The 144,179-nt window shown below is 45.9% G+C and overlaps 1 long non-coding RNA gene across 2 annotated transcripts; it reads left to right on the top strand.

The window, feature by feature from the left end:
• Positions 1-34,240: 34,240 nt before the first annotated feature.
• On the top strand, positions 34,241-138,539 carry LOC137538701 (uncharacterized). Of its 2 annotated transcripts, none has more exons than XR_011024856.1 (3): positions 34,241-34,280; positions 116,025-116,204; positions 138,396-138,539. It is a non-coding gene; the product is annotated as an uncharacterized lncRNA (long non-coding RNA). The 2 variants fall into 2 exon arrangements; XR_011024857.1 differs by lacking the exon at positions 34,241-34,280 and adding an exon at positions 51,435-51,499.
• Positions 138,540-144,179: the final 5,640 nt, after the last annotated feature.

Genomic DNA, 144,179 nt, shown 5'->3' with positions numbered 1-144,179 from the left:
ATCATTCACATCTGGAGCTGGAAGTTAAATCTCCAGCCTGACGACGGTGCTTTATTGAGATCAAAATCCAGACCCCAATAACTTTCAGAGCTTGTAGTTTATGAGCTGCTATGGACTCTGGTAACTCAAAGGACCCCTGCCCCCCCTCACCCCTCCCCCGCCAAACACACACACATCTTCCGCCAACACGCTGCTCACCCCTTCCTCGCTCCCGTTTCGGAGGCGGAGCCCTTTCCATCCCTGACTTTCATTACAGCAGCTTCCCATATGCTTGGCTATTTTAAATATTTAAAGGAGAATCCTACCAAGTGTCATCGGATTGGCCGCTGAATAGAAATAGAAATTTTAATTGATTATTTATTTATTTATTTTTTTGCATTTGTTTTTTTCCTTTAAAGGTTAAGAGCTCAAAGAGTTTAAACATCTCGCAAACTACTTGTGTATCCAGCACTCTGACTCATGCTGCGTGAAAACGTCTGAGGGGTCAGAAATAATAGTGTATCTTTAAAAACAAAAGACGAGCTGGGATCTGCCTACAGGATGCTGCTGATTAGGAGTTAAAGGAAACCTGAACTGACACTAAAGTCAGGGACGGATCTAGGGGGGGGCAAGCGGGTCTCTTGCCCCAGGCACAGTTTGTTGAATTCTTAAAAAGGCGGCAAAATTTGGATGGGGAATGGCAGTTTAGGCGCCAAAACCTGACCTTGCCCCAGGCGCAACTTGGGGCAACTTGGTCTAGATCCGTCCCTGACTAAAGTCAAGAGATTCATTGTATGTGCAGTGTTATTGTACTCTATTTATAAAGCACTAACATATTATTATGCTGTGCTTATAGTGTATAGAGTTGGGCCGAACGGTTCGCCGGCGAACGTGGTTCGCGCGAACGTAGGTGGTTCGCGTGCGGGTACCGCACGCGAACCTTTTGCGGAAGAAGTTCGGTTCGCCCCATAATGCACTGAGAGTCAACTTTGACCCTCTACATCACAGTCAGCAGGCCCAGTGTAGCCAATTAGGCTACACTAGCCCCTGGAGCCCCACCCCCCCTTATATAAGGCAGGCAGCGGCGGCCATTACGGCCACTCGTGTGCCTGCATTAGTGAGAGTAGGGCGAGCTGCTGCAGTCTCTCATATAGGGAAAGATTAGTTAGGCTTAACTTCTTCCTGGCTGCATACCTGTTCTGTTCAGTGAGCCCTCAGCCCACTGCATACCTGTACTGTGATCCTGCCACTGCATACCTGTACTGTGATCCTGCCACTGCATACCTGTTCAGTGATCCTGCCACTGCATACCTGTTCAGTGATCCTGCCACTGCATACCTATTCTGTTCAGTGAGCCCTCAGCCCACTGCATACCTGTACTGTGATCCTGCCACTCCATACCTGTTCAGTGATCCTGCCACTGCATACCTGTTCTGTTCAGTGAGCCCTCAGCCCACTGCATACCTGTACTGTGATCCTGCCACTGCATACCTGTTCAGTGATCCTGCCACTGCATACCTGTTCAGTGATCCTGCCACTGCATACCTGTTCTGTTCAGTGAGCCCTCAGCCCACTGCATACCTGTACTGTGATCCTGCCACTCCATACCTGTTCAGTGATCCTGCCACTGCATACCTGTTCTGTTCAGTGAGCCCTCAGCCCACTGCATACCTGTACTGTGATCCTGCCACTCCATACCTGTTCAGTGATCCTGCCACTGCATACCTGTTCAGTGATCCTGCCACTGCATACCTGTTCTGTGGACCCGCCACTGTATACCTGTTCTGTTCAGTGGACCCGCCACTGTATACCTGTTCTGTGAACCCGCCACTGTATACCTGTTCTGTTCAGTGGACCCGCCACTGTATACCTGTTCTGTTCAGTGGACCCGCCACTGTATACCTGTTCTGTTCAGTGGACCCGCCACTGTATACCTGTTCAGTGAACCCGCCACTGCATACCTGTTGTGTTCAGTGAACCTGCCACTGCATACCTGTTGTGTTCAGTGAACCTGCCACTGCATACCTGTTTAGTGAACCCGCCACTGTATACCTGTTCTGTTCAGTGGACCCGCCACTGTATACCTGTTCAGTGAACCCGCCACTGTATACCTGTTCTGTTCAGTGGACCCGCCACTGTATACCTGTTTAGTGAACACGCCACTGCATACCTATTGTGTTCAGTGATCCTGCCACTGCATACCTGTTCTGTGAACCCGCCACTGTATACCTGTTCTGTTCAGTGGACCCGCCACTGTATACCTGTTCTGTGAACCCGCCACTGTATACCTGTTCTGTTCAGTGGACCCGCCACTGTATACCTGTTCTGTTCAGTGGACCCGCCACTGTATACCTGTTCTGTTCAGTGGACCCGCCACTGTATACCTGTTTAGTGAACACGCCACTGCATACCTATTGTGTTCAGTGATCCTGCCACTGCATACCTGTTCTGTGAACCCGCCACTGTATACCTGTTCTGTTCAGTGGACCCGCCACTGTATACCTGTTCTGTGAACCCGCCACTGGTGGTGAAGGGGCTTGCGTATCACAATGAAGCAATGACCGGCGCCTAGATGAGTGTCTCGGGGGGCACACAAAAGATAATAAGGTCGTTGCTTCATTGTGGTCAGACCAAATTTGATCAGCTGGACAGTCACTGTTCTGTCATTCAGCTACATCAGCCAGGCCGACCATATGGGCTGTAAAGCCACAAAAACCTGCACTCTCGCCATGGTGCGCACCAGTCCAGCACGGCCGTCACTAGTACAAACAGCTGTTTGCGGTGCGTTACACGGTGAGTTTGGTGTGTCAGTGTGAAGCAGTACCTTAATTACACTACCTGATTGATGTATACACATGCAAGATGTTTTAAAGCACTTTAGGCCTGTCATTTAGCATTCAATGTGATTTCTGCCCTTAAAACGCTGCTTTGCGTCAAATCCAGATTTTTCCCGGGGACTTTTGGCGTGTATCCCACTCCGCCATGCCCCCCTCCAGGTGTTAGACCCCTTGAAACATCTTTTCCATCACTTTTGTGGCCAGCATAATTATTTTTTTTTTTCAAAGTTCGCATCCCCATTGAAGTCTATTGCGGTTCGCGAACTTTAACGCGAACCGAACGTTCCGCGAAAGTTCGCGAACCCGGTTCGCGAACCTAAAATCGGAGGTTCGGCCCAACTCTAATAGTGTATAGAACTTTCATATTCATATTCCCCTATTTTTTCCCCTATATTCATATTCCCCTATTTTTAAATTGAAACTGTGAAATGTTCTCAGCAGCCATGTCAGTGTGATGTAAAATCGAGTTCATTCAGCTCCCAACAAAAAGAAATGGTTAGTAATGCGATTCCCAGCTCTATCTGCTATTAAGATTGTGTGCTCAGTCGTACCAGCTTCTGACCACTGAATTTACACACTAGGTTTATTAAGCGACGCGTTACAATGAAAAAACAAAACCAGAAAAGTGATCACAGACAGGTTCAAAGTAGTGTTAATGCTACATGTACCTGTGTTTATCTCATTATAAGCACTGGATGGAGTAATGAGGGATACAATATTTTCACTAATACGCCTCTTCCCTTCTCCCCAATGTGTCCAGAACGTTTTAATAAATCCAGATGTTTTATAGCTTTTTTCTGTAAAAACAGTAAAAGTGGGTTGGCAACCCTGGTCCCTGGGTCTGCAAGTGGCTTATAATGAGATAAGCACAGGTACATGTAGCAGTAACCCTACTCTGAACCTGTCTGTGATCACTTTTCTGGTTTTGTTTTTTCAATGTAATGCTTATTGCTTAATACACCTAGTGTATAAATTCATGGCAGTGCTCCCTTACAGTGCCCACCATGGCAGTGCCCCCCTACAGCGCCCTCCATGGCAGTGCTCCCTTACAGTGCCCACCATGGCAGTGCTCCCTTACAGTGCCCACCATGGCAGTGCTCCCTTACAGTGCCCACCATGGCAGTGCTCCCTTACAGTGCCCACCATGGCAGTGCCCCCCTACAGCGCCCTCCATGGCAGTGCCCCCCTACAGCGCCCTCCATGGCAGTGCTCCCTTACAGTGCCCACCATGGCAGTGCTCCCTTACAGCGCCCTCCATGGCAGTGCTCCCTTACAGTGCCCACCATGGCAGTGCTCCCTTACAGTGCTCACCATGGCAGTGCTCCCTTACAGTGCCCACCATGGCAGTGCTGCCTTACAGTGCCCACCATGACAGTGCTCCCTTACAGTGCCCACCATGGCAGTGCTCCCTTACAGTGCCCACCATGGCAGTGCTCCCTTACAGTGCCCACCATGGCAGTGTTCCCTTACAGCGCCCACCATGGCAGTGCTCCCTTACAGCGCCCACCATGACAGTGCTCCCTTACAGCGCCCTCCATGGCAGTGCTCCCTTACAGTGCCCACCATGGCAGTGCTCCCTTACAGTGCTCACCATGGCAGTACTCCCTTACAGTGCTCACCATGGCAGTGCTCCCTTACAGTGCTCACCATGGCAGTGCTCCCTTACAGTGCCCACCATGGCAGTGCTGCCTTACAGTGCCCACCATGACAGTGCTCCCTTACAGTGCCCACCATGGCAGTGCTCCCTTACAGTGCCCACCATGGCAGTGCTCCTTTACAGTGCCTACCATGGCAGTGCTCCCTTACAGTGCCCACCATGGCAGTGCTCCCTTACAGTGCTCACCATGGCAGTGCTCCCTTACAGTGCCCACCATGGCAGTGCTCCCTTACAGTGCCCACCATGGCAGTGCTGCCTTACAGTGCCCACCATGACAGTGCTCCCTTACAGTGCCCACCATGGCAGTGCTCCCTTACAGTGCCCACCATAGCAGTGCTCCCTTACAGTGCCCACCATGGCAGTGCTTCCTTACAGTGCCCACCATGGCAGTGCTCCCTTACAGTGCCCACCATGGCAGTGCCCCCCTACAGCGCCCTCCATGGCAGTGCCCCCCTACAGCGCCCTCCATGGCAGTGCTCCCTTACAGTGCCCACCATGGCAGTGCTCCCTTACAGCGCCCTCCATGGCAGTGCTCCCTTACAGTGCCCACCATGGCAGTGCTCCCTTACAGTGCTCACCATGGCAGTGCTCCCTTACAGTGCCCACCATGGCAGTGCTGCCTTACAGTGCCCACCATGACAGTGCTCCCTTACAGTGCCCACCATGGCAGTGCTCCCTTACAGTGCCCACCATGGCAGTGCTCCCTTACAGTGCCCACCATGGCAGTGCTCCCTTACAGTGCCCACCATGGCAGTGCTCCCTTACAGTGCCCACCATGGCAGTGCTCCCTTACAGTGCCCACCATGACAGTGCTCCCTTACAGCGCCCTCCATGGCAGTGCTCCCTTACAGCGCCCTCCATGGCAGTGCTCCCTTACAGTGCCCACCATGGCAGTACTCCCTTACAGTGCTCACCATGGCAGTGCTCCCTTACAGTGCTCACCATGGCAGTGCTCCCTTACAGTGCTCACCATGGCAGTGCTCCCTTACAGTGCTCACCATGGCAGTACTCCCTTACAGTGCTCACCATGGCAGTGCTCCCTTACAGTGCTCACCATGGCAGTGCTCCCTTACAGTGCCCACCATGGCAGTGCTGCCTTACAGTGCCCACCATGACAGTGCTCCCTTACAGTGCCCACCATGGCAGTGCTCCCTTACAGTGCCCACCATGGCAGTGCTCCTTTACAGTGCCTACCATGGCAGTGCTCCCTTACAGTGCCCACCATGGCAGTGCTCCCTTACAGTGCTCACCATGGCAGTGCTCCCTTACAGTGCTCACCATGGCAGTGCTCCCTTACAGTGCCCACCATGGCAGTGCTCCCTTACAGTGCCCACCATGGCAGTGCTGCCTTACAGTGCCCACCATGGCAGTGCTCCCTTACAGTGCCCACCATAGCAGTGCTCCCTTACAGTGCCCACCATGGCAGTGCTTCCTTACAGTGCCCACCATGGCAGTGCTCCCTTACAGTGCCCACCATGGCAGTGGTTCCTTACAGTGACCTCCATGGCAGTGCTCCCTTACAGTGCCCACCATGACAGTGCTCCCTTACAGTGCCCACCATAGCAGTGCTCCCTTACAGTGCCCACCATGGCAGTGCTTCCTTACAGTGCTCACCATGGCAGTGCTCCCTTACAGTGCCCACCATGGCAGTGCTCCCTCACAGTGCCCACCATGGCAGTGGTTCCTTACAGTGCCCACCATGGCAGTGCTCCCTTACAGTGCCCACCATGACAGTGCTCCCTTACAGTCCCCCCATTGCAGTGCTTCCTTACAGTGACCTCCATGGCAGTGCTCCCTCACAGTGCCCACCATGACAGTGCTCCCTTACAGTCCCCCCATTGCAGTGCTTCCTTACAGTGCACACCATGGCAGTGCTCCCTTTCAGTCCCCCCATTGCAGTGCTCCCTTTCAGTCCCCCCATTGCAGTGCTTCCTTACAGTGCCTCTCATTTCAGTGGTCCCTTACAGTGTCCCCCTTTGTAATGATTCCTCTTTGTAGTGCTACCTTACAGAGCTGCCTATTACAGTGCCCCTCCATTGTAGTGCTCGCTCCCAGTGCCACCCATTGCACTGCTCCCTGACAGTGCCCCTCTGGCAGACAGTACACATTCAGCCGATCTTTTAGCACTGTTTGAGGGGAGCTTGGCAGGGGGTTTACACAACAGGAGGTGTAAAGTGATTTTTTTTTTTTTTACATTTTTCCCCCCTCTTCACTCCCACCTACTAAACTGTGCTGCAAATCCCTTTACTTCCTGGTGACTTACAGCAATTGCTGCCAGAACAGATCATCAGCTGTGTGCGCAGCAACTAGTGACTGTCACAAGTCCTGTCAGGTGGAAGTGACCAAGTGAAGAGGGGGATCGTCATCAGAGGATGGGGATCTGTCAGATATTGAAGAGTGACCGACCGTTTCCTTATACAAGAATATTGATACTTTTATTTTGCTGCTACTACCTAGAAATCTCTAGCTAAATAGTATTCACTTCAAGAAGCAGAAAGATGGATCCCAGCGACATCCCACGAACATTCCCAATCCATCTTCCTGCCGGCGGGTATAAGCAACGTCACCCAACGGCAGATGACGGGCGTGAATGAGACTGCAAGCAATTGCAGTACTTTGCGCTGGAATCCACACCTCCCAACTTTTTCAGATAAAAAAGAGGGACACTTCGCGTCGCCAAACGTCCTTCGCCTAATCGCACACCTGTACCCACATTGCGAGATCGCGGAAGAGATCGCTCGTGGTTTAAAAAATCTCTGGGCCTCAGAAAAATCGTCGTAAAAATCGCGTACTGGGTACGAATGTCAACATATCAGCTTTGTGATCATTGAGGTAGTTGTGCAGCTGAAGTATATACCTGGCTTCCCCAGAGAAGATGACATTTTACAGGAAGGCCCAGTTAGTTGTGGGATTTTCTCTGTGTGAGCGGAGTACCCCTCGGAGGTCAGGACTGCAGAGACTTCGGGGCAGGGAAATAGCTGGCGGGAGAGGTAAGGATGTTCAGAGAGGCCCGTGTGATACTGTAACATGTGGAACTCATCAATCTCTCGCCATTCAGCAAAGTGTAACATGTGTGGGGGAGACAGCAAGGCGGGGATAATACTCCGCACTGACGGTTTGATCAGGGGCGATGGCTTTCATGACAGGTTTATAAGGATTGAGGGACAACCGCCATGCCTTGCGCACCCCACAGCATCTCCGTACATAAGGATCGTCAAGCTGTAAAGATGCCAACGCTGGCGCTGCCCCGCTCTGCACAGATGTGGGGATTCCGGGGTCTGTGGGGTGAGAGGACAGATATAGGCAGCAAGGTGGCGTAGTGGTTAGCGCTCTCACCTTGCAGCGCTGGGTCACTGGTTTGAATCCCAGCCAGGTCAACATCTGCACAGAGTTTGTATGTTCTCCTCATGCCTGTCTGTGTGGGTTTCCTCCGGGCTCTCCAGTTTCCTCCCACATTCCAAAAACATACGGATAAGCTAATTGGCTTCCCCCTAAAATTGTCCCTAGACTATGATACAGGCACTACACAACATAGACATATGACTATGGTAGGGATTAGATTGTGAGCCCCTCTGAGGGACCGTTAAATAGAAAAACTACAACCTAGAATTGAACTTTATCCCAATCAGTAGCTGATACCCCCTTTTACACGAGAAATATAATGCTTTTCACAAACAGACCATCAGGGGGCGCTGTATGACTGATTTTGTGCTGAAACCCCTCCCACAAGAAGCTCTGGGACCGCGGTACTCTGGGCAAACTGCCACAATGTAACAAGGTTCACAGACAGGAATTAGCTGTTTACAGCTGTCTCTAACAGCCAAAACAGCTAGGAGCAGCTACATAACCTGCCCACAGTAAAAATGTCACCATGTGATAAATTTTAGAATGTAAATCGGGGAGAGGAAAGATTTTACAATGAGCAAACACTGACTAAATCATTTATACATAATTATGGTAAAAAATGAAGCACTTTTTTTACTACATTATTTTCACTGGAGTTCCTCTTTAAGTGACATGACAATATATTCAGTACAGCACTGCGTAATATGTCGGCGCTATACAAATACTTAAAATAAATCATGAATAAATAATGTGTCCACATCTTACGCACTATGCTTGCCTTGAGTCATACACGCAATGCTTATGTTGCTTACAAAGCCGGATCATCCACAAGGCAATTCTAGGCAGCTGCCTAAGGGCCTGCATAGAGTCTAGGACAGGCAAAAACTTGCCTTTTAACCTCCTTAGCGGTATGCCCGACACTGTGTTGGGCATACCGCTGCAGAGGTTTTGCTGTGGATTGGGGATCGCCGGAATGAATCTGTTTATTTAATAATGTCCATTAGATACTAGCTAGCACTACGCTAGCTAGTATTGTCTGCCGCCCCCCCCCCCCCCCCAATTGGCTGCAATCCCCAACCCTCTCCCCCCCCTCCTGATTGCCCGCTAGATACATTACCACGCCGGGATCCAGCGATCGAGCAGCCTCTCGCTCAGCTCCGGTCATCACTATGGGTAGGATCGGGACTGCGCATGATGTCGGTGAACGTCGTGGAACGTGACGTGGAGTGCGAGTGGAGCGCATTGGCTAAGGGGCGGCATGGGTAAGTTAACCCTCCCTCTACCGCGGGCAATGTTGTCTAATTTAAATTTTGATTACGTACTTGTAGCTTCTCGTTGTGTACAACACTAGCAAGGAGGTACAGACCCTCCAGATTTCTGTCACCGCCACACGTTTCCCCCTCCCATCACAACACAAACAATGAAGTGCTGGGGGGACGTGTATGATCGGAAAAAAGCATATTGCTTACGAGTGTTTGAACAGAGGCGCCAAAATAAGGATAAAATGTTTAAAAAAAAACATTTTTAAAAGGGAGGCAGTGATGGACTAACCCCCCAAGTAGACTAACAAAGTCATTTAGCGGCAAAAGTTCTCTCTATCCGTAACTCCAGATTTTGCAACACGTTTCACTGGTCTATGCCCGCTTCATCAGGGTATAGCAGGAGCAACTGTTATTAGGCATAACTTTTTGAGAGCAGAAAGAAGAACATTTAAGCTGCACCCCTCCGACACCTCTTGACACACCCCTAGTCACACAAACTATACATATTTTCATAAGAAAAATATGTTGTTTTAGAAAATTAAAACTACACTGGTCCTTTCTATCCTGATTCATTTTCCTATATATTATCATTTAAAAATAATTAATATATTATTTAAAGGATAGGAATAAAGTTTAGTGTCAATAAAACACATTTTTCAGTAGAAAAATACATATATTTACATAAATCTGTACATGAGTCCTGAAAGTGGGACAAATGAGGAAAAAAGAGGGACAGAGGGACTGTGTTCCCAAAGAGGGGCTGTCCCTCCAAAAGAGGGACAGTTGGAAGCTATGATTATGGTCCTAGCCAACAGCGTTCACAGATCATCTCTTTTCCCAATTACACCTCTCCCATAGTGGCTGTACAAAGGAGGCTGGTTGTGGTGGTCTGTATCAAGCAATTTTGTCCGATACTTTGATCCACATGGGATGATGCCACGCCAGGCTAGATTTTTTTTCCTATGTTTTCCCTGTCGCTTACAGTAGGCAGCAGAAATGTGGCAAATTTGACAGATTTTGGACTATTCCATCTCCTCACAGTGGGATCTCAGGAATGTCTCTATTTTCAGCAGTGGTGTGCTGATGGCAGTGGTGTGCTGATGGCAGTGGTGTGCTTCAACTGCCAGAAGGATACTGGCTTTCCAGCACCAATGTAAAAGTCCTTTCCAGGGAGTTCTTTTGAAAAGAATAAAGAAAATCCTAAATATCCCCCATGAAGAGATGGACTAGTCTTTCACGTTTTAGATCTGTCATGTTTCTACTACTTACTGAAGGTCACAGCTACATAAGAAAAAAATATATTTATTGTGCATTTTACCCTGGGACAGTAATTTTTTTTTTTTAACCAACGTTCACAATTAATGGATTAATATTGCTATGTAGTGGCATTCACTTGTTAGCATGGTGCCCACCTCCATGATGAGTGGAGAAGTGTGTTAATAGAAGGATCTATTGCTCATCCTGATTGGTTCCCACTGTCCCCTCCTACTCTGTCACAATCCAGGCTGTCAGATCTCATCCAGCCACATGCCAACCCGACTTGTTAAAGTAAATTCATTATGGCAGCTGTGTGTTTTAGCAAGTAAGACGTCCTATTTAAAACAGATGTGCTTCAGAATTTTTACTGAACTAAACAAGTATTTTAGTTATTAGTTAATAAAAACAAAGTGTGGCTGTTTGGAAACCATCTATAAACAATCGGGGGGGGGGGGGGGGGGGCTGGCAATGTATTGCCCATGTAGATGAGGAAATGTTGGCGCTACAGTAACACACAGCCCACCTGAAACATACTGCGGGATGAAAGGAACCTGGTTGCCCTTAGAAGAAGGTCTCATTTATAAGCACTGGCTAAAAGTGGCTGCGCACGTTACAATTTTTAAAAATGCTTTTTTGATTCAACGAAACTGATCCAATACTTCGGTTGATTGAAAGTCCCAAGAAAGTCGTACGAGATACCACACACGTGTTATGCTGGGCATACACGGCTCGTTTCTTCTTATCAATCGAGCCGTGTATGCCCAGCAATCGATGGCTCGATTGATAATTTCCAACAGGTCCGATTGCCCGCCGGATCGATTCTGCGCTCAATACCGGCGGGCAGAACAATAGAAAAAACGCTAATTAAAAAGCGCCCGTGGGGACGAGCGGGAAACGATCCACGCGCGGACGAGCGGTGACGCGCCGGCATCAAGCCGCTGGCACACTATCTAGCCGTGTATGCCCAGCATTAGAGATTGCCGCAATCTCTTAAAATAGTTTTTGCCGGAAAAGTTTGTCGGTTTGAAAAACATTTCACTCAATAATCAACTTTTTATCTTTTTTGTTTGTAATATGAATATCTTTTATAATATGGATTTTTCAAATGTAACATCTCTGTACATCTATCAATATCTCCTGCCATCATCATTCTCTGTTTAGCAGTACAATTACCACTGATCACCACATTGCTGCTTACAGGGGAATGTAACATCTCTGTGCATCTATCAGTATCTCCTGCCATCATCATTCTCTGTTTAGCATTACACTCACCACTGATCCCCACATTGCTGCTTACAGGGGGATGTAACATCTCTGTACATCTATCAGTATCTCCTGCCATCATCATTCTCTGCTTAGCATTACAGTTACTACTGCACGCCACATTGCTGCTTACAGGGGGATGTAACATCTCTGTACATCTATCAATATGTCCTGCCATCATCATTCTCTGTTTAGCATTACAATTACCACTGACTACCACATTGCTACTTACATGGGGATGTAACATCTCTGTGCATCTATCAATATCTCCTGCCATCATCATTCTCTGTTTAGCATTACAATCACCACTGCATGACCACATTGCTGCTTACAGGGGGATGTAACATCTCTGTACATCTATCAATATCTCCTGCCATCATCATTCTCTGTTTAGCAGTACAATTACCACTGATCACCACATTGCTACTTACAGGGAGATGTAACATCTCTGTACATCTATCAATATCTCCTGCCATCATCATTCTCTGTTTAGCATTACAATCACCACTGCATGACCACATTGCTGCTTACAGGGGGATGTAACATCTCTGTACATCTATCCATCTCCTGCCATCATCATTCTCTGTTTAGCAGTACAATTACCACTGATCACCACATTGCTACTTACAGGGAGATGTAACATCTCTGTACATCTATCAGTATCTCCTGCCATCATCATTCTCTGCTTAGCATTACAATCACCACTGGCCACCACATTGCTACTTACAGGGGGATGTAACATCTCTGTACATCTATCAGTATCTCCTGCCATCATCATTCTCTGTTTAGCATTACAATTACCACTGACATCGCATTGTTACTTACAGGGGGATGTAACATCTCTGTACATCTATCAGTATCCCCTGCCATCATCATTCTCTGCTTAGCATTACAATTACCACTGACCACCACATTACTGCTTACAGGGGGATGTAACATCTCTGTACATCTATCCATATCTCCTGCCTTCAAAATTCTCTGCTTAGCATTACATCACCACTGCATGCCACATTGCTGCTTACAGGGGAATGTAACATCTCTGTACATCTATCAGTATCTCCTGCCATCATCATTCTCTGTTTAGCATTACAATCACCACTGACCACCACATTACTGCTTACAGGGGGATGTAACATCTCTGTACATCTATCAGTATCTCCTGCCATCATCATTCTCTGTTTAGCATTACAATTACCACTGATCACCACATTGCTGCTTACAGGGGGATGTAACATCTCTGTACATCTATCAATATCTCCTGCCATCATCATTCTCTGTTTAGCATTACAATCACCACTGACCACCACATTGCTACTTACAGGGGGATGTAACATCTCTGTACATCTATCAGTATCTCCTGCCATCATCATTCTCTGCTTAGCATTACAATTACCCCTGACCACCATATTGCTGCTTACAGGGGGATGTAACATCTCTGTACATCTATCAGTATCTCCTGCCATCATCATTCTCTGTTTAGCATTACACTCACCACTGACCACCATATTGCTGCTTACAGGGGGATGTAACATCTCTGTGCATCTATCAGTATCTCCTGCCATCATCATTCTCTGTTTAGCATTACAATCACCACCGACTACCACATTGCTGCTTACAGGGGGATGTAACATCTCTGTGCATCTATCCATATCTCCTGCCATCATCATTCTCTGCTTAGCATTACAATTACCACTGACCACCACATTGCTACTTACAGGGGATGTAACATCTCAGTGCATCTATCAGTATCTCCTGCCATCATCATTCTCTGTTTAGCATTACAGTCACCACTGACTACCACATTGCTGCTTACAGGGGGATGTAACATCTCTGTACATCTATCCATATCTCCTGCCATCATCATTCTCTGTTTAGCATTACAATCACCACTGATCACCACATTGCTGCTTACAGGGGAATGTAACATCTCTGTGCATCTATCAGTATCTCCTGCCATCATCATTCTCTCAATGTTCCAGAAGAAAGAGCATGATTATGGTTGGCACTAGATGCACAGACAGACATATCAAGGGGGTAGCAGGTGTATATCGCTGTGCCCGGGCAAATCAAGTAATATACATCAGAACAGAGGTAATGAAGTCCGGGCACCAACCAGCAATAATACTTCAATCACACCTTTAAAGGACAACTGAAGAGAGAGGTATATGGAGGCTGCCATGTTTATTTCCTTTTAAGCAAAACCAGTTGCCTAGCAGCCCTGCTGATCCTCTGCCTCTAATACTATTAGCCATAACCCCTGAACAAGCATGCAGAAGGTCAGGTGTTTCATATCTGACAAGACTGGCTGCATGCTTGTTTCTGGTGTTATTCAGATACTACTGCAGAGAAATAGACCAACAGGGCTGCCAGGCAACTGGTATTGATTAAAAGGAAATAAACATGGCAGCCTCCGTATACCTCTTACTTCAGTTCCCCTTTAATACATCCCCAAGAATTCCAGACAGTAATACAGTGGAGGCCTGACAGCTTCACTGAAGAAGCAGGTTATCCTGTGAAACGGCTGTCAGGCCTCCACTATATTACTGTCTGGAATTCTTGGGGATGTATTAAAGGTGTGATTGAAGCATTATTGCTGGTTGGTGCCTGGACTTCATTACCTCTGTTGTGATGCATCACCATTCTCTGTTTAGCATTGCAGTCACCACTGAACCCCACATTGCTGCTTACAGGTGGAGGTAACAACTCTGTACACCTATCAGTATCTCCTGCCATCATCATTCTCTGTTTAGCAATAAAATTACCACTGCACGCCACATTGCTACTTACAGGGGGATGTAACTTCTGTACATCTATCCATATCTCCTGCCATCATCATTCTCTGTTTAGCAATAAAATTACCACTGCACGCCACATTGCTACTTACAGGGGGATGTAACTTCTCTGTACATCTATCCATATCTCCTGCCATCATCATTCTCTGTTTAGCAATACAATCACCACTGACTTCACTTGCTGCTTACAGGGGGATGTAACATCTCTGTACATCTATCAGTATCTCCTGCCATCATCATTCTCTGTTTAGCATTACAGTCACCACTGCACGCCACATTGCTACTTACAGGGGAATGTAACAACTCTGTACATCTATCAGTATCTCCTGCCATCATCATTCTCTGCTTAGCATTACTACCAATGAACACCACATTGCTGCTTACAGGGGAATGTAACATTTCTGTACATCTATCAGTATCTCCTGCCATCATCATTCTCTCAATCTCCCAGAAGAAAGAGCACGATTATGGTTGTGTCTCCTCTCTCATACTGCTCCTCTAGTGCGATTGCATCATTAGCATAAGCCGGAACTAGGGGAGCAGTGCAGGAGAGCTGAGGTCTGTGATTGCCACTGGAGCCACTGGATCAGGTGAGCCATGCTGCCACTGCTTGTAACTATACACACGGAGCGGAGGGAACACAAGGAGCAGCGGAGGAGGACACATGGGGACAATGCAGGGAGTCCCCGACATTGCGACGAGTCGGCAGTTCATATCGACGGGTGATTGTAAGTTGGAATATAAGATGCAGGGACTTTTTCTCTCCCTTTTTGGGGGAGAAAAGGCTCGTCTTATATGCCAAAAAATATAGTTCATATACACACACTCTTTCATAATTCCATCCTCTTTGTTGTTTATGCAAACAGTAAATGAAGTTTGGCATGTACCAAATAGCTACGTGCAATTCAATGTGGAATTGCGATTTCATGTTCATTGCATGTCTAATGTATTTCAATGGCATCACATTTGACTGGCTTTTTTCTTATATTTTGTGCGTTTTGAGATATATTTGTCCAATCACGGTTTAGTGAATCAAGTCCAAGGTGTGATATTTGTCCAATCACGGTTTAGTGAATCAAGTCCAAGGTGTGATATTTGTCCAATCACGGTTTAGTGAATCAAGTTCATCACGTGAAGTGATGCTTTTCACGTGAAAACATTTGCGAGCGTCAGTTCGCGTGACAACTGCTGTGATAGCAGCTATAACGCTTTAGTGAACCAAGCCCATAGTGTGCAATTGGCATGTAATGTAAGTCAAAGGAAAGGCAGAAAAATCATTTGTTACATGAAAATTGCATCCGATTTTGATGTTAATTAGATTATTATTATTATTATTTAGTATTTATATCGGGCCGACATCTTCGGCAGCGCTGCACAGAGTGTATTGTCTTGTTACTTAGCTGTCCCTCAGAGGAGCGCACAGTCGAATCCCTACCATAGTCATATGTCTATGTATGTATCGTGTAGTGTATGTATCGTAGTCTAGGGCCAATTAAGGGGGAAGTCAATTAACTTATTTGTGTGTTTTTATGATGTGGGAGGAATCCGGAGTGCCCGGAGGAAACCCACATGGATGGGGAGATCATACCATCTCTCCGTACAGATAGTGGCCTTGTTGGGATTTGAATCAGGGACACAGCACTGCAAGGCAAGTGGCCAAAGGTGTAGTGACTGTAGCGGAGAGGCAAGGGGGAACTTGTTAGAGGACATGGTTGTTTAGGATCCTGATATACCGGTACTTGGGTTAGACTGACGCAGTAATACTTGTGGGGGAATAGGGCTACACTGGTATTTGGCGGCTATATTGTATCTGTTATGTAGATTCACACTTGACTCTTCACATTTCACAACCCAAAAGTCTCAGAAGTTTGGAGGAGGACTTGAAGCTGACATGATGTTGAGGATATACAGTAAGAAGGTTTCTCTCGCCTGCAGAACAGAAGTGGAAATGTTCTATAGAGTAACAGCGAACTCCTTAACATCAAACAGAAGACGCTAGTTTATCACAGGAGGCCCCAGACTCCTCAGCGAGAAATAGCGTTACGCATCACCTATAAACAGTTACAGGACTCACCTGGTCCACATTAAGCTGAAAGTGTTAGCAGCTTCTGCAGAAAGTGATAGAGATATCAGCATCCTTGGCCTCCTGGACAAAACTTGAGAACATGCGTATCGTGCAAGATCAACAAGCTAGACCTCAATGCAGCATAATATAATGTAATCAGTGCCTTTAGAAGGAATCCTCACGCACTCAAATCACCATAAAGGGCACTGAGGTTGCTACCGTATGGTACAACACAGATTCTTGGGTAATGGGATCGGCAGGCGTCAATGCCCATATTGGTAATTTGGTGCTCAGGCAGGGAGTTGGACACCTGATGGGGTACTAGTAGTTGAACGGCTACTAAAAAAGAACAATAAGAGATGATCTGCAGTTGTTTAGGTGCCGAGGGCTGGTATTAGCAGGGCCGGATTTGTACTTTTTACTGCCCAAGCGGCCCACTATCACCAGTTGCCCCCGGACCGACAGCATTCTTAAATCCGCCCCCAGAGAGAGGTCACAGAGATCACTGTAAGTGTCGGTTTGCTGCCCCTTCATCCCCCCAGTGCCAGATACGGCTGTTGGTAGCTGCCCATCACTATGTGCAAACTCTGTGTAGCAGGATGAATGTTAAAAGGCTAACGGCTATACTGCCACCCTGCTGCCCACAGCCCTCCCCTTACTTTCCTGGTGCCCTAGGCCATGGCCTTTGTGGTATTAGGTATTAGGTATATTAGGTATTAGGAGGGGAAGGTTAGTGTTAGGCAGTAGGAGGGAGTTAGTGTTAGGTAATAAGTGGGTTGTAAGTATGGGTATGGGTACTTAGTAAGTGTATAATATAATATAATATAGTTGATAATATAAATTACCTATATTTATACTAGCGGCACCACCTGGCCCCCACCTCACACAGTGGTGCTTGGCTGATGACACTGCCATACACCTGCCTGAAGATTATGGGCAGATTCAACAAAGAGTCAAATTTATCTCTAATCAATTCTGATTAGAGAGAAAATGTGTCTCTTTGTTGAAGCTGCCCATATACTGCAGGCTGATTCTCGCCCGATTTCCGCATGAAATCTTCAGGGAATCGGCTGAGCTGATTCCGCCGCGTCTGCACCGCTGCTACCCCCTAATGTATAAATGTGTCCTCCCAATGTATGCATTTATACAGTACATTACCTGTCCTGTAGCAGCCTTCCGCGCAGAGTCCGTCCATCTCTCCGGGTTCTAAAAGCCGCATACATGCTGGCGGCGCATAGCGTCTCCAAACCCGGGGAGATGGACGGACATGGCACGGAAGGCTGCTACAGGATAGGTAATGTATAAATGCACACACGGGGGGGAACTTTATAGGATCCATCTGAAAATGGCGCCTGAGAATAATGGCGCGCGGTGTTGCCGCTAATCCGTTTGACGCTTATCGCTATTTAACGTTAAAGCCTTATTGTTATTGAACGTTAAAGCCTTATCGTTATTTAGCATTAACACACAGAACCCTCTCTGTACTTATCCCTAACCCCTAAAACCCCCCCTGGTGGTGCCTAACCCTAAGACCCCCCTTGTGGTGCCTAAACCTAAGACCCCCCTGGTGGTGACTAATCCTAACCACTCCCCTGGTGGTGCCTAACCCTAACCACCCCCCTGGTGGTGCCTAACCCTAACCACCCCCCTGATGGTGCCTAACCCTAACCACCCCCCTGATGGTGCCTAACCCTAACCACCCCCCTGGTGGTGCCTAACCCTAACCACCCCCTGGTGGTGCCTAACCCTAAGACCCCCCTGGTGGTGCCTAACCCTAAGACCCCCCCAGTGGTGCCTAACCCTAAGACCCCCCTGGTGGTGCCTAAAAGTGATGGGCGAACAGTGTTCGCCACTGTTCGGGTTCGCCCGGATTTTGGCCTGTTCGGGTTCGGTTCGGCACCCCCGAACACCTTATGGTGTTCGGGAGGGTGTTCGGGCACGCTGCCTGAACCCGAACAGGCCTTCTTTGTTCGGCCGAACACAGCCGTGTCCGGCCGAACATAGCCCCCTATAGGGTCCCAGCATAAAGGGAGAGCATGCCCCGAGCGCGGGGGGGGGGGGGGGGGGGGGGTCGGAAATGCCCCCCACCCCTCCCCGCTAAGCTCTCCCTTTTGCCGGTTCCCTATAATGTTAAATTGAAGCCCCCCAAAAGTACCTGAGGAGGAGGGCAGGAAGCGGGCAGCCGGAGATGCTAGGCGCTAGTACGATCTGGTACTTCCGCCCTCTCTTGACGCACTTCCTGTTTACATTTGAAGTCGCGTCAAGAGAGCGCAGAAGTACCGCAATGACGTGACCCCGCCCCCCCCCCCCCCGCGCTCGGGGCATGCTCTCCCTTTATGCTGGGACCCTATAGGGGCCCCAAAGGGACATGTTCGGGTTGGGTTCGGGGTTCGGCTCGAACATGCTGAACATCAGGGGCATGTTCGGCCGAACCACACCGAACCCGAACATCCAGATGTTCGCCCAACACTAGTGCCTAACCCTAAGACCCCCCCAGTGGTGCCTAACCCTAACCTTGACAGTGTTACATTAAATCCATTCACCGTGTTGCAGTTAAATAACTTCTGCAGTTTGGCTTATGTAGGGCGCTATTGATAAATAACGTTACTGTGGGCAATAACGTCTGCTGTTTGTCAAATGAACGGCACTATTGATAAATAACGTTACTGTGTGCTGTTTTTCTTCTTTTTTCCCTGTGCGCCATTATTATGCAGTACTAACGATAAATAGCGACAAGCGTATCTTTTTAATGCGGCGCCATTTTTATGCATAGGCACTGTGCGCCATTATTTACTGATCCGACATTTATACATTATGGCGGCAGTGGCGGGGGCTTTGTCGCTTATTCTGAAATCGGCCGCCGTACCGCCGCACACCCGACCTACCCACTTCGTCCCGACATCTTGCAGCATGTGCGATCGACAATGCAACCAATTTTCATCCCGATATTGGTCGCATTGTCAGTCATGCATGCACTTGCCGGCACCGATTTTCATCCAATTAAATTATAATAATCACATCGTATGGTTGATCTACCCGACCCTCCAGGGCCGGGCCGAGACAGAGGTGAGAGAGGCTCCAGCCTCCGGGTGCAGTGTAGGAGGGGGCGCACAACTCCCTCATTCCCCTATTGTATTTGAAGCAGAAAGAAATAAGAAATGGGGATTCATGGCAGTGACTGCAGAATCAGAATCATATGTATTTCGGCAAGTGCGGTGGTTGCCACACCCGGAATTGTTCGTCGTACACAACGGCATATAGCATAGTGCAATAGTCCAATAGTGTGATTCCGCATTTATTTGTAAAAAGCAATTGTAAAACCATTAAAATAAGCACAGGTTACACTGTGTGGGCTAGTGAAGTCAGCTCCTGTGTGGCTACCAGAAACCGACGCCTCCCCAGTGCTATGCCCGCCATGCGCTCTATGAACAAGGTATCGCTAGGACGCTGAGCCGGTATGCCGGTGAACCCGGCCTGCGTCAATGCAAGATTACGTCACTTCGTGGCTCCGCTCTACGCGTTTCGTTGCCTAAAAAAAACGTTATTTAATGTTATTTGGTTCCTGTGTAATGCACATTGCTTTTATCGTTAAATAACTTTCACACAGTTTGTGCACTGCTCCAAGGGAAGAAATATTATTGTACCTATATCTTATTTAATTATGATGGGTATATTGTGAATTTTAATTGTTTGTTATTAAATGTAAATTAACCATCGTCATTGTGTAGAGTTTTGTATTGTTTTTTGTAATACTTTAATTGCGATATTAACGCAAATTAAGTTAATGAAATTCCCGTAACTTAAATCAGATGTCATCAAAAATGTTTGAAAATATAATCATGTTGTTAACGATAAAATACTATAATAATGCTACAAAATAACCAAATATATTATGGCGTTAATTAACCATACACGCAGCATATCAATTTAATTACCTCGCATAACGTTAAGTTTTATTAAATATGATCAACGTTATGCTGATTTGAAAGTAGATAGGTCAGGTTAAAAGTACGAAAAGCTATTACTGTTAATTAGCAATAAGCTAAATAACGGTGGATAACAATAAAGTTTTAACATTAATTATCAATAAGCTGTAAACCAATAACCGCTTATCGTTAAATAACGATAAGCGCAAAAAGAATTAGCGGCAACACCGTGCGCTATTATTCGCAGGTGCCATTTTCAGATGGACCCCTGGATGTAAGCCTGGCTTCAAGGGCATAAAGAAATAATTTGCATGTTCAGTAGCGGTGCATTGTGGGTAGCCACAGTTACACACCTCAAGCTGAATTATCACAAACACCTTCAGTTTTAAAGAGTCTGAAGCGAGAATAAATCTCGCTTCAGACCTCATAGATAGCAGGGGCACGTGTGCCCCTGCTAAACCGCCGCTATCCCGCGGCTTAACGGGGGTCCCTGATCCCCCAAATCCCCTCGTTTCAGCGGGGGAGTGCTTCCTGGTTGGGGCAGGGCTAACCGCCACAGCCCTGCCCCACGCGCGTCTGTCAGCGCGTATCTCCGCCTCTCCCCCGCCCCTCTGTCTTGCTTCACTGAGAGGGGCGGGGGAGAGGCGGCGATGCGCGCCTGATAGACACGACTGGAGGCAGGGCTGCAGCCGTTAGCCCTGTCTCCAGGAGCGACCAAGTCTGCGACCAAGTGTCGCAGTGGGGGGTTTGGGGGTGAAGGGACCCCCGTTTAGCGGCGCTATAGCGGCGGTTTAGCAGGGGCACTATGAGCTCTGAAGCGAGATTTATTCTCGCTTCAGAGTATCTTTAAGAAGGCAAATCAGACTATAGATATCAGCAGAAATGCATTGAGCAGCAATAGAACTGCAAGTACTTTTCAATGCAGTGTAATGTCGTGGCCAACTCTCCCCTCCTGCCCCACCCTCATCGCACAGAGATTTTCCAATATGTACAATTAGACCTTTGATCATTTAACTGTACAAAATCAATCAAAGGTCAGTGCAAAAGAAACAGATTACTAGCAGACTTGGTCAAAGAGAGGAAAAAAAGCTGAGCACGAGCAGCTTCATTCAACATGTGATGATTTCTATGCCCTTATAGCTTATCCACTGATCTAGAGTCATGTGACAATGTTGTCTGTTAACCAGGAAGTGTTAAATAAAGTTTACTCAGAGAGCAAAGAAAAGAAAAAAAAAGAGAGAGAACAGTGTCTGTTCCTGAGAGAAATCAAAGCATGGAATCTGTGTGCAGTTTATCCTTCATCAGAGATTTTCTGTAACTTACAAGATAAGATTAGAAAGCAGCATCAGGCCGGTTATCCCACCTCTTATATCAAAATGGCAACAGGTTATGGACCTAGTAGAGAGGGAACAATCTGATGGAACAGCGAACAGGCAGCTTTTCGACTGAGATGAGAAGAATTATGAGCTGTGGGAGGCAAAATTCCTGGGTCATCTGCTATTGTGATGAATCTTAACCACTTAATGGTTATAGTACAGTATATCTACTCCCCTAAAAACTTCACCTGAACCTCAGGGGAGTAGATATTCGTACTACCGCTCGCTCATGCGTGCGCTCCCACGCTCGTTCTTGCCGCTGCCCGTTAGCCAAGAGATCAATGAATGGGAACGCAGTTACGGCATCAATAAGATGCCTGCGGTCATTTGTTTAAGGCATCATTTGTGGATTTGATTATGGCATCAATGAGATGCCTGTGGTCATTTGTAAACACTGTAACTACCCTTACACTCATTACTTCCTGTTTCAGGTACTAAAAGCATACGCAGGAAGCTAATGAGTGAGGACATTTTGTGGCCAAATAGTAAAATTACACATACATGCATTTATTTTAATAAAGAGACCTACACATAATTTCTAATTAACCCCTTACCTCCCACACTCTCCCATAAATACCCACATGAAACTTTTGCATAAAAAAAATACAATAAAAAAAACATAGTTACCTTAGGGACTGAACTTTTTTTTTTATATGTATGTCAGGAGGGTATATTACTGTTTTCTTTTTTTTTTTTTTTTTTAATTATGGGCTTGTAATTAGTACTAGGCACAAAATGGAAAAAATGCACCTTTATTTCCAAATAAAATATTGGCGCCATACATTGTGATAGGGATATTATTTAAACTGTTTAATAACCGGGACAGAATAAATGGACAAATAATATATGAGGGTTTTAATTATGGTAGCATGTATTATTTTAAAACTGTAGTGGCCAAAAACGAAGAAATAATAAAAATGTTTCAATTTTTTTCTAAATATTCTCATTAACATTGATTTTGAAAAAATAATTCTCAGCAAATGTACCGCCCAAAGAAAGCATGATTGGTGGATGAAAAAAACAAGCTCTAGATCATTTAGTTGTGACAAGTAGTGGTAAAGTTATTGGCAAATGAATTGGAGGAAATGTGAAAATTGCTCGGATGCATAAGGTAGAAATACACTGAAGGCTAAAGTAGTTAACCCACATACTCGCCACCCGACGGGTCCAGCGATATCCCCTGGACAAAGGTCATTAAGGGACGCCTCTTCCTGCTTGCAACATCAAGCGATTACACAACGGGCGCGAATGGGAAGCAAGCAATTGCAGTACTTTGCGCGTAGTCGTCGGGATCTTAACGATCCGCCGTGTACGTCACTTAACAACGCGCAATTGCCGCGGGGGTCAACATCGTTTAACATGATTGTGTTAAATGATGCTGCCCGACATCGAGTAACATCGCCGCAATTAACGTCGGTAGGATACTCAACTTTAAAGAGACCATCCTACAATTTTAGCCCGAAAATCGGATGGTCAATTGGCCGCCAAGTTGTCTGATGTATGGCCACCTTTAAGGACAAGCATTGTCAACCTTTTGTCACTTTTTATGTTGCTTAGGCCCCTCCCCCTCTCTATTCTGTGTCTGGGAAGTGGGAACTCAATGTCTTCTAAATAAGGATATTTAATCAAATCTGCGGAGGGAGACGGAGTTGGAAGGCCTTTGTCTCAGTTTAACAAGGTGGCCGCTTTTGGCTCGGCTGTCTCATTACTGCAGCGAAACATGGAAAATGTTGGGCTTTCTGAAACCGCCGAAGCCTTGCGCTGTCAGGACAGGCTGGTATTATCCCACGGGGCGTCTCGCAAGTGGACAGGGCGACGCCAGGCTCCGTCCCTCTCCGCGCAGCCCAGGCACTCAAACACGTCCGGCTGCGAGTGTTGTGGTGCGCCCGGCCATAAAAGATGACTTTTTACAACGGCCCTTCTTCAGCTATGCACATCTATTATGTTTTAATTCCGCTGAACCACACAAGAAAAGAACAAAAGTAAGAAATAAAAACCCCAATGTAAAAACGTGGCTTTTCATTCCGGGGCCTCGTTAAGCGTACGTAATGAGTGACCCTCCAAAGTTCTGCTTTATATGCACTTTTAAAAGCAAGCAGTTACAGAGCTGGGGGGAGGGGGGTCCGCGTTCATTTTCCTATCGCCTCTGGGTCGCGGCGATGCTTGTCCGAAAGGAATGGAGTTAGCAGGACGGAGCTCTGGTGAGCGTGGGGGAGCGTGGGTGATGGGCAGGGCTGGTTTCGCGTAATACAGGGCCCTGGGCTAGCATGAACATGGAACCCGTTACATTTTAATATTGTACTGAGGGTAATGTGGCATTTCCTGAGTAACTGTAGGCACCCATCAATGTTGTTTCAAATCTACCGTGAAAGTTTATTGGTATGTTGAAAAAAAAACAATTTTGGTTTAAACTCCGCCCCCAAAATATGCCACATCCTAAGTCACACCCCTTCTATGCTTATAAACAAACAAAAAAGACTTGTGCTGAAAACAAAGTCAAATAAAAGCCATGATATATGCCCCCAGTTGTTCATGTAACAAATGCAGCCATTTTGTCCTTTTTAAAGCATGGAACATAGAAGAAACGCAGCCATTGTGTCCCATATAACAAATGTAATAATCCTGCTCTTTACGGTATACCTCTTAGATTGTAAGACTGATGGGACAGGTTCTCTTCCTTCTTACTGTATCCTGGGCTCCCTCACCTCCTAGATTTTAAACCTGATGGGACAGGTCCTCTTCACTCCTACTGTATTCTGTGCCTCACACTAACCTGCTGTAACTCGCCCTCATGATTACCTGCTTTAACTTGTCCTCTCACACTAACCTGTTGTAGCTCACCCTCACACTAACCTGCTGTAACTCGCCCTCACACTAACCTGCTCTAACTTACCCTCACAATAACCTGCTGTAACTCTCCCTCACACTAACCTGCTCTAACTCGCCCTCACACTAACCTGCTCTAACTTGCCCTCACAATAACCTGCTGTAACTCTCCCTCACACTAACCTGCTGTAACTCGCCCTCCCACTAACCTGCTCTAACTTGCCCTCACAATAACCTGCTGTAACTCTCCCTCACACTAACCTGCTGTAACTCTCCCTCACACTAACCTGCTCTAACTCGCCCTCACACTAACCTGCTCTAACTCGCCCTCACACTAACCTGCTCTAACTTGCCCTCACAATAACCTGCTGTAACTCTCCCTCACACTAACCTGCTGTAACTCTCCCTCACACTAACCTGCTGTAACTCGCCCTTCCACTAACCTGCTCTAACTCGCCCTCACACTAACCTGCTCTAACTTGCCCTCACAATAACCTGCTGTAACTCTCCCTCACACTAACCTGCTCTAACTTGCTCTCACAATAACCTGCTGTAACTCACCCTCCCACTAACCTGCTGTAACTCGCCCTCCCACTAACCTGCTCTAACTCGCCCTCACACTAACCTGCTCTAACTTGCCCTCACAATAACCTGCTGTAACTCTCCCTCACACTAACCTGCTGTAACTCTCCCTCACACTAACCTGCTCTAACTCGCCCTCACACTAACCTGCTCTAACTTGCCCTCACAATAACCTGCTGTAACTCTCCCTCACACTAACCTGCTGTAACTCGCCCTCCCACTAACCTGCTCTAACTCGCCCTCACACTAACCTGCTCTAACTTGCCCTCACAATAACCTGCTGTAACTCTCCCTCACACTAACCTGCTCTAACTTGCTCTCACAATAACCTGCTGTAACTCACCCTCCCACTAACCTGCTGTAACTCGCCCTCCCACTAACCTGCTCTAACTCGCCCTCACACTAACCTGCTCTAACTTGCCCTCACAATAACCTGCTGTAACTCTCCCTCCCACTAACCTGCTGCAACTCACCCTTCCACTAACCTGCTGTAACTCGCCCTCCCACTAACCTGCTCTAACTCGCCCTCACACTAACCTGCTCTAACTTGCCCTCACAATAACCTGCTGTAACTCACCCTCCCACTAACCTGCTGTAACTCACCCTCCCACTAACCTGCTGTAACTCGCCCTCCCACTAACCTGCTCTAACTCGCCCTCACACTAACCTGCTCTAACTTGCCCTCACAATAACCTGCTGTAACTCACCCTCCCACTAACCTGCTCTAACTCGCCCTCACACTAACCTGCTCTAACTCGCCCTCACACTAACCTGCTCTAACTTGCCCTCACAATAACCTGCTGTAACTCTCCCTCACACTAACCTGCTGTAACTCTCCCTCACACTAACCTGCTCTAACTCTCCCTCACACTAACCTGCTGTAACTTGCCCTCACTCACACTAACCTGCTCTAACTCGCCCTCACAATAAACTGCTGTAACTCGCCCTCACACTCACCTGCTGTAACTGGCCTTCACACTAACCTGCTGTAACTTGCCCTTACACTAACCTGCTGTAACTCACCCTTACACTAACCTGCTTTAACTCACCCTTACACTAACCTGATGTAACTCGCCCTTACACTAACCTGCTGTAACTCGCCCTTACACTAACCTGCTGTTACTCACCCTTACACTAACCTGCTGTAACTCGCCCTCCCACTAACCTGCTGTAACTTGCCCTCTCACACTAACCTGCTGTAACTTGCCCTTACACTAACCTGCTGTAACTTGCCCTTACACTAACCTGCTCTAACTCGCCCTCACACTCACCTGCTGTAACTAGTCCTCACACTAACCTGCTGTTACTCGCCCTTACACTAACCTGCTGTAACTTGCCCTTACACTAACCTGCTGTAACTTGCCCTTATGGTCCTGACCTGTGATGCAATTAATACTTCCGGGAAGGGATGGAAGTCCCACTGATTGAGTCTTCCCAGGCTGCGCCGGGATGGATCAGTTTTACCCCAATATTTGCCATGAATAGGTTGAACATCCCCCTTGTAGTCTCACTCCTCTTGTCCCCTCTGTCGGGCTCTCAGTTTGGGCTCATGGGCATCCATTCTTCCCCCTCCCCCCCAGTCCTGGGACGGCCCTTGCATCCCTGTAAAACACATACAGATGCAGCCGTTGTCTGGAGCAATCAGCGGACCCGGGTCGGTAATGTGCACTGGCAGCACTTGGCAACTTCTCATTTGCCTTTCTGCAATTTTCTCATAATTGTACTTCCTCCGTCCCGGCCATCTGTGAAGGATCAGACCCCGGGATAGGCTGCTCATTAGAAGAGGGCCCCCTCCTGGCCGCAGCTAGACTGAGATCGAGGGTCTGTCTGATGTATTGGCTTTCTGGGGAATCTGTCATCTGGATAAACAGCTGTCTGATGGAGGCTGCCATTGTCTCACTCACATGCTGCATGCCAGTTCCAGGGCTATGGAATATGTCTGCAGCATCACTGGGACTGCCCTGGAACGAGCATGCTTCTTGTTAGCAGATAAACCTTCAGACTGTTTAAATCTTAAAGTATTGAGGGGTGTTTGGTGCAGGGCATGCTCAAGGGATATGGATGAGAAAATTCTATGCAAAAATGCAAAAATACCTTGTGAAATTATAACCTAAAGGTGGCCACACACCATACAATTTTTTAAATATCTGTTCAATGTAAGAATTGCAATCAATTTTGTAACATTTCAAAAATATGACCAATGTACCACACACCTATGTTCAATTTTTCCCCAATTATGATACAAATGATTGGAAACTCTGGCAAAATTGCTAGGGTGTGTGTATTAATAAATTGACAATCTAACACACATCATACAATCTTTAGAAAAATTGAAGAAACATATCTGGCATTCCGCATCGATAAAAATCGAAGAAATCGGGATCGGATTTTTCAGTCTAATGAAAAAAAAAGGTTTCGATTTTTTTCGGGAGATCCGATCGTTTTTATCGAATTGGGCAGCACGGTGGCATAGTGGTTAGCTCTCTTGCCTTGTAGTGCTGTGTCCCCGGTTTTGAATCCCAGCCAGGTCAACAACATCTGCAAGGAGTTTGTATGTTCTCCCCGTGTCTGCGTGGGTTTCCTCTGGGACACTCCGGTTTCCTCCCACATCCCAAAAACATACAGATAAGTTAATTGGCTTCCCCCTATAAAAAATTGGCCCTAGACTACAATAAATACACTACATAATACATACATGGTAGGTATAAGATTGTGAGCTCCTCTGAGGGACAGTTAGTGACAAGACAATATTCTCTGTACAGCGCTGCGTAAGATGTTGGCGCTATATAAATACTAAATAATAATAAATAATAATTGCCGTAAAAGCGGATCATTTTGTTGTATCGTGTGTGGCCACCTTAAGATGAACATATTTTCCCAAATTTGCACTAGCCATACATGCACAAAAATAATATTGCAAATTTGCAATATAAACTTAGAATCCATAAATTTTCTGAATGTATTTGTAATTCCTTGTGAAATTGCCGAAGATGTCAGTGCTATTTAATACATAATAATAATATGGTAGGGCAGCAGACTATGACTATGGGGAAGCAGGAAATTTGGGCGCATGAGGCAGGTGGACAAAAAGGGCGCCGTCATTCACTCCCATAATAAGTATCGTTTGATGGGCGCTGAACAGGAAAAAAGGGCGCCTGGAGATTATTAACGTTTTCAAACGGCACTTGTGATGATTTAAGTTTACAAAATGCGCCCGTGATGAATAACATTTACAAAAATACTAAACATATCTATCGTATTTAACTAAAACGTAGTTTAAAATTTTATCACTTACTGTTTGTCCTGTTTGTAAAACATTATTATTCACAGAATAAAGCGATCAGTAAGTAAATTGTAATATATTTTTTACAGTCACTAAAGGGTGTTTTAGGGTTAGGCACCACCAGGGAAGATTTAGGGTTAGGCACCACCAGGGGGTCTTAGGGTTAGGCACCACCAGGGGGGTCTTAGGGTTAGGCACCACCAGGGGGGTCTTAGGGTTAGGCACCACCAGGGGGGTCTAAGGGTTAGGGATAGGTACAGGGAAGGTTCTGTGTGAGAGTAGGATCAGGTTTAGTTGTAGAAAAATGTTAGTAATATTTACTTATGTTTTACAACAGTTATTATGAACGTGCCTATATATTTTTTTTCATCATTATAAACAATATTTTCAGATTTTATTACATGAAGAAACAATAAATGAATGTTATTCACAATAATATACAATTATAACGATTATACATATATTATCGTTTTTTTTAACAAACGTAATTATGTTTCACTTTTAAAATGGAAGATTCTTGTTTTCACAATTTGCGATTTCATACACATTATTAAATGTTTTTTAATTTGTGAGTGGGTTTTTTAATTTGTCAGTGACTTGACTATGTCCTCTGCAAAGTGCAACGTGCTGCAGAAGATGTGAGCTTCTCTGAGGACAGTCAGTGACGTGACTATGTACTCTGTAAAGTGCTGCAGGAGATGTCAGTGCTATATAAATACATAATTATAATACGGTAGGAAATTAGACTATGACTATGGTAGGGATTAGATTGTGAGCTCCTCTGAGGACAGTCAGTGACATGAGTATGTACTCTGTAATGTGCTGTAGAAGATGTCAGTGCTATATAAATACATAATAATAATATGGTAGGACATTAGGCTATGACTATGGTAGGATTAGAGTGTGAGCTCCTCTGAGGACAGTCAGTGACATGACTATGTACTCTGTAAAGTGCTGCAGAAGATGTCAGTGCTATATAAATACATAATTATAATACGGTAGGACATTAGGCTATGACTATGGTAGGGATTAGATTGTGAGCTCGTCTGAGGACAGTCAGTGACATGACTATGTACTCTGTAAAGTGCTGCAGGAGATGTCAGTGCTATATAAATACATAATTATAATACGGTAGGAAATTAGACTATGACTATGGTAGGGATTAGATTGTGAGCTCGTCTGAGGACAGTCAGTGACATGACTATGTAATCTGTAAAGTGCTGCAGGAGATGTCAGTGCTATATAAATACATAATTATAATACGGTAGGACATTAGACTATGACTGTGGTAGGGATTAGAGTGTGAGCTCCTCAGAGGACAGTCAGTGATATGTTTATATACACTGTGTAAAGTGCTGCAGAAGATGTCAGCTCTAATTAAACACACAGTAATAATAATAACATGTCGTGACGCAGCCGTTTGAGGACACAGAACATCAATCAGATATGAAAGGACGTTTTGGATAACATTCTTAAACAAGTCATAAAAAATGCCACTAGAAGAGCGACTTAAGATGACAAAGGGCCCATTCTGCATCCCGTGTGTCCAGCAATGTAAGAGTGTCCCGGGGCTAGCGGCCCCCTCTGTGCCTTTCATGAGTGGAGAGAAGCTTGTTAGCCGTGCAAATCGCCACGCTCGTGCATCCTCTGTCTCGGGGACATGACGATGGCCGGACACACTGGGGGACTATTGTCACTCCTTTTGAGTCTGATCCAGCCAAGTCATTTCACTGCTGTCTAACAGTCACGGTGCTCATCTACAACACGAGGGGGGAAACTGTTTACAAGAGACAAAGATGGCACTAGAGTGCCACCATTATAAAGAGGACCTGTCAGGGTTTGTCATGCTTGCAAATTCATTCATGCATGAAGGACTAATCTACCCTCTGGTGAAATATCATTAGGCACCAGGCCACACTTGTACGCATTAAAAAAAGATGGTATTGTACACCATCTCTACTGTCCCCCACTGGCAATGTAGAAGAGACACACTTAAGGTACGTACACACGTCCTGATTTTCCGCCCAACTTGTTCTCCGACTTGTCATTGGAACGACAAGTTGGACGTGTGTAAGCGCAGTCGAGTGACTGATAACAGCTGGTTTGCGTGATCTGCTTGGCGGGTCAGCTGGACCAACTGCCGTTCAAACGACTGTCAGGTCCATACATGTGTGCAAATGACTTCTAGTCGTTTGTCCAATTAATAGAAGTTCAAACATACAGTCCGTTGATCAGCCATTTAATCTAATCCATAGTTCTATCCAGTCCATTGTCCATTATCAAGTTGGTTAAACGACTTGTAAATTAGGATATCAGCCGCTTTGTTGGTCAGTGTGTTCAGGGTGTCTGAACGATTTGTTGTTTGCACTTCAAGTCGTTCAAATGACCAGTTTAAACGACAGTCAGGCGTAAAGTTGGACGTGTGTAGAGAGAAGTGACCGGCCTCAGGTTAGGCTGGTGGTGGATGGCAGAAGCGATAATGTAACCAAAAATAAATGTAGGATATACAGCATGAGACAGAATATACACCTGAGTTGACAACAGTGATGCATCCATTCCACGAGGTACTACGAAGTAAACACAAATCTAGCTATTCTCTTCAGACTTTCAGCACTGATCCTCACAGTCAGTAGCCTGGTGTCGTGGCTGAGAACTGGTTGAGGGACAGAAAGCAAAGAGTTGAAGTGAACAGACTATACGTAAAATGAGACGCTACTATCAATTGGGTCAGACAAGGCTCAGTCCTAGGTCCAATTCTCTTAAAGTGAACCAGAGCACCCTCTTGTATTTTACCATACATATCAGTGGGAACATTAGAGAAAACACCTACCCTGCTCTCGGTTTCATCCTTCACTGCTCAGCCTGCTTGTTATCAGCCCTGATAAAATCCCCAAACTGAGCATTCAGTCTGGCTTTGCTCAGGAATCATTATAGCTGAGTCTGTCTTCTCTGATGTCTTTTTAAGCCTAAGCTTGCCCCCTTCTGGCTCTACTATAATGACTCAGCTATAATGATTCCTGAGCAAAGCCAGTCTGAATGCTCAGTTGGGGATTTTATCGGGGCTGATAACAAGCAGGCTGAGCAGTGAAGGATGAAGCAGAGAGCAGGGTAGGTGTTTTCTCTAATGTTCCCACTGATATATATGGTAAAATACATGAGGGTGCTTTGTCTCTGGTTCACTTTAAATGTATTTATTAATGACTTAGTGGTTGGAAAACAAAGTAATGTTGCCATCTTTGTACTTTTCAGAAGTCCTGCAGTGTGATGACGAATTGGCTATTGATGGCTATTAATGATAAAGACTTCCTACTTTTAATATAATTTTTTTTAACATATCTACTTATTAATTGGTATACCTAACTTAGCACAGTAGTGAACTGTGTCAGCCAAAACTCCTGGGCACATCATGGCGGTGCAAATGGAATCCCTGATGTGATGTGTGGCATGGAACCAAACATGGACTCCGCCTCCCCCACTGACAACAAAAGATGCATTTGTAGTCTTCCACTCCCTAAAACACCCCTGCAAGTATATTATTTGGTTTTATAAAAATGTTAAAGTATGGTAGTGCACCTCTATGTTTTGTGTTTTGTACGAATAATACTAATCCGTCAGAGCAAAGAACTGCTCCGGAATTAAGAGTTTCTAGCCTGCATTCCAATTCAACAAGTCAAACTATTTTTATTAGTCCAGTCTGGGCTGGCTCTGACACCCATCCAAGACAATGTGCTGGAAAATCCTTCCTCTCATTCTTCCACAGTCGAAGAATGACTAATTCTAGAGTCTCCTCAGACTTTCATGATTCTATTCAGGCCCGGTCTGCCCATCATGCCAAGTGAGGCGACTTCCTCAGATGGCAAGAGTCTGGGGGCAGCACCAGGCAGAAACAGGAAGTGAAGAGAGTGTCTGGCCAACCTATACTGGGGGCAACTGTACTTGGCTAACCTATACTGGGGGCAACTGTACCTAGATACCAATACTGGGGGGCACCTATACCTGGCTACCTACCTATACTGAGGGTGTTTTTTGGAAGGCTCCCTGCAGCTTTAACGTGTGGTGCAGTTTGTGCTGTGCGATCATTCCAATTTGGGGGTGGCGCATCCTCACAAGTTTGCCTCAGGTAGCAAAAAGTCTAGAAACAGCCCTGATTCTATTGTGGCATTAATTCTGAGACAGATGGAATAAAGTTTTGCTGACTTACAGAACTGGAGTGCTAACGAGAACTTCTAAGTTCTCAGATGTATTAGCTGGTGCTGCCCCCACACCCCAGCTTAGAGCGATCACCTACTTATTAAGAGAACCTACCGTGCAGAACAGAAAGCTCTGATAACTTCTCACGTGCAACTTGGCACCCAATACAACACCCAGAAAACCCGCTACTTCAACCCTACAGAAATGAACTACTAACTTTCCTCACTACATAGACTGGTGAACACATCAATGCATGTTTACCTCTGTCTGTTGGCTTTCTCATCTCCCCGCTTTTCCCCCTCACTGTGATATCCAACACCCAATCTCTTGTTGTAAGGTCAGTGACACTTTGAGGGCTGCAAAATGTCTCAGCCGTCTCTTATAACTGGCCCTTGTACTCGAATTCACCATTGCATAAGCTTCCAAGGTCACTTCTGTCTTTGGCGTCTCAGGCTCACTGTAAACAAGGTATAGAATCTCACACTTTGGGTGATTGGGGCTGAGGAAGCTAAGGATTCTGGGAGAAGTTATTTTTTTCTGTTTAGGCCCATGGAGAAGAAAGGGCCTTCTGTCAGGGCCAATCAGTGGAGAGCTGGAGAAATCTTGGACATGCCTCCATCTGCAAAGCCTCCTATGGAAAATGGTGTGTGTCTGCCGCAAGAGCCAGACTTGGAAAATTCTGAGCCTTCATTTGAGCGTTTTTCTGGCACAGATAGGAGAGGTAATTATGTGAGCCGCTCGGTTAGAGGATGTGTGGGCCTGGTGTTTGTCCCAGTAAAGAGAAGCAGAGACCCTCAATTCTATGGTTTGTACACTGCGATGTGGATGTTTTACACAAACTGACATGAGGCCTTTTGGGAACGCTCTTTTGACAATCCCCAAAATCTGAAGCTTTGGTCCTGCCGTGGAGATGATAGAGCGCAGGGGCGAAGAGCTGACGTTTTTCGGATACACTCTTAGAGTATATTTCTGGATTAACCCCTCCATGACCAGAATGATTGCATCATTGCACGACTTGGCAATGATTTTCTTTTCTGCCTAAAATGAGGCAAAGATTTCTTGCTTTTGCCTTTGTGCAATCACAACCGGCAAACTCGGCAGAACACATTTTTTAACCGTTGCGTCACGCACAAAATTCTGAGAAATTGCTATTTGCTGCTACTTAGCAAACAACATCGGGGAGTAAATTACGATGCATTTTAAGAGCATGCTTGCAGTATGCCTTATGGAAACTTACCTCATTGTCTGTTACACACGTTCTACTGACTAGGCTTTTATGTTCTGTGCGCCCTGGACCACACCATGTGCCAGCGATAGGGACCTACTGATCTATTCTCAAATCATAGTTTGAATTCTGACTGGGATTGCCACCTTCCATAACGAAAAGTGGACATCTCTATGGGATAATTCAGAAAGATATGCAACTTTAGGAGGCATCTACAGCAATTTTTATTTATTTTAATATTTATATAGCGCCAATATATTATGCAGCGCTGTACAGAGCATATTGGCCTCAATTCACTAAGCTTAACTCCTGTCTTTAATAACTCTTCTGAGCTGTTTTACAGTTATCACCATGGTAATATAATTGTGATAACTGTAAAACAGCTCAGAAGAGTTGTTAAAGACAGGAGTTAAGGTTAGTGAATTGAGGCCTATGTCTTGTCACTTAACTGTGCCTCAGAGGGGCTCACAATCTAATCCCTACCATAGTCCTATGTCTATGTATGTATTGTGTAATGTATGTAATGTAGTCTAGGTCCAATTTAGGAGGAAGCCAATTAACTTATCTGTATGATTTTTGGGGATGTGTGAGGAAACCGGAATGCCCGGAGGAAACCCACACAGACACAGGGAGAACATACAAACTCCTTGCAGATGTTGACCTGGCTGGTATTCGAAGCAGAGACCCAGCGCTGCAAGGCGAGAGCGCTAACCACTACACTGCTGTCAATGAAACATTGACATAAGTTATGCCAGTGGTATAGCTGGCCCAGCCTACTAGAGGTATTCACAGATTGGGTCACAGATCACCCTAGATATGCAAAACAGAAGTTTGCCTTCTCAAAACAGAAGGTATTTACAATTATTCAGGTTGGAGTGAGTTTTGAGGTGTCCCACAATGCATCACTGCTTAATATGCAAACTTCTGCTTTGCATAGCATTTTGGTAAGCAGGCTTTTTGGTCTCTTTCAGCCCCCCTTACACACGCTTAGGAGCTCTGGTTCACCATGAGCTTGCTGGATACTCTGTAACTCTGGGCGTTTCAAGACCTCTCCCATAGATCCACTGTAATCTATGCCATGCACTGATTAACCCTCCTGGCGGTTTGCAAAAAAATCGCCAGGGGGCAGCAAAATTTTTTTTTTAATTTTTTTTTTTTTTCATGTAGCGAGACAAAGTCTCGCTACATGATAGCCGCTGCTCAGCGGCATCCCCCCAGCCCCTCCGATCAAAGAACGGGATCTCCCGGAGGGCTTCCCCCGTCGCCATGGCGACGGGGCGGGATGACGTCACCGACGTCATCGACGTCGTGACGTCAAAGGGGATTCCGATCCACCCCATAGAGCTGCCTGGCACTGATTGGCCAGGCAGCGCACGGGGTCTGGGGGGGGGGGGGCGGCTGCGGCGCGACGGATAGCGGCGGATCGGCGGGTAGCGGCGGCGATCGGGCACTGCACGCAGCTAGCAAAGTGCTAGCTGCGTGCAGCAAAAAAAAAATTATGCAAATCGGCCCAGCGGGGCCTGAGCGGTGCCTTCCGGCGGCTTACCCCGAGCTCAGCTCGGGCTTACCGCCAGGAAGGTTAAGATCAACCAATCCAAAACAGTCTATATGCATGTTGGATTATTGTGGCTCTGTATAATTAAGATGCTAACAGAACATTGCGTTCCAGCGGTTCTGGAGATGTGGTTAGCTATTAGGGACAACAAAGGATGATTTGTATATTCAGCAGTGTTGCATCATGGGAGGCATCATATACTCAATATCTGAATAATTGCAAATACCTTCTGTTTTAAGAAGGCAAACTTATATAGTTACATAGTTACATAGTTATTTGGGTGAAAAAAGACATACGTCCATCGAGTTCAACCAGAGAACAAAGTACAACTCCAGCCTGCTCCCTCACATATCCCTGTTGATCCAGAGGAAGGCGAAAACCCTTACAAGGCATGGTCCAATTAGCCCCAAAAGGGAAAAATTCCTTCCCGACTCCAGATGGCAATCAGAAAAAATTCCTCGATCAACATCACTGGGCATTACCTAGTAATTGTAGCCATGGATGTCTTTCAACACAAGGAAAGCATCTAAGCCACCTTTAAATACAGGTATAGAATTTGGCATAACTATAATAATAATAATAATAATCCGAACATTTATATAGCGCTTTTCTCCTGACGGACTCAAAGCGCTCAAGAGCTGCAGCCACTGGGGCGCGCTCAAGAGGCCACCCTGCAGAGTTAGGGAGTCTTGCCTTGAACTCCTTACTGAATAGGTACTGACCCTAGCCAGGATTCAAACCCTGGTCTCCCATGGAAAAGTCAGAGCCCTTAACCAGTACACTATCCAGCCACTACTACTTCCTGTGGCAATGCATTCCACATCTTAATCACTCTTACTGTAAAGAGCCCTTTCCTAAATAAATGGCTAAAACGTTTTTCCTCCATGCGCAGATCATGTCCTCTAGTCCTTTGAGAAGGCCTAGGGACAAAAAGCTCATCCGCCAAGCTTTTATATTGCCCTCTGATGTATTTATACATGTTAATTAGATCCCTTTTAAGGCATCTTTTCTCTAGACTAAATAAACCCAGTTTATCTAACCTTTCTTGGTAAGTGAGACCTTCCATCCCACGTATCAATTTTGTTGCTCGTCTCTGCACCTGCTCTAAAACTGCAATATCTTTCCTGTAATGTGGTGCCCAGAACTGAATTCCATATTCCAGATGTGGCCTTACTAGAGAGTTAAACAGGGGCAATATTATGCTAGCATCTCGAGTTTTTATTTCCCTTTTAATGCATCTCAAAATTTTATTAGCGTTAGCTGCAGCTGCTTGGCATTGAGTAAGATTATTTAACTTGTTGTCGATGAGTACTCCTAAGTCCTTCTCCAAGTTTGATGTCCCCAACTGTATCCCATTTATTTTGTATGGTGCTAGGCCATTGGTACGACCAAAATGCATGACTTTACATTTTTCAACATTGAATTTCATTTACCATTTATGTGCCCATATAGCCATCCTATCCAGATCCTGTTGCAATATGACACTTATCTTCCTGAGAGTTGATGATTCTGCACAATTTTGTATCATCTGCAAAAATAGTAACATTGCTTTCTACTGCATCTACTAGGTCATTAATAAATACATTGAAGAGCACTGGACCCAGTACAGACCCCTGTGGGCAGAGCTGGAACAAGGTCCTCCAGCACCCAATTCTGAGACACCAAAGTGCGCCCCTCCATCCTTCCCACCCCAGCCGTCACACACTGATTGCTATTAGACTAAAAGGCGCCCCAGGGCCCCTAATCCTCCCAACACCTTAATCTCTAGTTATCTGGCTTGCAGTCACTGCCATGTATCACCTTCTCTTATTTCTCTCTGCTTCATACACAATAGGGGAATAGTAGCTGAGTGAGTTTTGCGCCCCTCCTACACTGCGCCCTGAGGCTGGAGCCTCTCTCGCCTCTGCCTCGGCCCGGCCCTGCCTGTGGGACCCCACTGCTAACAGTCACCCATTTTGAGTATGATCCATTGACCACAACTCTTTGTTTTCTGTCCATTAGCCAGTTTCCTCTCCATGCACACAGACTCTTCCACAGTTGTTGCATCCTCAACTTCTGCACCAGACTTTTGTGGGGAACAGTGTCAAAAGCCTTTGCAAAGTCCAAGTATATCACATCTACAGCATTCCCAATTATCTATATTAGCATTCACTACCTCATAAAAGCTGAACATGTTAGTCAAACAGGACCTGTCTTTAGTAAACCTATGCTGATGCTGAGAAAAAGGGGTTTAACTATAACTGAACTTAAAGGGATACTGTAGGGGGGTCGGGGGAAAATGAGTTGAAGTTACCCGGGGCTTCTAATGGTCCCCCGCAGGCATTCTGTGCCTGTGCAACCACTCAACGATGCTCTGGCCCTGCCTCCGGTTCACTTCTGGAATTTTAGACTTTAAAGTCTGAAAACCACTGCGCCTGCGTTGCCGTGTCCTCGATCCCGCTGATGGCACCAGGAGCGTACTGCACAGGCCCAGTATGGTCTGCGACTGCACAGTACGCTCCTAGTGCCATCAGCGGGAGTGAGGACATGGCAACGCAGGCGCAGTGGTTTTCAGACTTTAAAGTCTGAAATTCCAGAAGTGAACCGGAGGCGGGGCCAGAGCATCGGTGAGCGGCTGCGCGGGCACAGGATGTCTGTGGGGGACCATTAGAAGCCCCAGGTAACTTCAACTCATTTTCCCCCAACCCTCCTACAGTATCCCTTTAAGTCCCTTAGGACCTGAGGATGCATGCCATCCGGGCCAGGTACTTTGTCTATTTTTTATTTATTTAGTCTTGCATTCACTTCTTCCTGTGTTAAGTATTTAATATTACAATTGGAAGATTGAGACTCTTCTGCATCTGTAGTTTGCAACAGTGATGTTTCCCTTGTGAAGACAGAAGCAAAGAAAGCATTTAATAACTCTGCACGGTGGCGTAGTGGTTAGCTCTCTCGCCTTGCAGTGCTGGGTCCCTGGTTCGAATCCCAGCCAGGGCACTATCTGCAAAGAGTTTGTATGTTCTCTCTGTGTCTGCGTGGGTTTCCTCCGGGTACTCCGGTTTCCTCCCACATTCCAAAAACATACAGATAAGTTAATTGGCTCCCCCTAAAATTGGCCCTAGACTACAGTACTTACACTACATAATATAGACATATGGCAATGGTAGGGATTAGATTGTGAGCTCCTTTGAGGGACAGTTAGTGACAATATATATATATATATATATATACATTGTACAGCGCTGCGTAATATGTCGGCGCTATATAAATACTAAATAATAATAATAAAAAAATAATAATAATGTTCTCCAAAAGAAGAGAGAGCTGCTTAAACATTCACGTTTACCCAACAGGCAACCTCTATGGTTCTTATGCAGATATTGTAACCCAAAGTACAGAACTAGGACCACGCAATCCTTAAAGATCAAAGACTTTTATTACTACAAAATTCATGGATGCTGTAAAACAGACAGTCATTTCCAAGACACACAGGTCCACAACCAAAGTGATATACAGTGGGATGCGAAAGTTTGGGCAACTTTGTTAATCGTCATGATTTTCCTGTATAAATCGTTGGTTGTTACGATAAAAAATGTCAGTTAAATATATCATATAGGAGACACACACAGGTGAAATTAAGTTTATTGGATTTTCAGAAAGTGTGCAATAATTGTTTAAACAAAATTAGGCAGGCGCATAAATTTGGGTACTGTTTTCATTTTATTGATTCCAAAACCTTTAGAACTAATTATTAGAACTCAAATTGGCTTGGTAAGCTCAGTGACCCCTGACCTACATACACAGGTGAATCCAATTATGAGAAAGAGTATTTAATGGGCTCAATTGTAAGTTTCCATCCTCTTAATTTTCTCTGAAGAGTAGCAACATGGGGTTCTCAAAACAACTCTCAAATGACCTGAAGACAAAGATTATTAACCATCATGGTTTAGGAGAAGGATACAGAAAGCAGCCTCAGAGACTTCAGCTGTATGTTTCCACAGTTAGGAACATATTGAGGCAATGGAAGACCACAGGCTCAGTTCAAGTTAAGGCTCGAATTGGCAGACCAAGAAAAATCTCGGATAATCAGAAGCGACGAATGGTGACAACAGTCAGAGTAAACCCACAGACCAGCACCAAAGACCTACAACATCATCATGCTGCAGATGGAGTCACTGTGCATCGTTCAACCATTTGGCGCACTTTACACAAGGAGATGCTGTATGCGAGAGTGATGCAGAGGAAGCCTTTTCTCTGCCCACAGCACAAACAGAGCCGCTTGAGGTATGCTAAAGCACATTTGGATAAGCCAGCTTCATTTTTGAATAAGGTGCTGTGGACTGAGGAATCAGTGACAAAGCTGAAGCTGCGCCGGGGCTGGATCTTTCAACAAGACAACGACCCTAAACATTGCTCAAAATCCACTAAGGAATTCCTGCAGAGGAACAAGTACAACATTCTGGAATGGCCATATCAGTCCCCAGACCTGAATATAATTGAAAATCTGTGGTGTGAGTTCTAGAGAGCTGTCGATGCTCGGAAGCCATCAAACCTGAGTGAACTAGAGATGTTTTGTAAAGAGGAATGGTCTAAAATACCTTCAACCAGATCCAGACTCTCATTGGAACCTACAGGAAGCGTTTAGAGGCTGTAATTTCTGCAAAAGGAGGATCTACTAAATATTGATTTCATTTATTTTTTGTGGTGCCAAAATGTATGCACCTGCCTAATTTTGTTTAAACAATTATTGCACACTTTCTGTAAATCCAATAAACTTCATTTCACTTCTCAAATATCACTGTGTGTGTCTCCTATATGATAGACTGTATTTGCCTGACATTTTTATCGTAACAACCAATGACTTATACAGGAGAATCATGACAATTAACAAGGTTGCCCAAACTTCCGCATCCCACTGTAAATACAAATAAAATCTGATAAAGGAACAATGGGGTTTGGAATCCCATTCTGTCATTAAGGACATCATTTCCACCAAGTTTTACAACATCCATGACTCTATAGCACTAATAAAAGTAACTGAACGTTAAAGGATATCCAAGGTTAAAATTAACTAATGAGATAAACTATAGTATCCATCCTCCTTCTAGAAATGACTTTTTTTTAGGTATCCCACAGTTTTATTTTGTATTTCAATCTACTTTTTAAGTTTTTTTCTGTTTCATTGTCTCGGCTCAGTGACACATTTATTGAAGTATGTCAGAGCTAAAATCTATGAACCATTGACCTGTTTTATCTCTTTCCTGCTCTCAGAAGCCATTTACTGCCAGGAAAGTCTTATATGGCTACAATTCTTTATCAGTGAGGGTTAAGTTATTGTCCGACCCCTGACAGAAATTGTCATTGCATACTTGATTTTTAACTCTTTCAGGCAGAGAAAGAAAAAAAAAGGAACACAGCGTAGTTATTTGTGTGCTTGGCACTGCACATACCCATGTCTATGTCATCATGTCACATGTCACCTCGGATGTCCTTTAAGGATTTTGTGGCTCCACTCCTGAAAATTTTGCATTGCTGAGGAGGTAGTACTAGCCTCCCTTGGGTGTTGATCGCACTCCACCCAGCTATAAGGCTTTGTGATTCCTACTACATATCGACCATTGGATATTTGTAACCCAAAGAGGGCAGGGTAAACAAGGTATCTATAGGCCTTGGGATGCTCAAGGAATGATCAGTTAATGTAAGACACAAACAGAAGTGTAAGCATGATGGTTATTTCCTGAGATGGGTATTAATTAGATGTAAATCATTCAAACCATTGATTTGCACTTTCCAACACATCTGGGGTGAAAGGAATTTCAAAAAGTCACTTGGGAACCTCCAGACGCACACGTGTAAAAACAGCGCCGGGAAATTTGGGCACAGGTTGAAGCAAAAAAAAGGCTCACCCTGCTCCTGCAAAAGTCCTGGCAGTGTTAATTACTATGCTCCCTTCAGGCCACCATGGAATCATAGGGAAGGATGTAATTTGTCTGCCAGCTATTGTTAGCGGCTGCTATAGTCGTATTTAACATTACGGTCTATGGAGGAGCATGGTGCACTCAAAGCTCCCATTTTTTCTGTTTCACCTCCAGACCCTTTGGCACAATAGAATGATTGGCCTCTTAGTGGTTATAACTGACATAGTCCAAGAAAAGGAAAAGGACATTTGGAAAATAAAGATACAACCTACGAGCTACCTACGAGCTATTGGTCCAATTCTGCAAGCCTTAGGGAACCTGGACACCAATATTAGAACCTAAAGAGGAGATAAAACCAGAATGCCCAATTTAAAACCAGACAGTAATTACTGCTGCTGCAATGCATAATGGATGCCTTCTGTAGGCCTTGTGTCTACAGAAAGTCACCCTGGCTGGACAGATGGACCTCAAGTCAAACATATTCCAGAGCATGGTGTGCAAGAAAAACACTGCAACGTTGGAGGCCAAAACTGAGACGTAAATTGAATGAAGAAGTTTGCTCAAGCAATGAGGCCTGTTCTGTAAACCAGAATCAGTTGTTCTGCTCAAGGCCATTTCTTCCATTATCCATCCTGATTCCCGTCCAACGCCCCAAACTGCCGTCACATCACAGATTACACAAATGCGATGCGCACAGAAATATTAAATCAACCTATTAAGAAGCAAAGAGATTCTTCTGTCCTCTAAAAGATCAAACGTCTAAAAGCGGGCGAGAAAGGTTGAGGCTTCTAAGCGAAGGGCATGTGACCGGCCTATCTGATGTTGCCACATAAAGACAGTCTCTACACTGGACAGTAATCTCATTACCCTTAACTGGATGGAGCAAATTTCATAATGTTAGACCAATTGACAATAAAAGAGGATCTCAGACACTCTGGAGACCAATCACACCTATTCTATCTACAAGAACCAAAAATGTCCCTCAGGGTTTGAAGGTTGGATATCTCTCTAAATAAATTCATGTTATTTCCCCAAAAAGTTTTGTAGAATGCAAATCAAAACAGAATATGACCAGTTGCCTATCATTTAAACCCTATATTTATTTATAGTACAATGACAGCATAGCAAATTTTGAAACTGAGAAATATACATATAGTGTGTCTGTAAACATTTGAGGGGAACTGAGAAGGGACTGAGAAGGCAATTACTTTAGTTATAAAAGTGAAATGTTGTCCCATGGTTGCCTGCCTGATATAGGATTTCAGCTGCTCAGCAATACAGGTTCCTGGGTGCCAGATCTTTATATTGTGACAAGTGTTTTCAGTGAGTGAAAAAACTCCAGACAGCCAGTCTAGCACCCAGACTCCCTTGATACAAAGTCGTACTATGTAATATGTGCAGAATGGAGTTTGGCATTGTTCTGCAGAAATAAGGAAAGACTTCCCTGGAAAAGAAGTCCTCTGGATAACTTCAAAAACATAAACTTCCTGCTGGGATGAATTGGCCCGACCCCAAGGTGCATACAACTTGGACTGAAATTGCGTGTAAGCCAGAATTATTGGCATCTGCAGTGCAGGGAAGAACCTGGCTGTCCACTTGACATACAAAGTCAAAAACCATCATTGGGTAAGTGTCCTTGCTTCTGTATGGGAGGGACATCTGTTGGAGTGGGACATGCATGAGCTAAATTGCATGTGTAGTAGGTCACTGCATGTCTCTCTAGTAGTTAGGCACCACACTAGGCAGCAGGGTTGTAACATCACCCCTTTAAATATAGACACATCTAAGTCATGCAGGTACGAGGTACTTACTTATAATCCCTACCTAAACTGCATCTACCTAGCCCCAATACAAAAATGATTCATATGTGTCAATAATGAAAGGGAGGAGTTGGCAACACTCCTAGGCAGCCTTGCCACCCCAGAAATATTGGCTGCTGTGACAAACAGCTCTCTGCTGAATCCCAACAATTCCCTAGATTTGGAAAAGAGCATCAACAATGGACTGTACTATCAATGTCCTCCATCCTTCCGACAGTTGCCTGCCTGGCCATGATGCTGGTGCAGAGGACAGGAGGTGACTTCACTAGTAGGCTTGACACAGGTGAAAGAAGATGTGGTTGGATTCCAGAATGAAGAAGTTCAGGGGGGCTCAGCGAAGCTTACTAGAAGCTGATGAGAAGGTGAAAGATACTTTTCAGAAGATTGAGGCTCGTACACATGTTCAAACACTCTGCCCAAATATCATCTAAACTTGGTGCGTTGGAAGACAGTTGGGTGTGAGTACAGCAGAAATACAACAAGACGACCAGAGGCTTAACTATATGGGAGCAGTCCCTGCCTTTAGTTCAGAGCAGTGAGGGGCCCCCAACTACTAATCTTTACACCCTCCAATACAGGGATTCATCCTCCAGATCAGGCGTTTTTATGGCTACACATGTTATGGGTGTGAAGATCATGGTGGCCACAATTGTTTTATGATGCTTGCAAGATGGGCTCCCGGCTGTGATGGGTCAAAAGGTGTGAACATTGGAAGGCCGCAAAGATTTGCTGAGAGGCCCCATGATTTGTAGGTATGTCCCTGAAGATGACCAACTTATAACAGATGGTTTGCCAGATCCATTTGGTGGATCAACCTGTACAACGACCTTGCAGGTTGGCCACGTGTGTACAAGTAGTTTGAACACCTTTGTTGTTTTTGAATGGGGACATGTTGTGCAGTTTGTCATTTCGCTTGCATGTTCAATATTTAAGCGAGTTCATTGTTTATTTGGTTGTCGTGTGTGTATATATTTGTCCTGTAAACAACTTGTAGTGTGGTTGGTCATGTTGTGCGGTTGGTTGTGCATTATGTTGGATGTGGGTATGAGCCTAGAGTACACAGTTAAGCTCGGGAGGTTAGGCACCAGGAAGGAGAATCCCTTAGAGTCAAGTTTTTTAATGGAAAGAGGTTGAGGTTAAGCTTGGTTCACATACTAAATGAATTTAACACCAAATGAACATTCAGGATAGTTTCAGAAGACCGTCGGCAAAATAGCCAAGACATGCAACATAATTCTGCACCCAACCCAGCAGCACTGAAATACACAAACCACTCCGGTCTTCAAAATAAGGACACCAGACTTTCAGACCGTTACGAGCAACCAATTTCCGATTTTCTGTTTTCCAATTTTCAGTTTTTCCAATATCTGAGAAGTATTGTATTTGTCATATTTTGCATCAGAGAATGCAACAACCCACCCCACCCCACAAAAAAACAACCAAAACAGAAATCGGAATTCGGGAAAATTTAATCTTGTGATTGGTCTAAAATGAACGCTGTAATCTTATTTTTGCTGAAAATTGTGCATTTTCCGATTGGTCCAATGCTCCAAGTTCTGTGATTGGGCTAAAATTACCGAGCGAACCGTATTTCCATGGAATTCCAATTTTCGAATTCCGATCGGTAAAGTGGAAATTTCTATTCCGCAATGAGCATCTCTATTCAAGGGAACCACCATTATATGTTCCCCCATCCTCTAAATACAACTGTATATCCATTCCTGAGCTGAAACATTATATGAAACATGGAACCAAAACCTGTATTGTATTATTCGTTGGCGGACAGGATGAGATGCGTTACCATGGCACCCCTCCCTCTTCCCAGAACATCCATCTATGGCACATGCCATTGGGATGAGACATGACGTCTGAGACAATCCCCAGCATCCTTGTGGTCCGGTGCCTGATTTCCCGAGGTAGGCCGAGTTCCTGCTGAACCATGCTCTGTAGTATGTCACTGCTTCGTCTGCCTCACCGAGTATCCACACAGCGCATGGTATTAGCTAATGTCCCTGTCCCGGGAGAATGGACCTCCTCCAACCAGCTCAGCTGAGAGTTCTGGCCAGGAGGCATGTTCTGTGCTGCCTTCTCTGTTCCCCGAGTACATAACACTACACAGCTATTCATGTGTGGAGGCGCCTTACTGAGGAACTCTGGGAAAAATCCACAAAAAACATGCTGTACCCATATATATGTGTGAAGGGAAACAAAAATATTGTTGCACTTTATATTTATCTATTGTCATCTATTAGATATATTTACTGTGCATCCCTTAAATCTGGGCCCCAGGAAAAAGGGCCAAAATTGTAAGATATTGTCTATAACAATATGTTTATTGTTTCTTCATCTATATCTGAGGTAGAATAATATTTATGTTAAAATAACAGTAATAAAATCAGAAAATATAATCTATGAAAAAAAATATATTTACAGTCCTAAGAAACATAGTAAAACATGGTAAATATTACCGATATTTTACCACAACTAAACCTAACTATACTCTCACACAGAACTCTCCACTACCGATGCCTAGCCCTAACCCCCTACCCTGGTGGTGCCTAACCTTAAGATCCCCCTGGTGGTGCCTAAAGGTAGCCATACACTGGTCGATTTGCCATCAGATTCGACCAACAGATAGATCCCTCTCTGATCGAATCTGATCAGAGAGGGATCGTATGGCTGCCTTTACTGCAAACAGATTGTGAATCGATTTCAGCCTGAAACCGTTCACAATCTGTGGCGGTAGTGCTGCCGCAGCTCCCCCGGGCCCCCGCATACATTACCTGCTCCGCCGGCACGACTCCCCTGGTCTCTGCTGTCTTCTTCTCCGCTCTGGTCTGGTCTCCGGGTCCGGCATGCTTCATTTCTTCATGTCTGGGGGAAGTTTAAACAGTAGAGCGCCCTCTACTGTTTACATTTCCTGCCAGGACAGGAAGAAGTGAAGCATGGCGAAGACCAGACCAGAGCAGAGAAGAAGAAGACAGCGGAGACCTGGGGAGTCGCGCCGGTGGAGCAGGTAATGTATTGCAGCTGTATTGCGTCGGTCGTCGGGCACTCGAACGCCGCTAGCGACGCGCTCCCTACCCGCGGGCGATTGACGGTAATTTCCCGCACGGAGCGATCGACGGGATCGATCTATTTCGGGACGAAATAGATTGAAATTTAGCGTGTAGCGTGAACGATGTGACAGCAGATTCGATCCCAGTGATCGAATCTGCTGTCGATCGGCGAGGAATCGGCCTAGTGTATGGCCAGCTTAACTACCCCCCTTCCTGACGTCTAACCCTAAAACACCTCTGCAGAAAATAATGTTAATACAAAAAAGCGATACATTTCTAAGATAATACAGTTCAAAACAATAAATTACGATACTATAATTCTCAAAACAAACATCAAAACAATATTTATTGAAATATGAATTCTCAAAACTAAAAATTTCGGTTGGATGGGCCCTTACCAATATTTTGCATTAGCGCCTATGGGGTGCACAAATAGTCCATAAGCCCCAGGTGCCCAAATTTCCTTATTCCATTTATTGTATCTAAAATGACCCCTCACGCCCTTGCCATTGCTTCTTCAGTCTGCTCCCATCAGGCTGTACATTCCGAACCAAATCCACCAGAACTTTGAGGCATTGGAACTCCTTTTTCTCCCCTCTAAGGTTGCTGATGATGACAGACTGTCTAGTTTAACTCTGTGCTCGAAGTTGTATCCTGTTCTGTGTGCTTGTTGTATTATCTTTATTTATTTTTTTCTACTCAGAGCAATGTCTGTTCTAAACCCAATTTCGGCCATGCCCCAGTCGTGCTTGGCTATTCAAATATTTCTGATTCTGATCTATTACCTCTGTATTTTTCCTTCAAGTTTTTGAAGTTCCTTCGAAAATCAGTATACAGCACTTTCTGCATTGAGTTGTGATTTTACATCCTCCGTTGTCCCGTGAAGTACTCGAGACCCAGCATCACCTTCGGCTACCCACCTATACTCTATGGTTAGCTCTTTTTACTTGGGGGAAGCCCATGATTGAGGGGAATTTGGCGTTCAGGCCAACTGTGGAGCACATGCGCCGGGCTGCGCATGCACAAAGAAGCACGACTCCGCCAGGATACTGGACTGCACTGCGGGGGACCCATCTGGGGAGACGGTGAGGGACTGAATGGCCTCAAGGGGGTATAAGTAAGCCCCGGGTATGTATAGAACCTGAGATGTTTGTCGTCTCAGGTTCACTTAAAGTGAATGTTTACCGCTTTAAAAATAAAAAAAAGTCAGATACTCACCTAAGGAGAGGGAAGGCTCGGTCCTAATGAGCCTTCCCTCTCCTCTCCCGGTGCCCGGTCCCGCGCAGGATCCCCCGCAGCAGTATTCGACCAGTTCGGTCAAATACTGCCACTTCAGCTGCCGAAGGGATGTTTCGGAGGCCTTCGGGAGTACTCGGGCTCCCGAAGACTGGCCGCTCCATACTACGCATGTGCGAGCGCCCTCTATGACGCAATCGCGCGTGCGTAGTATGGAGCGGCCCGTCTTCGGAAGCCCGAGTGCCCCCGAAGACCTCCGAAGTTCCTGCGGCGGACGCGAACGGGGGAGCCAGCGCAGCACTGAGGGCACCGGGAGAGGAGAGGGAAGGCTCATTAGGACCGAGCCTTCCCTCTCCTTAGGTGAGTATCTGACTTTTTTATTTTGATAGCGGTACCCATTGGCTTTAAGGGCCCTTTCACACTGGGGTGGTGCGATTATTTTACCGCACCCCACCGCAGGGCAATGAAAGTCTATGGGGACTTTTATACTGCACGGCGTTATTCGACGGAAGTGACATTTTCTCCACATCCCCGACGCTCGGACAGAGCTATGGTGGACCAGAAGTAACGTAAGTCTATGGCGACGCAAAGATTTAAAAAATAATGGCGGTGGCAGTGCGTGGGGCGTATTTTTTACAATGCACTTCCATGTGTAACCCTCTAAAAGAGATTATTGTAATGTGGGAGTGTAATGTACATGTGTAATGTGAAATTAGCATGTTAAGTGAACTGTGCCTTTAAAAAGGGGTATTGTGAAGTAGGAATGTAATTTGCCTTTATTCTGTGAAATTGACATACTGTGTGCACTGCGCCTTTAACAGCAGTAGTGTGGAATCAAAACGGCGCATAGATAGGCCCAAGCGGCCAGATAGTTGCATAGCAAGGTTGCTAAGGCGACCACATAAACAGAGAGGGGAATGTTCTGGAAGCTCTGCGTGAGCCAGAGCGGAGCAGAGCGAGACACAGAGCAGAGGCAGAGAGGGCATGGCCAAGTCTGAGGGAACTGGTTTGAACCAGTTCTCCTCACAGAGTCAGTCAGTCAGGAGGCGGCAGTGAGGGAGGAAGGAGGCCAGTGAGAGCGGCCGCAGCAGTAACCCAATGAGGTAAAGCAGGGACCCGGCGGTAGCACAGAGGCCACCAGCCCACCAGCAGAGAGAGGAGGGCAGCGGTAACAGAGCTAGGCAGTAACCGGAGGCCAAGTTGAAGGACAGTAGAGATGCCTCGAACCTCCGATTTTCGAACCGCAATAGACTTCAATGGGGATGCAAACTTTGAAAACTAGAAACATTTATGCTGGCCACAAAAGTGATGGAAAAGATGTTTCAAGGGGTCCAACACCTGAGTCTTTGCATGGATGAGTGTGATACATGCCAAAAGTCCCGAAAGACACCATCTGCACAAAGTTGGATGCAGACGCATTATCCATCTCCTCTTGCTCTTCCTTAGTGATGTCAGCTAAGTTCTCCTCTTCCCCCCAGCCATGAACAATACCACGGGAAAGTTGAGCAGCAGTGCAGCACAAGCCCCCTGCGACGCCTGCTGCGGTTGTTGTTCCGCCTGTTCCTCCTCCTCCTCCAAAACAACCGCTTCCTCATCATCTGACTCCTCTTCCCCACACGACTCTTCCTCCTCCTCCTCCTCCCCACTCTGTGCTGCCGCAGGTGTTTAGGAAACATCTGGTTCTGATGAGAATTGATCCCACAACTCTTCCTCCTTTTCCTGTTCCTCTTCACACTCCTCCACAGCTTGATCTACCACTCTACGCACGGCATGCTCCAGGAAGAAAGCATATGGGATCAAGTGGGCAGCAGCAGCGGTGGAAGGATAACACATACCTCCTTCACCCCGGAGGTCTCCGATGTCTAAGAGCTTCATGTCACTTCCTGTTTACACAGGAAGTGACATGAAGCACTTACTTGATCGGAGACCTCCGGGGCGAAGGAGGTATGTGTTATCCTGCCGCCGTTGCTGCTGCCCGCTGTCACTAAAGATTGCAGGAGGGGAGCGCTGAGAGGAGAGCCCAAGGTAAGGGAGGGAGGAATGTCCCCCCTCCTCACCGATCTGCAGCCACGCTCTGATCTTATGCTGCGACCCCTCCTGCCCCCAAAAAGGCCCTGAGGATTTCTAGTTAAACCAGTCAGAGACATTGTTTCTGTCAATCTGCTTCAGTTCATAAGTCATCAGTTCATCAGTTGATTTGTTCTGCAGTGTTTACTAAAAGCCTGATTTAAGAAGTGAACCAAAGTGTTATTTTGTGTTGCTGGAGTTCACGGCTTGAGAGAGAGAAAGAGAGCAAAAGCCATGCAGATAAAGAGAACCTGTCAGTGAAACGTAACTAGATATGTTAACCTGTCAGCATTAAAGAAGAAGATTGGAGGAGAAGTTTCACTGCATCTTGTGATACTAAGTGAACTACAGTGAAAAGCAAAGTGACATCTGTCAGAGATAAAGAGTCAACAAAGTGGAGAAACAAGTTTTGTAAAATAACAAAATTAGAGCTTATTCAGCATAAAGTTCAAATAGCATAAGAAAAGAGTTATATTGAAGGAGTGAGATATTGATGGTATAGCTGGGTGCATTGGTCAAATTTGTGATATTGTTTTCCTTATTTTTATTCTCTAACCCCTTTTTTATTTATTTTTTATTTTGTTTATTATTTAGGATTCCCTATTCAAACAAGTGGTGCCTAAGAGATACAGTAGTTTGAGTATTACAGTATAAAGAGTAAAAGTCTGAGAGATCTTCTGACTAAATTGAACATTCTTTTGGACGCCATACTGCCAACCAACGAACTGTGGAAACTGTTTCAGTACCATATTGAAGAGAGTCATGAGTTCCCTAAGGTTTTGCTAAGCAATATAGCTTGGACTTGGCTACAAGGGACTTAGACTGTATAAGAACTGAATTGCTCAGTAGACCTGTCCCTGCCCAAGCCCCTATACCTCAGTAATGGTACTGTGATTTAAAGGTGTTGTAAAGTGGTTGATGATTGTACAAGAAGACCTGTTGTAGCTCAAAATTCATCTAAACGTTTCTGTGTAACTTAACTGTAACAGCCGGCGGGGATACCGCCGCGGCGGAGAGCGGCATGGACGCCGTCTCCACGAGTCAGCCGGCGGCGGTCCCCGCCTCGCTGCCACACGCAGGTCCTTCGGCCGCAAACAGGGCACGCATTACGCGTGCGCGCCCAGCGGCAGGACCTTTATGCAGCTAGATGGGGAGTCAGCTGACTTGCAGGTCAGCTGACTCCAACTAGCTCTTGGATTGGCTGGGCGGCGCTGTAGATGCGCTCCCAGCATATAAGGAGCTAGGCATCAGTTGCTCCTTGTCTGCTGTCGTGAACACATTCATGTTAGCGCTCAGACCTTAGTCCAGTTGCCTAGGTGTCGATACCAAGGACGTCACACCTTAGATTAGGATTGTAATTGTATATTTACCTGTGTTTTGACTCTGGCTATCCCTGACTACTCTTTTCTCTAATCGCTCTTGTACTTCTGCCTATCTGATTCAAGTTGCCGACCCTGCCTGTTTACCGACTCTGAATCAGCCTTCCGTTTCTGTACTTCTGCCGCCTTCTCTGTTGCCGAACCTCTGCTTGTCTGACCTTTCTCCCTTCAGTGGAACGTCTCCCACTGTAGGGTTATCTCTGAGGCTTGCCTCTCCGAGACGCCTGCCCTAGCAGACGATTACTGCCAGGAGCCGAGATTCCTCTCTTTGCCTGGGTTGAGGATCTCACACACGGGGTTCCCATTCAGAGGTAACCACACCTCTGAGGAATCACCGTGTGGTGGATTTTTCCATGATCGTGTGAATCTTTTATTGCCGTTATTGTCTATTACTGTATTAGGTGTCCGGAGGTTAGTTACACTTGTATTATTGGTGATTCTGCAGATCATCAATAATCAGGTGACATCTGTATTATTGGCGATACTGCAGATCACCAATAATCAGATTCTCTCTGTGTGCTGACACCGATCCTTACATTAACCTTTTTATTCCGCAGCTTTTACCACTGCACCGGCTGTGAAGAGGAGAAGATTGTGTATTTTGACCTATGATGTGCAAGGTAAGTGTATTTTGTTGTTGAAGTGTTACTGGTTGAGTGAAGTTACCAGTTGACCACTGTTAGGTCACAAATAAATCCTTGATATTCGCATCTGAGTCAGTGTCTGGTGGATTCCTCTCCACCGGGGCAGAACACTACAGGATAAATCGGGTTACACATGCACTTCCGTATTTCTGAAACAGGAAGTAAGCGCAAGCAAGCATCACTTTCTGTTTGGCTGTTGGCCAGAAGGGGATTACCGCGTATTAATGGGCCACACCGCTAACGCCAATCCGCAATCTGAAACCTGCCTGAAGCTTAAAATCTACTGAATTTTGACTGAAAATGTATCAGAACTATTGATTAGACAGAACAAAAAAACTCAGTCAGTCGGAGGCGGGGCAGGAGTAGTGGTCGATCGGCAACTCATGGCGTTACATTACATTGCATCGAATAGTGCAGTGCTGCAGCTCAATCCATTTTCAATAGATTTCCTGCTAAAATCTATTGAAAATATTTTATTTATTTATTTCAGGCAAAGTCAAATGGGCAATTTTTAAATGGGCCATTATTTGGTTAGAACATTTATTTTTATACTCAGGAAAAAACAAAAAACAAAAAAACATCCGGAACAGCTTGAGGGGTGAAACCTCTGACTCGGGATCCCAGGAACCGGGTCATCCCGAAAGTCATGTTGGAAACCATCAAGGTTAATGTTCAGGTTGAAGAGGAAAGGCAGTGATCGGCAGTCGGCGAGCGGAGCAGCGGCTGGATAGTGTCGCAGAAGGCGCTGCGTAGCTACAGGTGAAAACTATAATTGGTGCCATTCCTCAGGGCGGCATTGTCAAAGCTATTATGTAGCAGCTAATTGCTCCGTGTCTCGGCCAATTAGCTGAACGTTCCAAAGACAAACCTTTTAGGAAAAGCAGAAATCCAACATCAATTTTCAGAGCAGCTGGGATCCCTAACTGGTTATTGTAACCTCTGGCAGACCCAGCGGATAAACGTTTCCAGTAGTGCCTTACTGGACCTCATGCTGGTACAGCGAGGGTTAAGCGGCTAGGCCCGTCTCCCACCAACACTCCTAAAGTCATAGTGACATGTAGACAAACACTTGGGCAGCTGATGAATGAGAGGAGCGCTCAGCCACATCGCGCCTTCTCAACATGCTGTAAAACTTAATGACTTCAGCTTGTCAGAGAAGAAAAAGAAAAAAGATCATCCGACAATTCTGATCACCAAAGGAGAAGAAGGCAGCTTCAACTGGAAGCTTTCCTTATTAAATTCTAGAAGGTGTTTTACTGCTAACCAAGTACCAAGAAAGCATTTCCTTATTAAATTCTAGAAGGCGTTTTAACATTAACCAAGAATTAAGAAAAATTCAAGAATCTGTCTTACTGCTTACTAGAACCAAGGAAGCTTTTCCTCATTAAATTCCAGAATCTGTTTTACTGGCACTAACCAAGTACCAAAGAAGCATTTTCTAATGAAATTCTATAAAGTATTTTACCACTAACCACGTACCAAGGAAGCATTTTCTTTATTAAGCTCTAGAAGAGGTTTTAACCATCTAATGTGGGAGACTTGGCAGTCTTTAGCGTTGTCATTAAAAGAGAGAATCTGTTTTACCGGCACGTACCAAGGAAGCATTTTCCTTATTAAATTCTAGAAAGCATTTTACTGCTAACCAAGAACCAAGGAAGCTTGTTGCTTATTATAATGTAGAAGGTATTTCAGCACTAACCAAGTACCAAGAAAGCATTTTCTTATTAAATTCTAGAAGGTGTTTTTCCATTAACCAAGAATTAAGAAACAATCAAGAATCTGTTTTACGACTCACCAGCAAGGAAGCTTTAAATTATTCATTAAATTCTAGAATATGTTTTTACCGCTAACCACGTACCAAGGAAATATTTTCCTTACTAAACTCTAGAAGGTGTTTAACCGCTAACCACGTATCAAAGGAGCATTTCCTTATTCAATTCTAGAAGGCATTTTACCACTAACCGAGTACTAAGGAAGCTTTTGCCTTATTACATTCTAGAAAGCGTTTTACTGCCAGCCACATACCAAGCATTTTCGTTATTAAAAAAATGTCTTTATTAAACTCTAGAAGAGGTTCTCTAGAAGAGGTTCTCCCATTGACCATCTAATGTGGGAGACTTTGCATTTAGCGTTTTCATTAGAAGAGAGAATCTGTTTTACCGGCACTAACCAAGTACCAAGAAAGCATTTTCCTCATTGAATTCTAGAAGGCGTCTTACCGCTAACCAAGTATTAAGAAACATTGTAGAATCTGTTTTACCGATTAGCAAGAACCAAGGAAGTTTTTCCATATTATATTGCAGAAGGTATTTCACCGCTAACCAAGGAAGTATTATCCTCATTAAATTGTAGAAGGTGTTTTAATGCTAATCAAGTACCTAGGAAGCTTTTTCTCATTAAATTCTAGAATCTGCTTTTTCTCATTAAATTCTAGAATCTGTTTTACCGAACTAACCAAGTATCAAAGAAGAATTTCCTCATTAAACTCTAGAAGGCATTTTCCCATTAACTAAAAATTAAGAAAAAAAATGTTTTGCCGCTCCCCATCTATCAAAGAAGCATTTCTCCATTAAATTCTAGAATCTGTTTTATCGCCACTAACCAAGTAGGAGCATTTCCTAATTTAATTCTAGAAGCGTTTCACCGCTAACCATATACTGTATTAAACTCTAGAAGAGGTTTTACCATTAACCAGCCAATGTGGGAGACTTGGCAGTTAAGGTGCCCATACATCTAGCGATTTTGCTGTACGATTGACCATTTAATTCGATCATTTTATTGAATCGAGAAAGAATCAAGAGGGGATTGAGTGTGTTCCAGTGTGCTCAATCGATGAAAAGTGGCTGATGGCATGTTGAATCAACCAGCTTAGTTGATTGAGCAGGATGGAAGATATTGGTTGATTACAAAGGAATTGGCTACTGTTTACGTATCATTTGATCGACTCTGAATCAAGCTTTGCATTCAGAGCATGGAGACATAACATTGATCAGATCAATTAGTAAGGGTGAATTGCATTGGATTTCGCATGTAGTGTGTGGGTCAGTAGTTGATCGACTTTCTATAAACTATACTTAAATCAATTCCCCAATCATTTTGATTGCTTTGTCGATTGAATCAGAATCGCTAGATGTATAGCTGTCTTTAGGGCACATTCACACCAGGGCGATTTCCGCTAATCGCCAAAGCGCCAGTGCTATTCTAATCTATGGTAGTGTTCTCACTGCCTTGATTGGTGCCGATCGCGGGCGTTTTGTGATTAGCACCAATCGCAAATGTGTTACCTGCAGCATTTTTGGAGCGATTCTGGAGCGATCGCGGTACTGTGCTTACAAAGCGCTGACCGTGGTCACTCTGAAACCAGGGGAAGTGTCCAATGATTTTTACCACGCTAATCGTGGTAAAATCACTCGAGCAAAGCGCTAGCACTAATCGCTAGTGTTTTACGCTTTAAGATGTGAACGGGGCCTAAGAGTTGTTATTAGAAGAGAGGAGCGATAGAGAATATGTAAAGCAGTTTACCAATGAAACCACTAGACGCGGACAAGTAGTAAGCCTCAGAGCTAGCGGCCGGTATCATTATAGTAACGCAACAAGGATCTGTAACTTTTGGAACCACAGAGGCAGCTGGGGCGTCCTGACTGAGTTACATCGGCAAAAGCCAGCGAAGCTAATGACAAGTCTATATGTTATTACAATTGTCAGAAGGATTAATTATCGAATCCTGGCTGTCAGTAATAATGTTATGAAAAGTAACATACAACGATAAACTTTATACTTCCTGTCTGCGAGGAGCTCTGACATTTATTACAGCAGAAGTTGTAAGTTATGCTAGAAATCCATCTGTAGGAAAGCTTGGAATGTGAAGAATTGGATGCTGAAGATATATTTACCAAGGATTAATTACATAGGGCCTGGTCCAATTCACTTTTTCTCTTAAAGGGAACCTGAGGTGGGGTTCTCACAACAAAATCCCCATACAGAGGCTGGCTCTGCCTATCGAACCCAGCCTCTGTTGCTAATCAGATCTCCCCTAAATCCCCCCTGCACTCAGCCAGACCCCATAAATCATAGCCGCGCTATGCGGCTATGTTTACCTTCTTAACGTCAGTATCGGCGCTCCCCCCGCCTCCTGCAGAGCTCCGGTCCTCACCCACGTCCCTTCCCTCCAATCAGCGTGGAGGGAAGGGACGTGGGCGGGGACCGGAGCGATACAGGAGGCGGGGAGAGCGGAGACTGACGTTAGGAAGCTAAACACAGCCCGCTGCGACACGCTGAGTGTCGGCAGCGCGGCTGAGATTTATGGGGTCTGGCTGAGCGCAGGGGGGATTTAGCGGGGATCTGATTAGCAACAGAGGCTGGGCTCGATAGGCAGAGCCAGCCTCTGTATGGGGATTTTGTTGTGAGAACCCCACCTCGGGTTCTCTTTAAAGTGACTCTGTAACAAAAATTACAACGTTTTTTCTACCATCCTACAAGTTCCTAAACCTATTCTTATGTGTTCTGGCTTACTGTAGCTCTTTCTACTATAACCATCTCTGTAATAAATCAATGTATCTTTCCCCTGTCAGACTTGTCGGCCTGTGTCTGGAAGGCTGCCAAGTTCTTCAGTGTTGAACTGTTCCTCTATGCACACTCCAGTGTGTGTTTTATTTACATAAGCCAGCAGCTTCTCTGCTATCTTATCAGTGATAGAAGAGAGCTGGATAAAAATCCTCCTCTGGAGGCTGTGAAAGGAGCTGGTCTGTCACATACTGAGGAATTAACGACATAGGCAGAGCTGTCTGCAGGAAGCCTGTAATGTTCAGTGCATGAGAGAAGCTGGGGACAGAAGGTAAACACACACAAGTGATCTCTTGAGATTCAGAAGTAAGGCTGTATACAGCCTGCTTGTGTATGGATGTATTTTCTATGTGTGGACATGCTGTACATCAACCTACTTCCTGTTTTGGTGGCCATTTTGTTTGTTTATAAACAAACTTTTTAAAACTGTTTTTGACTACTTTTAATGTGGCGGGGAGCGGTGAAATTGTGACAGAGAGTAATAGGAAATGTCCCCTAACGCACTGGTATGTTTACTTTTGTGCAATTTTAACAATACAGATTCTCTTTAAGGTTTCTCTTAGGAGACAATTTTTCATCTTCTGTTTAAAATAACTTTTCAGCACACTGCAATGAAAAAGTACCAAAATATAGATGAAAAAGTACTGTAAAAATTATTGTGAGCATTTTCTTTCTTTCTGGTGGCTTAAAGGGGCACTATGGCGAAAAATGGTAAAATTGAAAATATGTGCAAACATAGACAAAACAGAAGTACGTTTCTTCCAGAGCAAAATGAGCCATAAATGACTTTTCTCCTATGTTGCTATCTCTTACAGTAGGTAGTAGAAATCTGACAGAAGCAACAGGTTTTGGACTAGTCCATCTCTTCATAGGGGATTCTCAGGAAGGCTTTTATTCTTTATAAAGATATTCCCTAAAAAGGATTTAAACGATGATGCTGGCCAGCTTCCCTGCTCCCTACACAGGTTTTGTTTGTAGTTGGATAGAGCAACTGCCATTCACTAAGTGCTTTTGAAAATAAATAAATCCCTGAGAATGCCCCATGAAGAGATGGACTAGTCCAAAACCTGTCACTTCTGTCAGATTTATACTACCTACTGTAAGTGACAGCAACATAGGAGAAAAGTAGTTTTTGGCTCAGTTTACTCTGGTCAAAATGCACTTATTTGTATATGTTTGCACATATTTAAAATTTTACAATTTTTCGCCATAGTGCCCCTTTAACCATTTCGGCCCCAGAGCAATTTTCACATATCAGTGCTGCTCCCATTCATTTGCCAATAACTTTATTACTATTTATCACACCTAAATGATCTGTATATTTTTCAAGACAAATTAGACTTTTAGTGGGTGATATTTTTGTTTAGTAATTACCTTATTTTCTATGCATTTTAAAGGGGAAACAAATAGAAAAACACATTATTTCTCAATTTACTTCCATTATAGCCTTACAATTAACAGTTTGTGAAGGGTATGAATAATTTTGGACTGGACACTTTTTGCACAAATGTAAATAAAAGCTGAGAAATATCTTTTTTTCTACAATAATCTTATTATATTTGGGAGACACCTATGTCATTTCCCGTCAAAAATGACTTGCTGATGGATAAAAGTAACTTTTCCAGGTGAATGAATTATTATGGGCAGCACTATATCAGTACTGCTCCCATTCATTCGCTAATAACTTTATTACTACTTATCACACCTAAATGATTTATATATTGTTTTTTTCTTCAAGACAAATTAGGCTTTTAGTGGGTGATATTTTTGTTTAGTAATTACTTATTTTAAAGGGAAAATAATGGAAACAAATAGAAAAACACATTATTTCTTCATTTACAGCCATCATAGCTTTACAATAAACAGTGATAACTCTAAGTTAAATCCCTTAAATTTTATTCGGGTTATTAGAGGATTATTATAATGTTCCTAGTACAATGTATGGTGACAATATTGTACATAAAGATGCCTGTTTTTTGCTTTGTCATTGTACATTATCGATAATTATAAGACTTTATTTGCAAAAACAATAGTAATATATTCTCATGGCGATGGCATACATATTTAAAAAGTTCGTAAGGTAACAATAAATGTATTTTTTTTTTTTATATTCTGTCACTTTGTTTTCATTTTACAAGTCTTTTATTTTGATACAGAATAGGAGAACATTTAATTACCTAAAACTCTCTTAACTCTATTCTGCTACTTATCACGGTTAAAATTTTTCCACATATGTCTCTTGTAGTTTTTTCTAAAACTTTCCCAAGTTTGATTATAATTTTGAAAATGACTTTTTATGTTGGATTGAGCTGGTCCCTACTTTTTTTGGTGACATGGGAAATAGTCTTTCCGGAAGTCAGAAACAGCATTGGTAAACGAATTTCTGGGGAAATCCAATTAACTGCAACTCAATAATTGTAGCCCAATAATAGCCCTCGGAAGCATTCCACCCACCAGAGAATGCAGAATTTTTAAAATGGAAATTGGATTGCCATGGTAATTATAGGCCAATCAAAAGATTAAGATACTACCAAGGAATTTTGGAGTCTTTGGATTGGCCTAAGATTTCATTAATTTGATTGGATTGATTTGGAGATTTTTGTCCATTAGTGGTCACAAATGTTCACTTCCAATTGTTCATACGAATAATTGTTTGTAAATGATCAATTGCCAAATCATTAGTGGCCATCTTAAGCCTGTAATAAAAAAAAAACTGTATTATTCACCTGGGACTTCTACCAGCCCCCTGCAGCCGTCCTGTGCCCTCGCAGTCACTCATGGATCCTCCTGTCTCCCGCCGCCAGCTAGTTTCGTTTCACCCACAGGCCTGGCCACGCGTCTCCTTCTCCGCGTTCCCATCTGCATTAGCATCCTGCGCCTGCTGCAGGGGGCTAGTAGAAGCCCCAGGTGAGTAAAACTGTTTTTTTTTATTACAGGCTTAAGTATCCCTTTAAGTGTTACACGCTCATTAAAAGTCACAGAAAACAGATGACCAATGTCAAGGAAATTACTTAACCGGTGACTTTGTTAAAAAGACTTGTTGTATTCTCCCACTGATATTGGAGTCGACAAACTCATTTCAATATTGCAGGCGCAAGCATAAACAAGTTATACACAACATTTCTGCATTCAGTAGAACAAGAACAATGTCGCTCAAACAACATTGTACACTCGTGGCCAACTGCACGATATCCGCCCAACAGGATGGATTGGAAAGAATCAGGCCGGTTCTAGCTACAATGGGGCCCCAGGGAAAAAGTAACTTGGAGGCCTGTCTAGCACCCCCCCCCCCACACACACACACACACAGCAAATTCACCACTCTGGGCCCCTGAGCAGGCTGCCAGGACCCATTCAACCCCTCCAGTCACACAATATCATTGTGTCCATCATATGTCCCCAAAAGCATTATTGGGGGTCCCCATTATTCCCCTTCTCTTTTAGCCTACAAACACAGAATGTACACATAGCAGAGTCTTCTCTAATCCAGGCAGGCCACAGGAGGCAGCATCCTGCTCTATGCTCAGGACTTCATCTGTTCCTCATTCCCTGCAGGCATGGATAGGGTCACCATAGCTGGAGAAGAGATGTGGGGTGGGGGTGGGGCAACTTGGGGCAGAGCCAGGACAAGGTCCTCCAGCACCAAGGCTGAGACACCAAAATGTGCCCCTCCATCCCTCCCACCCCAGCCGTCACACACTGATTGCTATTAGACCAAGAGGCGCCCCCTCCCCCCCACCTTAATCTCTAGTTATCTGGCCTGCAGTCACTGCCATGTATCCCCTTTCCTTATTGCTCTCTGCTTCAAACACAATAGGGGAATGATAGCTGAGTGAGTTGTGCGCCCCTCCTACACTGCGCCCTGAGGCTGGAGCCTCTCTCGCCTCTGCCTTGCCCCAGCCTTGGTGGGCCCACCTACACTGCGCCCTGAGGCTGGAGCTTCTCTCACCTCTGCCTTGCCCAAGCCTTGGTGGGCCCACCTACACTGCGCCCTGAGGCTGAAGCTTCTCTCACCTTTGCCTCGTCCCTGCCTTGGGGGGGCCCTACAGGCTCTGGGGCCCTGGGGTGATTGCCCCCTTTGACTTTATAGAAGCACAATGCCCGACATCAGTTTCTTGTCATTGGGCTACATTCTTGCAAACGTTGTCCAACGTGGCAAAATATGTTGTTTGTTGGACGTTTCAAACGACTGTAGTTTGGGCTGTATGTGAGGTTTCAGTAAAGCAACCCCACCATGTTTCAAATTCATTTTCCAAATCTGGTATTCTCATTTTCATAGTCTTCTCGACATCCCGGACCATGGAAGGAAAGTGGGGCATCGGTGGTGCTTTCTTCTCGCGTGTTTAGACTGGTCGCCAGGCCTCCTCTGCGTCCGGAACTGCGAATCTCTGGCCTGGACGTCTCTGCGCACTTCAGACCCCTTTCCCTCTCCTAATCTAATTACTGACATGGAGATCCAAGGAACTTTCCCTCAGCCTGGGGAAGAATTTCAGGCTCCGGCGGCAGGGAGGATATCAAAGGGGGCTGTGGGGGGATTTGCTGGGATGACGGGGAATCGAGGAGGGCAGCAGGGAGAGGTTTCCCAGGCAACGTAATAGGATGGATTCTCAGAGTAGCCTGCGGCCATGGAATGACCGGGGGAGACGGAGAACCTCCAGTCAGAGGTGAAACTTGGATAAACACGAGTCATCAGCAGTAAAGGAAGGATTGGCAATATGATCTGCATATGTTTACCTTGTGACTGCGGCCGAATGTGCAGATCATAGACTCTGCTGCTGAATGTAGAGAAATATAATCCCACAGCAGAGGAGGATAGGGAAATATGGACAATTTGTTACCTGCCAGAGTATTAATACTTTAGCTTCAAAGGTCAACAAAAATGTGGTGCTAATAAATAATGCAATAAACTAGCATGACTTATTTCAGCTTCACACCCAGTATGTACAGTATAAGCTGTTACTCTGTGCCTGTACTGATAGTAAACTAGCTGCAGTGTGTGCTGATCTGCGCTGCCTCCAGTATGTACAGTATAAGCTGTTACTCTGTGCCTGTACTTATAGTAAACTAGCTGCAGCGTGTGCTGATCTCTGCTGCATCCAGTATGTACAGTAAAAGCTGTTACTCTTTGCCTGTGCGGATAGTAAACTAGCTGCAGCGTGTGCTTATCTCTGCTTCCACCAGTATGTACAGTATAAGCTGTTACTCTGTGCTTGTACTGATAGTAAACTAGCTACAGTGTGTGCTGATCACTGTTACCTCCAGTATGTACAGTATAAGTTGTTACTCTGTGCCTGTACTGATAGTAAACTAGCTACAGTGTGTGCTGATCTCTGCCACCTACAGAATGTACAGTATAAGATTTTACTCTGTACCTGTACTGATAGTAAACTAGTTGCAGTGTGTGCTGATCTCTGCTTTCACCAGTATGTGCAGTATACGTTTTTACTCTCTGCCTGTACTGATAGTAAACTACCTGCAGTGTGTGCTGATCTCTGCTACCCCTAGTATGTACAGTATAAGATGTTACTCTGTACCTGTGCTGATAGTAAACTAGCTGCAGTGTGTGCTGATCTCTGCTACCCCCAGTATGTACAGTATAAGATGTTACTCTGTGCCTGTACTGATAGAAAACTAGCTGCAGTGTGTGCTGATCTCTGCTACCCCCAGTATGTACAGTATAAGATGTTACTCTGTGCCTGTACTGATAGAAAACTAGCTGCAGTGTGTGCTGATCTCTGCTACCCCCAGTATGTACAGTATAAGATGTTACTCTGTGCCTGTACTGATAGTAGGGGTGTTGCTAAGCTCCTGGGAGATCCGGGGCACCCCTGGGCATCAAGAGGGAATGAATGTGCGGCGTCACGGCGCAGAATGGGTGTGGTCATGTCGTGGGAAAGTGGGCTTGGTCATAGGTGGGGCCAAATGTACATGAACATATCGTGTATGGGCACCATAACTTATGGTGCCCATACACGATACAATAACAAAGTTTGATTTTCCCATTTTTTCGAATGAAAGTAGAAAATAAATTTTTTTTCCATCAAGAAATTCGAACGATTATCCCGTTTTTTTTTTAAATCTAAACGGACATGCTGGAAAAATCTTTATATTCAATCTAATGTAATAATCAAACTAAATTATCTAATTAAAAAAATGAAAAATTGTAATATGTATGGGCACCTTTAAATATACTAAGAGAGAGAAAAAGAGAGAACACCAAGAGCCCAATATAGTGTAGTATGTACTGGTAATGTATAGTCGGAAGAGTAATAATATTAATTTAATACTCACAAACCAGGGTTACCAAGTAGGCAACCACTGTCAAAGCAGGTGGGGAGATTGTCCTGACCCCACTCAGGATTAAAAAGTCACTCTCTGTAGTAGAAGAAGGAAGGGTACAACTCTCCACCAAGGGTGGACTTGATGTAGATAATAGGATAACAGGAGTAAACAGCATCTGCCAGTATCATCAACACATTGGAGTATCCAATAAAATTGTTTTGACTGAAAATCCACAGTCGTGTGTTCTGCTTGGAGGAGGTGAGTCCACCACTGCCTCCTCTATTACCAAGATGGGTTTTTAAGTTCTTTTAGTGTTTTTTTTTTATCCTGTTGGCGCCTCTGTTATCCTATTATCTTTAAATATACTAAATAGGCAGTATTTCACATAAATAAGCCCCTCACCAGGACTCTGTCTTGTCTTTGGCAGGCTGGCCTGTGTGCTGTACTCTGGCTTGCTGGGCTTGTGTGCTCCATGTCCGTGGGTAGCGTGTGCCTCTGTCTGGTCGCCGCCAATATGAGGTCTGAGTTCAGAGGCAGCAGGGACCAGGAGTCGGCACACTGTGGAGGGAGGGCAGGGCAGTTTCTAGACTAAATTGCACCTAGGGCGGGGGTGTATAATTTGCCCCCCGAGTCAACAACAACAACAACAAATAACATTTGTAAAGCGCTTTTCTCCCGTGGGACTCAAAGCGCATAAGCATGGCTCCGACCATCGTGGTACAGGGGAAGAATTTTATAAATCTGGAAATGCCAGGCTAAACAGGTGGCTTTTCAGTCTGGATTTGAATAGCTCCAGGGATGGTGCTGTCTTTACTGGGTGTGGTAGGGAGTTCCAAAGAGTAGGGGCAGCATGACAGAAGGCTCTGTCTCCAGATTTTTTGAGGTGCACTCTGGGAGTGACCAAGTTTATAGAACTTGCTGATCTGAGGTTGTGAGAGGTGTGGTGCAGCTTCAGCAAGTCCTTCATGTATCCAGGGCCCAGATTGTGCAGGGATTTGAATGTCAGCAGTCCAATCTTGAAGAGTATTCTCCATTCTACTGGTAGCCAGTGCAGTGAGCGAAGGATCGGTGTAATGTGACAGTGGCGAGGCTGGTTTGTTAGCAATCTGGCAGCAGCATTCTGCACTAATTGCAGGCGATGCAAGTCTTTTTTGGGGAGGCCAGCATAAAGGGCATTGCAGTAGTCCAGCCGTGATGTGATGAAGGCGTGGACTAGGGTTTGAAGATCCTCTGGGGGAATCAGATGTTTAATCTTTGCAATGTTCTTCAGATGAAAGAAGGAAAGAGTCAGGTATACGTCACCCCAGTATAGGTAGCCAGGCATAGTTGCATCCAGTATAGGTAGCCCATATAATTGCCACATGTATAGGTTAGATAGGTAGGTTCCCCAGTACAGGTTAGATAGGTAGTTTCCCCCAGTATAGGTTAGAAAGGTAGGTGCCTCCAATATAGGTTTGATAGATAGGTGCCCCGAGTATAGGTTAGATAGGTAGGTGCTTCCAGTACAGGTTTGATAGGTAGGTTTCCCCAGTATAGGTTAGATAGGTAGGTTTCCCCAGTAGAGGTTAGATAGGTAGGTTTTCCCAGTATAGGTTAGATAGGTAGGTTTCCCCAGTATAGGTTAGATAGGTAGGTTTCCCCAGTATAGGTTAGATAGGTAGGTTTCCACAGTATAGGTTACATAGGTAGGTTTCCCCAGTATAAGTTAGATAGGTAGGTTTCCCCAGTATAGGTTAGATAGGTTGATTTCCCCAGTATAGGTTAGATAGGTAGGTTTCCCCAGTATAGGTTAGATAGGTAGGTTTCCCCAGTATAGGTTAGATAGGTAGGTTTCCACAGTATAGGTTAGATAGGTAGGTTTACCCAGTATAAGTTAGATAGGTAGGGTTCCCCACTATAGGTTATATAGGTAGGTTTCCCCAGTATAGGTTAGATAGGTAGGTTTCCCCAGTATAGGTTAGATAGGTAGGTTTCCCCAGTATAAGTTAGATAGGTAGGGTTCCCCACTATAGGTTAGATAGGTAGGTTTCCACAGTATAGGTTAGATAGGTAGGTTTCCCCAGTATAAGTTAGATAGGTAGGTTTCCACAGTATAAGTTAGACAGGTAGGTTTCCCCAGTATAGGTTAGATAGGTAGGTTTCCCCAGTATAGGCTAGTTAGGTAGGTTTCCCCAGTATAGGTTTAGATAGGTAGGTTTCCTCAGTATAGGTTAGAAAGATAGGTTTCCTCAGTATAGGCTAGTTAGGTAGGTTTCCCCAGTATAGGTTTAGATAGGTAGGTTTCCTCAGTATAGGTTTAGATAGGTAGGTTTCCTCAGTATAGGTTAGATAGGTAGGTTTCCTCAGTATAGGTTAGAAAGGTAGGTGCCTCCAGTGGCGGGAGGAGCGGGCACAGGTACAAACTCACCTTCCTCTCTGATCCCCGCACGCAGCCTCCAGCTTCTTGCTACTTCCTTCCCTGGCGTCCATCCATTGGTAAAAGCGCCTCCTGTGATGACATGCGGTTACATCATCATAGTAGGCGCTGTAACCATTGGATGGACGCCGGGGAGGGAAATAGAATGAAGCTGGAGGCTGCGTGCAGGGATCGGGGAGGAAGGTGAGTTTGTAATTACCTGTGCCTGCTCCCCCCGCCACTCTGCCCAGTACGCCCCCTCCTGCAGCTCAAACTGGCTGAAACGGCTTTGGGAAGGATCCGGAGCACCTTGGCAACAGGTTCGGGGGCAGTGCCCCGGATCAAACCCCCTAGCATCGCCACTGACTGATAGTAAACTAGTTGCAGTGTGTTCATATCTCTGCTTCTTGCAATATGTACAGTATAAGCTGTTATGCGGTGCCCGTACAGATAGTAAACTAGCTGCAGTGTGTGCTGATCTCTGCTATCCCCAGTATTTACAGCATAAGCTGTGCCTGTACTGGTAGTAAACTGATGTGATTTTATTATTATATAGTGTGGTATATACCCTAGTTATGAAAAGAGAAGGGTGAAAAGCATGCACTGAAATGCTCATAGGCCTGAAGGAGTGTTTATTTATCTTTGTATGTGTCAGAGTGGTGCAACTAAATATTTTTAATTAAAAAAAATGTTTGGTTTGGGTCCACTGTAAGAAAATGATCGATAATGGGATCGGTCCCACCATCTTTCATACACAATGATCTAAACAATCTAATCAAAAATACGATCGTTCACTTGAAATTGTACCGTTAATGGACATCATAAAACATCAATAAAATAATAGTTACTGCTATGCACTGGCATAGTGTTGACACATTTTACACAACGCTTTACGGCGTAGATTGACCAAATCCCCTCACTGACTTCTCGTCAGAGGAGCTCACCATCTAATGTCCTCACCCCAGCCTGGGGCCGGTTTGAGCAGAAGCAAGGAACCAATTGCCCAGCGTGTTGTGAAGAAGTGGGAGGAGATCGTCTGTAATGGAGAAAGATGAAAACAAAAACAAAGACAAAACATAAAACGTGATAGTAGTTAATCCAGAGAACTGTCCAATCAAAACACACAACGACGGCGAGGAACAATGGAGGAGAGAGCTCCGGCCTTATCAGCTGGCCATCTCAGAGACACGAACGGTTACAGAAGTTGGGCGGAAAGTCTTTCTTTCTTGCAGACAATTGAGATGCAATTTTTGGGGCCCTCAGATGAGGAGTTGTGAGGAGGAGGGGGTATTTGGGGTCATCTGGGCATGTTTAGCAGATGCTATTATTGGTATCAGTAACCTCGGCATCAGAACGGTAATCTCATTACCACAATGTGAGCCAGATTGACAAACACACATCCAGCAAGAATAGATAACAGGCCTGATGATTAAACAAGTCGTTCCTCCCAGGAATCTGCTTTCATTATAGGATGGGAAACATTTCCGGACGCACAAAAGCAGCAATTTCTGTAACTCTCCGAGTTGGAGATCCTCCCGCTATATATAGCGCTATATACAGGACACATGAAAGCTCAATAACAAAAGAAAAGGGCACTCTACAGAGGGAAGCTTTTTCCTTATTGTTCCATTTTAAAGAGGCCCTGCAGTAATATATAGTAGAATGTAGTCAATTATTCAGGATACCCACTTCTATGTTAAACCGGACCTGAACTCAGAACTTCCTCTCTGCTCTAAAAGATACACAACAGCATAATAACCTTTAAAGAAAAAACATTTCTATGTTACAGCTGATACAAATCCTTACAATAAATCTGCAGTGTTTCTACTTCCTGCTTTCATGGAAGCAGACATAGGGTTAACATCCTGTGTTTACAGATTAGCTGCTCTGCCGAGGCAGAGGAGATTCCTGAGCTGACACAACTGAGAGATCAAATTACGGTGGTGATTAGTGACAGATGAGGGGGAATTAGACAGGCTTAACTCTCCAAATGCATACAGGGTGCATTTCTCTGTGTTTCCCTTCTGTCCTGTGCAAGAGTTCAGGTCCACTTTAAATATCCTGGTTTCAGCATCACAAACGCTTCCTATTGCTGGTGAAATCACCCCCCCCCCTCCCCAAGCATACTAGGAGAACAGGTATATTTTCTACTGCCTTTAGAACTCTCAGTAAACTAAACATTCCGCTAAGTTGCACCTGAGTGTGATAAATTACAGAATGTAAATCAGGGAGAGGAAAGATTTTGGGTAAACACTGAATAAATAATGTATAAATGAATATTGTAAAAAGTGAGCTGTTATATTCATTACATTATTTTCACAAAAGTTCCAGTTGAAGTTTAAGCGCAAATGGAAATAATTCTTCTGTCTGCTTAAAGGACCACTATCGTGAAAATCGTAACATGTAAAATACACGTAAACACATTCAAATAAGAAGTACATTTCTTCCACAGTAAAATGAGACATAAGTTACTTTTCTCCCATGTTGCTGTCACTTACAGTTGTTAGTAAATATTAGTAGAAATCTGACAGAAACAACAGGTTTTGGAGTGGCCCATCTCCTCATGGGGGTTCTCAGGGCTTTCCTTATCTTCAAAAGCACTTAGTGAATGGCAGTTGCTCTTTTCAACTGCTAAAAAAAAGTGTGCAGTGAGCAGGGAGGATGTTTGTATAAGTCCTTTAAGGGGAATGTCTTTATAAATATTAAAAGCCATGCTGAGAATCCCTGATGAGGAGATGGATTGGCCTGAGACCTGTCAGTTTTGTCAGATTTCTACTACCTACTGTAAGTAACAGCAACATAGGAGAAAAGTCATTTATGGATCATTTTACTCTGGAAGAATGTTACTTTTTATTTGTATGTGTTTATATCTATTTACAATTTTACATTTTTTAGCGATAGTGGTGCTTTAAGGGGGTGCCTCTAGGCCAGGGGTCCCCAAACTTTTTCGGTCAATGGCCAGGTCAACATACTTCAAACTAATGGGGGCCCAAAGTATACAAAACACAATGCAGAAAACATTACATTGAACCCAGGTAGTGTAAACTATTACCTGTTAAAACATGCAGCCCATTTGTCTCCTATTTAACCAAAGCAGATATTATGCCCCCAACACAGCATGTGCAAATATAATGCCCCCAATACAGCATGTGCAGATAGTAAAAATCCAGTGAAGCATACTCAGGGGACCACCTGTCGTCCGAATGGACAACAATGTCACCTGATGCGGAATTGGATTGAAAGACAGCGAATGACCGCTCGCTGGCTTCCTTGTGGATGGGTGGAACCAGGACTGCTATTCTACAGGCCACCGATATTTAAAGATGCAGCGAGCTACATCTATAAGTAATACATTTTGTGAGTGGGGGGGGGGGGGGGACGCTGAAAAAGCCTCAGGGGGCCGCATTCGGCCCGCGGGCCTTAGTTTGAGGACCACTGCTCTAGGCCCTCAGCTACTGCTCTGCTTTGTTATTAGAAAAAACAACAACGTACAAACAATTTTTAATTAAAACAATTTTATATAAACTTGTAAACAGGGCCGGATTTGTACTTTTCACCGCCCAAGGCCAACTATACCGTCTGTTTGGTTGTTATCTCTGTGTGCCCCAATGAGAATTCTACTTACTTTCCATCATTAGATGTCAGTTGTCACAGACAATGACTATTGTAGTAATATGCGTATAGATTGTAAGTTATGTTTTCCTTAAGAACTTTTATGTTATGTTTGCTATCTCATTAATGATTAAACCATTGTGTCACCATAAGAGTTAGGCTGATGTGTACCTGCAGGATAGAGCTTACAGCAGGTCTTGCAGGGATGACACAAGTACAGGACAGGGAGTTCGAAGGTGAAATCTATCCTTGTAGATAGATAGAATAGCTTTACTGCCCCTCACTGAGCCGCCCCTAAATTTCTTGTGCCCTAGGCCATGGCATATGCGGCCTTGCCAGAAATCCGGCCCTGTTTGTAAACATTCCAAATAATAAATGAATTAGTATAGAAAATCAGATGAATAGATTGCCAGTCAGTTTGCATTCTCTATAGGCATAGAGCAGTCGCTGGCATTCTGTGTAACAAGCGGTGACATTTATGGTAAAAGGTGGCATGATGGGGTATTCCTCAGTGCCAAGGCAGAGATGTTCCAGTTTCTGACGAGTCAAGGAATGCCAATACTCACAGAGAGGCAGCAATTTAAAACACATTTTGCTGTTTTTCTATGGTTAGTATTAGACTTTGAAAAGCCTGTCCTAATCCACTAGAGAAATACATTTTTTTCTACAGGCCAAATAACTTCCCAATAAACCCGCAAATTCCTTGGACATAACAGCTGAATGTGAACTTTGGAGTGAAATTGTTGCATGTGTTGATTCTGAATTTTTTTTCTATAATTCTGACATTTGTGGACGCCGTGGTAATGCCCCAAACCCAGATTTTTTTGGGTGTGGGTGGAAATCCGGGACCATCTGTTGTGTGAGCTTTCGCCTTTTTTTCTCACGGGCCGGCCACAGAGTTTTCTTAAAGGGAATGCAGACACATTTTTTTTTATTTTTTGTTTGTGGTTGTTTTTTAGTCAGTAGTGCTAAAATTGTAGTAGTAGTAGTAATATGAATTGTTAATATTAATTTTTAATTAGGAAAACAAAGCAGGTTAGCTCACATTGAACCCATTGCAGTATGCATGTGGCACAACAGACAATGGACCCAGCATGCAACACACAGCACCTCATCGCCATGCACTAGTCGCCTTGTCGCAGGCATAATGTGAGCGTTGTCCGTTAGCTCAGCTTGTGTTGTCGCGATCTACACCCAAGCGTGCCTGGCCAGCATGCTGATGGGAACGGGGCCCTAAAAGACCATTGCAATATGTGGCTAACACATAACTAGTTAATATATTAACGCACATTATAGTACCCTAAGGGCCGGTTTCCAATATTGCAGACAGCCGCGGTCGTCTTCCAGAAGTCTGGTGCTGCTGTCACTCACTGCTGGGGGGCACAACCACATTCAATGGAAGTAATTCCATAGACATGCATTGGTTGCAGAGCTATTGCGGAAAATAGCAAAACAAATGTGCGATAAGTTGAAACAGGCCTTTAAATGATATTTTAAAAAGTAAAAGCTCCACCTGCTCGTATGACCACCATAGTATCCTACTCCATAGTATCTGCTTTCTCCTTCACTGCCTCCCCATCCTCCATAGAATCTGCTTCCTTCTTCACTGCCTCCCCCTCCTCCATAGTATCTGCTTCCTCCTTCTCTGCCTCCCCCTCCTCCATAGAATCTGCTTCCTCCTTCAGTGCCTCCCCCTCCTCCATAGAATCTGCTTCCTCCTTCACTGCCTCCCCTCCTCCATAGTATCTGCTTCCTCCTTCAGTGCCTCCCCCTCCTCCATAGTATCTGCTTCCTCCTTCAGTGCCTCCCCCTCCTCCATAGAATCTGCTTCCTCCTTCACTGCCTCCCCCTCTTCCATAGTATCTGCTTCCTCCTTCACTGCCTCCCCCTCCTCCATAGTATCTGCTTCCTCCTTCACTGCCTCCCCCTCCTCCATAGTATCTGCTTCCTCCTTCACTGCCTCCCCTCCTCCATAGTATCTGATTCCTCCTTCACTGCCTCCCCCTCCTCCATAGTATCTGCTTCCTCCTTCAGTGCCTCCCCCTCCTCCATAGTATCTGCTTCCTCCTTCACTGCCTCCCCCTCCTCCATAGTATCTGCTTCCTCCTTCAATGCCTCCCCCTCCTCCATAGTATCTGCTTCCTCCTCCACTGCCTCCTCTCATCCATAGTATCTGCTTCCTCCTTCACTGCCTCCCTCTCCTCCGTAGTATCTGCTTCCTCCTTCACTGCCTCCCCCTCCCCATAGAATCTGCTTCCTCCTTCACTGCCTCCCCCTCCTCCATAGTATCTGCTTCCTCCTTCACTGCCTCCCCCTCCTCCATAGTATCTGCTTCCTCCTTCACTGCCTCCCCTCCTCCATAGTATCTACTTCCTCCTTCAGTGCTTCCCCCTCCTCCATAGAATCTTCTTCCTCCTTCACTGCCTCCCCCTCCTCCATAGTATCTGCTTCCTCCTTCACTGCCTCCCCCTCCTCCATAGTATCTGCTTCCTCCTTCACTGCCTCCCCTCCTCCATAGTATCTACTTCCTCCTTCACTGCTCCCCCTCCTCCATAATATCTGCTTCCTCCTTCACTGCCCCCCCCCCCTTCCATAGTATCTACTTCCTCCTTCACTGCCTCCCCCTCCTCCATAGGATCTGCTTCCTCCTTCACTGCCTCACCCTTCTCCATAGTATCTGCTTTCTCCTTCACTGCCTCCCCCTCCTCCATAGTATCTGCTTCCTCCTTCACTGCCTCCCCCTCCTCCATAGTATCTGCTTCCTCCTTCACTGCCTCCTCCTCCTCCATAGCATCTGCTTCCTCCTTCACTGCCTCCCCCTCCTCCATAGTATCTGCTTCCTCCTTCACTGCCTCCCCCTCCTCCGTAGTATCTGCTTCCACCTTCAATTGACTCCCCCTACTCCATTGTCTCCTCGTCCACCATAGCTTTCTCCTCCATAGCATCTGCCTCCTCCTCCATTGTCTCCTCAACCATAGCTTCTTCCTCCACCTCCACAGTCTCCTCTGCCTTCTTCATAGCCTCCTGAAGCATAGCTTGCTCCTCCATAGCATCTCCCTCCTTCATAGCCTCCACCTCCTGCACTATAGCCCCTCCTCCTCCATAACCTCTACCACCATAGTATCCTTCTCTATTGCATGTGCCTTGTTCACAGACTCCTCCTCCACCTTCATAGGTTACAGTTCCACAACTATAGCTTCCTTCTCTATAGCATCTGCCTTGTTCATAGCCTCCTCCTCCACCTTCATAGGTTCCACAACTATAGCTTCCTCCTCTAGAGCTCTGCCTTGTTCACAGCCTCCTCCTCCACCTTCATAGGTTCCACAACTATAGCTTCCTTCTCTAGAGCTTCTACCTTGTTCATAGCCTCCTCCTCAACCTTCATAGGTTCCACAACTATAGCTGCCTTCTCTAGAGCTTCTGCCTTGGTCATAGCCTCCTCCTCCACCTTCATAGGTTCCAGTTCCACAACTATAGCTGCCTTCTCTAGAGCTTCTGCCTTGGTCATAGCCTCCTCCTCAACCTTCATAGGTTCCAGTTCCACAACTATAGCTGCCTTCTCTAGAGCCTTGCCTTGTTCACAGCCTCCTCCTCCACCTTCATAGGTTCCTCAACTATAGCTTCCTTCTCTAGAGCTTCTGCCTTGGTCACAGACTCCTCCTCCACCTTCATAGGTTCCAGTTCCACAACTATAGCTGCCTTCTCTTGAGCTTCTGCCTTGTTCACAGCCTCCTCCATCATAGCTGCATCCTTTTTAGTAGTGATGATCGAAATCAGCAAAATTACGATTTCGCTAAATTTCACGTAAACTTTCACAATTACGCCTATACGTAATTACGATTTGCAAACTAAATTCATTTCATAGTCATTCGTAATTTTGCATAAAAATTTCGGCCCATCACTGCTTTTTAGTATCTGCCTTCTTCATAGCCATCTCCATCTCCATTAAGCCCGTTTCCATGGTCTCCTCCTTCTCCACAGCCTCCTTCATAGCCTTGTCCTTCATTACCTCCACTTTTGCTCCTTTGAAAAATATCAGGTAAGAACAACGCACTGCAGGCTTCACCTCTGAAAGCCACCTCTGAGCCTTGTATCTTGTCTAAGCAACATTTTGTCCTTCCTGTCTGCTGAGCCTGTGATAAGTCCTTTGCCAGTACTCCTGTTATGTACACACACACAGAATTCGAATTTGCTGATTGTCACCCAGAACAATGACTTTTGGAAACATTGTTTGAAAATCTGAACTGTGCGTATTTGGGGTTTCCGAGGCCACCGATGCCAGCGTTGGTGATCCATCACTTTGGATTAGTAATAGCGGGGCTCCCTGCTGCTGTCCCTGCAGTGTGGGGTGCTGGGGGGGGGGGGTATGGGGGAGGGAAGAAGGAGGAGTCTGATTGGGTGGGGTTGATGTTATTGTATAAGGATTTAGAGACATCTCAGAAGTGTCCACACACAATGAGTTGGGCGGTAAATTCTTCATCTCCTTCAGTTTCCCACACAGACCGCCTGGATAACAGAACGCTGCTTGATCCGCCGCCGCCAGCAGCTGAGTACAGCCAAAACAAAAGAGTGATGGGCGGGGCAATGCTCTGCGGCGGGGAGAGGGCGTCTCAGGGGGATTGGGATGAACGCTTACCGTCACATCTGTTTGCAGAAAGCGTTTTCTATTCCTCCTGCAAGCAGTCAAACTTCTTACAGCTTCTTGCTGAGCCCATATCTAATGTTTCATTCAGACCAGTTTCTAGGCTAAATTGCACCAGGGCGGGGGTGTAAAGATTGCGCGCCCTTCCCCCCCACCCCCGTGGACTCGTAAATAGAGATGTCGCGAACCCGCGTTTTTTTGTCCGCGAACCGTGAATGCGAACTTGCAAAAAAGTTTGCGAACCAACGAATCAACGCAAACCGCAATAGACTTCAATGGGCAGGCGAACTTTCAAAACTACAAACACTAATTCTGGCCACAAAAGTGATGGAAAAGATTTTCAAGGAGTCTAACACCTGGAGGGGGGCATGGCAGAGTGGGATACACGCCAAAAGTGCCGGGGGAAATTACGGATTTGACGCACAGCAGGGTTATAATCCCTAAAGGGCAGAAATCACATTGCATTGTTAAATTGGAGGCCTAAAGTGTTTGAAAACATCTTGCGTGTGTAGACATTGATCAGGTAGTGTAATTAGAGTACTGCTTCACACTGACACACCAAACTCACTGTGTAACGCACTGCAAACAGATGGCTGTGCTGGTGCGCACGTTGACGAGAGTGCAGGTGATGGCGGCTTTCCAGCCCATATGGTCACCGGGCTGAGGTAGCTCAATGACAGAACAACAGTAACTGAGCGTCCAGCTGATCGAATTTGGTCTGTCTACAATAAAGCAACGACCTTATTATCTTGGGTGTGCCCCCCCCCCCCCCCCCGAACACTCATATAGGTCATTGCTTCATTGTGATACGCAAGCCCCTTCACCGCGGCAAGGTAACGATCACGAAGGGGAATTGACACATGTACATGCCTTTTGTTTTGTTGTTGCAGCCGCAATGCAGCCAAAAAAATTAGGCAGGCATGTACACGCACCCAAAAAATTATTTTAGCGGCCGCTGCTAGCAGCGGCCTTAAAAAATCAGGAATCCACCTGGAGTACTGGACCCTGTTGGTGGTGGCGGAGAAGGCAGTCAAGCGGCCTGCTAGCAGAGATGCTGTGTGGGGACCGACTTTAGTCTTGGGGCAGGCAATCACACGGCGTGCAGGCATAGATGCTGTGTGTGGGGATGGGGACTGTCTTTGGGCAGGCCTGACTGTGCTTTGCAGACCAGGCATCTGTGGACCCTTGACCCAACGCTGTGTGCCAGAGATGACACCACTTGCCTTTCAACATCACGGTACAGTTTGGGTATTGCCTTTTTTGAGAAATAATTGCGGCATGGTATCTTCCACTGCGGTATGTGGCTTTGCTTTTGTGTGCTGCTTTTCCTCAGGTGGTCATCCAATTGCAGTTTGTGCTTTGCAATCATGTGCCTTCGTAAGGCAGTTGTCCCTACGCGGGTCTTGGTCTTTCCATGGCTCAATTTTCGGTGGCAGAGACAGAGTACAGATGGCATTGCTGTCATCTGAGGCAGACACACAAAAAAATGTCCACACCGCTGAGCCCTGTGATGATGGCACTTTGGTGATGGCTGCCGATGGAGTGTTAAGTGGGGTGCCAGAATCAGAGCAGGAGGAGGAAGATATGTCCCGCTTCCATGTGGAAGCTGAGGAAGATGAGGTGTTCTGTGTTAAATAGTCAACCATGTCCTGACAATATTGGGGGTTGATGGCACGTGCCTTCTTCTGAACACTGTATTTCGGACGAGGGCCGCACGAAATCACGACGCCGAACAGACCTGCCGAGTGGCCTGCCTTTGGCTCTGCCTCTGCCTGTTGTTTTGTGCATATATGGGGGGGGGGGGGTGTGAAGTGAAAAGGTATGCATGGACTGGTATATAAAACAGTGTGCGGTCACACAGCAGGTGCAGTGAAAGGTACACAGTGACTGGTATTACAATACCATGTGCAGCTGTCGCACACACAGGTGCAGTGAAAAGGTAGGCACTGAATGTGCTGGGCCTGGCACAGTATAGCGATTAGCAAGAACCAGCTGCGACAGACAGGGCTGTATATGCAGAGGCGTATCTAATGGGGTGCAGGTATGGCACCTGCCATGGGCGCCCCTGCCTCTCACCTCCCAATGGGCGCAAATTGCCCTGTCACTCCTGCCGCTATAGGTTCGCCAAAAGCGCTCCATCCAAATGCCCCCACCTCCCCATATGCAAGCCACCAGCTCCGGTGATCCGTCCGTGCTGTCTCTCACCTCGCCAATCCCCATGGAGCGGCGGGTCACCCGACTCCCCTAGATCAACTTTTGCTGCTGCCGTTCCGCTTCCTGAGGACTCCTGATTGGCTAGCGCGGCATCAGCTCTCCTATGATTGGCCGCGTGGTTCCAGCATGTTGCTGCGGCTGATGGGGTAACATAAACATCCACAGACGCTAGCGTGCATCAATGAATGGTCAGTCAGAGCTGATGCCACGCTGGCTAGCCAATCAGGAGTCCTCAGGAAAAGGAACGGCTGCAGCAAACGTTTATCTAAGGGAGTCGGGTGACCCGCCGCTCTATGGGGAGGTGAGAGACAGCATGGACAGATCACCGAAGCTGGTAACCTGCATATGGAGAGGGGGGGGGGGGGCGGTTGGATGAAGAGCACTGACGCTAGACAGAGGCAAAGCTCAGCTAAATTCAAATTGGGTAAGGGCATTTTATATATAATATATGCTTGTGAGTGTTGGTGGGTGAGGTAGGTCAGGCAGGAGAGCCCAGAGAATGTGTGTGTGTGTGTGTGTGTGTGTATATATATATATATATATATATATATATATATATATATATATATATATATATATATATATATGTGTGTGTGTATATATATATATATATATATATATATATATATATATGTGTGTGTATATATATATATATATATATATGTGTGTGTATATATATATATATATATATATATATATATATAATACATCTAAATGCAGTATGTGTATATGTGCAGTGTGTGTGTGTTGGTTAAAAGTGTGTTTGTATATGTGCAGTGTATGTATGTGCAGTGTATGTGTGTGTTAATTAAAGGTGTGGGGTGGATTAGATCTACCTACCTAGGGCTTCATTCAGCCCTATAATACTTTTAAGTCTCTCACTGTAGTGCTGCCCTTCATGGTGCTGCTGTCCACTACATAGGATTGGCTACTACACGTGCGTCTACAATACTCTTTTGGTTGCGTTCCTGTGGCCGAGTGCATTCTGCAGTTGCGCAGTTTAAGTGTGAACGGCACAGCCACAGAGTGATCCTGGCTATGGGAATGTGACCGAGAGAGGCGTGTGGATGCATGCACAGTAGCCCCGGACCACAGCTGTGTTTAGGGATCTTTTGGAGAGGTCAGGAGCACAAAACAACAGCAAGGGACCTGATAGTCTGCAAGGGTCTGGAAGAAGTCCCAGGTAAGTAAATCTAATCTCCTGCCCCAGCTTGAAAATTAATAAAGTGTGGGGGAAGGGAGAAGGCTGAGGGGGTTTGGAGATATAGAACATCATTACATTTCTGTGTGTGTGAGGGGGGGGGCGGGGAAGGTCTGTCTGGAAACTTTAAAAATGTGTGGGGTGGAGGGTGGGGTTTAGAAATAACATGCATTATTATTATTTTTTGGGACGGCAGGCATGTTGAATAGACAGTAAGTGATTACATTTGTGTGTGGGGAGCTTTCGAGAGGCAGTCTGGTACACTAATTTGTGGTTGAGGTGTGTGGGGGGGGGGGCAATTTCAGTGTTTGCCATAGGCGCCATTTTGCCTAGATACGCCTCTGTGTATATGCAGTGTCAGTGGGCCACACAAAAAAAAAAACACTTCACAAGAACATTAGCTCTCAAAAGAGCTGTTTTGGTGGTGCTTCTTAGCAACAAAAATCAGCAAGGAGCAAGCTAACAGACCTCCTAACTATCGCTTTCTCTATCTCTCCAATGTCTCTCCCTTCTCTAACTAAAACAGGCAGCAGCCAGCACACAGAGTGAGAAAATGGCCGACACTGCTGCCTTAAATAAGGAGGGGGGGAGGGCGCAAGGAGGGAGTGCAGCCTGATCGGCTGCCATGTGTCTGCTGTCTGTGATGTAGAGGGTCGAAGTTTAGCCCAATGATGTAGTATAGGGGGCGAGTCAAACCACCATAAAGTATGCGATCCAATGCGAACATGAACCCGCGATGTTCACACAGCCACAAGTCACACGTAGATCTGCCTACTTACTAGTGAACAGCCCATCATACAGGAGGAAGCAGGAGCCAGGAAAACACAAAGGTGAAGAGCGCCTGGAAAGCCGACTCCTCCATGGGCGCTGCGCACTGACAGCCTGCAGTACCGCTACAGGACATCAGGTGTCATCACGCGGTGGTAACGTGATGATGACTTGACGTCTGATGCGGACAGCCCAGGAGGAGTCAAGGAAGGTGATCGCACTGGTGATCTTCTTCTTCTTCCATTTGGCTGCACTGCTCGTCACCAGCTTGCTAGCGGTTATGTCCTTCTGCCTGCGCCCCCCTTTCTTCTACTTGCCGGTCTGCGCCCAGAGCGGTCGCCCTGCCCGCACTGCCCAGGAAACAGCCCTGGTTTCATTCACACTCTTGCACCTTTAAAGGAGAACTTTAACCCAGCATTGAACTTCATCCCAATCAGCAGCCAACAACACCCCCTTTCCAACCAGAAATCTTTACCTTTTCTCGAACAGATCATCAGGAGGGTCTGTATGGCTGATATTGTGGTGAAACCCCTCCAGTTTCCTGTCTGTGACCCTCGTTGCATTGTGGGAAATAATGGCTTTTTCCAACTGCCAAGCCAGCAGTATCTCCCTCTGTGCAAAGAGCTCTCAGTAACAAACATTCCGTACAGAACACCTGACAGAACTAAAGATGTCACCACCAGTAATATTTTTCAGAATGTAAATCAGGGAGAGCAAAGATTTTACAATGGGCAAATACTGACTAAATAATCTATAAATTAATATTGTAAAAAAAAAAAAAAATAAGCAATTTAATTCATTATGTTATTGTTACTTCAGTTCCTCTTTAATGTCACTACCCAGCATGCACTGCAGAGCGATTACCATGCTGTGCGCTCTGGCGGCTCCAGGAGGTACATCTCTGAGTCTGTTTTCAGGCCCTTTTCAACTACTAGCGTTTTGTGATCTGATTCCGATCACTTGCGGATCACAAAATGCTAGGTTAAGTAAAACTGATGGAAAGTGGTGCGAATGTTTCCAACAGTGTGGTCTGTTTGCGATGAAATTGTCTCCTGATCACATTTGGCATCCTGCTGCATTTTTCATGCGGCTGGGTTCCTGTGCTTTGTATAGGAGCACAGAAATGAAAAAAGAAAATGTTTCTACCCCCTTTTTTTTTCTCAGCGCAAAACACAAATGCATCTCAGTTGTGCTGTACACCTGACAGATTGTGGCAGAATCGTGGTAGTGGAAAATACTAAGAAAGACAATCACATTGCTGCCAATTGGACATATCACATAAGTGCCTGAAAATTTGGCGCATTCCATTCGCCCATATACATCATCATTGAGCTAAACTTTGACCCCTTAGTCAGCTGACACATGGCAGCCAATCAGCTAGCACCCCTTCCTGGACAGGGTCCGACTTGCTGCTGTAGATAGGTAGGGAAAGCATTAGCTAGGCCTGTGTTCTTGTTCCTCACTTGCTGTGAAAGCACTCCAAACATCAGTCTCCTGTGGTTTTTTTGTGTGTGACACTTCACAGCCCACCGACACCCAGAGCTGTGTGCACACTAATGCTGTTGTCTCATTAAGTTACAGGCACAGAACCATCCTGTGCATTATTATTTCACTGTATTCTGATAGTACTATTATATTTCTCTGTGTGTGACACTCCACAGCCCACTGAGACCCAGAGCTGTGCATAATGTGATTCCTGCCCTCTAGGGTTTAAAACCCGACTTTGCGTCAACTCCGTAATTTTTGGTGGGACCCCCTGCGGCATGCCACAGTCCAGGTATTAGACCCCTTGAAACAACTTTTTCATCCCTTTTGTGGCCAGAAATGTCTTTGTAAGTTTTAAAATTTGCCTGCCTATTGAAGTCTATGGCAGTTCGCCAGATCCGCCAGTTCTGGAACATTTGCGGAAGTTCGCATTGGCCATTCGCCAACAGAAAATCCTATGTTCGCGAAATCTCTATGCCTGAAGTGCTGGAAGTGCCCGATTCCCCCCCGAGCCAATGCAGGGGCAACGACGGGTTACCGCTGGACTTCCGCAGCGGCGGAAGTAATACAAGTGAATGAGTGACGCAAATCTTTTAAAAAGGTTGTCATCGGCATTTTAGCATGTATGCGCTGACAGAATATGATAGGAATGACGATCCCTGGGAATCCCGGTGACATACTTACGGTCCAGCAGGGAGTACGTCACTGGGTGAGAAGCGGTGACGTGTGTGTCGGGGCGGGGGGGATTAGAAGGGGAGGATGGTGCTATGGATATGACCCTATCTGCGCATGTTGCCACAGGATCATATGTGTGCGGTTTTGTGTGTTGCAGTGCGATGGGGTGGTGCATCGCATCGCAAACGCACATTTCATGCGTAAAGTCTATAAGTGTATAAAAGGTGTAAAAATCATATTTTCCTCTCTGTCTCTCTCTTGTCATTTTTATAAATAAAGGTGAGCAAATATTTTTGCCTCCTCCTCTTCCAAAAGACAGGTGATTGCGATATGGCCAAATAGAAATCGTGGGTGTGTGGTCACCTTCTTTTACTTAGCGTAGTGCTTTTTGAGATTGCCTGTGATCCTAAAGTGCGGGTGAAGGCTCTCTGGTGGGCCTTCACCTGAACTTGCTAGTACAGCTAAGAAACATAACATTAGTAGCAAAAAAAGAGTCTCATAGATATTGTTTTCCAGTACAGGAAGAGTTAAAAAAAAACTTCAGTTATCTATGCAAAAGTACTTCCCTGAGCTCTTCGACACGTTTGGGTTGAATACAGTCCTGTTTCCTGAAGCACTCAAACAGCCAAGAACCAGTGAGAGACAGCTTGTGATAATGTTTTACTGCAGGAAAGTTCAAAGGGTCATTATTTCTGCTTTGTTTTATGGCTTAAAAGACAGAGAGTGGTTTTAAAACTGCAACTGTGACAGTATGATACAATGTTATAAATAAAGCTTGTTAACTGAAAAAAAAATTTGCTGGTAATGTTCTATTCGTTATCCGTACTACACATACAATTCATTACATTATAGCGGAAAATTGGATACTTACCTCTCGGTAATTTTCCTTTCCTGATGCATCCATGGCAGCACCTATCGGTAGTGGCCCGCCCCCTAGCCCCTATAGGACAGGTATCTAGTATAAATCAAAGGTAGCCTGACTCCACCCTGTCTATCACTTTCGGACTTGCCGAGACCCGGGTGGGTCCTATGTGCTGCCATGGATGCATCAGGAAAGGAAAATTACCGAGAGGTAAGTATCCAATTTTCCGCTTTCCTAATGCCTCCATGGCAGCACCTATGGGATCTAGCTAGTCACAAGTAACAGTAAAGAAAATTGGGTGGGAGACGGTCTGCAAGTGCATCAAAAGAAAAATTTTTATTACTCAAAGGTACAAGCAAATTATTGACATCAAACTGATAACACCGCTTTCCCAAAATTAACTGTTGAATTTGCAGCGGGATCTACTTTGTAATGTTGTATGAATGTGTTTATCGTTTTCCAGTTTGCCGCTTGGCATATCTGGTCTGCTGGGATTCCAGCGTATGCTGCCCAGGATGTTGCTACCGATCTTGTGGAATGAGCTCCCAGATCGGTAGGGGGTTCCAGGTTGGAAAGTTTGTAAGCGGTCTGAATGGCCCTAACTATCCATGATGAGATTGTTCTAGAGGTAGCTGGTTCACCTTTCCTGTATCCTGTTGGTATGATAAAGAATCTTTCTGTTTTTCTTATTTCCGCTGTCATTTCTAAATATTTCTTTAGAACGCGGCCTACATCTAGGGTGTCTGGCAGTTGTGTACTTTCCTCCTGAAAAGTGGGGAGAGTCCAGTCTTGGTTAAAATGATAGGATGTAGCCACTTTAGGTATGAAGTGAGGCATGGGTCTGATGACTACCCTGTCGGGGAAGAAGGATAAGTACGGTTCCTTAGTGCCCATTGCCTGGAGTTCAGATACTCTTCTTGCTGAAGAGATTGCAGTTAAGAAGACGGTCTTTATGGTTGTATTCCAGAGGTTAGCATTCTCGAGGGGTTCAAATGGGGTCTTTCTTAAAGCTTCCAGGACAATTGGTAAATCCCATTTTGGGAACAGTTTCTTGTTTGGAGGTCTGAGCTTTATGACGCCTCTCAGGAATTGTATTACAAGTGGGTTGAGTGCCCATCGGATATTAGTCAGGGCGGATAAGGCAGTAACCTGGACTTTTAATGCCGAGTAACTTAGGTTTTTCTGCAGTCCTGTTTGTAAAAATGCTAAGATGTTGTGAGTTTCTGGTTTTGCGGAGTCAAACCCGTTGTCGAGTGCATATTGCATGAATATCTTCCATATTCGGTGATATGTTTTGTTAGTGGATGGTTTTCGGGCTCTGAGGATTGTTTTAATTACTTCCTCCGAACAACCAGCCTGTTTTAACTTTTCCCCCTCAAGAGCCAAGCCATCAAATGGAGTCTCTTGACGTCTGGATGGAGAACTGGTCCCTGCGATAGCAGGTGAGAGGAGACTGGAAGTTTCCATGGATATGTTACTTTCAAATCCCATAGTAGCGGAAACCAGGGGCGATGGTTCCAAAACGGTATCACGGCTATTACCTTCACGTTCTCCTGTGCCAACCTCCTCAGTACCCTGTTTATCATTGGAGTTGGTGGGAATATGTATCCCAGTCTGCAGTCCCATCTCGTAGTTAGCACATCCGTTCCTACTGCTTGTGGACAGTAAGTTCTGGATATGAACCGGGTACACTTCGCATTGTCCTTCGTTGCCATCAGGTCCAGGTCTGGAGTTCCCCATTTGTTGCAAATCTTCCGGAAGACGTCTGGATGAAGGGACCATTCTTTGTTGTCTATCCGGTGCCTGCTGAGAAAGTCCGCTTTGCGATTCGATTGGCCTGGGATGTATACTGCTCTCAGGCTGAGTAGGTGCGATTCTGCGAAGTGCATAATTGGTGCTGTCTGCTGTAGTAGTTGAAGGCTCTTCGTACCTCCCTGCTTGTTGATGTATGCGCATGCTGTCTTGTTGTCGCTTCTGATTAGTACTGCCCTTCTGACTATAAAGGTCTGAAAATGTTCCAGGGCACATAGGATCGCCTTGAGTTCTAGTAGGTTTGCAGATCTTACTGTTGTCTGTGACCAGGCGCCCTGAGCGAACCGATGTTCCAGGTGGGCTCCCCAACCCTTCGTACTGGCATCGGTGGTTATCAATATTTCCTTTTGTGGTTGAATCTGTTGATGCCTGTTCAAGTTGTCGGAGTTCAGCCACCAAATCAAACTGTTCTTCATTGTGACATCTATGTAGATCCATTGACTCAAACTCCCATTCTTTCTCCACTGTGTCAGGAAACCCCACTGGAACACTCTGGTATGCCACTGAGCCCATTTGATCATGGGCATAGTTGATGTTAGTGTCCCCAATAGGCTCAGACACTGTCTTGCTCTCAGTCTGGGTGAATCTATCGCAAAGCGTACCCTTCTCTGTATGTTGTCTCTCTTCTCCTCCGGTAACTTGACGGCATTCTGGGTGGTTAGGAAACATGCACCTAGGAAAATCATATCTTGAGTGGGGGTTAGTTGGCTCTTCTTCCAGCTTATCAACCAGCCGAAACGTTGTAACTCGCTCAGCAGTAGTTGTCTCTGTTCTATAATTTTCTCTCGACTCTGTGCTAGTAGTATGATGTCGTCGAGGTAATGGTATAACCTCAACCCCCTCAGTCTCAGAAGAGCTACTATCTGAATCAGAACTTTTGTGAAGGTTCTGGGCGCGGTATTTATTCCAAAAGGAAGACAAGTAAATTGGAGGTGTAAGTCCCCTATGGCGAAGCGTAGGTAGCGTTGGTATTCTCTGTTTACTGGGATATGTAAATATGCATCCTCCAAATCTACTGACAGCATCCAGTCTGATATCCTGGTTGCTAGTACAATAGACTGGAGGGATTCCATTTTGAATCTGGGTAGTTCTATTAGTTGGTTGAGGAATCTTAGGTCCAGAACAGGTCTCAGATCTCCCGTCTTTTTGATTACAAAGAACAGGGGGGAGTATATTCCGGTTCCCCTGGGTCGGTACCTTGCAGACTGCCTTTTTGATAATTAGGCCCTGGATATATTCTTCTAGAATATTGAACTTGTGTGTGTTCTTTGGTATCCTTGTTGGTGTGAACTGGAATTCTATTGGCTCCCTCCTGAATGACCATTTGTGGCCGTGACAGATTGTCTTTACTACCCAATGGTTCCGACACTCCTCCGCCCAAATGTGTCCGAAGGATTTTAACCTTCCCCCCACTGGACACATCTGAGCGGATGGACCATCAAAATCCCTTGGATGTGCTAGCAGGCGGGTTGGCGGATCTTTGTTTGTTAAACTTGCTAAGTGTCGCTTGTCCTCCCTGCCATGTTTTCTTATAGTCCTTCCCTGGTCTGTAAGATCTAGCATTCCTAAAGCGTTGCTGTTGGGACTTATTTTGTTGAGGTGGAGGAGGTCTCCTGGGTTTCTGGTCATTAGGGATAAGTCCGGATCTTCCTCCCGTAACTCTTGTGATGGCCTTGTCCATGAGTTCTCCAAAGAGATTTTTTCCATCGAATGGTATTTTGCACCAATTTTGTTTTGAGTTCATATCTGCTGACCAGGATCTTAGCCATAGGGCCCTTCTGGTGGTAATGGAGTAGAACATTGCCCTGGCCGTAGACCGGATAATATCTATGGATGCCTCCCCTATATAGTCCGCTGATAATTTGAACTCCTGCAATGCATTGATTAGGGATTCCTTATCCGCGTCTTCTGTTATCGCTATCTCCAGGTTGTCAGTCCATGCCCGTATGGCCTTTGCGACCGCGGTTAATGTAACTGCCGGCTTCATTGCTCCGCCTGATACTGTATATGTCTTCATAAGGTCCATGTCCATCTTCCTATCGATGGGATCTCGGAAAGATATTGCATCATCTAAGGGCAAGGTCACGTGTTTTGCCAACCTCATAACGGACGCGTCGACTACTGGAGCGTTGTCTAGGCTAGCCGACTTATTTGCTGGCAGGGGGTACAATTTTGACAACCTGTTGCTTAAAGGGATTTTCTTGTCCGCCTTTTCCCACTCTTCTCGGATGACGTCCTGTATCTCTTCCATGAAAGGAAATGTAGTGCTGCTCTTTTTGAGGTGTTTATAATATGTCTTCTTCTGTTTCTTCTCTTTGACTGACTCGTCCTGTGAGTCGTCTTCCCATTCGATGGCCTGTCTGACGGCGTTTACGTATGGTTGTACTAAAGCGAAGTTGAAACCTACTTCTGGTTTGTCTGTTTGGGAGTCCAAATCTTGTCGTGACGTGGATGGGACCGGCTCTGTAGCCGGCATTGGTTGTGGTATATTTGCAATGTAGTCTGCCATCGATTCCTGTACCGCTTGTCGAATTAAGTGTGATACTTCAATTGGCTGTTGCTCCTCACGTGGCATTTGATTAAAGCATGCGCTGCATACTAGCTTCCCCGGTAAAGTAGCTTCACCACAGGCCCAACAGCTTTTGGAGGGACGTTTGTGATGGTGTTTTTTGGGTGAACCGCTTCTTGAACGTTTCTTTTTCTTAGCGGATCTAGACCGTCCTGGGGAGCTTCCTGAAGGCTGCTCTGAAGAGATCGTCGTGGGGCTGCCAGGAGACATGAAATAGACATGTCTTTTAGTCTTCGCACTCTTTTGCTAGAAAGAAAAACACTTACCTAAAGCACCCTTACCTTGTATTCTGAGGCTGGTCTGTGTTGGGCATAGTGGGTTCTCCCTCTGTCTGTGACATGCTGTAAAACATCCATACAGCTGATCAGAATGGCTGCGGCCATAGGGAAAGAAAAGGATGCAGAGCAGTGGTGCTCAAATACCCCTTTTTAAAATTCGAGTTTGGTCGAATTCGAATAGTAAATTATTCGAGGTCATTCGAATATTCGAGTCGAATAATTTTTACTATTCGATTCGACCTCGGACTTCGAGCTCACTATTCGAGTCGGTATTCGAGCTAACTATTCGAGCTGACTATTCGAATTGGCCTTAAATAGCTTCCAACACTTGTTTTGAGGGTGAATGATGCAAGAAACCTCTTTTTTTCCAAGTAACAACAGCAAGTGATTATGTGGGGATGTTCCTTTAAAAAAAAATGTGGAAAGAGAAGTTGTGTCCTTAATTTTGTTCAGTAGTGTTACTGTATATACTTGTTCTTCTTCTTCTTTATCTTTCTTCTTCTTCTTCTATATCGTCTTCTTCTATATCGTCTTCTTCTATATCGTCTTCTTCTATATCGTCTTCTTCTTCTTCTTCTTCTTCTTCTTCTTCTTCTTCTTCTTCTTCTTCTTCTTCTTCTTCTTCTTCTTCTTCTTCTTCTTCTCCTTCCTTTTCAATATAGTCTTATTCTTCTTCACGTATTTCTCTTTTCAATTTTTTTTTAAAGAAATGCATCTATTTTTGAGCGTAACAAATAGCTGGTGGGCGCACGCATGTTGGAAGCGCCATTGTATGTGCTCCCTGGCAGTGGAAACACAAAGACAGCAGGAGGTAAATTCAGCAGCAGGAGGAGGAGGATGAGTGTGTGGCAGCAGGCAGTCAATGAGGCAGGCAGCTCGCCGTGACATAATAGCCCTGGTACCTAGCGGTGATACCAGGGCTGTAAATAAACACAACAGGAGGTCCCAGACAGCGGTCGTGCAGCCCACATTGTGTCCAATACACAACTGGGACAACACAGTTTTCAACCCGGGCACCTCAGAAAAATTAAACCTTTTTTTTTTTTTTATGGTTTTTTGGTTTTTGGTTTTGCAACCAATATAGCTATTGTTTGACGTAATAGCTGGTGGCAGAGTGGCAGCAGAAGGTAAATCATCTGTGTACCCTGGCAGTGGGAAACACAGACAGACAGCAGCAGCAGCAGCAGCAGGAGGAGGTATGGAGGAGCAGTGTGAGTGTGGCAGCAGGTAGGCAGCGTGACATAATAGCCCTGGTACCTAGCGGTGATACCAGGGCTGTAAATAAACACAACAGGAGGTCCCAGACAGCGGTCGTGCAGCCCACATTGTGTCCAATAAACAACTGGGACAACACAGTTTTCAACCCGGGCACCTCAGAAAAATTAAACCTTTTTTTTTTTTTTATGGTTTTTTGGTTTTTGGTTTTGCAACCAATATAGCTATTGTTTGACGTAATAGCTGGTGGCAGAGTGGCAGCAGAAGGTAAATCATCTGTGTACCCTGGCAGTGGGAAACACAGACAGACAGCAGCAGCAGGAGGAGGAATGGAGGAGTAGGCGAGCAGCTATTGTTTGACGTAATAGCTGGTGGCAGAGTGGCAGCAGAAGGTAAATCATCTGTGTACCCTGGCAGTGGGAAACACAGACAGACAGCAGCAGCAGCAGCAGGAGGAGGTATGGAGGAGCAGTGTGAGTGTGGCAGCAGGTAGGCAGCGTGACATAATAGCCCTGGTACCTAGCGGTGATACCAGGGCTGTAAATAAACACAACAGGAGGTCCCAGACAGCGGTCGTGCAGCCCACATTGTGTCCAATACACAACTGGGACAACACAGTTTTCAACCCGGGCACCTCAGAAAAATTAAACCTTTTTTTTTTTTATGGTTTTTTGGTTTTTGGTTTTGCAACCAATATAGCTATTGTTTGACGTAATAGCTGGTGGCAGAGTGGCAGCAGAAGGTAAATCATCTGTGTACCCTGGCAGTGGGAAACACAGACAGACAGCAGCAGCAGGAGGAGGAATGGAGGAGTAGGCGAGCAGCTATTGTTTGACGTAATAGCTGGTGGCAGAGTGGCAGCAGAAGGTAAATCATCTGTGTACCCTGGCAGTGGGAAACACAGACAGACAGCAGCAGCAGCAGCAGGAGGAGGTATGGAGGAGCAGTGTGAGTGTGGCAGCAGGTAGGCAGCGTGACATAATAGCCCTGGTACCTAGCGGTGATACCAGGGCTGTAAATAAACACAACAGGAGGTCCCAGACAGCGGTCGTGCAGCCCACATTGTGTCCAATACACAACTGGGACAACACAGTTTTCAACCCGGGCACCTCAGAAAAATTAAACCTTTTTTTTTTTTTTATGGTTTTTTGGTTTTTGGTTTTGCAACCAATATAGCTATTGTTTGACGTAATAGCTGGTGGCAGAGTGGCAGCAGAAGGTAAATCATCTGTGTACCCTGGCAGTGGGAAACACAGACAGACAGCAGAAGGGCAGTACACAGCAGCCCACTGTAGGTGTAAAATGTGTGGCTGCAGGCGACGTAATAGTCAAAGTGAACCAGGCTGGCTTAGTGAGCAGGAGCCAGGAGGTGGTAAAGGGTGGTAAGGCACATTAACGATGGTTCCGGCAGCCAGTTCATGTCCCCCTCTCGCCGACAACAGGGGCCAGGAACTCGCCTTCCACCCACGCCTGGTTCATCTTGAGAAACGTCAGTCTGTCCACAGACTTGTGAGACAGACGTGAGCGTTTCTCGGTGACCACGCCACCAGCTGCACTGAAGCAGCGCTCGGACAGCACGCTGGAAGGGGGGCAGGACAGCACTTCCAGGGCGTACTGCGCCAGCTCGCTCCAGATCTCCATGTGCTTGACCCAATACTCCATGGGATCAACAGGGGCATCGCTGTCAAGCCCGCTGTACGACCCCATGTAGTCAGCCACCATGCGGGTCAGGCGCTGGCTGTGACCGGAGGAGGATGCTGCTGCATGCATCTCCTCTCTAGTCACTGCTGCCGGAGCCTCTACAGTCCTGTAGAGCTCGTGGCTGAGAGACAGCAGGTCTGTGGGGCGCTTGCTGCTGCTGGATGCAGGCACCTGCTGCTGCCTCTGTGCTGGCTGCTGGACAGTGGGGGTGGAAGGCTGGGGGAAGGCTTCCTCCAAGCGCTCAACAAGGGCCTGCTGCAAGCTCCTTATTTGTTGCGCTGGGTCTCCTCCTGCAGGCGGCAGGAACTGGCTCAACTTCCCCTTGAGGCGTGGGTCCAACATCATGCTGATCCAGATGTCCTCCCTCTGCTTCATCTGGATCACCCTGGGGTCCCTGCGCAGGCACGTCAGCATGTGCGCTGCCATTGGGAAGAGGCGGGCCACGTCTGCTGGCACATCGACGTCAGTGCTGTCCTCATCCTCCTCCTCTGCTGCCTCATCCTCTCTCCACCCCCGCACCAACTCAGCTGCGCTGATCCCCCTCATCAGCAGCCAGGTCAGGGACCTCCACCAAGTCCTCCTCCTCCTCCCCCTCAGAGGTGGACTGCGCAGCTGGTTGCCGCTCCTGCTGGTCCAAGGCTGCCGCTCCCTGTTCCAGCAAAGCATCGAGGGCCCTGTTCAGCAGAGAAACCAGGGGCACCCACTCGCAGACCATAGCATGGTCCCTGCTCACCATGTTTGTGGCCTGCAGGAAGGGAGCCAGCACTAAGCACACCTGCTGCATGTGCCTCCAGTCATCATCGGGGACGATGGACGGGAAGTTGCTGGTCTTGTCCCTTCTCAGAGCTGCGGAAACAGTGGCCAGGGCAAGGTACTGTTTGACAGCGTGCCTCTGTTCAACCAGACGCTCCAACATCGCCAGGGTGGAGTTCCAGCGAGTCGGAACGTCAAGGATCAGCCGATGGCGTGGCAGATCCAGCTCCTTTTGCACGTCTTCCAGGCTCGCACAGGCTGCAGCCGAGCGCCGGAAGTGACGCACAACATTCCTTGCCGTTTCCAGCAGTTCGCCCATCCCCTGGTAGGTGCGCAGGAACTTCTGCACCACCAGGTTCAGCACGTGGGCAAGACAGGGGATGTGGGTCAGGTTTCCCCTGTGTATTGCGGCAACCAGATTGGCCCCATTGTCGGCCACCACCTCTCCGACTCTGAGGCCTCTGGGGGTCAGCCAAATCCTCTCCTGCTCCTGGAGTTTGGCCAACACATGGGTTGCCGTCAGCTTGGTCTTCCCAAGGCTGACCAAGTGCAGCAGCGCTTGGCAGTGGCGGGCCTTCACGCTGCTGCTGAGGCGGGGGGTTTGGCCAGGTGTGCCGGAGGATGGCAGAGGATCGGAGGAACCTGCTGCAGTTCCCCTGAGCCTGCGGGGTGGCACCACCCACTGTGTTGCTGCTGCTGCTGTGCCCGCTGCTGCTCTCCCATCCTCACCCCCTTCCACCAAGCTGACCCAGTGGACAGTGAAGGACAGGTAGCGGCCTGTCCCGAAGCGGCTGCTCCAGGAGTCCATGGTGACGTGGACCCTTTCACCAACCGTGTGCTCCAGCCCTCGCTCCACATTGGCCATCACAAAGCGGTGCAGTGCAGGAATGGCCTTGCGGGAGAAAAAGTGTCTGCTGGGGAGCTGCCAGTCTGGGGCTGCGCAAGCAAGCAGCGCACGAATGTCGCTCCCCTCCTGCACGAGCGTGTACGGCAGGAGTTGGGAGCACATGGCCCGTGCCAGCAAGCCGTTCAGCTGCCGCACGCGACGGCTGCTGGGAGGCAGAGCCCTAACCACCCCCTGGAAGGACTCGCTCAAAAGGCTCTGGCGTGGCCTTTTGCTGACACGGGAATCAGCAGACACAGCAGAGGAGGCCACTGAGGACTGGCTGCCAGAACAGGCCTCAGTGTCGGCGGCAGGAGTTGCAGAGGGGGGAGGAGCAGTGCGTTTCCGCACTCCTGCTGGTGCTGCTGGAGGAGCAGGAGGGCGGGTGGCTGCTGTTGCTGCTGCTGCTGCTGAAGGCTGTGCAGTGATGGGTGTGGTGCCACTGCCAGCACCAGATGCCTTCAGCCTCTGGAACTCCTCATGCTGGTGGAAATGTTTAGCCGCAAGGTGGTTGATGAGCGAGCTGGTGCAGAACTTTAAGGGGTCTGCACCTCTGCTCAACTTCCGCTGACAGTGGTTGCAAGTGGCGTACTTGCTGTACACAGTGGGCATGGTGAAATATCACCAGATTGGTGACTTAAACATCCCCCTACGGCATGGAAGCGCTGCTGCCTGTCTCCCTGTGGTGGTTGGGGGGGGGGCTTGGGTGCGGCTGGTGGTGGTACTGGCTGATGCTGCTGCTGCTGAGCCTGAGACACCAGCAGGGTGTGGGACGCTGCCAATGCTTGCAATGATGCGCCTCCTTGCAAGGCCCACAAGCGCATCCTCCTCCTCCTCCTCAGAGCTGCTGAGGACGACATCCCCTGGAGGTGGTGGCACCCAGTCTCTGTCTGTCACCGGGTCATCATCATCCTCCCCCTCCTGAAACATGTCCTGCTGGGATGAGGACCCCCCAAACTCCTCTCCTGATGCATGGATGGGCTGCTTGACTGTCGCCACAGTCTTGCTGTCCAATCCCTCATCCCCCAAAGTGCCCATCAGCATCTCCTCCTCAAGATCGCCAACAACAGCAGACAATTTACTCATGATGCCTGGGGTCAAAAGACTGCTGAATGACAGGTCGGCGAGTGACGGTGAACTGGCCTCCTCCCCAGACCCTGCTGGGCGGCTGCTGCGAACAGGGGTGGTGGTGGTGGTGAGGGTGGAGGCCTCGGATGCAGAGCTGATGGCGGGCTGCTCATCCTCCGTCATGAGTTGCACCACAGTGTCTGCATCCTTTTCCTCAATGGGACGTTTCCGACCCGGCTGGAGGAAAATGGGAGCAGGTGCTACACGCTGCTGCTGCTGTGTCTCTGCAGCGTGAGTTGCAGATGCTCCTGCTGGGCGGCGCCCAAGGCGTCCACGGCCAGTGGCTATGGGAGGAATGTTAGCCACTGACGCTGCTGCTGCTGCTGCGGAACTGTGCATGGTGGCGCGCCCGCGGCCGCGGCTTGCCACAATGCTGCTCCCTCTCCTCCTGATTCCCTTGCTGCCCTTCCCCTTGCCCAAACCGCGCTGGCTGCCACTTCCAGACATCTTCAATGTTTTGGGCGTATAGACAAAAGTTTTTTAAAAGGGCGGGTGAAAAGTGGGGTACTTTAATGGAGTGGGTTGGTTGGTGAGGTGACTGAGTGAGTGTCCCCTAGTACAGTAAGTAAGTAGTAACAGTCAGGAAGTACAACTAGCAGTTACAATAATCAGTAGTAATCACAAGTAAATTTAGTGTGTGTACACTCAGACAGTGAGTGCACGCACGCAGGAGCTAGTAGCCTATGAACACAGTGACTGAGTGTCCTAGACTCCTAGTACAGTAAGAGTAAGTAGTAACAGTAAGTAGAACTAACTAATTACAATAATCAATCAGCGATCAGAAGGAAATGGAGTGTGGGTGGTGTGTGTACACTCAGACAGTGAGTGCCCGCACGCAGGAGCTAGTAGCCTATGAACACAGTGACTGAGTGTCCTAGACTCCTAGTACAGTAAGAGTAAGTAGTAACAGTAAGTAGAACTAACTAATTACAATAATCAATCAGCGATCAGAAGGAAATGGAGTGTGGGTGGTGTGTGTACACTCAGACAGTGAGTGACCGCACGCAGGAGCTAGTAGCCTATGAACACACAGTGACTGAGTGTCCTAGACTCCTAGTACAGTAAGAGTAAGTAGTAACAGTAAGTAGAACTAACTAATTACAATAATCAATCAGCGATCAGAAGGAAATGGAGTGTGGGTGGTGTGTGTACACTCAGACAGTGAGTGCCCGCACGCAGGAGCTAGTAGCCTATGAACACAGTGACTGAGTGTCCTAGACTCCTAGTACAGTAAGAGTAAGTAGTAACAGTAAGTAGAACTAACTAATTACAATAATCAATCAGCGATCAGAAGGAAATGGAGTGTGGGTGGTGTGTGTACACTCAGACAGTGAGTGCCCGCACGCAGGAGCTAGTAGCCTATGAACACAGTGACTGAGTGTCCTAGACTCCTAGTACAGTAAGAGTAAGTAGTAACAGTAAGTAGAACTAACTAATTACAATAATCAATCAGCGATCAGAAGGAAATGGAGTGTGGGTGGTGTGTGTACACTCAGACAGTGAGTGACCGCACGCAGGAGCTAGTAGCCTATGAACACACAGTGACTGAGTGTCCTAGACTCCTAGTACAGTAAGAGTAAGTAGTAACAGTAAGTAGAACTAACTAATTACAATAATCAATCAGCGATCAGAAGGAAATGGAGTGTGGGTGGTGTGTGTACACTCAGACAGTGAGTGCCCGCACGCAGGAGCTAGTAGCCTATGAACACAGTGACTGAGTGTCCTAGACTCCTAGTACAGTAAGAGTAAGTAGTAACAGTAAGTAGAACTAACTAATTACAATAATCAATCAGCGATCAGAAGGAAATGGAGTGTGGGTGGTGTGTGTACACTCAGACAGTGAGTGACCGCACGCAGGAGCTAGTAGCCTATGAACACACAGTGACTGAGTGTCCTAGACTCCTAGTACAGTAAGAGTAAGTAGTAACAGTAAGTAGAACTAACTAATTACAATAATCAATCAGCGATCAGAAGGAAATGGAGTGTGGGTGGTGTGTGTACACTCAGACAGTGAGTGCCCGCACGCAGGAGCTAGTAGCCTATGAACACAGTGACTGAGTGTCCTAGACTCCTAGTACAGTAAGAGTAAGTAGTAACAGTAAGTAGAACTAACTAATTACAATAATCAATCAGCGATCAGAAGGAAATGGAGTGTGGGTGGTGTGTGTACACTCAGACAGTGAGTGCCCGCACGCAGGAGCTAGTAGCCTATGAACACAGTGACTGAGTGTCCTAGACTCCTAGTACAGTAAGAGTAAGTAGTAACAGTAAGTAGAACTAACTAATTACAATAATCAATCAGCGATCAGAAGGAAATGGAGTGTGGGTGGTGTGTGTACACTCAGACAGTGAGTGACCGCACGCAGGAGCTAGTAGCCTATGAACACACAGTGACTGAGTGTCCTAGACTCCTAGTACAGTAAGAGTAAGTAGTAACAGTAAGTAGAACTAACTAATTACAATAATCAATCAGCGATCAGAAGGAAATGGAGTGTGGGTGGTGTGTGTACACTCAGACAGTGAGTGCCCGCACGCAGGAGCTAGTAGCCTATGAACACAGTGACTGAGTGTCCTAGACTCCTAGTACAGTAAGAGTAAGTAGTAACAGTAAGTAGAACTAACTAATTACAATAATCAATCAGCGATCAGAAGGAAATGGAGTGTGGGTGGTGTGTGTACACTCAGACAGTGAGTGACCGCACGCAGGAGCTAGTAGCCTATGAACACACAGTGACTGAGTGTCCTAGACTCCTAGTACAGTAAGAGTAAGTAGTAACAGTAAGTAGAACTAACTAATTACAATAATCAATCAGCGATCAGAAGGAAATGGAGTGTGGGTGGTGTGTGTACACTCAGACAGTGAGTGCCCGCACGCAGGAGCTAGTAGCCTATGAACACAGTGACTGAGTGTCCTAGACTCCTAGTACAGTAAGAGTAAGTAGTAACAGTAAGTAGAACTAACTAATTACAATAATCAATCAGCGATCAGAAGGAAATGGAGTGTGGGTGGTGTGTGTACACTCAGACAGTGAGTGACCGCACGCAGGAGCTAGTAGCCTATGAACACACAGTGACTGAGTGTCCTAGACTCCTAGTACAGTAAGAGTAAGTAGTAACAGTAAGTAGAACTAACTAATTACAATAATCAATCAGCGATCAGAAGGAAATGGAGTGTGGGTGGTGTGTGTACACTCAGACAGTGAGTGCCCGCACGCAGGAGCTAGTAGCCTATGAACACAGTGACTGAGTGTCCTAGACTCCTAGTACAGTAAGAGTAAGTAGTAACAGTAAGTAGAACTAACTAATTACAATAATCAATCAGCGATCAGAAGGAAATGGAGTGTGGGTGGTGTGTGTACACTCAGACAGTGAGTGACCGCACGCAGGAGCTAGTAGCCTATGAACACACAGTGACTGAGTGTCCTAGACTCCTAGTACAGTAAGAGTAAGTAGTAACAGTAAGTAGAACTAACTAATTACAATAATCAATCAGCGATCAGAAGGAAATGGAGTGTGGGTGGTGTGTGTACACTCAGACAGTGAGTGCCCGCACGCAGGAGCTAGTAGCCTATGAACACAGTGACTGAGTGTCCTAGACTCCTAGTACAGTAAGAGTAAGTAGTAACAGTAAGTAGAACTAACTAATTACAATAATCAATCAGCGATCAGAAGGAAATGGAGTGTGGGTGGTGTGTGTACACTCAGACAGTGAGTGACCGCACGCAGGAGCTAGTAGCCTATGAACACACAGTGACTGAGTGTCCTAGACTCCTAGTACAGTAAGAGTAAGTAGTAACAGTAAGTAGAACTAACTAATTACAATAATCAATCAGCGATCAGAAGGAAATGGAGTGTGGGTGGTGTGTGTACACTCAGACAGTGAGTGCCCGCACGCAGGAGCTAGTAGCCTATGAACACAGTGACTGAGTGTCCTAGACTCCTAGTACAGTAAGAGTAAGTAGTAACAGTAAGTAGAACTAACTAATTACAATAATCAATCAGCGATCAGAAGGAAATGGAGTGTGGGTGGTGTGTGTACACTCAGACAGTGAGTGACCGCACGCAGGAGCTAGTAGCCTATGAACACACAGTGACTGAGTGTCCTAGACTCCTAGTACAGTAAGAGTAAGTAGTAACAGTAAGTAGAACTAACTAATTACAATAATCAATCAGCGATCAGAAGGAAATGGAGTGTGGGTGGTGTGTGTACACTCAGACAGTGAGTGCCCGCACGCAGGAGCTAGTAGCCTATGAACACAGTGACTGAGTGTCCTAGACTCCTAGTACAGTAAGAGTAAGTAGTAACAGTAAGTAGAACTAACTAATTACAATAATCAATCAGCGATCAGAAGGAAATGGAGTGTGGGTGGTGTGTGTACACTCAGACAGTGAGTGACCGCACGCAGGAGCTAGTAGCCTATGAACACACAGTGACTGAGTGTCCTAGACTCCTAGTACAGTAAGAGTAAGTAGTAACAGTAAGTAGAACTAACTAATTACAATAATCAATCAGCGATCAGAAGGAAATGGAGTGTGGGTGGTGTGTGTACACTCAGACAGTGAGTGACCGCACGCAGGAGCTAGTAGCCTATGAACACAGTGACTGTCTGACTGAGTGTCCTAGACTCCTAGTACAGTAAGAGTAAGTAGTAACAGTAAGTACAACTAACTAACAATAATCTATCAGTAATCAGAAGGAAATAGAGTGTGTGTAGTATGTACACACAGTGAGTGAGTGCACACACGCAGGAGCTAGCTAGTAGCCTATAAACAGTGACAGTCAGTGAGTGTCCTACTCCTAGTACAGTATAACTACAATACTATTAGTAAAGGACAGCAGAAATACTGGTATAGATGAGAGAAATAAACAGAGGACAGCTGCCCACAGAGGCAAGGCCCCCCTGAGGCCTAAACCTGTAAGCTTGCAGCAGCTGCCTGGCTGTCTCTAATGTAACACACAAGCTACTAACTAAAATACAATGTCTATCTAACTAACAACAATATAGGTGTATATGGCAGGTGTAGGTGAGCAAAAACGCTAGGTAAATGATCACAATAGAGCACTTGCTAAGCCAAAGCACAAAGGAGCAACTCTCTCTCTGTACAAATCTCAGGCAAGCATGGAGAAACGGAACATGGCGGCCGCTATTTATAGGGTAGGGGCTGGCCAGGGTCCCCCTCTGTGATTGGCTGCCGTCAGAGGGCCTGGGAGCCCTCTGATTGGCTCTAAGGACATCAATCTGGGCTATGACGCTATTCGAGCTCGGTACCGAGCTCGAATAGCGCCGTTTGCTCGAATAGCTCGAATAGTGAATGGGCTATTCGAGTGTACTCGGATAGCCCATTCGAATAGCTACAGCTATTCGGAGCTCGAATACCGAGCTCGGATAGCTGAAAAAGAGCTCGAATATTCGAGCTACTCGAATATTCGAGCTCTGCTGAGCACCACTAATGCAGAGAGTTATGAAACATTTTCTCCACACATACCTTCTGGGAAAGAAACACGCTCTCAGTGTCCTTGGAGGAGCAGAGACCGGCAACCGCAGTGTCCCCGCTGAATTTCGGCGAAGACGCCGATCTCCGCCATCCTCCCAGCTTAAATGGGCCAATCCTGGCTCTCCCATCAGCCTCCCCTCCCTGCCGCCGCTGCTGCGAGGCTTGGAGCGCACAAGAAACCCCTGGGCGGTGTAGGACTTCCTACTTCCGGTCTGCGCGGAGCGCAACCGGAAGTGACGTCATGGGGTACCCCGGCCGGCGAAACTCCGTTCTCCGGGCGCGGGCAGACAGAACAGAGGGTACCCAGCCCTGCCAGCTCTTTGCCAGCCTGACGGTAGGAGATACACAAAAAGAGGAGAGTTTATCTCCTCGCCTGACAGCCCCTCACTAGTGTATTCTCACGCCCCCAAGACCAGCAGAACGGGGCAGCCCATAAACAACTCTATTAGAGTTTTGCCAGGCTAACACCAGGAGAGGCAGAACCTGGGTTACTTTTGAACAGGGTGCACGGAGACCAGATACCTTGTCGAGGCGAGGACGAAAAAGATAGACAGGGTGGAGTCAGGCTACCTTTGATTTATACTAGATACCTGTCCTATAGGGGCTAGGGGGCGGGCCACTACCCATAGGTGCTGCCATGGAGGCATTAGGAAAAGATGTTTTCCCTTCAGGTTTGCTTTAATGGAGCAAGCAGACATACAGTAAAAAAAATGGGCAGGAAAGATTGATTTCGGGGCCCTTCTTTGCTACCTGCAGCACTTGAAAGTGTGAAACTGATTGGCTGGCCTGAGTCCATAAATTTTTTCTTTGAGATATGTTGACCTTCTAGTCCATTGATAGAAGACATAAAAGGGCTTCCCGCCCGCCGTCGGCTGCCATTAGTCTTTCAATGTGTCCGCTCTGCGGGTCCTAATAGGCCGGCGTCTCGTTCCACCAGCCTCCGGCGGAGGCAGCGCGCGCGTTCCATCGACGGGAGGCTCCCGCACAAGCCCCACATCTGCAGGAGAGAGAATGAGCTGCAGCTGAGGCGCTACAAAGGTTATCTGACGATCAGGAATCCTCGCCGTTGCGTGACTGGTGACACTTTGTTTAAACGAAACATCCTAACTCGTTTCATATGTATCTGGTCTTGGAGGGAGCGTTTCATTAAAACACACCACCTCAAACCCTGAAGTTGTCACAGACATCCACCGCGAGCAAATAAAGTCAATCTTCCCCCCCAACGTGCAGACAGACCATCCCCTCCTGGTGAACCCTCCGGATGAAAAGACTTCCAGATACCATCATGAGATCTTTGACCTCCCAGAATATTTTTGTTTCCAAATCATGTCCCTATTTCTGGTATTTTTTTGTTCATGCTTTTTCTTTCCCCCTCCCCCGCTTGCCCACCCTTTGTTTTTTCGCCTGGAGGTGAGGTGAATCTGCGTTTCAGCCACAAATTGGAAATTCTCTCTTCTCCACGGTCTTCTATGCTCACCTCCTGTCTTCCTCCTGCTTATTCGCTTCCTGGTCGGGGTTGTGTTGTCATAGCTGTGACCCCGTGACCTCTCGCGTCTTCCCTAAAAGCCCCTCCAAAAATAGAAGGAGTAAGAAGAAAAAGTTCATTAAAACTATAAAGAACAGTCTGGCCAGGAAAAATAAAACAAGGGAAGAGACTGATGGGTAGAAAGGGATCTGCAGGGAGGGTGGTGGAGTCACACACGGCCGGGGACCTGCTCAAGAAGAGACGTGAATAGGAGGACAAAAAACTGCAATTGTAACCAAAGTTCACAAATAGGGCCCGATCCAATTCTAGTGATCATCGTAATGTGCTAATTGCGACTTCCCAAAATGTAACATCATTTTCATAAATACGATGGGGATGGAAAAATCATAATCATGAAAAAATTATCTGAAGTTTCACATAATTATGACCCTACACACATTTCTCGTAATTGCCATCAATTTTGTAATTTGGTAATTCATGTTTAGCACAAAATTGCGATTTAACGCAAAATTACGACTCAAAATTACAAATGAAAAGTTTTCTGATAATTACAAATTGCAAATTTAGTGTCGTAATTACGAAAATGCTAAATTTCGGCTCATCACTATCCAATTCTCTTTTTCTCTTTAGTTTTCTCCTAAGGGCCCGTTTCCACTTGTGCGGTGGGAATCGCCACGGAAAAAATTTGCATGCGAATTTCGCTTGTGGTTGTATGCAAATTTTCATGCGAATTCACATACGATTTCGCATGGATGACTATGTATGCGAATTTAACCATGGCAGTGCCTGTGTGCTTTTCCATTGTTTCTATGCGAAATCGTCTTCATGCAAATTCGCATACCAAAACCGCATGCGAATTTCCTATTAAATACATTGTATGTGAAACGCATAGCGGTATGCGGTATGCGAATTCTGATGGCTCTGCCGTGCAGATTTTTTCTGCACAGAAAAACGCTCCGAAATCCTGACAAGTGGAAACAGTCCCATCCACTTGTATTGTCTATGCGAATCTGCATGCAGGAAACGCATGCAGGAAACGCAGGCAGGAAACGCATGCAGGAAACACATGCAGGAAACATATGCAGGAAACGCATGCAGGAAACGCATGCAGGAAACACATGCAGGAAACGCAGGCAGGAAACGCATGCAGGAAACGCACGCAGGAAACATATGCAGGAAACGCAGGCAGGAAACGCATGCAGGAAACGCATGCAGGAAACACATGCAGATTCCCTCTCGTGGAAATGGGCCCTTACACATTATCAATAAAATGCCTTTTCAGTCACCACCAGCTAGCTAAACAATAGAATAATTTTGACTGTATATTTTCATTTATTTTTTGGTACTTTTTTAATAGCAGAAAGCTGAAAATCAGGGTTAAGTACAATTACTAAATACTAATTTAATTAAAATTGTTTTTTTTTTTATATTAATGCGCTTAACAGAACATCATTTTCCATTAATTTTGTACAAGAGAAAATAGAATTATAAAAAATATATATATATATATTTCCGTAAATGCCGATTGCCTATACCGCGGTATAACGACGATAATCTAATTTCCAATTCCGATTTGTGACTTCCGCAAAAAAAAAAGTGTTTTCTACGGAATCCGTATTATTTTCCGGAAGTCCGTAATAACAATTATGAACATCGCAAAAATATTGAGGGTAGAGCTGCTCAAATCTGAAACCGGGAGACACCCGGGTAGTTGCAATCCAGATATCTCCCAGTTACCTGTGCGGGGTGGGCGGGTAGTCAATCTTACCTGTCTGACGTCTTCCTCGTCTGTCCCTCGGCACCTCCCACTTCAACCCGGAAGGAGGAAGTGTTTGTAGACACGTGACCGCCACTTGGACGGCATCGTGGGAGGCGTCGAGGGGCGGACCGAAGAAGATGGCAGACAGATAAGATTGACCCCCCGCACAGGTAACTGGGAGATATCTGGATAGAACTATCCGGATGTCTCCCGATTCCAGATTTGAGCAGCTCTAATGCTGGGTACACACTATGAGATTTTCTGGTCGATTCACTGTCAGATCGATTATTTCCAACATGTCCGATTTGCTTTTCGATCGTTTTCCGAGCATTTTCCGATCAATCTCCTATTAAAGTGCACGGAAATCGATCGGAAAATGCTCGGAAAACGATCGAAAAGCAAATCGGACATGTTAGAAATAATCGATCTGACAGTAAATCGACCAGAAAATCTCAGTGTGTACCCAGCATTAGGGTTCCATAAAAAAACAACACTTTACAGTACAGTATACTTCTGCATACTCTAATTGGCTAAATACTTCTGAATCTGCAGTATTAGACCAATCAGAGAACGCAGAATTATTTCCTTGGAAATCTGATTACTGCAGATATTTTAGACCAATCACAATACTACTGAGTTTTTTTTTTTGTTTGTTTCTTTTTTTGAGTCTTGTGTTTGGCTGAAAGAGGAACTGTAGTAAAAGAAACAAATTGCTTATTTTTTACAATATTCGCTCATGAATTATTTAGTCTTAGTTTGCACATTCTAATATATTTCCTCTCCCGGATTTACATTCTGAAATGTATCACTGGTGGTGACATCTCTAGTTCTTTAGTCCTGCCAGGTGATCTGTACGGAATGTTCGTTACTGAGAGTTCTATGCACAGTGGGTATTACTGCTTGCTTGGCAGTTGGAAAAAGCTGTTATTTCTCACAATGCAACAGGGTTCACACACCGCAAACTGTCAGGACCATGGTCATGACATCACACTGTGGGAGGGGTTTTACCACAATGGCCTCAATTCACTAAGCTTAACTCTTGTCTTTAATAACTCTTCAGAGCTGTTTTACAGTTATCACAATTATATCACCATGGTGATAACTAAAACAGCTCAGAAGAGATATTAAAGACAGGAGGTAAGCTTAGTGAATTGAGGCCAATATCAGCCACACAGACGCTCCTGATGAACTATTTGAGAAAAGATAAAGACTTCTTGAGGGAAAGGGGGTATCAGCTACTGATCGGGATGTAGTTCAATTATTAGTTAAAGTTCCTCTTTAAAATGTCAAACTTATTTTGATTTCTGTAGTAAATAACAGGCATGGTTGGAAGAGCCCATTTCCGTTTCCGGGCAGGTATGATCGGAAAATTCCGCGGAATTATTAATTCTATCCGGAACGGAACGGTAGGGAATGGCAGATTTTCAAAACAGCTTATATACCATAGCTGGGATTTGAACCCAGGACACAGTGTGTAGTAGGTATCTGTCTTACCCTCTAGACCATGAACCACACTACATGCTAAAGCTGGTCTAGCATAAACCATACTACCATTATGATCAATTGAATAGAAAAAGTAGCATGATTAAGGATTTGTACTTTTTAAAAAGCATGCTTATATACCATAGCCGGGATTTGAACCCAGGATGCAGTGTGTAGTAGGTATCTGTCTTACCCTCTAGACCATGAACCACACTACATGGTAGTAGGTATCTGTCTTACCCCCTAGAACATCAACCACACTCAGGGTCGGGCCGAGGCAGAGACTGGAGAGGCTCCAGCCTCAGGGCGCAGTGTAGGAGGGGGTGCACAATTCATTCAGCTGTCATTCCCAATTGTGTTTGAAGCAGAAAGAAATAAGAAAAGGTGATACATGGCCAGATAAGTAGAGATTAAGGTGTTGGGGGGGTTGGGGGCCCTGGGGCACCTCTTAGTGTAATAGCAATCAGTGTGTGATGGCTGGGGTGGGAGGGATGGGGGTACGCACTTTGCTGTCTCAGCCTTGGGTGTTGAAGGACATTGTCCCACCTCTACATGCTAAAGCTGGCGTAGCATGTACCATACTACCATTATGATCAATTCAATAGATATGCTATGGTATATAAGCATGCTTTTCAAAAAGTACAAATCCTTAATCATGCTACTTTTTCTATTGAATTCATCATAATGGTAGTATGGTTTATGCTAGGCCAGCTTTAGCATGTAGTGTGGTTCATGGTCTAGAGGGTAAGACAGATACCTACTACCCACTGTGTCCTGGGTTCAAATCCCCGCTATGGTATATAAGCATGCTTTTCAAAAAGTACAAATCCTTATTCATGCTACTTTTTCTATTGAATTGATCATAATGGTAGTATGGTTTATGCTAGGCCAGCTTTAGCATGTAGTGTGGTTCATGGTCTAGAGGGTAAGACAGATACCTACTACCCACTGTGTCCTGGGTTCAAATCCCAGCTATGGATTATAAGCATGCTTTTCAAAAAGTACAAATCCTTAATCATGCTACTTTTTCTATTGAATTGATCATAATGGTAGTATGGTTTATGCTAGGCCAGCTTTAGCATGTAGTGTGGTTCATGGTCTAGAGGGTAAGACAGATACCTCCTACCCACTGTGTCCTGGGTTCAAATCCCAGCTATGGTATATAAGCATGCTTTTCAAAAAGTACAAATCCTTATTCATGCTACTTTTTCTATTGAAGTGATCATAATGGTAGTATGGTGTATGCTAGGCCAGCTTTAGCATGTAGTGTGGTTCATGGTCTAGAGGGTAAGACAGATACCTACTACACACTGTGTCCTGGGTTCAAATCCCAGCTATGGTATATAAGCATGCTTTTCAAAAAGTACAAATCCTTATTCATGCTACTTTTTCTATTGAAGTGATCATAATGGTAGTATGGTTTATGCTAGGCCAGCTTTAGCATGTAGTGTGGTTCATGGTCCAGAGGTTAAGACAGATACCTACTAGCTACTACACACTGCATCCTGGGTTCAAATCCCAGCTATGATATATAAGCTGTTTTGAAAATCTGCAATTCCCTACTTGATGATATAAGAGGATGGAGAAGGAGGAGTTTTTTTGGGGGTTATACCGGAAAATTCCATCGGAATTATATAATTTCCGCGGAATTCCGTTTAAGAGGTATAGGAATTCCGTTCCGACAATCGAAATTAGCTAATTCCGTCCGGAATCACGGAATTAATAATTCCGCGGAATTTTCCGACCATCCCTAGTAAATAATTGAATTCTTTGATTGGTCCAATACTAACAATAACAACAATATCATTTCTATAGCGCTTATCTCCCATAGAACTCAAAGCACTTAGGGTCTCTCAGATTCAGTAATTGGTAGTAGAATTTCCAAATTCGGAGTCCTGGGATTGACTTAAAAACGGAAATCTTAGGCCAATCACAGGACTGGAAATTTGGAAATACTCGGTAGTATTGGATCAATCAGAGAATGCGGTGATTTACCACAGAAATCGCCATTCTGCCGGAAATTTCCAACCATCCCTTCTTTCCACACGAAGCTGCTGGTTAGAGATCCTCCCTAACTTTACTGGATTCTGCAAATTGTTTCCCAGAATGAATAGCTTGGAGCTTTTGTCAGCAGAAGCAGAGTGTGACATCTCGCACTAGCTAGGCTGCCAGCATTGTAAAACACACAGTGCTGCTGGAGGTCTTTGCAAGGAGCGCTTATTTTTTCCTAAAATGTTTTCCTGACTTCCCAGATCAAAGTGAAAATTGGCTTCTGAAACAAGAATTTTCGGTAAACAGTGACACCAACAAGATGGCCAATGGGTAATCCCCGGTCCCCAGGGGCCACTTTAGAGTGGCAGAACGGGTGGTCTTCCAGATGGATCGGGGGTCCAGCCCTAGTCCCCCGGACCCCCATTCATGTGAAGAATCACTTGTTCTGCCACTTACAGTGAACATCCAGACTAAAAATCTACTCAGCAGCACTGAAAAGGCCTGGTGTTTCTTTAACAGTTTCACAGCATCAGAACTTTGTTTCTCTTACAAGCCTCATTTTTAGCTGCACAGAAGAAAACTGCCCGGGCATTTTCCCCTGATGCTGTGCAAAGCATGATGGGATTTCTGATGTTTTTGTTCTCCTTCTGCTGTTTTGGTGCAACTTAGTTTTTTTACATTTTGAATTTGAGATTTTAAGACTAGCACGTGCAGCTGGGAGGGGTGATCAGGACACAGGACAGTTGGAACTGTGTCTCATGCTCCCCTGTCACCTCCTTTCAACCAAAAAGATGGCTGCCCTATGAAAAAGATGGCAGCCCCCATGAATCACAAACATTTGCCTGTTCTTTTAAAGGATACCCGAAGTGACGTGTGACATAATGAGATACACATGTGTATGTACAGTGCCAAGCACACTAATAACTATGCTGTGTTCCTTTTTTTCTTTATCTGCCTGAAAGAGTTAAATATCAGGTATGTAAGTGGCTGACTCAGTCCTGACTCAGACAGGAAGTGACTACAGTGTGACTCTCACTGATAAGAAATTCAAACTATAAAACACTTACACTTTCCTAGCAGAAAATGGCTTCTGAGTGCAGGAAAGAGATAAAAAGGGTCATTAGTTCGTACATTTTAGCTCTGGCATACTTCAATGAATGTGTCCTTGAGCAAAAACAATAAAACATTTAAAACTTAAAAAGTAAATTTAAACAAAAAATAAAACTGTGGAATACCTTAAAAATTCATTTTTAGGAGAAGGAAGATAGATACAATCGTTTATTTCATTAGTTTATTTTCGCTTCGGGTGTGTTTGAAACAGGGTGGGTAAGAAATTATATTGCCTATCTAGTTTAATTAACCTCCTTGGCGCTTATCCTGAGCTAGGGTCGTGGCGGAATACCGCAGCTAAGAGCGGTGATCCCGACCTCTGCTTGGGGTAGCCGCCGGAGGCTGAATGCAGAGCAATTCGCGCAGCGGGAGCGTTTCTACATACCTCCCGGGGATCCCGACGTCGGACGCCATTCTTCTTCCGTCCTCCGGGGCTCTGCCTCCTGCTCGTGAGATCGCAATTTCACTTTAGATTTGCAGCGCCACCCGGAGGATGGAGGCATAACTGCAGTGCTGGAGCCAGGGAGGTGAGTGAGTGCTGGGCTGCTGCAGATCTCCCTGGCAGCATGATCTTTTCCAGGTTTTTGTGTCTGAAAGGGTGCAAAATAATTACACTGCTTTTAGACCCTAAAATCTGGAAAGAATCAGAACGCCAAGGGGGTTAAAGGGGTTCTGTTTACTTTTTTAAAAACAAGAACTGCCACTTACCTGGGGCTTCTATTGGCCCCCTGCAGCCGGAATGTCCCGCGCCGTCCTCCTACGATGTGCCGTTCCCTGCTGCTGGCACCGATGTAATTATTCGTCTAACTAGACGAATATAGAAGTATGGCTGTGTGGTGGTAGCTGCGCCATGCTTGCTCCCGCGCGCGTCAGCAGGAAACTTCGTACTGTGCCTGCGCAGTAAGCACCCGCTGACGTGCGCGGGAGTGAGCACGTGCACAGCCACGTCCGCGCAGCCGCACTTCTATTCGTCTAGTTAGACGAATAATTACACCGGCGCCAGCAGCGGGGAACGGCACATCGGAAGAGGACGACGGAAGACATTCCGGCTGCAGGGGGCCAGGTAAGTGTCAGTTTTTGTTTTTAAAACGGTAAACAGAACCCCTTTAACGCAGTGTCTGCTGAAAACTCTTGTTTCCGAAGCCAATTTTTACCATGTTAATAATGCTGTGTTTGCTGAAAATTCTTGCCAAATTTTGCATTGGCAGAACGAATGGGGTACTTAAAACAGTGTAATTTCCGATTTTCGTGATTTTACTCAGAACGGACGAATTCCGATGAAAAAATCTGAACTTGGTACTGTTCCGATTCTGAGAGCTCTCTAACTTTAGAAGTAGAAGATGGAGGCATCCAAAATGTATAAAACATTAAAAAAAGAGAGCTATTGTTGGCTTACCTATCTCCGAAACATACACCAGTTGTATTGCGGTGGATATTTCAGTGCACAAAAGTACAGACAAGGCATTTCACAGGTTAATCCCAGTTCTTTAGGTCAATACAGATATTGTGCCGAACGGCCGGGGTTGACAAAGCTAGAGTGCTCTGTCATCCAAGTCTAGGGATGATCGGACAGTACAATTTCCGTATCCGCGGAATTCCGGAATTCCACGTTGAATTCCATAACTGTTACATTCTGTCAGAATTTTGCGTAATTCTGCGTAATTCCGCATTGCGAGTCGACGGAAAAATTTCAGTAATCTCAATTGAAACCTCGTTTTTGATAAATCGTAGGCCATGGGACCTAGTGGCTGTTCCACCGGTCTTTTTCTTTTTTGCAGCAGGAGTTGTCGCGTAAGCCATGGGACCTAAAGGTTAGGGCCGGGCCGAGGCAGAGGCAAGTGAGGCTCCAGCCTCGAGGCACAGTGAAGGGGACACCCAACTGACCCAGCTATCACTCCCCTATTGTGTTTATTGAAGCAGTAAGAAATAAGAAAAAATGGGTATGTGGCAGTGACTGTAAGCCAGATAACTAGAGATAAATGTGTTGGGGGGATTGGGGACCCTGGGGCACCTCTTAGTCTAATAGCAATCAGTGTGTGACGGCTGGGGTGGGAGGGATGAAGGGGCGCACTTTGGTGTCTCAGCCTTTGGTGCTGGAGGACCTTGTCCTGACTATGCTAGAGATGGATCCACGGCGGTCATTATAAGTTTGGTTTGGATCAGCAGGAGTTGTCGCTTAAGCCATGGGACCTAGAGGTGGTTCCGCGGCGGTCATTACAATTTCGGTTTGGAGCAGCAGGAGTTGTCGCGTAGGCCATAGCACCTAGAGGTGGTTCCACGGCGGTCATTATAATTTCGGTTTGGAGCAGCAGGAGTTGTTGCGTAGGCTATGGGACCTAGAGGTGGTTCCACGGCGGTCATTATAATTTCGGTTTGGAGCAGCAGGAGTTGTCACGTAAGCCATGGGACCTAGAGGTGGTTTCACGGCAGTCATTATAAGTTTGGTTTGGATCAGCGGGAGTTGTCGCGTAAGCCATGGGACCTAGAGGTGGTTTCCACGGCAGTCATTATAAGTTTGGTTTGGAGCAGCAGAAGTTGTCGCGTAAGCCATAGGACCTAGAGGTGGTTTCACGGCAGTCATTATAAGTTTGGTTTGGATCAGCGGGAGTTGTCGCGTAAGCCATGGGACCTAGAGGTGGTTCCGCGGCGGTCATTACAATTTCGGTTTGGAGCAGCAGGAGTTGTCATGTAGGCCATGGGACATAGAGGTGGTTCCACGGCGGTCATTATAATTTCGGTTTGGAGCAGCAGGAGTTGTCACGTAGGCCATGGGACATAGAGGTGGTTCCACGGCGGTCATTACAATTTCGGTTTGGAGCAGCAGGAGTTGTCGCGTAGGATATGGGACCTAGAGGTGGTTCCACGGCGGTCATTACAATTACAATTGGTGCTGAAATAATTCCGATTTTCATGCAGAAATCCTGTTGGTTGGTTTTTGTTAAGCCTCTAATTGGTTCTGAAAATCCGATTTTCATGCAGAAATCTTGTTGTTTTCACTTTAATTTAAAAAAAAAAAATCGCATTCCGACGGAATTACACATAGCAATTCCGTAATTCCGTCGGAACGGTATAGCAATTCCGTTCCGATGCGACTGAACGGAATCGCCAATTTCCGACCGGAATTGCGGAAACCGGAATTCCGCAGAATGTGGTGAACATCCCTACTCAAGTCCTGAAGTTCTGGTGTCCCAAAAAACAGCATAGGCTGGTTTTCCTATGTAGGCCTATATTGGTGGTTGCAAGCCTATGTAACCCAACTATTGGCTCCTGGTCTTTTATTCTTATTTTTTTCAGTTCTAACTTGAAAATCAGGTTTAATAAAAGAAAATTGCACATTATGAAGATACAACACCAAAACAAGAACAAATCAATTTTGTGTATGAAGTCTAGAATGCAAAGGAGTAACTGCATGCAAAATCAAAGGGGTTATTCTTATAGGAGGTGTAAGTCTGCATGTCAGGACTCTGCAATCTTCCTATGCAAGAGTAACTCTGCAGGTCAGGTCTCTGCAGTCTTCCTATAGGAGAGGTAACTCTGCAGGTCAGGACTCTGCAGTCTTCCTATAGGAGGGGTAACTCTGCAGGTCAGGCCTCTGCGGTCTTCCTATAGGAGGGGTAACTCTGCAGGTCAGGTCTCTGCAGTCTTCCTATAGGAGAGGTAACTCTGCAGGTCAGGACTCTGCGGTCTTCCTATAGGAAGGGTAACTGTGCAGGTCAGGACTCTGCGGTCTTCCTATAGGAGGGGTAACTCTGCAGGTCAGGATTCTGCGGTCTTCCTATAGGAGGGGTAACTCTGCAGGTCAGGTCTCTGAAGTCTTTCTATAGGAGAGGTAACGCTGCAGGTCAGGACTCTGCGGTCTTCCTATAGGAGGGGTAACTCTGCAGGTCAGGTCTCTGCAGTCTTCCTATAGGAGAGGTAACTCTGCAGGTCAGGACTCTGCGGTCTTCCTATAGGAGGGGTAACTGTGCAGGTCAGGACTCTGCGGTCTTCCTATAGGAGGGGTAACTCTGCAGGTCAGGATTCTGCGGTCTTCCTATAGGAGGGGTAACTCTGCAGGTCAGGTCTCTGAAGTCTTTCTATAGGAGAGGTAACGCTGCAGGTCAGGACTCTGCGGTCTTCCTATAGGAGGGGTAACTCTGCAGGTCAGGCCTCTGCGGTCTTCCTATAGGAGGGGTAACTCTGCAGGTCAGGACTCTGCAGTCTTCCTATAGGAGGGGTAACTCTGCAGGTCAGGCCTCTGCGGTCTTCCTATAGGAGGGCTAACTCTGCAGGTCAGGACTCTGCGGTCTTCCTATAGGAGGGGTAACTCTGCAGGTCAGGACTCTGCGGTCTTCCTATAGGAGGGGTAACTCTGCAGGTCAGGGCTCTGCAGTCTTCCTAAGCGGGTCACGTGGTCTGAACTAATGCGCCTGGGCAGTACAGCCCTGATGACGTCGGCCGGACCACATGATCCTCGCGGTGGAGCGCAGAAGACGGAGACCCGGAACCCGACCTGCCAGGGGAGAAGACTGGGAGCCTCCGGAGCTGCGGCGAGGGCACAAGACGGCTGCCACGGGCTGGAGGAAGCCCCAGGTAAGTGGATCTTCCTTCAGCCTTGGAGGACTTTGGACACTCACTTTAACGTTAGGTTAATGCTCTGCAGTCTTCCTATAGCTCGGTTAACTTTGCAGGTCAGAAACACACACTAAATTAAATGTGTCCTCTGCAAACTCTTGCACCTGTACATTTAGGCGTTTGGGTATTTCTTTCGTCACAATACTCAGAAGTCATCACTTGTAAAAGTATTAAGATATTTTCTAGGCTATAGAAAGGAGTCCGGTTTGTTTTGCCGTAATGTTTTCCTCTTCTCACTGAGACATGCTGTTTGCATTCTGGTATAAAACAGGTTAATTCTATATAGAATCGGCCCCTCATACACCACTGCCCCGACTCTCGCGCAGAAACGCTGTGCGTTGCATTGTGGTCAGTATGATGAGAAGAACTCGTTAGGGAGACCTCGTTCTGCATAATTATCCGGATTCCTTCCCACAGATCTGAACCCCTCTTTGATGCCAATTTCTGCTTTATTAAAATGTTTCGGGGGCCTCTCTGAATTGGAAGACGTTTGTTGATGCGAGCAGCAGATTCCTCAGCTGTAACGAGTCTGTGTCTCTCCAATTATATCTGTCCCTCCCCCCCCCCCCCCTCCTCCTCCTCGTTTTAATGTCACTCCCCGCATGTTTCTCATTACTGGCGATGTTTTATTTTTTTCAATCAAGCGATTTATTGGCGAGCGTAATTATTAAAAACAATGCGAACGCATGAAGTGCCACCCATGTCGCCTTGTGCGGCGCTAGACTTTGCGGCTGCTGCTCGAGTCGCTCCAGTAATTCCTCCGCTGCGTTCGCACAGGCGCGGCCAGGGCTCGGGGCGTTTCGGGGGGCTGTTATTATACATCTTGCGGCGTGGCTGCCAGAAGGGAAAGGGGACGATGTCAGCCAAGCGGATAAAACCCCACCGCTGAAACACACACTGAGGAACTGATTCAGCGACCAAACTTGTTTCCAGATCCACACGTAACTGTGGCGAGCCAAACTTCCTGGGCGCGTTACAGAAGGAGGGTGTGGCCTATCAGTTAGGCGCAATGGCTCGCATTGTCAGTTGAGGGTGGGGCTTACAGCCATTATTGGGTCATCAGGAGGTGCCATTGGCCTTGAATTAGCGCTGTCATGAGTCGGATTGGTTTTCCAGTTGCTGTAAAACCTGTTTGGAGGCTCAATGTTGAAATAAAAAGGGACTTAAAAGGGACTATGAATAAATTAGAAGGTAGTTAAGGGGGATGTTCTGTCAGATATAACAGATATAACACCGCACATTGTAGCTGCAGTGCAACCAAAAAAAAAAAAAAGAAAAACACCCACCGTATAGGTAGGTAGCCAGGTATAGGTGCCCCATATATAGGAAGCCAGGTATAGATGCCCACAGTATAGGTTAGCCAGGTAGGTTCCCCAGTATCGGTTAGCCAGGTAGGTTTCCCTAGTATAGATTAGCCATGTAGGTGCCCCCAGTATAGATTAGCCAGGTAGGTGGTCTCATAAGTTAGCCAGGTAGGTTTTCCCAGTATAGATTAGCCAGGTAGGTTCCCCAGTGTAGGTTAGCCAGGTAGGTGCCCCCCTCTTTCATGTGTATCATCCATGTACAGCAGCCCCTCCCATTCCATGTGCAGCCCCTCTTCCATGTGTAACATCCATGTACAGCAGCCCCCCTCCCATTCCATGTGCAGCCCCCTCTTCTATGTGTATCATCCATGTACAGCAGCCCCCTTCCCATTCCATGTGCAGCCCCTCTTCCATGTGTATCATCCATGTACAGCAGCCCCCTCCCATTCCATGTGCAGCCTCCTCTTCCATGTGTATCATCCATGTACAGCAGCCCCCTCCCATTCCATGTGCAGCCCCCTGTTCCATGAGTAACATCCATGTACAGCAGCCCCTCCTATTCCATGTGCAGCCCCCTCTTCCATGTGTAACATCCATGTACAGCAGCCCCCTTCCCATTCCATGTGCAGCCCCCTCTTCCATGTGTATCATCCATGTACAGCAGCCCCCTCCCATTCCATGTGCAGCCCCCTCTTCCATGTGTAACATCCATGTACAGCAGCCCCCTTCCCATTCCATGTGCAGCCCCCTCTTCCATGTGTAACATCCATGTACAGCAGCCCCCTCCCATTCCATGTGCAGCCTCCTCTTCCATGTGTATCATCCATCTACAGCAGCCCCTCCCATTCCATGTGTAGCCCCCTCTTCTATGTGTAACATCCATGTACAGCAGCCCCCTCCCATTCCATGTGCAGCCTTCTCTTCCATGTGTAACATCCATGTACAGCAGCCCCCCTCCCATTCCATGTGCAGCCTCCTCTTCCATGTGTAACATCCATGTACAGCAGCCCCTCTCCCATTCCATGTGTATCATCCATGTACAGCAGCCCCTCCCATTCCATGTGCAGCTCCCTTTGGCACTATTATGTTGCTCCCCTTTTGCAGCCTTTACTGCCACATGTAGCAGCCCCTATTTCACACCCAGGTGCCCCCTTGGGCTGCAACCACCCAATGCCCAGGCCTTCCTAACCCTTCCAGAAATCTGGCCCTGCAAGGTATATTACTAAAAGTGCCCCCCCCCCCTTCCACACACACACACACACACACACCCACACCTGCGAAGTACACACACACACACACACACACTACACACACACACTACACACACACACTGCACACACTACACACACACACACACACCACACCACAACACACACACAAAATCACTGTGTTAAATCTACCTCATCTGCACCCACCGAACAATGAATATTACTAAAGCTGGCCACTAACGGTCCAATTTCTAGCGAAAAATTGTTCGAGCGATCAGAAATTCTGATCGGATTGGTTGTAAATAATCTCAGTTGATGGGCACAATCGATAATGAACGATAATATAAAAAAAATCGTCCGAACCAAAATTTGGATTTTCTTGTTGGTCGTGATAGATAGGAAGCAATGATTGGTTAGTTGATGGTGTAGTGAACGATTTTTCGTCTGATCAGAATTTCTGATCGCTCAAACGATTTTTCGCTACAAATTGGACCATTAGTGGCCACCTTAAGAGTCTCCCTCCCAAGCACGCACACAATACCATTGTAATTACAGACAGGAAATAATAATGAAAAGATATTAACGTTAAAAATCGTTACCTAATTCAACAATACAGCTCAACCCAACCCTACTCTCACACAGAACCCTCCCTTGGTGGTGCCTAAAACTAACCACTCCCCAGGTGGTGCCTAACCCTAATTACCTCCAGCCCGGTGGTGCCTAACCATAACCCCTCCGATGGTACCTAGCCACCCCCCTGGTGGTGCCTAACCCTACCACCCCTGGTGGTGCCTAAAACTAAGCACTCCCCAGGTGGTGCCTTACCATAATTACCTCCAGCCCGGTGGTGCCTAACCCTAACCCCTCAAATGGTACCTAACCCCCCCCCTGGTGGTGCCTAACCCTACCACCCCTGGTGGTGCCTAAAACTAACCACTTCCCAGGTGGTTCCTAACCCTAATTACCTCCAGCCCGGTGGTGCCTAACCCTAACCCCTCAAATGGTACCTACCCCCCCCCTGGTGGTGCCTAACCCTACCACCCCTGGTGTTGCCTAAAACTAACCTCCCGGGTGATGCCTAACCCTAACCACTCCCCCTGCTGTTGCCTAACCCTAACCACTCCCTCTGCAGAAACACCCGTTTACACATAGAAACGATAATATCTTTGATAACGTAAAATCTGTACATATAAACAAAATAATATGACAAAAACTATAACGTTGCAAGCTTCTAAAACGATAACATACTTCAAAACCTTTCATGTTTTAATGTTGTTAACGATATTTTTCGCGGCGCCCTTTTTTCTATTTTTTTCAACATATTAACGATAATTGCGTTAGGGTCTATGGCACCCACAGCCGGCGCCCTTTTTTCCTGCTACCCTTTACACCTACTTTTTTGATATTTTTTCAGTTTCACAGTGCTGAAAAGTTATTCTAAATGGAAGATGACCAAATTATCTCCTGGAGAAAATTCTGGAGAAAAAGTGAATTGCATATGGCCCCAGGTGTTTTCCTTATACCTTGCTCCAGAAGCAGTGTTATTAAATAAGACCACAGGCTGGAGACACAGGAGTTCAAGTAACAATTTTGGCTGGTTCAGACGGGCCGTAAACGCGTCATTTCCCCTGCCTGACTAAAGGTTTATTTACAGGACATCAAATGAATGGTACCGTTTTTTCAGATGGTTGTAACACCAGTTGGCGTCATTCGTGTAAACGTCCTGGTAGATCCTGTCTTGAACTCTACATGTAGCGTCCAGTGTCGCCTGCGTTCACTATTCCACGTCCCCAAAAACGCAATGTGACAATAGAACCACTAGAACCGATGCAAACTGATGCCAAACGTTTTCTGTGCGGTAGCCGAGCCGACAGCCTTACTGCCGGAGGCCCATGTGAAACAGTCCTTGGCCAAACTCCTATCAGAAAAGTGTAGTTGCTATGATTAAGGACCAGGTTGGGTCCGAAACATGTTAGCATTTTTGTTCTGTCTTGGGATAAGTCCTCAATAAACTGTGGAGACATTGAAGCGGACCAGTGTTCTTTTCTATACTTTCAGTTTACGCTTAGGCTTGGTTTTCTCTTGCGGCAAATCAAAACAGCCTGCTCAAAGCGGAGAGTTCAGTGTCCGTTTCATGTCCAGAGCACATTCGTTTCCACCATAGGTCAATCTGAGAAATGCATCCGCAGGTTGCGATTTCATATTGCGTTTAATACGGACCTGAACTCAGAACTTCCTCTCTGCTCTAAAAGATACACAACAGCATAATAAGTTTTAAAGAAAACATTTCTTTGTTACAGCTGATACAAATCCTGCATTAAATCTGAAGTGTGTCTACTTCATGGAAGCAGACAAAGGGCCTGAGTCACAAAGCGGTGCTAACAGTTAGCACGCTGGTGAAAAGCCCTTTATCACGCCTAAACTCAGTTTAGGCGTGATAAGTTTAAGGGGCTCGATTCACAAAGCGGTGCTTACCCAGTTAGAGACTTTAGGCATGATTACCATTGCACCATGCTGGTGAAAAGTCAGTTTAGGCATGATTAATTTAGGCGTGATAAGTTTAGGCATGATAAGTTTAGGCATGCTAAGTTTAGGTAAATTTAGATCGCACGCAAAGTCCCGCACGCAAAGCAGCACCATTAAACTCTAAGCGAAGTGCACGAGACTTTGCTAGCGCAAAACTTTTGATCAGCTGTGCACTGCGGTGCTAACCCAGTTGGTGCTTAAACTTATCACACCAAAACTTAACATGCCTAAACTTATCACACCTAAACTTATCACACCTAAACTTATCATGCCTAAACTGAGTTTAGGTGTGATAAAGGGCTTTTCACCAGCGTGCTAACTGTTAGCACCGCTTTGTGAATCAGGTCCTAGGTGTGATAAGTTTAGGTGTGATAAGTTTAGGTGTGATAAGTTTAGGTGTGATAAGTTTAGGTGTGATAAGTTTAGGCGTGATAAGTTTAAGCACCAACTGGGTTAGCACCGCAGTGCACAGCTGATCAAAAGTTTTGCGCTAGCAAAGTCTGGTGCACTTCACATAGAGTTTAATGGCGCTGCTTTGCATGCGGTACTTTGCACGCTATCTACACTTATCTAAACTTATCAAGCCTAAACTTATCATGCCTAAACTTATCACACCTAAACTTATCACGCCTAAACTTATCACGCCTAAACTTATCACACCTAAACTGGCTTTTCACCAGCATGGTGCAATGGTTATCACCAAAGGCGTATCTAGAGGGGTACAGGCATGGCTCACGCCATGGGCGCCACAGCACCAAGGGTGCCATGCCTGCCCCTGTGCTGCACCGCAATGCCCGCCCCATCACTCAGAACTCATATCAGATTAATTCTGTTATCTGGGGAGCATGGCTACTTAACTTATGTATATAGGGTGAACTTGGCTTATTGTTAGAAAAGAGGAGAGAGAGGGAATAAGAAGAGATAGCTCCAAAAAAGTTACCTCAGCAATATCCCAAGCCAAAAAACACTGTTTTGCCATAGGCTCTATATTACCCAGATACGCCCCTGGTTATCACGCCTAAAGTCTCTAACTGGGTTACCGCTTTGTGAATCGACCCCAAAGTGTTAACATCCTTTGCTTACAAATCAGCTGTTCTGCTGCTGAGGCAGCCAGTTTACACAGCTGAAAGCAGTGGTGTAACTGATAAACAGGAAGTATTGTGTGGGAATTAGAGATCGGACCTCAGCAGGGAACACAGAGGTATACCTGTGTTCCTGCCACGGCTGCTGCCACCTATTTAATGCTGGAGGGGGAATCGCTGAGGGGAGAGCCCGAGGTGAGGGAGGGGGGAGTGGCCCCCCTCCCCCCCAATGTGGGGGCCAATGCTCCCCCCTCATGCTGCAACCCCTCCTGCCCCCCAAAATGGCCCTGAGCGGTCCCCGGGGGTTGGAGGGGCAACCAAATTTTCGCAGGGGGGCCCAGTGATTTCTAGTTACGCCCCTGACTGAGAGATCAAATTACAACCTGTGATTAGTTACAGATGAGGGGAAATTTGGCTAAACTCTCTAAATACATACAGGATGCATTTCTTTCTGTTTTCCTTCTGTCCTATGCAAGAGTTCAGGTCCACTTTAAAGACACATTTACAAGTGAGTTTATTCTCCCGTATACATATGTGTGTGTAATTAGCTATCTCACAGCAGTACATTTTATAGTGGTTCCCGATCTCGCCTCCTTAAAGTGACTCAGCTTAATAAAGTTCCGCGTAAGTTCCTCAGAGTCGCCCTGTTTACCTGGATCAAGTGCAGGAAACCCCCAGAGCCCAGCTGTGAAAAGACCTGCTAATCCTTTCACACGTTTAACGAGCTAATTAATTCTCACATCTGGAATTAATGCTGCACAGATAGGCCGGGGTTATTAGAGAAACGCGTCGAGTAAAACTTCCTCCCGGCATAAAACAGGAACTGTAAAACAGGTTTACGTGACCCGCGGTACTAACAAGCATGCTGCATACTTCACACTCAGTGCGCTGCTAGCAAGACAGCCGCCGTACCGACAGTGTCATTCCACCATCGTTAAAAGAAATTGCTATGAGGTATGACCAGGCTACACAAGTCTCTCTTTCCCCATTTATTTCCATGTCAATCTAAATAGAACGTTTATTTCCAACTGTGAAATCATTACTTTCCATGGGCCGGCCATCTTGGTTTCTGCAAATCCTGAAAATGACATTATCTGCATACCTCATGATCATCCGACGTTTGTTTCAGGTAATATTAAGCCTAATGCATGCTTTTAATTAATGATTGGCCACACAGTTGCCAATTTTGCCACCTCCATGTAGAATGAGGGCTAATTCACCTGTTAAACACTTCCAGATCCCTGCTATGTACAGTATATTATCTACACCCCTATATACAATTGGGGGAAAGAGGCCCCCTAGTTGGATAAAAGCATCTAAAAACAGCTTAAAAATGACAAATGATATGAGGAAGCTTACCTCAATGACGAAATCTCTGTATTTATACAAACTTTTTTTATTTAGCACAGGCAACACGTTTCGCGGGTCTGAGCCCGCTTCCTCAGGTCAATAGCAGTGCCTAATGAAGAAAATCTGTATGGCAAAGGGAGCCTCACTGTCTTTTCTACAGGATGTTGAGCCACTCCGACCACAGTTCCTACGCCCCTATATACTTCACTTAGAGATCAGGAGCTTAGATATACAGTAAGTATTTGTCTCTTACCACCAGCTTTTGCAATCGTTGCACATTACCCATTCGCCTTTGTTGCAATCCCGCCATTCCGTGGTCGGTGAATAGGAAACAGCTGTTCCCAACCTGATCACAGTGCCTGTGATGAATGAAAGCAGTGTTAGCAAGACACAGCATTCATTTACATCAGGGGTCTCAAACTCGCGGCCCGCGGGCCATTTGCGGCCCTCGATACAATATTTTGTGGCCCGCGCCTGCAAAATCTCCTTATAGTTCGCTTCAGTGCTCCCAAGTATTCCGCCGCATCCTCGCCGCTAAACGAGGGCTACAAAGCCGGCATTTCCTGGAAGGGGCAGAGCTTTCAGCTTCAGCTCTGCCCCTCCTGACGTCAATCGCCGCACGGATCGCCGCCTCTCCCCGACCCTCTCTGTGAAGGAAGAGTGAGAGGGGCGGGCAGAGACGGCGATGCGCCGCGATTGACGTCAGGAGGGGCAGAGCTCCAGGAAATGCCGGCGAATTGCCCCTTGGGCGATTTGGGGGTTCTGCAGCCCTCGTTTTGCGGCGAGGACACGGCGGATTACTTGTAATGGGGAGCACTGAAGCGAACTATAAGGTAAAATAGGCAAAATAGTTCGCTTCAGTGTGAATTTTATTTTGAAAATAAAAATCAATGCAAGGGCGGGTGGGGGGGGGGGGGGGGGGGGCTTTGGAGTGGGAGCTGCTGATTGTGAAATCCCTTATGCGGCCCAGCCTCGTCCTGACTTTGCCTCCTGCGGCCCCCATGTAAATTGAGTTTGAGACCCCCTCATTTACATAGTGAAAATAAAGTGACATTTACTACTTCCTGTATACTGTTTACAGTACTGGAAGTTAGTGTTCCGCCATCTTGTGGCCAAAATGTAAAAATACACCCACACACACTATTACATAGAATAATAAATACATTTTTATTATTTTTAACCCCCTTTCACCCCTACATTGTAGTTACCAAAAAAAAACATTTGTAAAATGTTTTTACATAATTCAAAAAAATATATAAACAGTTACCTTAGGGGACTTTTTAATATGTATGTCATGAGGGTATATTACTGCTGTTTTTGCAAATAAAGACTGGTAATTATTGATAAAGATTAAAAAAAAACTAAACGAAAAAAAAATACACCTTTATTTCCACATAAAATATCATCATACATTGTACTAGGGCCATAATTTAAAAGTAATAGCCACTAGCCAGGACAAATGGGCAAATAAAATGTGTGAGTTTTATCTACAATAGCACTTTTTATTTTTAAACTATAATGGCTGAAAACTAAAAAATTTTTAATTTCTAAAATATGTTTCTTCTTCTTCCCTGTAGAATGCATATAAAACAAAATAATTCTTAGCAAAAAGTACTGCCCAAGAAAAGATGCAAATTGTTGAACAGAGGCGCCAACAAGAATAAAAACATCTAAAAACTGTTTAAAAGGGGGAAGTTTTGGTGGACTTATGTCCTTTGCAGATTTAGCAGACTGAAAAACGTTACTTTTATTTAAAATAACATTTATTAGGTACTCCAAAATGCAACGCGTTTCTCAGGTCACAATCCCGCTTCATCAGGCAAATAGTGGAGATACTAGGTAAGAAAAAATTGCCAGAGGATACATGGCTCAGAACCTCGGCTAAGGCCTAGTTTGTCCTGCAAAAAATAATATATAGATATTCATATATATAGATTTCAGTGTGATAAGTAGCAATAAAGTTATTGGCTAAAGAATGGGAGGAGCGTTATGTGAAAATTGCTGTGGTTTTTAAGGGGAAATAACCTGTGGTAAGGAAGTGGTTAAAGAAGGCCTACCCCATCTCACCAATGCCCTACCTCTCTCTACTGAGAACCTCTCGTTGCAGCCCCACTCCTATTATGTCGCCACCCCCTCCCATTAGATCGTAAGCCTTTGGCAGGGCCCTCCTTCCTCATGTACCCTTCTTGATTGTGTACTCTACCCACAGAAAAGTGGTACTTGTATTATTGTGGCTAATACTCCAGTGTATGATCTGGCATTGTGTACCTCATGGTTACTGTTTGTATTGTGTGTGTCTGTCACCCCTATCACCAATTGTCTGTAATTGTATCTATTGTCCAGCGCTGCGTAATATGTTGGTCCTACACAAATCCAATAAATAATAATATGAACAGTTTTGCAGGTAAGCTCTCATACTTCACAGCAGTGGTAAAACTGGCCAACCATTGGTCATTCCAAATTGGATCTATGTACCAGGTTTACTCTGCTGGAAATGAGTGACCTAGTAATTAAAGGAGTACTGTAGCAGGATAGGGGTAAAAAGAGTTGAACTTACCCGGGCTTCTAATGGTCCCCCGCAGACATCCTTTGCCCGCACAGCTCACTCACCGATGCTCCGGCCCCGCCTCCGGTTCAACTTCTGGAATTTCAGACTTTAAATAGACTCTGGTAACAAAATTTTAAAGGGGACTCCGAGCTCAGAAAAAAAAGGAAAGTTGTACTCACCAGGGGCTTTTTTCCAGCCCAGTGCTGGTCGGGAGGTCCCACGCCGGCGTCCTGGCTCCTCTCCTTTCCCCCGCTCCGGAATGCTGGCAGGCCGCAGCCCGGGCGACACTCTCCCGAGTGTCGGGCTGCTTCTTCCGCATATGACGCGGATTACGTCCACACGCCGGCCGCCTCGCGTCATCACGGCGGCCGGCGTGAAAGTTACTGCGCATGCGCGAACAAAGCGCGCATGCGCAGTACTTTCACGCCGGCCGCCGTGATGACGCGAGGCGGCCGGCGTGTGATGTAAGTCCGTGTCGATATGTGGAAGAAGCAGCCCGACACTCGGGAGAGTGTCGCCCGGGCTGCGGCCTGCCAGCCATTCCGGAGCGGGGAGAAGGAGAGGAGCCAGGACGCCGGCGTGGACCTCCCGACCAGCACTGGGCTGGAAAAAGCCCCTGGTGAGTACAACTTTCCTTTTTTTTCTGAGCTCGGAGTCCCTTTAAGCCTTATTTCTTCTATCCTATAAGTTCCTATACCTGTTCTAATGTGGCCTGTCTTACTGCAGCCTTTCCTACTTGCACTGTCTCTGTAATAAATTTTATCTCCTTTCCTCTGTCATGTCTGTCGGGCTGAGGCTGGAAAGTGTGGAATGTGCAGCACTGCTTGTCATTGGCAGAAGCTTTACACACCCCCTCCAAGCTCTGCATGAGTCACACAGTAAGCTAGTTCTTAGCCTATGATACTGTGATTAGAAGCCAGTCTTTTGTTTGTAAACACTGCCTAAAACTGTTCATTACAAACCAGGATTGCAGCAGGGAGTGGCAGAAACAGCACAGAGGGGCACAGGAGAAAATAAGGAATAGAATAGTATGCTTTTTATTGTAAGAATATTAGAGTACAGATTCTCTTTAAAGTCGGAAAACTACTGCACTTGCATTGCTGTGTCCTCGCTCCCGCTGATGTCACCAGGAGCGTACTGCACAGGCCCAGTATGATCTGTGCCTGCACAGTACGCTCCTGGTGAGGTGAGCGGGAGGGAGGGCGTGGCCGCAACAGGCGCAGTGGTTTGCGACTTTACAGTCTGAAATTCCAGAAGTGAACCGGAGGCAGGGCATCGGTGAGGCGGCTCTGCGCGGGGCACAGGGCGTCTGCGGGGGACCGTTACAAGCCCCAGCTCTATTTCCCCCGACCTCCCTACAGTAGTCCTTTAATAGTTACATCATTGACAAGTCCACAGTCAGACGTTTACTCATGAAAACGCATGCATTTGCTTGTAGGGGAAATGGGACCAAAATAAAGCTGTAGTCACTCTGCTGACATATGGAAATAAATGTTATTTTTCACCATTTACATAAAAGAGAGGCTATATGTGACATTGTGATCCCACATGACACTTTTATTACTTTCTTGTTAGCCAGTGTTATGTCATGATATGACCCAAGCCCAGGATGCCCGCCAGTGGAGTAGGAAGGGGCTGTGTGTGTGGGGGGGGGGGGGGAGGGGTGTGGGGACTGCAGTAGTGTGTGAATCACACATCTGAAACAAGAATGCAGCTAATCCAATTAGGCTTCAGTCAGAGCACCTGATCTACATGCTTGTTTAGGGGCTACGGCTAAAGGTATTAGAGGCAGAGAATCAGCAGGACAGCCCGGCATGTAAAATGTATCAAAGCGCTATAGCTAACACAGAATTAAAAGTCCAGTCGGAGTGCGCTACCACAAGGTCAGGCAAGACCTAAAAAACCTTGTAACACAATCGTTTAAGCGCCACATCCTAATTCATATAAAGTCCACATAAAAATCACTTGGGAGTCCTCATATGCAGTTTCTTGGTCTCTTGTGCCACCATTACCATGGACACCCAACAGTAAACAGACTCACCAGATGTATTGGCCACTGCTAGACTGGCCAACCATGCACAAATCCAGGAGCCTCAGTACTTCAGGATCCTGGTGCCACTTTACTGCTGTCCCTTTAGACCACCATCATTCTCCACATTATCCATGCATAGTACCTCAGAGAAAATAGCGTGCATAGCGTAACTCCGTATAACACTAAAACTTTAATTATAAAATTGCACTCACATGCTTCAAAAAGTATTGCACACAGAGTTTTACGGGCTCTCCCCCGTTGCCTGGCAGGGCACTGATCTTGTGTTGGGACCTTCAGCTCTCCCTCCACTCAGCTTGCAGACACCACCGCCTCCACCGGCCGTTCACTTCCTGGTATGTCCAATCTCCCGCCCGATCGATTTCATCAGTCCCTCGTGACTCATCAGGGGCACGAGGATTGGACTCATTACCAGGGTTCTTATATCCTTTCCCTTAGCACTAATTGGCTGCTTCCGTCCACGTCATACGCGTCACTACGTATGCTTGATCACATGTTTCCTTCAGCCGTATCGATTGGTCACATCCGCGCGCACTGTACGCGTCATTCCTTCTGCGTTTGGCCATCTTTTTCCACGTCATACGTGTTAGCATGTACGCGTCATCCATTCGCGTCACGTGCGTCATTACATTACGTGTCATCACATGTTGTTTTCTGGCTGCACTGATTGGCTGCCTTTATCCACGTCATACGCATCATTACGTACGCACATTTACTAGTCTGCATGCTGATTGGGTGCCCTCATCCCCACCTCCTATTGGCTAAACTTCCCCCTATTCTACTCCATTTGGCCACCCATGTACAGTAGGTGCATTCCACATTTTGACCAGCTGTCCTTAATACAGGGAAAGTTAATATACTTAATGCCAATGGAGCCACCCCTACCTTCATTCTTAGATTACAGCCCACCCTGCAAGAGCGCACCTCTGATTGGAGGCCATTCGGAGGTGGCCTGGTGTTGCGCTGATCCACCTTTTGCGCAATTTTCAATTTTTTCGATTTTATTTGATTAGCCGCACCCAGGCTATGCATATACATAGGTTAGGATTTAGTTAGTGGTTAGGCCCCTCCCATGAAGGATTGACTTCTACGCAGTGGGAGGGACGAGTACTTAATAGGTTGCATGCAAGCTGTTAATGGAAACCAACATCCTCCTCCAGTGGTAGACAGGTCATGTGTAATGCTCGGTGTGTATTCGACCCCACAAGTGGGGCTTGCACTCTTTTGCACGTAGCCACTTGCCTGTTTTTAAGTAGCGCTGTTCATTTCCTTGCTATGTACTGCAAGGGGGAAGGCCCGTTCACATCACCTGTTCAACCCTGCATTACATAACATATTAAAAATAGCTCATACTGTCCTCATTTGTCTTATATAGCACTAATGTACATCCTGTCATTCTCCTATATCATTGCATTACAATCAATTACCAGCTATGAAACAATTCAGATCCAGGTCAATGTTCAGCCCTCCCAGTTGCAGACTCCCCAACCAATATATCCACCTCGTCTCTTTCCTGGATATATGTCGTACCTTATGGCAACCCCTCCACCCATATTCCATCTTTTCAAGGCCAGTAAAATGTAGCCCCCCCGGATTGCATTGATGGTGGGTTCTGAAGTGCTCTGACACACTGTGTCCTCCAAAACCCTTCTTGATGTTCCTAATATGTTCCATCACCCTGGATTTTAATGCCCTAGTGGTTCTCCCCACATATTGTTTCCCGCACCCACACCATAATAGATAAACCACCCCCACCGTGTTACAAGTGATATTCTGTAGTATCTTAAACTTTGCCCCATTTGCATGGGATATGACCTCATCTATTTTACTGTCCTTAGCCTCTTCACACGCCTTACACCCCCTACATGGGAAGAACCCTTTTTGTTGCCAGAAGGCTTCCTTCTTATTCCTAGGTCCCTCCACCAGGCTAGGTGCCAGTATCTGTTTCAAGTTAGGGGCATTTCTGTATATAAACTGGGGCCACTCTGGCAGGATCTTCTGAAGTGTTCTATCCTCTTTCAATATATGCCAATGCCTCCTAACTGCATCTTCCATTTCTCTATGCTGACTGGAGAATTCTGTTACAAATGGGACCACATACTTCGTGCCCTCTTGTGTTCTTCCCCCCTAATCAGTCCACCCCTGTCCTTCTTCCCTACTTCAATAACCTCTTTATATACTGTAGTTCTTCCTCCCTGTACCCTTTCTCTTTAAATCTTTCCACCAATGTGTGTGATTGCTGCATATAGTCCTCCACTCTACTGCAATTCCTTTGAATGCGTGTAAATTGTCCCCTTGGGACCGCCTTCAACCATTGTGAATGGTGACAACTTTTTGTGGACAAATATCCATTCCTATCCGTGCTTTTAAAAAACGTGCGTGTAATAAAGTGCCCATCTTGTTTCTCTATTTCAATATCCAAAAAATGTATAACCTTAGTGTCACATTCCATTTCTAACTTTATATTCAAACCATTGTGATTCAGAGACTCCATAAACTTCTCCAACTCCTCCCTCCCCCCCCCCCCCCCCCCATACAATCAACCACTCATCAATAAACCTCCTCCACATTAATATCTTTCCCTCCTGTTGTGAATTTTCCAACACCAGTGATTCCGATCTCCCCATAAATAAGTTTGCCAGTGAGGGTGCAAACCCCGCCCCCATTGCACATCCCCTAATCTGTATATAGAATTGCCCCCGATACCAAAAATAATTCCTGCTGAGTGCATAAGTCAACAATTCAAGTATGAATTCCACCTGTTCTATTTCCAATGTTCCATCTTCCCCAAAGAAGTGTCATTAGTGCTATATAAGACAAATGAGGACAGTATGAGCTATTTTTAGGGGGGGTTCTTTTAATATGTATGTAATGAAGGTTGAACAGGTGATGTGAACGGGCCTTCCCCCTTGCAGGGTGGGCTGTAATCTAAGAGTGAAGGTAGGGGTGGCTCCACTGGCATTAAGTATATTAACTTTCCCTGTATTAAGAAGGACAGCTGGCCAAAATTTGGAATGCACCTACATGGGCGGCCAAATGGAGTAGAATAGGGGGAAGTTTAGCCAATAGGAGGTGGGGATGATGGCACCCAATCAGCATGCAGACTAGTAAATGTGCGTATGTAATGATGCGTATGACGCGGATAAAGGCAGCCAATCAGTGCAGCCAGAAAACAACATGTGATGACGCATACGTAGTGACGCATGTGACGCGGATGGATGACGCGTACATGCTGACGTGTATGACGCAGAAAAAGATGGCCAAACACGGATGTAATGACGCGTACAGTGCGCGCGGATGCGACCAATCGATACGGCTGGAAGGAAACATGTGATCAAGCGTACGTAGTGACGTGTATGACGCGGACGGAAGCAGCCAATTAGTGCTAAGGAAAGGATATAAGAACCCTGGTAATGAGTCCAATCCCCGTGCCCCTGATGAGTCACGAGGGAGTGATGAAATCGATCGGGCGGGAGATTGGACATACCAGGAAGTGAACGGCCGGTGGAGGCGGTGGTGTCTGCAAGCTGAGTGGATTTTTACTGTAATGTAAAATGCAGCAAATCTGCATCTGCCTATTTTCTGCATTTTACATTACAGTAAAAATCCGCCGACTTTAGCAGTTAATAGCGAAGCCCCCGTAAGTCCTAGAAACACCAAATTTTCAGGGTTTATTAAACAGAATCTTCTGAACAAGATGCAAAAAAAGTTTTCAAAAAGACCTTATAGTTTTTGAGAAAATCGATGTGAAAGTCGGGCGGAAATTCCGCGATTTCCGGCGAAAATTCCGCATTGGAATTCGGAAATTGGTAGCGGAAAGCGGAATCGTTAATTGGTACATGATGGAATGCGGATTTACCGCGGAATCGGAAATTGGCATTCCGACCATCCCTAACAGAGCAGCCGCCTGGACATGATGATCATGTCCGGGCGGCTGAAATGGTTAAAGGACCACTCCAGTGAAAAGCAGTTAAAATTTGACAGAACTGACAGGTTTTGGACTGGTCCATCTCCTCATGGGGGATACTCAGGGTTTTCTTTGTTTTCAAAAGCACTTCCTGAACGGCAGTTTAATTGTCAATATTGTAAGATACCAGTCAGCCTCCCTACTCACTTGCACTCTATTTTGTCAGTTAGACTTAGGAACTGCCGTTCAGGAAATGCTTTTGAAAACAAAGGAAAGCCTTAGAATCCCCCATGAGGAGATGGACCTGTCGGTTCTGTCAGATTTTAACTTTTTACTTTTTTCGCTGGAGTGACCCATTAAAGCACAACTGTAGCAAGAGGTATATGAAGGTTGCCATATTTATTTCCTTTTAAGCAATACCAGTTGCCTGGCAGCCCTGCTGATCCTCTGCCTCTAATACTTTTAGCCACAGACCCTGAACAAGCATGCAGCAGATCAGGTGTTTCTGACATTATTGTCAGAGATGAAAAGATTAGTCACATGCTTGTTTCTGGTATTATACAGAAACTACTGCAGCCAAATTGACCAGCATGGCTGCGAGGCAACTGGTATTGTTTAAAAGGAGATAAATATGGAAACCTCCTTATGCCTCTCAGGCCTGGAACCTGTGACGCCGTCGATATGACATATCAAATGCGTCATGGAGTTACCAACGCTAGTTCTTCGCAAACCACCCAAACTGACAGTTTTTGGTCTAAATGCACTTTTTTTTCCCTTCACCAAAGGGCTGGAGAAATCTTTTCATGGTCAGTTAATTAGCCTCCTGTTGAAAAGATTCTCTGCCAGCACAGGGGACCCCCTGAGGTGTTTATGACCTCATCCATCAGGTGAAGGGTAGATATCAGTTGACAGAAGCTCATAAATTGTAGCTTTCTCCAGCCTGATCGCCACCGACCCACCAGGAGTCCGACACCTAGCTGCCTTGTGGCCTGAGTTGAAAGGAGACAGGAATGATCCTTCTCACGCCATCTGGGCACCCAAAGATTCAACCAAACTGTAGAAACTGTATTTAATAAATAGGCACAATTTGGTAATATTTCTGGTGTTCCCAAGATCGTAGTTCCCTCAAATTCACGGAGTTTATTAGATTCCACATGACACTGGTCCTGAGAGATTTTCAGCCCTCTGGATCTTTCGGAACCAGTGCCAGTAAGGTGAAAGGGGGGGACGGTGCTATTAGCGATCCAGACTCCTCGTGTTTGGTATTAGCAGATTCACACACTTACGCTGATTGTGAATATTCATTCGGGTTCTTGATATTACCTACGGGCATGCTGAGAGCGGGCAAAATATGAATTGGCCCAAAACCTCTCCCTGCCTAAGGGGGCATTGCCTTATTCAAATTGCAAGGCTGGACTTGTATGTGTCATAACTCCTCCCACCTACAGTGAGGAACAAAACTGACATGATCCAAAAGTCCAGTGTCCTTTACCTTCAATCTGATGCCTAGTAACATCCTGGCAGCCTGCAGGGACACGGGCCAACCTCCATCTTTGAACTTCCTAACAAAGGCCTGTTGGCCGCATGGCAACCGCCATTTTGGGACTTTCGCCAAAGACTTGCGATTGCCGCATGGACTACCAATAACGGTATTTAAACTGTATATTCAGACATTCTGTTTCTCTTCCTCTCTTCTCTCTGTCCAATCAATCTGTTCTAAAATAAGCTGTGTGTATGTAGTTTAGAAATAAACTAACGATTTTATCGTTCAGTTGTGTGCCTTTTCTGGTTATCTGATTGCTGCTATAACGAATCTGCCCTCTGAAGAGTCAGTCATACTACCGCATTGTTTTATGATTTGCTTATGATTGTTGATTTGCTAGCTAGGTTGTAAATAACCGTTTCTTCCTTCTAGGATTAGCTAGTACCAGATTTCCTGTGCGAAATCGATAACTTCGTTTCTCGATTATAAATACAATTCGAGATTGCATCATATAGGGACCCAGTAACCTTTCTTTAACGTCACATTGCTCACAGTCTTTAAGCCGTCGGAAGTGACTATTCCCCGAACGGTGACTTGAGCGTGTTGAACGTGATTGGGCTGGCTACCGTATTATGATAGCGGGAGTCTCTTTCCTCCCTGAACTTGAGAGAGTGGTGGCAGTCTACTTTATTTACCCGATTTCCAGCGCGAAATCGATATTTTTAGTTTACCGATTGTATATACAATCAGAATTGTACATGTATGGGCACCTCCAACCAATCTTAACCGTTTACTACGCACACAGTGAATTTGCCTCCAGCAGTCTCTAGTGCATGAGACCTGCATGGCAACAGTGGCCTAGTAATACGGGATTGGTGGATGTTTGTCCCATTACATATTGTCGGCAGCTGCGCGACCAATCTTTATTGTCAGTCTGTTCACCGTACTTCCTGCGTATGCTAACGGGAGCAGATTAGACGGGATTGGCACGCTCTGTCGCCCTTTTCTTTCTTACCTCTGACGATCCAGCAACCGGTCTCGTTGTCCGTCTGCGCCCGTACAATGTGACAATCCAGCCCCGCGATCCCGTCGAGATCTGCTCCCGTTAGCGTACGCAGGAAGTACGGGCGCAGACGGACAACGAGACCGGTTGCTGGATCGTCAAAGGTAAGAAAGAAAAGGGCGACAGAGCGTGCCAATCCCGTCTAATCTGCTCCCGTTAGCATACGCAGGAAGTACGGTGAACAGACTGACAATAAAGATTGGTCGCGCAGCTGCCGACAATATGTAATGGGACAAACATCCACCAATCCCGTATTACTAGGCCACTGTTGCCATGCAGGTCTCATGCACTAGAGACTGCTGGAGGCAAATTCACTGTGTGCGTAGTAAACGGTTAAGATTGGTTGGAGGTGCCCATACATGTACAATTCTGATTGTATATACAATCGGTAAACTAAAAATATCGATTTCGCGCTGGAAATCGGGTAAATAAAGTAGACTGCCACCACTCTCTCAAGTTCAGGGAGGAAAGAGACTCCCGCTATCATAATACGGTAGCCAGCCCAATCACGTTCAACACGCTCAAGTCACCGTTCGGGGAATAGTCACTTCCGACGGCTTAAAGACTGTGAGCAATGTGACGTTAAAGAAAGGTTACTGGGTCCCTATATGATGCAATCTCGAATTGTATTTATAATCGAGAAACGAAGTTATCGATTTCGCACAGGAAATCTGGTACTAGCTAATCCTAGAAGGAAGAAACGGTTATTTACAACCTAGCTAGCAAATCAACAATCATAAGCAAATCATAAAACAATGCGGTAGTATGACTGACTCTTCAGAGGGCAGATTCGTTATAGCAGCAATCAGATGACCAGAAAAGGCACACAACTGAACGATAAAATCGTTAGTTTATTTCTAAACTACATACACACAGCTTATTTTAGAACAGATTGATTGGACAGAGAGAAGAGAGGAAGAGAAACAGAATGTCTGAATATACAGTTTAAATACCGTTATTGGTAGTCCATGCGGCAATCGCAAGTCTTTGGCGAAAGTCCCAAAATGGCGGTTACCATGCGGCCAACAGGCCTTTGTTAGGAAGTTCAAAGATGGAGGTTGGCCCGTGTCCCTGCGGGCTGCCAGGATGTTACTAGGCATCAGATTGAAGGTAAAGGACACTGGACTTTTGGATCATGTCAGTTTTGTTCCTCACTGTAGGTGGGAGGAGTTATGACACATACAAGTCCAGCCTTGCAATTTGAATAAGGCAATGCCCCCTTAGGCAGGGAGAGGTTTTGGGCCAATTCATATTTTGCCCGCTCTCAGCATGCCCGTAGGTAATATCAAGAACCCGAATGAATATTCACAATCAGCGTAAGTGTGTGAATCTGCTAATACCAAACACGAGGAGTCTGGATCGCTAATAGCACCGTCCCCCCCTTTCACCTTACTGGCACTGGTTCCGAAAGATCCAGAGGGCTGAAAATCTCTCAGGACCAGTGTCATGTGGAATCTAATAAACTCCGTGAATTTGAGGGAACTACGATCTTGGGAACACCAGAAATATTACCAAATTGTGCCTATTTATTAAATACAGTTTCTACAGTTTGGTTGAATCTTTGGGTGCCCAGATGGCGTGAGAAGGATCCTTCCTGTCTCCTTTCAACTCAGGCCACAAGGCAGCTAGGTGTCGGACTCCTGGTGGGTCGGTGCCGATCAGGCTGGAGAAAGCTACAATTTATGAGCTTCTATCAACTGATATCTACCCTTCACCTGATGGATGAGGTCATAAACACCTCAGGGGGTCCCCTGTGCTGGCAGAGAATCTTTTCAACAGGAGGCTAATTAACTGACCATGAAAAGATTTCTCCAGCCCTTTGGTGAAGGGAAAAAAAAGTGTATTTAGACCAAAAACTGTCAGTTTGGGTGGTTTGCGAAGAACTAGCGTTGGTAACTCCATGACGCATTCGATATGTCATATCGACGGCGTCACATCTCCCCCCTTTACAAGATTGGGGAAGGAGCGGTTAGCAGGACCTTGACTGAAGCAATACCAACTTGTTACTTGGGCTCAGTACAGCGGGGCAGCCTGGGTTCCACATGACCTTGGGGGTCGCCCTTTTTGTGTTGGTCAGTGGTTTAGCCAGGAGGCTACAGGGCTTCGCAAACGTCCTGTAGTATCCCGCTGTTCCCAGAGAGGCCTGTACCTCTGTCATGACAATCTGATATGCGTCTGGTTCAACGGTCAGATTGTCAGCTGACAGCTGTCCTAGTACCAGGGATGAGTGATCGCAGTGTTGCTCCCAAGTCGGGGGGAACACAGGGATGTCATCCGGGTACGTGACTGTACAACCGTGCTTGCTTTTCCACAGGTCGTTCCACGCCTGGAGAAAGTTGGCTTGGGCATCCATCATGCCAAAAGACATCCGCATCGAGGCGTTTAAGTCCAAGGGCAGGGTGAATGTGGATTCCAGGCGTGCCTTGGGCACGGTTGGAATCTGCCAGTATCCGTAGCTCCGATCTATGATCGTTAGGTAGTTGGCGGATGCCAGCCAATCCAACAGATCACCGAGGGGAGTCATGGGATACGCAACGGTTATTGGGATGTCGTCCGGCATCCTATAGGCCTCACAGAACATGGTGGTCTGTGAGCTAGAGGATTTTCGGAGGACAGCCATCTGTAACATCTCCTCATACTTCATCTTCACTTTTGCTTGCACCTCCGGAGAGGCGCTGTAGGGGATCTGCCATAAGGGCTTGTGAGTCCCCGGGTCCCTTCTGTGAACTGCTGTATCCTGCCCAGGGTTGCTGCGAAGATTTCGCTGTGGGGGCGCAGTGCGCTTCAGCGAGGCTTTCGGGGAGTACGAGAGGTGGGGGGTGACTTTCACATCATCCGCCAATTCTCGTGTGGGAGCTATCAAGCCTGGCAGGGGACCTGTGTCTTCCGGTTCTAATTGGCCGTGCTCTCCCAGAACTAACTGCGTTCTGTCTGACTGGGCTTCTAACAGATCCACATGGACCGTGCTTTCACCTGGGGTGTCAGTTACATGGGGAATGGGCTCACTGGAGTAGTTACCATTCTCCCTGTACACCTGTAGTGGAGCTTCCACTGCTGGCGGCTTAGCGGTCTGGCCACTAAGCGCACGCAGGTTGGAGTCGCTCTGTAGTATCCTCACGGATGTGGGACTACAAATCTCAGCCAGCTGCCTAGTGCGATCTGAGGTCAGCTGCTGAAAATCAAACTCTCTGGGGTCAGAGCTGACAGGAATGCCTGCAGGCTCTGAGCTCAGGTTAACAGTACTGTGTGTGTCTGTCTGCACAGGTACACTACAATAAACATCACCTTTTGGGTACATCAAAATCACGTCAATATTGACATTGGTCTGAAGGTCAGAGATATCAGGGGAAGTCGAGACTTCTCCAGATAGTCCTGAGTCCAGACTGCCGGTGACACTGAAGGCGTCACCCAGCGTACTCTCACAAACATGCACAACATTATCAAAAGCATTTGCATAACATGATATGTCATTTTTAGCATGAGTGTCTCCCGCCTGAAAGTCAGAATTGTCAGAGGGAATCCCTGCTGTCAGCTCTGAATTCATGCGGCTGGCCATAGAGTATGTAATGGCCAAAGAATGTACAGCGTTTCTATCACAATTATCACTGACACATGCAATTTCATTAGTAATAACAGGTGCAGAAAGAGATAAAAGACAGTCAGTTGCTGGTACATGTAAATCTGAGGGTACCTCCCGCCCAGCGGCGTTAGGTACAGTAGCATTAGCAGGTAAGGGTTTGACATCTCCCTGTTTTCCCAAAGGCTTGTACAGTACCTGGTGGTCAGGGAGTCCTGCTGGGAACTCCTGCATATCAGCAGAAAATTCCGAAGGGCACACAAGCATGCCTAGATCAGTGCCAAGCACAGGAGGAGAGGGAATCTCAGCAACAGCCCGCTCTGGAAAACCCACCCCCCATCCGGCCTTCTCGGGACCTGGGATAACAGGGTTGTGGTGGTTGGGCCTGACGTCAGTCAGGGTGAGGAGCTTTTGTGGGAGAATATCTTCCTCTGTGGCAAGGTCGGAACAGACCAAGGAAACATCTGCTTCTGGAGCACTGGAGCAAAAGATGATCTGGTTGTCCACTGGAGCACTGTGACGATTTCCGGAACCGTAGAGCATCTCTGACACGCTGACAGGCAGTGCAGAGGGTGATGCAGGTGACGGATCAGGGTTGCTAGCCATCTTCAGGCTAGGGACGGTCGTTCTTTTCCTCTTGGGACAGAAGAACTGTATGTGGCCAGTCAAGCCACAAAGGTTACACGTGCGAATGGCAGGTGTGTCAGACTGGGATGCAGCAATAGCAGCAGCTGCAGGTCTCAGTGGCACAAAGCTCACCGGACCAGGAGGAGCGAATGCAGTAGGCTTACCTCCGTCCAAGTCTTGGGACAGTGTTCTGTGACTGTCCAGCACAAGGGTTCTTTGGCTGTCAGGTACAGGAACCTGATGGTACGCCCTCTCAGAGGTGCGCACAGGAAAGTCTCGTTCCGTGCCCTCTTCCATGGCAGGAAGTTTGACTGTGGGGGTCACGGGTAGAGGTTCGCATCTCTCCACCGAAACACATAGTGAAGAGTGCTGATTTGATTGGGTTAGCTGGGCCAACTCCAATTCACGCTGGAGCCGTAGCTCTTCGATCTGGAGATCCCGCTGGCGCAGACACTCTCGGTGCTCCTGGTATCTGCACAATTCCTCGCCGGTCAGGCTTGCCAACTCCAATTCCCGCTGGAGTCGTCGCTCCTTGGCCTGGAGTTCAAACTGGCGCAGCCACTCTTGGTGCTCTGCTTCACGCTGGCGCTCCTCTGCCTCCTACTGGAGCATCTCTGCCTCATGCTGGCACTGACATTCTCGGAACTCCTGGTACAAGCGCAGATCCTCGCCGGTCAGGTTTGCCAACCACTCCGGGGGTATCAGGATTGCAGGGAATAGAGGCATTAAGCAAGGTGGCGACAAGGATTCCATCTCTGGGGTTATGCCACCAGCTCAGCCTTGCTTGTGCTGCAAGCAGCAATGCCGTACGATTCGCAGAGGGCATGCAAGCTAGGAACTGACCAATTCTGGTGAAACTGAACTGAATCAGACATTCAGAAGAGAAGAGTACAAGAAAGAGTAGGATATAGCAAAGAAAAAGTTAGGAAATGTAGACCAATCTATTGCTATCAATGTGTACCGTTTTGTGCCCAGAACTTCGGTTCTGCAAGACAGGATACTTAATGACCATTGTCTTATTGTTCTGGTTGCAAAGACTGAGTTTGTCAGATCTTTGCGCTCTGATTTCCCAAAAGCTGGCTATGCCTGGTTTTGGGGTGTGCTATCACCACCACTGCCCACCAATGTGACAATCCAGCCCCGCGATCTCGTTGTCCGTCTGCGCCCGTACTTCCTGCGTACGCTAACGGGAGCAGATCTCGATGGGATCGTGGGGCTGGATTGTCACAGAACCCACTACAAATCGCTAGCGTTTTTAATTAGCGTTTTGAAAGCGATTTCATGAGCATTTTCCTGCGCTTTTGGGAGCGATTTTAAAAAGTGTAAGCTTTTTGCCAGCGATTGTGCAGCGATTTGCGATTAGGGATTTTAAGTCTGATTGATCCTTTCAATGTATCATAATTTTTTTTTACAGTTTGCAGTAATTTAAAAGCGCACTCAAATCGCTATGTGTAGCGATTCATGAGCGATTTGCCAGCGCTTAAATACTTTACATTGAAGCGCAAATGCTCCCAAAATGCTGCATGTCCTGCAATTGTGATTTTGCTGATCGCAATCGCTACTGTGGAATTTGTTACATATATTTACATTGGCAGAGCGTTTAGGGAAATTGCTAGCGATTTGAAGCTCTCTCTACGCTCAAAAAATCACTCTAGTGGGTTCCTGCCCTCATTACAGTTGTCCTTTCATGGACCACTATTGCAAAAATCATTACATTTTAAAATACATGTAAATATATTCAAATAAGAAGTACATTTCTTATAGAGTAACATGAGCCATGAATTACTCTTCTCCTATGTTGCTATTACGTACCGTAAGTAGTAGATATCTGACAGAACCGACAGGTTTTGTAGTACCCCATCTCCTCATGGGGGATTCTCAGGGATTTTTTTTATTTTCAAATGCACTTAGCAAATGGCGATTAGTCTGTCCAACTGCCAAAAAAGTATGCAGCAAGCAGAAAGGCCGGCCAGGATCTTTGTATATATCCTTTTCAGCAGGGGCATAACTAGAAATCACTGGGCCCCCCCCCCGCAAAACTTTGGATGGACAGATGCAGTCATTAGAACCATTGTGCAGAGAGCAGAAAGCTTTTTCTCTCCGCACCCTTAGTTGTCAATCTCTCAGGACAGGATAATAAACTCCTCCCCCCACGGGGCCCCCTGCGGCTTCTGCCCCCCCTCCCCTGCAGCTGCATCCCTTACAGGGTCTATTGTTACGCCCCTGCTTTTCAGACAGTGTCTTCTTAAAGAATACATTCATAGCTTATTTTACTATGGAAGAAACCTACTTCTTATTTGTATGCATTTCTGTGTTTTACATTTTACATTTTTTGCTGGAGTTGTCCTTTAAGCCTGTAGTGATCATTACAGGGAAATGCTGATGCAGCGATACTGAGCCAATAAGGAGTTATGTGTACACACATTGCTGTTGTTATGAGCCGCGGTGTTATTTGGCGATTGGAACGCCTCAGCGGGTCATGTGATCACAGACAATTGCTGACAGTGCGATAGCATGTGAATTACCTGCCATCCGACCTAGAAGTCACATGGTGAAAACGCTTACAGCTTGAATGAAGTTTTTTTCTCTTCTTTTTGGCTGGGCCTCTTGCTTGGAATGAAACACCCGGAGATATGTGCTGCAGACAGATTAATAACAGCTCTGAAAAGAAGGTTTGGATCGCGTCCTGCTGGCAGCGGCCCGCTCTCTGTGCTTCGCCTCATATTTATTAGCGCTGTCAATAGTCAGAGCCATGTGGGTGTATTTAAAGGAACAATCCCATTAGCCTTCCTTATGGGACATTTTTGCGGGTGGTCGCAGAATAGGAAGAGACGTGCATGTCATCGGCGTGGTGACATCATGAAAGAGGCTTAACACGTCTCACCGCCGGCCTAATCAAACCAAGCTGGAGACTCTCCGATCAGACCGGCGGCAAAACGTGCTGAATTCTGAGCAGGCATTAGGCGATCGTCACCTGAGCTGACCGCGATTGTTGGACCAGGAAGAATCCAAGGCTTGTACAAGTCTGACCATCAGATCAAAAGTCCTCTGTAATGTTTTATTTTTTTTGTTTTGTTTTGTTTTTAGAGTAATCTTTGCTGACTTTTAATATATACAGGTTTTTTTAATACATTTTGCACCAACGTTTAGTTCCTTTTCTCCTCCTCCTCAGTGTCCAGCTGCTCACCCCCTTCCTTATATAGTATACAGCCACGCCTCTCTACTACGAAATGCCAGTCGCCATAGGCTAGCCGTCAGCGGAAGATGTGGCTTCTCCTCCTTGCATGCCCATGTGACTGAAAGGGGGGGGGGGGGGGGGTGTTTTAGACTCACTGGGAGTAGGCAAAGTATTTCCAAAGTCCTTATTTTGCAAGACCGGCTTTAAAAAAAAAAAAAAAGTAACATTTAACCACTTCACCTTGAAGGGTTTTTTCCCTTAAAAAACAGAGTAAATATCACCTGTCAGCGTTCTTTCCATTCATTATCCTATAAACAGGGGCGTAGCAATAGGGGGTGAAGAGGTAGCAACTGCATTGGGGCCCTTGGGCCAGAGGGGCCTCGAGGGGCCCTCCCTCAACTGTAGTATTAGCTCTCTATTGGTTCTGTGCTCATAATAATCACTTCTATGGATACTTTGAATAGTGGTAATCATTAACAAACTGTTCCCCATCCCCTTCTTGCACCTCTGACGTAGTTTCCATTGGCAGGTTTTGGTGCGACATATCAATTGTTATGTATAGAGTGCTTGGGGGCCTAACGTAAAACTTGCATCAGGGCCCACGGCTCCTTAGCTGCGCCACTGCCTATAACTTTATTATTACTTATCACAATGAAACAATATATATCTTGGGTTTATCTTGGGCACTAGTTAGGCTTTCATTGAGGGGTACTTTTTGCTAAGAATTATTTTATTCTAGCTGAGTTTTAACAGGAAAAATAAGAAAAAAATGGGAAAAAAATCATTATTTCTCAGTTTTCCGCCATTATAGTTTTAGATTACCGTAATACTTGCTACCGTAATTAAAATCCACTCATTTTATTTGCCCATTCCTCCCGGTTATTGCAACATTTAAAATATTTCCCTAGTACAATGTATGGCGCCCATATTTTATTTGGAAATAAAGGTGCCTTTTTTCAGTTTTGAGTCCATCACTAATTACTAGGGATGGTCGCTGGATTCAGCGGAATTCTAAATTCCGCGATTCCGGACGGAATTGGGCCAATTCCGGCGGTCGGAACGAATATAGCTCTAAAACGGAATTCCACGGAAATTTTTTTAATTTTTCGCGGAATTCAAATTTATTTCCTCAACTATCTATTTTCTCCCTTCCCTGAGGAGGGTCTCATCTTCCAGGTAATTGTAGTATTTCAAAAGCCAGCTTACATACCGTGGCTGGGAATTGAACCCAGGTCTCAGTGTGTGGTAGGTAACTCACTTAACCACTATACCACCAACACTTCATGCTGAAGCCAGCCTAGCATGTACCATTTATGATCAATCCAAGAGAAAAATTAGGTTGCTTAAGGATTTGTAGCATGTCAAAAGCCAACTCACATTGGCTGGGAATTGAACCCAGGCTGGGCTGGGAATTGAACCCAGGTCTCAGTGTGTGGTAGGTAACTCACTTAACCACTATACCACCACCAACACTACATGCTGAAGCCAGCCTAGCATGTACCATTATGATCAATACAAGAGAAAAATTAGGTTGCTTAAAGATTTGTAGCATGTCACAAGCCAACTCACATTGGCTGGGAATTGAACCCAGGCTGGGCTGGGAATTGAACCCAGGTCTCAGTGTGTGGTAGGTAACTCACTTAACCACTATACCACCAACACTACATGCTGAAACCAGCCTAGCGTGTACCATTGTGATATACCCAAGAGAAAAATGAGCTCTCTCTCTCTCTCTCTCTAGGACTTGATGCCATTGAACTGAATTTTCAGCTTAAAACCATCAATGGATACCGGCAGAATTCCACAGGCAATTTCGGAATTCCGCCAGATTGAAAAAGCAATTCCGTTCCGACCAAACGGAACAGAATGACCAATTTCCACCTAAAAATCCCAGAAAATACAATTCTGCGGAAAGCGGTGACCATCCCTACTAGAGAGAGAAAGAGAGAGAGAGAGAGAGGGAGAGAGAGAGATGAATCTACCTGGCTATCTGGGGTTCTCTTCGGACAACTGTTAAAAAGGCAAGGCCATGCCTGGCTACAAATCCTTAAGCAAGCTAATTTTTCTCTTGGATTGATCATAATGGTACATGCTAGGCTGGCTTCAGCATGTAGTGTTGGTGGTATAGTGGTTAAGCGAGTTACCTACCACACACTGAGACCTGGGTTCAATTCCCAGCCCAGCATGGGTTCAATTCCCAGCCAATTTGAGTTGGCTTTTGACATGCTACAAATCCTTAAGCAACCTAATTTTTCTCTTGGATTGATCATAATGGTACATGCTAGGCTGGCTTCAGCATGTAGTGTTGGTGGTGGTATAGTGGTTAAGTGAGTTACCTACCACACACTGAGACTTGGGTTCAATTTCCAGCCGTGGTATGTAAGCTGGCTTTTGAAATACTACCATTCCCTGGAAGATGAGACCCTCCTCCCTCCAGGAGGAAGGAGGAAATAGTTAATAGGGACTATGGGCCACCATATAGGATAAACAAGGATACTTTAGTGATTTTTTCAATTTTTCAGACAGAATCCGGAATTCCGCGGAATTTTGTACAAATCCGGCGGAATTTTCATAGCGACGGAATTTAACACTGACGGAATCCGTTATTTCCGGCGGAACGGAATTTGCTCTTTCCGATCAGCCCTACTAATTACAAGCCCACAATTTAAAAAGTAACAGTAATATACCTTCTTGACATACAACTGTGTTCCTATTCATTGATCTGCCGCCTTGCAATCGACGGCAGTAACAAGCGCGGGAGCGCGCAGGGGAAGGGGGGGCGAGGATGAGCGCGTGTCAGCAAGGGACGTAGATACTCATCCCGGGGGGGGGGGGGGAGTGTTTAAAGGACACCTGAAGTAAGAGGGCTATGGATGAGGCTATATTTATTCCCTTTTAAACAATACCAGTTTCCTGGCAACCCTACTGATCTATTTGGCTGCAGTAGTGTCTGAATAATCATATTGCGATGCACCACATTACGCATGAAAGTCTCCATAGATTTTCAGTGACTTTAGTGGCCTCTTGCAGTAAAATTGCTTACCGCAGCACCATAGTGTGAAAGGGCCCTCAGTGTACATTATAAAAGTGTAAAATACATAATAAGGTTATCTTGCATTATTGATCAGATAAATCTGCAGTGTGCCTACTGCCTGCTTTCATGGAAGCAAAGGGTTAACATCCCATGTTTACATATTAAAGGGACACTGAGCACCTTTTAAAAACACAATTTGCATTTACCTGGGGCTTCCTCTAGCCCACCATAGGCCAAGAGGTCCCCTGGCGTCCTCCTGGCTTCTCACCCAGTCCTGCTGGCGGCTCCATTAAGAGGTGAGTTCGGCTGGAAGTCGCCAGCATGCATCCCCGCCCAGCATGCTATGTGTCATCACGCCAGCCAGCGTGAGAGTCCTGCGCATGCACGGTTCTCTAACTCTGAACCGCGCATGCGCAGGGCTCTCACGCCGGCCGCGTTATGATGCGTAGCAGACAGCGTGATGACACATAGCGTGCATGGCAGGGAAGCGTACTGGCGACTTCAGGCTGAACTCGCCGATTAACGGAGCCGCCTGCGAGACCAGGAGAGGGGCCAGGAGGACGCCAAGGGGACCTTGCAGCCTACGGTGTGCTGGAGGAGGCACCAGGTAAGAGCAAATTGTGCTTTTCAAAGGTGCTCAGTATCCCTTTAACTGTGTCTGCCAAGGACTGACAAATGTCTGTGCTGACGTAGCTGAGAGATCAAATTACACTTGTGATTACTTGAAGAAGAGGGGGAATTACACATGCTCTTCTCTCTAAAAACAAACAGGGTGCATTTCTCTCTGTTTTCCTTGTGTCCTGGGCAAGAGTTCAGGTCCATTTAAAGATGTCGCCATATGATAGATTTCAGAATGTAAATCAGGCACAGGAAATAATTTACAAACACTGAGTAAATAATGTATGAATGAATATTGTAAAAAATAAGACTTTTTTTCATTACATTATTTTCACTACAGTTCCTGTTTCAGTCTAAGAACCCAGCTACCGTGTGGCTGATTTAGTAGGACGTCTCCGGAAACCCTCCAACATCATCATAAATGGCAAACTGGGACTGGAATGGCTGACAATTTCTAATACAGGTGGAACTTGAAAAATTAGAATATCGTGCTAAAGTTCATTTATTTCAGTTCTTCAACTTAAAAGGTGAAAGAAATATATGAAATAGATTCATAACATGCAAAGCCAGATATTTCAAGCCTCCGTTTGTTATAATTTTGATGATTATGGCTTACAGCTTATGAGAACCCCGAAATCAAAATCTCAGCCCATTAAAATACAGTAACACCTTGGATTGAGAGTAACTGGGTTTAAAGGGACTCCGAGCACCTCTCATGGGTGTGTCTTTAAGCCAGACAACTTCCAACAAAGTCGTGCTATGACCCCCCCTGGAGGAGCCTCTTGCAATGGCCATGCGTGTCACTTCCTCTTCCTGCTTCATTCAGTGATGCACTTCTCTAATAGAGAAGACAGGGGTGACCCGGAAGTTATAACATAGCCAAGTAGCCGCAATTTTTAAATTGAAATAAAACAAAAACTATTTGGTGTAGAACGGCGATTCAATGAAATCAGCATCAAACGGCATCAAATGAAAGAGGAGAGCACAAGCTACAGAAAAGTATGCATCTTTAAAGAGACTCCGTAACAAAAATTGCATCCTGTTTTTTATCATCCTACAAGTTCAAAAAGCTATTCTAATGTGTTCTGGCTTACTGCAGCACTTTCTGCTATCACTGTCTCTGTAATAAATCAATGTATCTTTCCCCTGTCAGACTTGTCAGCCTGTGTCTGGAAGGCTGCCAAGTTCTTCAGTGTTGTGGTTCTGCTATGAACTCCCCCTTCCAGGTCCCTCTATGCACACTGCCTGTGTGTTATTTAGGATTAGAGCAGCTTCTCTCTTCTCTCTTATCTTTTACAAGCTGCTGGATAAATCGTCCTCTGAGCTGGCTGGGCTTTCACATACTGAAGAATTACAGACAAGGGCAAAGCTGTTTGCAGGAAGAAAAGAGCAGCCTGAAACTTCAGTGCATGAGAACAGGGGGAAAGAAACACACAAATGATCTCTTGAGATTCAAAAGGAAGGCTGTATACAGCCTGCTTGTGTATGGATGTATTTTCTATGTGTGGACATACTGTACATCAACCTACTTCCTGTTTTGGTGGCCATTTTGTTTGTTTATAAACAAACTTTTTAAAACTGTTTTTAACCACTTTTAATGCGGCGAGGAGCGGCAAAATTGTGTCAGAGGGTAATAGGAGATGTCCCCTAACGCACTGGTATGTTTACTTTTGTGCAATTTTAACAATACAGATTCTCTTTAAGTACTTTGCAGTGCTGGTCGGAGTCTTAAAGGCATACCCATGAGAGGTGCTCAGAGTCCCTTTAAGAGCGCTTTGCAATTCAAGCAAACATTTTTGTGAAATTTTGACTTGATCTTGTCTTGATATACAAGCAAAATAAAAGTGTACATGCGTCACGTCTTCACAACTGAGCCGATAGTTCTTCTCCCTTTGGATCTGCAGAATTGTACTTAAAGAGAACCAGAGATGAAGCACCCTCTTGTATTTTACCTTATAAATCAGTAGGAACATGACAGTAAACACCTAATCTGCTCTTTGTTTCATTGTTCTCTGTTTAATCTGACTGTTACCACCTCTGATAAGAATCCCCGACTGAGCACTCAGTCTAGCTTTGCTACGGAAAGATTATAGCTGAGTCTGTCTTCTCTGGTCCCTTGTGGCTCTGCTATAATGACTCAGCTATAATTATTCCCTGCAAAGCCAGACTGAATGCTCAGTCCGGGATTCTTATCACAGCTGATATCAGACACTTTTAGCAGTGAGGATGAAACAGAGAGCATGGTAAGTGTTTTCTCTAATGTTCTTACTGATATATATGGTAAAATACACAAGGGTGCTTCGTCTCTGGTTCATTTTAAAGAGGATTTGTAACTAAAAAATAACCCTCTGGGAGATACTTAACTTGGGAGTAGGATCCTAACGAGGCTTCCCCCGTCCTCCAGTGTTCCGGCAATCTCCTGCCGCAGCCCCCAAATAGCAGCCAGGTAAATATTTACCTACCACGATCCTACACAGGTGCACTAGCGGCTCCCCGTTCGGGTTAAAGGACTTACGAGGCCAAAACCTGTAAAAAAGTAAAGTACCTGCATGTTCTTTAAATGCACGGAGGACGCCATCCGCGCCCTCCGTGCAGTTCCGCCGGGTCCCCTTAGTGACATCGCACCCCCGTGCGCTCGCGACCCCACAGGCCGGGTCGGGCTCTCCAGCCACTCCTAATATGGCCGCCGGAGCTGGCCACGGCTGCGCAGTCCGCATTGCCGCGAGTGCGGCTGCGCAGCTCTAGGGCCAACCCCCCGATCCACGCGATAGTGCGTGGTTCGGAGGGGTTGGCACTAGAGCTGCGCAGCCGCACTCGCGGCAATGCGGACTGCGCAGCCGTGGCCAGCTCCGGCGGCCATATTAGGAGTGGCTGGAGAGCCCGACCCGGCCTGTGGGGTCGCGAGCGCACGGGGGTGCGATGTCACTAAGGGGACCCGGCGGAACTGCACGGAGGGCGCGGATGGCGTCCTCCGTGCATTTAAAGAACATGCAGGTACTTTACTTTTTTACAGGTTTTGGCCTCGTAAGTCCTTTAAGGAAGTAATAACCGAACCCGATTGGATAAGCTCTACAGCGAGTCCTTTACGCTGTAGTAGAGCGGATACGATCTGGTTCGGCTATTTTCACCTTACTCAAACCAAGAGCTGCTAGAAATGTGGAGAGGTAAATAAATCTCCGCCAGTCAGGCTTGTCGGGATTCCCCGAAGCTGCAGAGGAGGGGGAAGCCTCATTGGAACCCTGAGACTTCCCCCTCCCGATGGTAAGTATCCTCCAGAGGGCTTTTTTTTTTTTTTTAGAGGTTCTCTTTAATCTGAGTGTAGAGACTGTGCAAAGTCACATTTCCATAAAATTCTCAAAAGTAACGGTCATTGGGTAAGTTTCTTAACCTGAATTATCGCAAATTCTTTCTGTTTTAAGAAAGCAAACTTTTGTTTTTGTTAAAGTCACACACACACAAAAAAGGTTGGGGCGAGCCAACTGATAGCAATGATTCTGTTAGTTATAGTGGAAGTCTTGTTTACATTTTTATTTTATACTATTTCACTATAACTGTTTTTGGATCGTGGAACACATAAACTGGGTTTCCATTCATTCTCATGGGGAAATTCGCTTTGGTATAACAGTGCTTTGGATTATAAGCATGTTTCCCGAATGAATTATACTCACAAACCAAGATTCCACTGTATTGTGAAAATGTTCAATATTCTAGGGTCAAAGTATTAGACTCTAATCTGCTAATTATTAGTAATCCAAAACACTTGCAAATGGTTCATATTATATAAGTTCCAATTTTTAAGTTGAATTCCTGAAATAAATGTACTGTTGCACTATATTCTAATTGTTCAAGTTTCACCTGTAGTCTAGGCTTGCCAAATGACTTATGGTTTCCCCACTGGAGATGCTGGAAGATCTCAGAAGATGCCTTCAGCAAATTGGGACCCTTTCATAATTGGCTGGTGCAGCTCTTCATAGATACCCACAGGTAGGAACAGGTTAATTTGACAGTTGCCGTTCATTTTCAGCACATCCGTTCCCGGCAGGTCCTCCTGAGTCCTGACCACCCACAAACGAGACATCAACTCCATTGCTTTACAGGGAGGAAAAAAATACTTTCCACAATAAAAGAATCCTGCCAAGTCCAATGGGAAGAGCAGGAAATTACTTGGAAAATCATTAGGTGGGGTTTTAGCCCACTATAGAGACTCCTCAGAAACCACCTCAGTTCATTTGCCGAGACCACTTATGGCAAAGGACTTGGCCCCGACAACGAGGTCCATAATCATTGCCCCACAGCTCCGCGTCGTACCAATTTCCTATTAGATTCCTGCGGGATTAGCGCACCTCGTTTCCGACCTCCGAAGACCGTCTTTGTTTCCAAAACCTGTTCTTTTATATCCGACTTTAATAAATGCGACTACCAGGTCCCCTTCTAATAGCGTGTTGGCCTACCTGCTTGAGGAACACTTCGGACCGGCCTTCTGGTTTTTTAAGACCACCTGTCCGTAAAGGATGGAAAATTTATGGCCCAGCGATTCCGGTTAATGTGCGTTTCGCAGAAAATGAAAAGAACGACGCAAGGAGGGATTTGTGTTTTCTTAAGTCCTATGGCTGGGCTAAGCATGAGTACAAAGGCCACTTTTCCCACCGACAGGGCTCGCTGGTCCCGGGCCACCTGGTCTCAATCAGGAATGACGGTGACGGCCTGCTCACAAGTGTCCATTATTGACCTGAGCTTGTTCTGCATTTTTGATTGCGAGGGGAGGGGAGCGGAGCATTTCGCCCCCCTCAGGAAATGATCTGTTTTGCGAGACAGGCACTCAGCCCATTACCGCCACGAGGTTTTAAGGCCTCTCCTTATTGAACACTCTTTACAAGAGTCTAGCCGTAATCCCTTTAAAATTGGGGTTTCGCTAAATATTCAGACCATTATTAGACTTCATTGTTTGTGAGGTCGGGGCTGGCGAGAGCAACAAGATGCCGTGAGGAAGGAAGACGGAGGCGACCCACAAGGTGTTTTACGCTGCCCGAATTAACCCTTTCCAAGCTTCAATTAGTTTTTAAAGGGCTTTTGGGAAATCTGGAAAAATTTATCTATATTTTCTGTTATTTAATGTTGTTAAATATTAGCTTCCCGTCCCTCTTTACAGCCAATCAATAAAATCTTGAAAGTGCACTTCATTTCAAGTTTGGAACTTAGACTCTTTTAGTAGTACAGGCAGCCCTGCTGTTTTCCTCTTCCAGCTTGAGTAACTGTTACCATATATACTCGCATATAAGCCGACACATGCATAAGCCAAGGTACCCACTTTTGCCTCTTAAACCAGGAAAAAGTGATTGACTCGCATATAAGCCCTCTCCCCATTATAGTCCGTTCCACAGTAGCCAGATGTGCCCCCAGTACAAGTCAATCTCTTTCCTCATAACCAGATGTGCCCCAAGGATGATACAGCTGTGTCCGAAGACACCACTAGATGGCGTCATAGATATGAGATACAATGATTGCCACACAGGAAAAATCCCCAATCATTGCACTGCTGACACGTTGCTTGCAAGCGCTGCTCCACAAGCCAGGGGACACAGGTAGTCTTGAGCAGGGCCGGCGCTACCATAGAGGCAAAAGAGGCAGCTGCCCAGGGCCCCAGAGCTTGTAGGGGCCCCCAGTGGCTACAAGACTAAAAAAAAAAATTTCAAATCAGCCTTATAGTTTTTGAGAAAATCGATTTTAAAGTTTCAAAGGAAAAAAATACACATTTAAAAACCTGCCGACTTTAATGGTTAATAGCAAATCCACCTTAAATGCTAGAAACCCTAAATTTGCAGGATATGTTAAGCAGATCATTAGGAATAAGAGGAAACAACTATTTTTCAAAAAGACCTTATAGTTTTTGAGCAAATCGATTTTAAAGTTTCGAAGGAAAAAAGTATACTTTTAAATGCGGTAAATGTCACTTTTAGTAGCAAACCTAACGGTAGTGTAATTTTACATGCATCAAACGAAAGCGCAATAAGTTTCCTGACGAGGTTTCCAGGGGGTCTATACGCAGCCGCAGCGCTTTGGCCAGGGATCGCTATACAGCCGCAATATGGCTGTATGAAGATCCCTGGCATTTTTTCCTATTTTC

The sequence above is a fragment of the Hyperolius riggenbachi genome, chromosome 11, assembly GCF_040937935.1.
Source record: "Hyperolius riggenbachi isolate aHypRig1 chromosome 11, aHypRig1.pri, whole genome shotgun sequence".
NCBI lineage: Eukaryota > Metazoa > Chordata > Amphibia > Anura > Hyperoliidae > Hyperolius > Hyperolius riggenbachi.
The sequence above is the reverse complement of the archived record's forward strand: the minus strand, read 5'-3'. Positions and strand labels throughout refer to the sequence as shown.